Below are 144,179 nucleotides of genomic sequence, written 5' to 3'. Positions count from 1 at the left end.
AATCATGGCCTGTGTTTCACAGCGAAGCTTTTGATAAATACCAGCCACATTTTAATGTGTGACCTTAAAATTGTGTCCCATCAGTTATTGAGTCATGGGTTTACCAATGGTTTGTGAATCAAGACCTTTGTTAGTGCCCAATTCATGTTTACATGAGTAGAAAAACAAGGTAGAAAAATTACACCGCCTACAATACTACTGCACTATTTTAATTTTACATTTTCCAGAACACATCCTGGTGGCAAAATTTCCTAAAATGTCTGGGTTTTGGCTTCCATACTTGCTGCAGGTTGACTGAAAAATCGTTAGACTAATAGCGTGCAGGCATTGTACATAATCATGGCGTGTGAAAAGGTGGGATCTACAGAAAAAGGTCAGAGCAATGCAAATATGTGTGCATATAATCCATGAGGAATGTATAAACGTCAGAGGGGAAACAAACCTATAACTCATTTCAGGTAACTTAGAAATCATTTACGTTCCTGGCACATTGTCATCCTACTTCCACACTGACTGCTATTTATTACAAATATGCAATGTTTTGTTCAATATTATCCTACATTGCTGTCATATGACCTTACTTTATTGCATATTTAATTTAACAAGTGCCATTATTATACTGTATGGTTATTTAAATATAAGATTTTTTTGACATGCAGCTAAAATCATTACTAAAATAAGGTTATATACTATTATTGTTTTTATTAATATTTAAATTAGCGTTTATTTATGTTTAAGTTTTAATTGGAGTAATTTTTATAGTTTATAGTTTTTTTAGCTTTAAATAATGTTCATACCTAAAATGTTCCTGTTGCCAGTGCAAAATATATTTAAAGTTTTTCTTTAACATTTATATTTCATGTCAGCTTTTTTTAAGCACTTTTTTTTAACCAGACTGTAAATTATGATTATTATGATTAAGTTTGTTGTGTAATTCGTTGTGTTACTGTACCTACAGTTTCCTTGAAGCCTAGTTAGCATTTAGGTTAGCAATTTCTGAGTGAAAATTGTTTCTACACCATTATTTTTCAGTGACATTTTAGATTTAGTTTTAGTTAACAGTAATAACTTTGGTGCTTGTATAATAAAAAGTACAGTTTCTGTTATTTAAAAGAAATAAAGAAAAATCCATTGTGCAAGTATACAAATATTCAGAATGAATGTCATCAAACAGCTAATATAACTGCAATGTTTTTTTAGTTCTGTTGCTTTGCTCTCTTTTATGAGGCTCTTTGCAGTATAATGTCCACCTGGTGGCGCTGTCGCCTTTTCTTCCTCCACCAGGCAGCCTCTGCATTTCCATTCCTCTCTCTGCATGTGCTTCCTCTCCAGTGCATCACACCTCATTCGCGCGTTCTTTCCCAGCCACCGCGTCAGCTCTTTAGACACAACAGAGGTCAAAGGCCGAGTAAACACAATTGAAGAAGAGCCGGAAGGGACTAATGGCTCGCAGACACAGCGCCTTCATGTCTCCCCCCTCCTTTTACCTCTCACACAGCACATTGTATTTGTATTATTCCCGTCGTTCTGACTCCCTCCCTCTTCAGCTCGCAGTCTCGGCAGTCAGAGGTTAAACCGAGCATTAGCCATCAGCGAATGGCCCGTTTTTAATCGCTGACTGCACATCATTGCTATCAACATTTAATCATGGCCCCTGTCGCGTCCCCGCACGCCCACAGCTGATTTAACAGGCTCTGACACGGAACAGTAGCCACACTCAGCTTGTATCTCATCAGCAACAGAGAGCCTTGAGATCCAACTCATTAAGGAAAGCGCTAACGAATGCGCGTGACAGGTGCTTAAGGAGGCTACGTCGTAGAGCCGAGTCGAGCTGGACCTGCCTCATTACGACGCTGCTGCAGTACGCGAGCACTTGAGAGGATAAATTAGCAGTGTATTCATTATGTTCTCGTGGAAGTGATGTCAAGTCGTCGCACGCAAGTGTTGAGGCCAGTTGGGTTTCAATTACAGAGAATGCTATGAAGAGTTAATGGGTATTAACACAGAGTACGTGTTGCTAATGAATCAGGCAGCCTTTTGGTGGGCAACAAATGGCAAACAGTGTCTGACTCAAACTGCCTACAATCGCCTGCTTCTTCGGGGCGTCGCGAGGCATACAAATAACCCAAGCGGCAGAACGCAATAGTTGATGTCTTTGCAATGGAATTAGCATATTAATCAAAGACAACAGGGGACTATAGTTCTCATTGAGGTAATTGCATTCTCTGTGTTGAATGGTTTTAAAATTCATCAAGCTATCTGGCCTGGGTCTTTCTTGTGATGATCAAAAGCTGGGGTGTTGGAAAGACCCAAACAATTTCCCTTGAGAACTCACACACACTACTGTAACTAATAATAATAATAATAATATAGATAATATAGATCAGTGGTCAAAACACTAGGCTACCACTTCATGATACAAAATTAATTTACATTTGTAATAATTTAAATAATGTAATTTTTATGTAACAAATGTAAGTTTTGTCATCAGTCCTTTAATTATTTCGACACAATTCTTTTAAATTTTGAATATATATTTGATACAAGCTGCATGAATAGTGTACTGTAGGTTAAAAAGATGTTAAAATAAAACAATGAGTATATATATATATATATATATATATATATATATATATATATATATATATATATATACACACACACAAATGCTGGGGAACGATAAACAATTTTGAAATTATGATTAATCACATTATTGTCTGCGATTAATCACAGCTTAACAGATTGATAAACGCATTGATAAACTCATTGATACATACACTTATATTTTGTATGTGATTAATCAATTAATCGTTTGACAGCAGTATGTGTGTGTTTGTGTGCATAGTTTTATAGTCATATAGAAGTTTATATGTAGAATTAGTTATAATAGTTCATCACCCATTTATTTCTTTTATTGAATTATATTTATTTTAACACTTCTTTCTTTTTTAATTTTTTATACATAAAGTTTTGTGATCACCCCTATAACTAGGGAATAAGTGGATTTTAAATAAATATATTCCAATAATATTTGTATCTGATTATTTGGTTGATAAATGGTGCTGGTAGAATGCAGAAATCGCTTGGTTCGGTCCAGTGAAGTCACCTTGTACAAATCATTTGTTTTTAACTGAAAATTTGCTCTCTGGAAATGTCACTCAAAATGCCTTTTTCCCCGTGAAACACAAAAGGAGTTATCATCAAAAGGTCAAAGTTGTTTTCCATACAATGTAAATGCATGGTGATCACTGGCTGAGAAGTTCAGCTCCAATTTTTCTTTATTTAAACAACAACATAAACGCCACGTAATATCCTTGCTTTAATATTTTGGAATTCATTTGATCCATTTTATAGTACAAATTATTTTAGCTGGCAGGTATAATGACTTTAAACCCTACGTCTAAATGGGTCTGAGTTCAACTCTTTTCAATATAAAATGTAAATTGACCAGTTGAGTTAAGAGCAGCCTTAGGCAAAATACCTCAATTAAATAATGTTCATTACGGTTTTAAATATTCAAAAGTCATGCAAATGTTATTCATTACTTGTGTTACAATTGCCTCCGACCTCATAGCCACAAAAATATCTTATATAGCAGCAAAAGTATTACCACCATCTGTTATAAATGTTAACTTTTTTTCCATATGTAAAGTCGTGTGGGGAGTTTGATTGACAGCTAATCTGACCAATCAGAACGCCGAAACCACAATTTTGCCTGAAAACAAACCACACAGGAGTGTCAATAGATTAATGTCGGTGGACTAAAAATAAAAGAAATGGCGTGTACTTGTATATTTTTGCGGTTAAAACAAAACTTCTGATGTTAATCCATGTTTATTTTGTACTATAAATAGCAGTAAAGATGAACAGAAGATCGGTTTACTTGCTGCTTGGACTGAAGTGTTACATCACGACACATGGAAGAGACACAAAATGGTAAAATTATTCATTGTTTGAATTTCAAAAAAAAAAAAAAAAATGCAAAATTTGGAAGATTTTTTTGATTTTGTTTTATAGCAAAATCAGTCTTGTCTGTCGTCAGCATTATCTTTACTTTGCAATGTATTTCTTACTGCATGTAAACGTGTGAGAGTGTCATGGCTAAGTTAACTAAGGGCAGGTCTTTGTAAAGAGTGAATTAAATAGATACTTAGATATCTAAGTCTTTCAAAGACACAAGCTTTTACTCTTTTTTTTTTTTTTTTGTCCCAAACAAACTAAAGTGTATTACATTATGATTTATATAGCACAATATTAATGAGAGGCTCTTAATTTGCAATTACTTAAAGTCCTGCTCAAAGTTTAGACAGCAGGCTGATGTTTGACTTCAGAGTCTGACATTTTCACAGTTCAGGAGTTAAACCAGATCTTGTGAAGGTCTCTCTCTGTTGGTAAATCAATAAGCCGATGCCAAACACTTTTTTGGCATTTGATAATACCCCACAAACTGCAGTATATTAAGCTGAGATCTCAGAACAACAATAGCTCTAGTCTAGATGATAAAGAAGATGCCTCACAGCATGAGATTTGGCTTATAGTTTATTAGACATCACAATGAACCATAAAACAGAGAACAAGTTGCTTATGCATATAAAATAATCCCAGTCAGTAGAGAAATCAGATGCAAAAATTAACATTTTAAATAAAGAGTCACAATTCTCCCCATTGGGCGGTCTATACAGTCAATGATTTCCTTTTGTCTCGGGCAAAACAAATCTGTCAGTAAAATGGCTCAAAACAAAGTAACAAAGGCACATCTGGCTTGACGATGACAGGGCAGCGCACAAGCGAACACGTGGCAGATGACTTTGAAACTGTCTCTGATATGATTTGTGATAATGAAGTATAGACATATGGCAACTAAAGTGTGTTTGTTTTGCTGGAGAGTACATTTGATGAATGACAAGATTTGTTCGGTAACCAAAGACTAATTTTAGAGGCCCTCTGTTTTTGTTAAAGACATCGTTCCTTGGAAAATGGAAATCCTGCCTTAATTTATTCGCCCTTATGTTGTACTAAACATGCATGAATGATTTCTTCTGTTGTTTTGGACCGCAGCCGAAACCGATCTTGTTTTTGTGTTTTACAGAAGAAACATGGCAGGTTTGAACATCACAAGGGTGAGTAAAAGATGACAGAAATGTAATTTTTGGCAAAAAAAAAAAAAAAATGCCATTTATCGTTCCAGACTCCTTTGATTGTCTTTGAAAAATTCTAAATTGCAATAAAACTTTAATATTATTTAAACTATACATAATGGACACAGTATGTAATGTATACAAGACAGGAACATAAAAAAAAACATTTGAAAATACAGAAACTTAAAACGTCATAAAAAAATGAAATCACAGTTTAAAGCACAAAAACCCTTATTGATGAGTGTATAACATACAGTGATTGTCTAATACTGCACCAATTTATCGAATGACGGTTGCGTGAAGACGGGCCGTTTGCGCGTGAGAATAACATAAGCGATCCCCAAATCTCATGCAGCATGCAGACGTACATTCCATTTACCAGAAACAGTGACGAGACCACAACTCAGCTGAACCGAGACGACAGGTGAAAGATTGTCGTGTCATGGCGAGAATAAACGTTTTGCGAGAATCTGTAATTTTCTGCAATGTCCAACAGGCCAGAAGATCTGGCGGCGAATGTGATCGATGGCTAATCAAGACCGAGGAGGGCTTGTTAATTCATCTTGGTGAACTGTACCGTCAATCCATCGATCGGTCTGTTTGTCATGGCGCCTGAACACCTATTCATCCATTCACCCATCTAAAAATCCTGCATTTCATGTGCTTTGTGAATGTGCAGGCTTCCGCTCCAGGTGACTACTAAAAAAGCTGTCCGTTCGTTCCATTTATCACTTCTGTTAGCGAGTCTTTAGTTCATTGCATCATTACGGTTTTGATATGAGTTCTTTGGCACAATTACAACAATGTATTCAGACACTATGACACGAAGATCTATCTACAGCTTTAAGTGGATGTGCAAAGATTACATTCAAGAGTGAAAGACATGAACAGTTGCCATGCTATCCAAGAACCAGTGGAAAAAAGAACAGAAAAAAAAGACAATTTCATAAACTACTTCTGTGTCTGTCTCTTAAAGGAATAGCACATCCAAAAATAAACTCATTCTCATGTCATTCAAAAGTGGTATGACTTTCTTTGTGGAACACAAAAGCACGTTTAAAACGCTCCTCTCTTCCATACGGTGAAAGTAAACGGTGACCAAACCTGACAGGAAGTTCAGTCTGTTGATAATAAAGAATCAACATTCTTCAAAACATCTCCTTTTGTGTTCCACAGAAGAAACAATCACACAACTTTAAATGAGTTTTAAGTGAACTGTTCCTTTAAGGAGGAGATGTAAACTTTCTACAACTATTGCAAATCAAAACCGGCACTTCTTTTTAAGAAAAACTAGGAATAAGAGAGCAGTAATGATCACGTTTGGCCAAAGACTGAAGTGCTGTGGCCAAGAAGAAATCAGTGATACACGGTGCATTCAAATATTATTACGACGTACAATCAAATCAGATTTCTCTGGCTTTATATCGGTTGACTCAATTTATATCGGTTGACTCAATTTTATATTGGTTGACTCAATTTATATCGGTTGACTCAATTTATATCGGTTGACTTTGAAACGAATATATACATAAGTTAGGACTAATTAAGATTTTACAAATATTTTTAACAGAAATCTCTTATGTTCAGCATTTTATTTGATCAGAAATATACTAAAAAGAGTAATATTGTGAAATATTATTACAATTTGAGATAACTGTTTGCATTAGTAATATATTTTAAAATGTAATGCAAAGCTGAATTTTCCAATATGCTGATTTTCTGCTCAGTCATTACGCATGATTATTAATAACGGTTCTTTATTATTATCATCAATGTTAAAAAATACAATCAGCCTTGACTACCTAGAGCACATAATTCATGTGATGTAACTAAAGCCAGCTGACTATTTTTAAATGGATTGGATCTTTAATGTTTTTGACCTTCCAAAATGAGGTTTCAATAGGAAATATGTAAATACAGAATAAAACTGAAAAAAAGATTTCACAAGGTCTTTAATATTAATGTATAGCATCAGAAGGCAGAAAATGAAACTCTTCCCGTCACCTTCAACGTCTCTATATGCATATTGTGCTTCTTACAGTCAGAAAATAGGGGAGTGAGGAAAAGTTGCGACTGTTTTTAGAAAAGCAACCAATCATGCCATGCAGATTACACAGTAACAAAATCCACACATATCAAGAAGTAAAACATCAGCATACGACTTTAGTAATACCCGTTAAAAGAAAGATTCAGAAAGTGTACACATTTTTTTCACCCCACAGGTATTTTTGGATTTCTTTGCATTTTCCCTTTTTTGTTTTGTTTTATAGATTTTCTTTAACGCATGTTAGACTGACTATATATATATTATTTTCCTTTTATTATTTACAGAACTTATTTGGTACTTTTCAAAAACAATGAACACGCCAAACAACCAAAGAAACGAAAATAAGAAAATAATGCATACATCTGTTTTTAGGTGATATAATCGATCAAAATGACATCAAATATAAAATATAAAAATACATTTTTGCTGTATGTAAAATACATTGCATATACCACAAGGCTTTTTCCCCTCATCACAGAAGTTAACGCACGAAACCGACGAAAGCTAAAGCTTAAAAGAGCACTACACCGAGATCGCAAAATAAAAAATACAGATCATAAAACATAAGCAACGTTTGATAGTATATGCAGCATATTTTAAAATACTGAAAGCAATTTTTTTGATTTAGACCTTTCAGGAAAATTAAACGTTTTCTGAATGCGTCTGCTCTGTTATTTTTTTTCACGTAACCACGATTAAAATAAATGAAACATGGTAGCCCAAAAGTGAATCGTGACCAATTCTCATGGTTTTGTTTCACCATTAATTGTTAATCACAGTTTTCTTGATTAAATAACTTCATATCATACATTATCAAATGTCCAAAACCACATCTGCTCCAAAATGTATGTTTTATGGACCATCCACAAAACCATGAGAATAGGATAAAAGTTTAGTTAGCCACTTGAAAAAAGAAATGTCACCAGGCTGTGTGATTTTGGATGTGTTTGTGCCCGAGCCGTGGACTACAGCCGGTCGTGTTGTAATGGGTGTCCGCGGCTGGACAGGACGGTGGCAGTGCAAATCGCAGGCACAGCCTACATCTTTAGACTATCATGGACTTGGACACAAAACTTTCTTCACGGGCTATGTTACTATAGACAGTATTGGTGACATCAGCTGGTTCGTACGGTGGAAGGGTCTCGTCCGTAATGCTGTCCTTTTCAGGAGGTTGTCCCGAGCTGTCCCACACAGTTGGGGTGTTGCCATTAGCTGGAGGGCCGTTGTTGTCATCATCAAGATCCTGAAGCATGCACAGATCAAAGCAGAATTTAAGATCAATTCAATTCAAAGACCTGTAAATGTAGTTTTTAAGAAAAACGTTCTATTACCAGTAAATGTGCGCATATGTATTTCTATACCTTCATTTGTAAATAAATATCTAAATAAATAAATGTTTTATAATATGAAACATTATTATAACACATATGTGTTGTATATTAGTATTATTAGTAGTAATATATAACATTATGCTGTATATACACAATTTCTATTATTAAAATAAAAATGTATATAGAAAGTATGCATAATTATTATTTATAAATAAACTTTTAATATTACACCGTTACAAGATTATATATAAGAAGTGAATATATGATAAAATTATTATAAATAAATGAATAAATACATTTCGCATGAGTTCAAATCTGTAGATTATAATACACAATTCATATTTATAAATAAATATACTAAATTATATATTAGTAATAATTAAAAATATATTTTATATTTTAATAATAATAATGATAATAGTTTTTTTTACAGTGTTTTTTTTAAATAATGTTTCATTAGTTGGAATCTGCAAAGTTTAAGGTATGATACATAATTCATGTTTATTAAAACAAGTGTTGTCAAAACACTACACACACACATACAGTATATATCTTGAAAATATTTTCATGTATATACATTTATATTCTTGTATCACAGCTGCTTCTCAATAAATTAAAATGTCGTGGAAAAGTTAATTTATGTCAGTAATTCAACTCAAATTGTTAAACTTGTGTATTAAATAAATTCAGTGCACACAGACTGAAGTAGTTTAATTCTTTGGTTATTTTAATTGTGATGATTTTGTCTCACATTTAACAAAAACCCACCAATTCACCAAATCTCAAATTAGAATTCTTCATTAGACCACTAAAAAAACATTTTTAGTGAATTGTTGGCCTTCTGGAAAGTATGTTCATTTACTGTACATGTACTCAACACTTGGTAGGGGCTCCTTTTGCGGTTTCTCATTTTCCTCTTAACAATAGCCCATAGATTCTCTCTGGGGTTCAGGTCTGGTGAGTTTGCTGGCCAGTCAAGCACACCAACACCATGGTCATTTAACCAACTTCTGCTGCTTTTGGCAGTGTGAACAGATGCCAAATCCTGCTGGAAAATTAAATCAGCATCTTCAGAAAGCTGGTCAGCAGAATGAAGCATGGAGTGCTCCACATTTCTTGGTAAACTGGTGCAGTGACTTTAGTTTTTTTTTTTTTTAACACAATGGACCAACACTAGCAGATGACATTGCACCCCAGATCAACACAGACTGTGGAAAATTAACTCTGGACTTCAAGCAACTTGGGCTATGAGCTTCTCCATCCTTCCACCAGACTCTAGGACCTTGGTTTCCAAATGAAATACAAAACTTGCTCTCATCTGAAAAGAGGACTTTGGACCACTGGGTAACAGTCCAGTTCTTCTTCTCCTTGGCCCAGGTAAGACACCTCTGATGTTGTCTGTAGTTCAGGAGTGGCTTAACAAGAGGAATACGACAACTGTAGCCAGATTCCTTTACACATCTGTGTGTGGTGCCTCTTGATGCCTTGACCCCAGCCTCAGTCCATTCCTTGTGAAGTTCACTCGAATTCTTGAAACAATTTTATCTTTACAATCCTCAAGGCTGCAGTTCTCTCAGTTGGGTTCATCCACACTTTTTCCTTCCATTCAACTTTCTGTTAACATGCTTGGATACAGCACTCTGTGAACAGCCAGCTTCTTTGGCAATGTATGTTTGTGGTTACCCTCCTTGTGAAGGGTGTCAATGATTGTCTTGTGGACAACTGTCAGATCAGTCTTCCCCACCATTGTGTAGCCTAGTGAACCAAACTGAGAGACTATTTTTGCAGGTGTTTTGAGTTGATTAGCTGATTGGCAAGTCACCATATTCTAATTGGTTGAGATCGTGAATTGCTGGGTTTTTGTTAAATGTGAGCCAAAATCAGTTAAAACAGCCCAAGACTTAAACTACTTCACTCTGTGTGCATTTAATTTATTTAATACACGAGTTTCACAGTTTCATCTGAGTTGAAACTGAAATAAATTAACTTTTCCACGACATTCTAATTTATTGAGAAGCACATACATACATACATACATACATACATATATATATATATATATATACATACATACATATATATATATTTAATATATAGACATACATTTATTTCTTAAATATATACATGCATGTGTTTATATTTATATATACTTAATAAATATACACAGTATACACATATATATTATGTAAAGAAACATTTATTTTGGATGCGATTAATTGACAGACCTAATTAAAACTAAAAATATATTTATATATGATAACATTAATGTGATAATATTAGACTTAATTCATAAATAACACATAAATATATGTTTAATAACATTAAAATATAATATTAAACCAGATTCATATTTATAAATAAATAATTTTGCATTAGTTCAAATCTGCAGAGTGTGAAGTTATTTAAATGCATAATCCATAGAAAAAATGGATAATGAATGAACGAATTAAAACCAATGAAACACATTTCCTCGTAAAATGATTTCAGATAGCTCCCCTGATCATAACAGCAGTGATGTGGTTTTGTCACGACACACACGTCCGGTTCAGACACATGTAACAAGCTGCACGTACACACATTCACAATTCATTACAATCACTGAGGTGCTACTAATGCTAATTTAATAGTTCCTCGATCGGTCATTAAGCATCAGTATAATAGCTGGAGAACACAAGCGCACATTCTTATTTATTAGAGCTAATTGATACCAAATGAAGATTCAGCAGATAAAGCGGTTTGATAGAACACTTCACCTCCTGACTCACAGTGAGCCCAAATTTAATTTAAAAGTGCTAATGTAATGTGATGGTTATCTCATGTCTCTGTGTGTGTGTGTGTGTGTGTGTGTGTGTGTATTGCTGTCTGAGCGATGAAGCAAAAGTTGGTTTCTAATTATGTGAGGCCAATGTTCTTTTATATTTCTCAGTTGCTGTATAAGGTGATGCAAGTTTCAGCCCCAGTCATTTAACCATTTTATAAAAGTCTGGACAAAGAAAGGAGCTATATTTTTCTTAGTGATGTTCTTACAAAGAAGGTCATTTCAATTTTACTCCAGCAAATTTCCTTTAGCTGGGCTCTCAGGGATGTGCACCGTTCAGAATGGAAATGATTTACCTGTAAAATTATTCTTCATCTTCGTCATCATTCTTGTGAGATTATTATTATTTTTTTAAATAATACATTAAAATGTTCAGAATGCATTAGTGATAAATATGAGATTTATATTATATAGTTTTTCTAAATAAATACATACAAGTTTGTAGGTTTATATGTACTGAAAATAATATTATTATGACACTATTCAAATTAAAATCATTTTAAATAAATTTTATTTTTATTGAGAAATAATATATTATATACACAATTCATATTTATGAATATATAAAAATACTAAAACATTTTAATAACTTTAAATGACTTTATAAATAACTATTAATAAAATATACAAATAATTCATTAAATAAATACATTTAAAATATTTAAAACATTATATTTTATAACTCATATGATAAATAATATGGACCTTTAACTGTGTGGACCTTGTTAGAAAAACACTATTTCCTGTACAGTATAGAACAATAAGTCTGTATATATGTAAATGTATGAATACATACATATAAATACATTTGATTTGATATCATGTAAACAATAATCATGATTAATGTCATGAATGATGCACACAATTATTACTCTTTTGTGTGCCTGGATGTAATTTTATCGAAATAAAATAAAATAAAATCCCTAAATTCTTCCTGTCATTCAAACTCCACTTCCTTTTGGGGTATGTCCAACTCGATTTAAAATCACAAATTAAACGGAGCCAATTCTTAAGAGATGGATAATGCCCATCGCCGGAGGCTAAATCACCTAAAACAATAAATGCAGGCACTTGGTTAAAGCCCAAACAGAGTCCTCTGGGGATTTGATCACAAAGGTATGTGTCTCAGTCTGGCCTTCATACACAGCCCTGCTGTAGTAATTGGCTTTACGGTTATCATAGTTGATGATTTAAGCAGCTCATCATATTAATCCACATAAAAGACCCTCTGGCAGTGTTAGCACATGCCACACATCGATATGAGTCACTAGCTTTAGCCATTGGCATACGCATATAAACCACCTGCTGCAAGACGGGGATCTTGAGTGCCCACTGTGATACATATATACTGGTATATATATCATGAATTTTTTTTAATAGTAGTAAAAAAAAAATTTAATCAAAAGTTTTGATTAGTAGTAAATCTCCAGCATGTGCGTTCAGATAAGGGTTGCCAGGTTTTCACAACAAAACTAACCCAACTGCGTTTCGAGGGGATTCCCTGTTAAAAATTTCAATCCGAGGAATAAAATACACCTTTTTTTTGGCAGGGTTCCCTTGGTAAAATTTGCATTTTAGGGGCTAAATATCACGTTATTGGAGTCGCTTCAACCTGCACATGAAAAACAACCGACGGCAACAGTGTTAAGGTAGCCCAATTTGCGAGAAAAACAAAGACTTGGCAACACTGATTCAGATGGAGCGGCATTTACTACACAGAGCAGTAGTTCACTGACAAGCTACACAAAATCGCGTTCATAAATCGCCAATGATTTTGCGTAGCTTGTCAGTGAACTACTGCTCTGTGTAGTAAATGCCGCTCCATATGAACGAACGTGCTGGAGATTTACTACTAATCACAGGAGCACCTTCACTGAAGAGATGCACAAGAAAGCCACATTAGATTTTTTGCACAGCCCTATTTCATACTGTGAAAACTGTTTTGAAATTGGACACTGGTACTTTAAATCTTTTAAGTGATTAGCTCGGTGGCCTTTGTTGAGTGTCCTATTATAAAAATGTACTTTATTTTAAAATTATAACTTTCTCTAATCTTGACAAAACATATCATTGGAAAAGTCTCAAGATTCTATATTTGGCAACTATTTTGCCATAATTTCTTGACAAATTATTTCTAAATTTGTTACTACAAATTGCATCAGTAAAATTTAATGTAGTTTGGTTGTCACCTGTTGACTATTTCTGTTATAGCGCTTTAAATTTCACTGGAACCTTAATATTTGTTATTTTCAAACTTAAAATTTGGATCATAACTTAGGCATATAGCTTTGATTTTACAGCAATTTTAGATTCCGAAATATTTTTCAAATAGTTTTAAATTACAATACATTTGTACTGGATTGAGGAACAGGATTCAGACAGCTCTTCAAAGTGTTGCACATCAAAGTTTGGGAAGGGGGGGGATCTTACCGTAACAGGCTCTGCAGAGTTGGTTTCGTAATAGCTTGCCTCGTTGTTGCTGAGCGGCTGAGTTTCGGTGATGGTTGTGGTCTTGTCCTGTGGTTTATTCAGCTGTGAGAAACAAACACATGAGATGATGAGTTCAGCATGCACACTTTAGGAGTTGATGTGGATCAGAGGAATATTTCTTGTTTTTAAGGGTCATTTACTCATCCTTAAGTCATTCCAGAGACTTTATCTTCAGCTGAGAACCAAAATATGGTATTTTGATGAACCGTGGGGGAAGAAATGACATCAGACATTCATTGTTTGGGCTAAAAACTCAAGTCTTTGAGCAAGTCTTTTCTGCTCACCATGGCTGAATTTTATTTTATAAAGAAATATAGTAAAAATAATTATTATATTTAAAAATAACTATTTTCAAAAAAAAAAAAAAAAAAAAACCCAATATATATATGTATATTTGTGTATATATATATATATATATATATATATATATATATATATATATATATATATATATGTATATTTGTGTATATATATATATATATATATATATATATATATATATATATATATATATATATATATATATATATATATATATATATATATATATATATGTATATTTGTGTGTATATATATATATATATATATATATATATATATATATATATATATATATATATATATATATATATATATATACACACACACACACAAATATATTACAATTGTCTTAACTCTCACTTTTAATCACTTTAATGCCTCCTTGCTGAATAAAAGTAGCAATTCTAAAAAGGAAACAATCTTGTAAACCCAAGTCTAATAGCTATTTTGGATAGTCGTAAATGACCATTAACAAAAAACTAAAAGCTAATCAAAGTTCTCAAAGGCCGTGTTTAGAGTGAAATAAGCTCTTACTGCTCATCATAATCTCACTGCTGCTGCTATTTCCAGCAAACATGAAGAGAGATCTCATAATCACATATTTTAAGGGTGCTGACAGCTGAATTAATCACAGACTGTGATGAAAGATGCCTATGATATACACGTTAATTTCCCTGTGCATGCACACATACATATATGCATGCACACACAAATGTAGCTCCACCCACACGTTCTACATTAAGCTTCAATCAATACACATTACCCCCATGTTAACCCTTTCTTTCTTGCCTGTGGCCCGAGGGCAGCATTAGGAATTCTCATTCTCTTCGCTCTGCTTGTACTTCACAATATAAATTTGTTTCAAATGCAGTCCAGCACCAACCCGAGTGAAGAGGAAATAATCATTAGCGAGAGAAAAATGCAATTATCCTGTTCTGAGCAATACGAATTTCCTCCCCATCCCACAACTAAGCTTGTTCTTCAGAGGTTTGAATTCAAAGATCTATTTTATGGTGGTTTATGCATATGCGTCCTTTCAGCAGCTCTGTTTTAATTGCGGCGTGTAGCCTGGAGAATTGTAAGTAATCTCAACATTGTATAATGAAGAAAGCTCAATACGTCGGAGTTGAAAGAGAATGTCAGATGTGAGCGCTGAGAGGTGACTGATGGAGAAAAGTCCGCTCACCATTTCTGTCGAGCTGCCAGACTTCATCGGCGGAGGTGGCTTGTGTTTGGGGGGGCCTCTGGAAAGGAGATACAACGTGATGTTTAGCTATAACCGTGTTGCGCATGCATGCTATACCGTGAACGCACCAATTTAGATGCATTGAGAATGAAAGGCACAAAAATAGCTTGGATGTCCTAGCCAGGAGAGAAAGAGAGAGCAGAAAATGGATGTTTGACATGAATGTGTGAATGTGTTCGTGGGTGCGTGTTCACACTCACTCTCCGTTCTCCATGCTCCGGCGGCGTTTGTGGTACATGGCCACACCGGCGCCGATCAAACACAAGATGATGATGGCGGCAATGATGCCCCCGACGACTGCCCCCGCGGTGGCGCTGGCTTGTGGTGGTAAAGGTTGATCTGTAAAAATCAAAAGACATGCACAATCATATTCTCTGAAAGTACAAACCACGACTTGTGACAAGTTGTATTTACCACCAATGTTTCTTTATCTGATCTGTTGATCTATCTTAATTTGAATTGTGATAGCAAACATGATGAAGAAGAATGAAAAGTTAACCAAAAGTTTACAAAACCAAAAAGTTTGTCAAGAAGAAAAACCATGAAAATTAGCATGACAAACCCTGTGTGAAAGATTTATTGGACTTGAGAATGACAGATTGATATAGATAGAATGACAGATGGAAGATAGAATGATAAATCGATACAATAGACAAACATGGATGGATGGACGAACAGAAAAGCTGTAGAATGAACAATGTTTATCTCATTTGGTTATATTTATTTCAGACTTACTAACAGACTTTAGCTAATAAAATTTTTCTTCCAGCCATCAATAGTTTAAACACGCAGATAAAAATCAGCACAGAAAATACAAATAAAATGTGCATATTCTATCTGTGACCGTTTACAGTGATTACACGTATAAAGATGCTGGTCAGCATCACACGGATCATTTTAGTAGCGCGGTTCGATCCGCTTTTGGAGCATTTGGTTTCCAAAAACAGCTGGTAACTACATAAAACAGGCTGTGTGACTATGACGAAGGATTACTGTAATAGGTTTATGTTGTTTGACATGCAGAGGCAGCAGATTTGAACATTTCTGAAATAAATACATATAAAATCAAGCGTTCTTGCTCTTATCGCTCACCAATGGTGGCAAACGTGCTCCCATGAATCATAAACTGGCATTTCTATCGATTCATTAAAGGCCAATCAGGATTTTAGACCCAGTCTCACTATATACAGTAAAAATATAAAATCTGAATTCTGAGAAGAGACCGACAGATAGATAGATAATCTTCTGTGGAAGGATGGAAGAACACCTCACGTCTAAGAATGCATTTCCTGTGTTGAACTGTCATTCCTTTCATTCCAATTTAACTTCCTTTGGAATGTGTCCATTTCAATTAGAATTCCAACTGATGAGCTGAAATTCTGAATTTTGCACAACTCTGGTAGATGTAGGTCAGATACCAGCTGCACTTCATTTAAAACCACATTTGAAAGGCCCAAATTGGGTGCGGAGAGAGATTTTTTATGTGTAGTTTTTGTTCTGTTCCAACACCATTGTGATGTCCACCATTAGCGCCCCTTACAGAACTAATACACCACCACTCCTTATCTTTCCCTTTGCGGTTAGACATTTAAAGCTGGAGTGATAAGGTTCTTTGTAGCGTGGCTCAGTTTGATGAGGTATTCACAAGCAAAGCTTGCTAAGACTTGCTGCTGGGGTGGGTATGCTAAAATTAGTAAGTCCCACTGCTCTCAGAGCGACTGATAAACAGAAGGGGAGAGAGAGAAAGGCGAGTGAGACTGAGACGAGGGGGACTGCCATCACTAAACCATTTTATTGAAACTTGTCCATTGTCATGGCAATAAAATGCTCTTGCAATGAGGTATGACGATTGGGAGTGATAAGAAAAGACAGGAAGAGTGTGTTTGGATGGAAATGACAGTGTAGTACCGCTGCTGTCCACCAGGGCTGTCATTTCTAATGCACGTTTGATCTGCAAAGTCACAATGGTGATCTTTCTGCGAATTTCAGCTTATTTCGAAGGGATCAGATTAACTCTGTTTCCAGTGCTTGGAAAGAAACAGATGTGCTCATCGCACGCACACTCTTCAACATGTAGTCACACATACTTTTCTAATATAAAACAGATTCTTGATGAAACCGGGCAGTGAGCCACAATAATGCATGAAAGCTCTCACACAGAGAACTTGAAAGGGGGGCGAAAACAATATTGGACACTCTTAAAGACACCCGTATTTCAACAGCAGGATTGAGCTAGAGAGATCAGACGAACAAACGAAAAAGAAAAAAAAAAACTCTTTATTTGATAAAAGCTGATAGCCACACAGCATGAGACCTTCCAGCAGCAGTTTTTAAGCAAGAACATTTGTTATCAGTGTTCTAGTGAGTGAGAGGGTTTTGCTCCGTGTGTGTGCATATATCTGTGGAGTTTATTACATAGATCAGGCTACCTAAAACAAATCTAAACAAATGTGTCTAAACAAAGAGATAAAGTGTATCGTGCAATCCTGAAAATATATTGCAATCAGCTGCACGCTCTTCCTCAAGTCATCTGCTCACGTCTTAGACAAGATCCTAATTCGTCTCGTATGTTTCCTCTGTTGGTTGGTTCTTATTTGCAGTGCATTTATTTGGCCTGGGTATATTTTCAGTCGTAGCTCGTGCCTTGCGGCTTGCTTGTTTGTTTGTTGAATATCTCAGAACAAACGACTTACAATTAAATGAGAGACATCAACGGCAGGAAGAGAAAATGAAAACCCTTGACATTTTATTAAAATGAAGACTTTAGGAAAGACAAAACAAAAACAAATAAAGACCAGACAAGAAAAAAGTGCAAGCAGCAAATTTCTAGCGGAAATACTAATTTTGAGTTTAGCTCATGCTGAGGGCTTTATTTCATTTCAGTAAGGCTCTAAACAAACAACTTTCATCCATATTGCAATTGTATGTTTTTGCTGTCCTTCCTATCTGCGTAGAGTCTCTCTACAAAACATAAAATGCTGAACATGAAGGAACTTCAGAAATCCCTGAGTATATCACCTGTATTACAATACTGTTCAATTAATAAATATGTAAATGAAACAAATAAAATGATAGAAACAACAAATGAAAGATAGAAGGACAGACACAGACAGACAGTGAAGATGATTTTGAGTCGTATCTCCAGTTGCTGTTTTATTTGGTCTCTAAAAAGCGTCTTGTAATTAAAGCGGGAACTGTGAGGGCGGGGGAGGGGCTTCAGAAATCCTTGACTGAATAATCCCTGTTACAATTTTATTGGAATGAAGACTCTAAGAAATAAATAGACTGCCACCAGCAAATTACTGCTGAAAGCACTGCTTCCGCTGATGTGCTCGCGTGTGTTTGAGGGGAGCTTCTTAAAGTCATTCAGTGCATCATCCATATTGCAATTTTATCAGAACGAAGTCTGAGGAAAACAAACTAGAGCGTGACCAGCAATAAACCAACATTTCTTGTGGGTCCATTATCAAGAAGGAATTTCAGTGAGGGAGAAGATGAATAAAGTGAGACAATGGAATGACAAAAAGAAATAACTTGGACATTTTTTCCAGGAACACAATGAGATGTACAGCAACAGAACGAACAACATCTCCACTTTGCACTACATCGCTGAAACACACAATCAGATAAACTGCGATTTTTCTTTCTACTTTTTTCTTAACATCTCAAAAACTTTCAACACCTTTATGTTTCTGCCACATGGGCCTTTTCCTAGCGATGTCACCAAGGCCGGCGATCCCTGTTTGTGTAGGAGGAAATTAAAACACACACAAGTGTAAGAGGTGGGTGGACGTTTTGGAGGGACTGACAAAAGACTCATTGTTGAAATAATAATAATTATCAGCAGCAGCTTGACTTCTGATTCATTCCATTATCGCCCATATTCTTTCAGCTTTCCACCACTATACTTAGTCGCCAGACTTAGAAAGAGAGAGCGGTTGTGCTGAGCTGAGCTGCCCTTAAAAGCTTTATAAAGATCATGATAATTGAGACGTGCAGTCTGAAATCTGTCTACATGCAGAAAAACAGCCCTGCTCAGTCCACTTCTTAATGCCACAAAGAGGATTACATGTATATACACACACACACACACACACACACACACACACACACACACACACACACACACACACACACACACAGTTTTTGCAAACCCTTGCTCCTATTTTGGTGATCTGCTAGATTTGTGCCTCTTTCACTTTACACCAATCCAATTTGCATACGCATCTGTGATTGGTTCACACTCTTATAGATAATGTTTTGATTGGCTGTGGGGTTTGTGACTGGATTTGTTAACTATTACAGACTGGTGTATATAAACAAATGTGACCCTTGGACACAAAACCAGTCATAAGGGTAATTTTCTCAAAACTGAGATTTATGCATCGTCTGAAAGATGAATAAATAAGCTTTCCATTGATGTATGGTTGGTTAGGATCGGACAATATATGGGGATACAGCTATTTGAAAAGGAATCTGAGGATACAAAAAAAGGTTTTATTAATCTTATTAATAAAATACAACAGATCATGTTAGCTCAGGCTGTATGATATTAACAGAAACAACTTTGGATAATGTGTTATTACAGTAAATACTAAAATTAGAACCAGCTAAGATTGACAAATGCTAATGTAGTTAACAAATGGAAACTTATTTATACTTGCTATATAATGTGATATTTTAAAATAGTAAGTTAATATCTGCGATATATTATACTTTATATTAATATTTATTCATGTTAAAGTTTTAGGAATTCTGTTGCATGTTTTTGCCATTTAAAAAAAAATGTCTAGTTTTCATTCTTTTTTTTATTTCAGTTTAGGTTTTTGAAAATGAGAAATGTTGAAATAAAATAAGTTTGTCTTTATATTTTATAAAACAAGTTAAGAAACAAGTTAAGTTTCATGGTTTAAGGTTTTGTTTTAGTTTACAAATTGAATGCTTAATATTTTAGTGCAATGTGTGATTATTGTTTTTCAGGATTCTTTGATGAATATTAAGTTCAAAAGAACAGCATTTATTTGAAATCTAAATATTTTGTAGCATTATAAAATGTCTTTATGGCCCATTTTGATCAATTTAATTCATCCTTGCAGAATACAAATATTAATTTATTTTTTCTTTAATCTTACCGACCCCAAACTTTTGACAGGTAAGTGGCTTAACAGTTTTTTACTTTACTAAGTTTGTTACTTATAAAAAAATAAAACCCTCAGCTTTCCATTCGACCCTGTACATGAAATGACATGCTTCCTTTGGTAATAATTACTCAAGTTGTTTGGAAACCTAATCCAATCCCTTACACGTCTAAAACATTTTCTTTCCCTTATTCTCTGACAGCAAGTTGAGGAACAGTCTCTTCCGAGGAGAAGAAAATTCAGCAAAGAGCATTTGTTCAATTCGCTCCATATTTGATCCATCTGCCAGCCCTACTCATCGGATTAAAGGCACGTCTATCATTCGGCTTCTCCCTCCCTCACTCTTTCTCTACCTCACACTCGTAAGTGCATTTCTTTCTTTTCCAATAAAACAGTTGGATTGACTCTTTTCCCATAATAGCCTGGGTGAAGTGAACTCTCTGAATGGGGGAAAAATCCTAGTTTTTCAGGGACAGGAGAGAACAATTCCAAGCTAAAGTCAGTTTAATACAGGCCAATCACTGTAAATTGCTGTCATTGAGTTGCCTGAATGAAAAGCATGTAGTAGAACGGATTCAAAGGTAGCTCGTTCAGAACCCAATCGCAGCCAAAAACACGCTTTGTCTAACAAGGTCAGATCCGTTGGAGGATTTCGGAAGATCAGAACCATACACTATCTTCTTTTGTTCTGCTCAGATGTCCTTGTGTAAGTCAGGGATTTTCAAACTGAGGTAAGCTCCTAATATCCAACATTCCATTCCATTACCATTCAACACTGGGTAGAAATGATTTATGTTTAAATTATCATTTTCTGGTTTTGGCTCTAGTACAATGACATTAAGGCCAAATATTTAGTTAAAAAACGGCATGTTATTTTTTATATATCATTAAAAAACAAATCACAAAAAAATAATTAAAAAATGTTTTAAGATGGAAACTTCCTTTTTACATTTATGCTCAAAAAGTGGTTAACAGGAAATAAATGGTTTATAACTACTGCATAAATATAATTTAGTACCATAACATTTTGTATTAAAATGTAAATAAAAATGATTAAACTAAAATACATACATTTATTTGAAAAAAAAGAAAAAGTCATTTTATGATTGCCAAGCAAGGACTATTAGAGGGTTAATAGTGTTTTTTTTTCCCTTTCTTTTTTGTTAACAATTATTATTATTTAAATTTACTTGCAATTACATTTTTTTTTCCAAATGTAGGTCTTATACATGCAGATTATACTTTCCTTGCTTTCCTTCCATGGAGATCATCATATTTGTGCATTGTGACTTGAATCATTCATTTTAAAGAGTTTTCAGACTGATTTAACACAATATTATACCTGGCTCTGTCTTTGCCTCCTGTGTGTGTGTGTGTGTGTGTGTGTGTAACGGTGGGACTCAGTAGATACTGTCTCACCTCCCTGATGGAGTGGTTACCTGGATACTGCATGCATAAATAATTGAGCCCGAGACAAGTGAGTATGTGTGTGTGTGTGTGTGTGTGTGTGTGTGTGTGTGTGTGTGTATGTGTGTTTAGCTGCCCAGGCTCATGTGTTACAAAACACTTGCGTGGCTGGAAGCAAAACAGTCCTTTTTTTTCTTTTTGCCATAAATTTATAAAGCAAACCATCCCTGACTTGCACTAAGGTTTTCTTCTCGTATCTGATGCGCTCTTTCTAGGAGAAGCCAATGCTACTTCATGACATTATTTAAAGGGGTCATATGATGCCTTTCTCTTTGGAGTGTTACAAGCTTTTTGTACATTAAGAAGATCTGTAAAGTTGCGAATACTGAAGTCTTAAATCCAAAGAGATATTCTGTATCAAAGTTAAAACTCTGTCACGCCCCCCTCAAATGGCTCGTTCAAACACTGACTCTGTTCCTCTTTCAGGCTTGAACTGATGCTAAAACTAAGGACTTTATTAACTGTTTATTTAGAAAGACGAAGCTCACGATTATGGAAAGGGGCGTTACATTTCCAATGAGTGCCGCGGTGTTCAGCTAATCACAATGCATTGGGTCGGTTGGCCAATCAGAGCAGACTGTGATTGTCAGGAGGAGGGACTTTGTAGAAAACGACCCATTTGAGAGAGGAGGGGCATAGGGGACCTACAATAATGTACAGTATTTAAAAAATTATGTGTTTTGTTAACATTAAAGCATGTCAACCTATTCCGTTACACCAAATACACCAAATAATCATATTTAAAAAACATCATATTGACCCCTTTAAGCAATTTTGGCTTGGTGGACAATAAAGAAAACAAAAATTCCACAGATTTACAGATAGAGGCAGCAGAGCCATTAGTGCTGTCAGTTTTAGTATAGCACACACTCACACACACACCATTTTATTAAATAAACATACTTCTCAGAGTAGGATTTGAAAAGCCTTTATAATGACTATTCAGTTAAAAAATCTGACCTATTAAGCCTTCAGAAGGAAGTTTTTACATTTTTATCCATCCTTGAGTGCCTTACAGACTATACGTGAGGATCCCTTATTTAAAGAGCAGAAATATGAATTCACTTTACACCTTTCACAGCATTCCTTCCATTGACTGAATATTTCAAAGTGATATGCTAAAGAACACCGTTAAAAGAAAGAAAAATGTTAAGTACAGTACAATAACTGACAGATGGCAAAATTATAATTCTATAATATTTTGTCTTAATACATAACTACTAAAAAGGAGCTGTTTATAGAAGATTTATACTTCGCATAAATGCTGTTTTTTTTTATATTTCACTGTTATTCATCAAAGAATCCTGAAATAAGTATCACAGGTTAAAAAATATTAAGCAGCACAACTGTTTCTGACACTGATATTAAATCAGCATATTATACTGATTTCTGAAGGATCATGGGACACTGAAGACTGCAGTAATGATGATGAAAATTCAGCTTTGCATCACAGGGATAAATTACTTCTGAAAATATATTCTGATAGAAAACAGTTATTTGAAACTGTAATAATATTTCACAATAATACTGTTTTTATTGTATTTTTTTTAATTAATTGAATTTTTGTATCTGGAATGTGTATGGTGTTTGTAGTGATCTGATCGTATTCTGCTGAGTTTATAAGATAAAGCCACCCCCACCCTGAGAGCAGAAGACGCGTGTTAGCATCAGAAGAACTGAGAATCGTGTTTTCAGTATTGACAGTATGAGTGTACAGTGCTGTCTGGAGTAAAGGCTGTGTGTGTTTGTCTCCAGAGTTTCGCATCATTCTGAGTCTAAGATAATCTTCTCTGATCCTAACCGTGCACATTTGTTCAGTCTGCGGATTACGGTGCATGACAGCGAAACGTCTGTCTGTCTGTCTGTCTGTCTGTCTGTCTGTCTGTCTGTCTGCATGTGTTTCTCATCCCCGTAAAGACTGCATGTCTTAACTGGAGCTGCGTGACAAATCAAATATTGAAAGTGTTTCTAGCGACATGAAGGAACATCGCAAATGTTGCAATGATTTTAATGCAATCATTATGTTTTCTAAAGCATGTGTTGAATTAGATTAGTCTAGAACAGGGTGGAAGTCATTCAACACCATTTTAGAGAATCGATTCAAAACTGTGAATCAATTATTTGTTTACAAACGCACACACACACACAAACGTATGAATATATTTTGAATGTATCTGAAAATTGCCAAACTAGGACAAGTAAATAAATCAAATCAAATATGAATCATTCAGTGTCTCAGAAAAACACAACTTGAGTGACTCGCTCATGTGTAAGGAAGCCCAAAAGAAATAAAGAAAATTGCACACACCCCCCCACCACCACACACACACACACACACAATTCTGAGAAAAAAAGAATTGTGAGATACAAATTCAGAAATTGCAGGATATAAACCCACAATTCGGAGTAAAAAAAGAAATCAGAATTGTTAATAAAAAGTTTTTCAGTGAAAAAATAAATATATGGGCGACATTTTCATATTGTAAAAGGATGATAAATATTAGATATAATGCAACTTTTAGCTATATTGCACATCTCAGCTCTCAACTTCTAAAACTCCCCTCTATGCCGCGTCAAGTCTCTCTCTCTCTCTCTCTCTATCTGCAGGAGAACAATCTGCTCTCTGTCAGTCTGTGTTTCACTCTCTTCCCATCGAGTGTCAGTGTGGCACAGCAGGGTCTCCCACCTCTCTCCATTTCTCTTCATTTCCCCCCATCACTCATTCTCTAACAGCCACATATATCCGGCCTTCGCTCTGCAATATCCTTGAAATCCCTCAATCATTCATTCCTCAACATATGCTGCCCTTTAATGTACATCAAGCATTAGATACGCTCAGTATATTTGATGATGTGTGATGGGTTATTCTGACCCTGCGCTCTCAATGAATACCTCTCCAGTTGATTGTAGTGTATTATGTAGAACCCATCTCAATATCTGCACCCTTTGAGCATCACTATGCTATTTAATTCTTAAGCACGGGAATTCAGAAGTCAAGAGCGTACCCGAGGGTCGACAGTTTGTGTGAAATTAGTGTTTTCTGTCCTCTCAACTATTCATGAGGCGCTCCGTTCCGCCCTTCTTCTTGCATCTTGTTCTTCATTTGCACTGTTCTGTGTAACGCTCATCCAATGCATCTCTTTGTAATGTTTTAGTTTTTTTGTCTATATGGCTACATGAAACTGCTAGCAGAGATATTTTTTTATGCATTTCCAACTGAAACATCAAATTTGATCAATCAGTTTTCAAAAGGGAGAAGAATACATGTTAACATGTTACCTGAAGCCATTAAATATAATGCATTATTAAAGTATTTAAATGCATTACTTGTGTCTTGTAATGCACCTTATAATGCATTTTATGATCTCATGAATAATTGCATCTGCAGTTATAATACATTGTAAAACTTATCTATTCGTTGTTATGCTACATTTAGAAACTATAATGCATTAAGACACAATACATGCAACAAATTTCAGATGTATCAAGGAATTATACTCTATTATAATGCATTTAAAAAAAATGGTTTACCCTAACATGAAAATGCACTCACCCTGAGGCCATCCAAGATGTAAATGAGTTCATTTCTTTAATTGGAACAGATTTAGAGAATCACTTGCTATGTAGTGAATGGGTGCCGTCAGAATGACAGTCCAAACAGCTGATAACAACATCATCATAAAGCAAAAGTAATTTACACCACTCCAGTCCATCAATTACATCTATCATTAAGACATTTTTTTTATTTCAAAACCTTGCTTCCAACTAAAATACAAGTCCCCTATCCATAATATTTCTTTCTCCAGTGAAAAATCACCTTGTGTGAATCAGGAAAGAAAGGTTATACGCACAGATCAAACACTATTTACACACGAAAACAATCCAAAACCGTTATAAGCAAATATGTTGGTGGAGTTAGATGTGAGAAGACACGGGATAAAAATAACTGGAGGAAGTGGTATTATGGATTTTGAACTCATATTTTGACCAGAAGCGATTCAAGTTTTAAGTTAAAATGCCTTGATGATGGATTTGTTACTTATAAACCAGCAGCTTTTCACTTCACAAGATGTTAACTGATAGACTGGAGTCGATTCTTATGATGTTTTGATCAGCTGTTTGGACTCTCATTCTGACGGCACCCATTCACTGCAGAGGATCCATTGGTGAGAAAGTGATGGAACGTTACATTTGTCTAAATCTTTTCTATTGAAGCAAAAGACTACATCATGGATGCCTGAGAATACAGTTTCAGTCAATTTACATTTTTGGGTGAACTATTATTCCTTTAACTTTGGTTACATTTATTTATGAAAAGAAATAATGCATTACCACATACATTATGAATACCTTTATAATGCATTTTACAGGTTTAAAGTCAAATCTTATCAAATACGCTTCACATATCTTTTAATGTTGACATCAAAGATTGTGCTTCCAAATAGACTTTACTTGGCAGAAGCTAGACACCTTTGAATGAAATTAAGATAAAACAAAGTTAAAAATCGAGGTCCTGAAGCTAAACCACTGCTAATCATTTTACTTTTGCGAGTACACTAGCATACAGATGAGCTCATAGCTAACACACATGGACTAAAAGCCACAAAACTCTAAATTAGATTTCTTGGTTCTTTAATATCTCTCTCTACTCACCTCTGCTCTATTTCTCTTTCCATTCAGCCTGTTGTTTTGGTCTTGTCAAATCAGATATCGTAACAATAGCGAGGCTGCCACCCATCAATTCCTCTCTGAGCCAAACATGCGCACGGTGCAATGGTGCGCCAAAACAAATGGCATAGCTTGATTGTTTAATGTGCTTAAACTCCCACAGCACAGGCTGTGCCATGTTTTTCAATCTTTTTCTATTCCCCTCTCATTTTCTTGCTCTCTCTCTCTCTCTCTGCGGAGTTCAGCTGCACATAATAAATTCATCTGCTTTCAGTATCTGGATCTGCAACAGAGCCACAGCCGCCCCACGCTGACCGAGCGCTAGACAAAATGGTTGCCTTCTCTTGTTCTTTGTTCACTCTCAGTCCACAAAATCTCTAAAATAAAGAGTTTTCTATGTTTCTCTTTTCAAGGATCATGTGTTGGGTCATTCTGTGAAGCGGTAGCATTACACAGCAGCATCACTCCTGCCAGCTGTTTATTGTGTTTCTCTGCAGTACGTGTTTGCCGGGTCAAACTGACCTCAGACAGAAACAACTGCTGCAGCACTCTCATTTCTGAAATGTGCTTATGTACTGCGTGGAAAAACAGCAGGAGAAATATCAATTATGCCTACTGGCTTTTGATTACACCAGAGAAATCTGAAGAAAATTACAACAATTAATACATAACAAAACCATGAATTTACATTTTGTTCAATTAATTTTAGAAGAATATTTCAGATGGCACTTAGAGGCTTTCATCTGATTATATATATAGAGTGCACATAACCATAACCCCCCACTATATTACATAGATGGAACACAAACTAAAGCACTAGAAAATATCATCATCACATCACATCTTTAAAGTCAAAATAGCATTCATAACCCGTTTCACTACCATATGTACTTCCACATGAAACGGAATATTGAATGGAAAGAACATTTATTGAATTTGATTCTGGAATTGATTGCTTACTGAAAAGTGAATCAGAGCTGAACGTCAAGTCTGCAATGGATTGTGGAAAAACACTAGCCTCCATATTATATATCACATCATAAAATTGTGCATTGTTGCATTTAGTTGCATGCAGTTGCAAACCAGCCTGTCAATCACCCTGTCACAGTTAACATCTTCCCCTCACATTTAATTAAATCAACACCGCTCAGACAATTCTGAACTGAATGCCCGTCCAAATGCAATGGATTGTGGGCGATATTAGCTACTAAAGTGTGCAAAATGATTTAAAGGGATAGATCACTCAAAACTTTTATTAACCCAGTGATTTACTAACCCTCAAGCCATCCTAGGTGCATATGGTTTTCTTCTTTCAGACTGCTATAATCAGAGTTACAGTATATAAAAAATGTCTTGGCTCTTCCAAGCTTTATAATGGCAGTAAATGGGGGTCAAGGTTTTAAAGCCCCCCAAAAGTGCATCCATCCATCATAAAAAAACTCCAAATGGGTTAATAAAGGCTTCCAAAAGCGAAGCAATGCATTTGCATTAGAAAAACATCCTTATTTAAAACTTTACATACTGTAACGTACACAAACATTTGAATTGTTATTTTGTTTAACTCATTGTCAGATATTTTTTCTTGTTTTTTTCAGTAAACAAGACATAACATCTCAAGTCACTTTGCTTCTCTTGCATCTTGAGATAAGAATGTGTATGTACTTGCATCAGAAAACAAGATAAAAATACTGAGAAAGAAAATACCTTTGTGCACACTACAGGGCATGTCATTTTTCTTTTTCAGATTTGTTACAGTTATTACCGCTAACCAGATTTCCTACTGTGTTAAATACTGGCAAGATTTTAGCCAAGTTACCTACCACATTACCTACAACAATGGCTAAACAGCCATTTAGTTATTGGTTAAAATAATTCATACATGCAGTCTTAATGGCCTGAGCCAAAAAGGAAAGTCATTTCAGAAGAAACCCATTATATTTTGAAGAAAAGACAAACAATTTTTTTCATCAAAATCACCTGCATTAAGAAATTACGCATTAAAAAAAGACTAGAAAAGTGCAGCAGAAAAGTAAAAAAGGGCAATTTTGATTACATGCTGATTTAAAACATGGAAATGGTTCTCTTGGTTGTACAACCATTTTATTTCAAAGTTCAGGTGTGTTAGTTTTCTATTTTACAATACTTTCTTCTTTCCCAGTACTCTTTGTTCTGTGCTGTCACTATTCATCAATTTGTTTATCTAGTCATCTCCTTCTTGTTGTGGGAGGACAAGAACTTGTTTCGTTGCTGGGTCAAAGGTTGTGACAAGGCCAGATACAGCTCCACTGAACCAAGAGATGCTTTCACAACACACCACTGACCAACACACACACACACACACACCCATCCGTCCAGCAAACAGCACTCGACAATGACTTTCCAGCTCTTTTCTTCCCTCTTTTAGCACAACAAAACAGAACTCAAGAGGGAGTGAATTTAGAAAGAGTGACAGAAACAGAGTGGAGGGACACTGGGGAAAGCCTGAAGCACACTTAACCTCTATTATGAGCTAGTGTATGTGTATAGTGTATAGTGCTGTAGTGTACAGTGGTAAAGCCACGGGCAATGCAGAAGAGCAGGGTGCATGGGACACGACCACTTGTGAACACACACACACACGCACACCTCGATTTAATGGAGAGCCCGGTGGCGATGGAACGGGCAACATACTTCACTCATTTGGCCTTATCATCTTATCTTATCTAGGGGAGATCCCATGAGGCTTCCAGTCAGAAAGCATCAAGAAAGAGAGAAATAAATAATAACAGTGGCAAGACGGAGAGAAAAACCTCATCTTTATCTCTCTGCACATATTTCTCCTCACCCTCACCGAGATCAAAGGCTCCCCAGATGCGAGCCGACTGTTTTCTTACATACTTACTTTCTTGTTGCGAGCTAACTCAATGATAGAAAAAAAAGCCTTTCATTAATATTCATTTCATTCAATCTGCGGCTCCATTCCATGACTATAAGAAAATCCGCCATATGGTGGAGTGTGAAAAGACTGTTTCATCCCTATTGTGAGAAAACATGCGTTTAGAGAACGCACACGGATGATTTTAGGAGCCGGGATCCCAACCAATCAGAAAACGTGCAACGTGAAAGGAGATACGGACAATGGAGCCTGAGTTTGAAGATGGACTTGCTCTTCATGAGAGAGGATTGAATTTTTATCTCAAGTTAATATTAAGGTCTGAACAAAACCGGTTCTCGTACAGAAGCAAGGGGAAGCTGACCTCTAGCGGTTCAAGGCTGAAGGGTTTAAAGACAAATACAAGAGGAGCTTCGAAAAAAAGGATGCGACTGTGTACGCTTGAACGTGGAGTAAAGTGAGAGTGAAGATCTTCAAAAGTGAGGATCTTCAAGAGTGAGGAGCTCTGCTGCTACTAGATTTGCATTGATTTTCTGCATTGGCAAAGAAAAAGCGACTATAGCAGCTAAAGAACCGGAAGTCTCACCCCAAGGCTTACTTCCACGTTGAAGAAAAAGGTGGATAAATGCAGCTTATTTAGGCCAAAAATGTCCATTAGACAAAAACTGGCACAAAATAACCAACAGCATTTGATTTCATTTTGCATTGCATACAAGGGACGGGGTAAATCAGAAATCAATGAAACTACAATAACTAACTGGTGTGGAAAAACTCAAATAATGACACAAAAGAAATAGCTCGAAGCAGGTTCACATGGATGAATTTTAAACCACTGTTGAAATTCAACTGTTGAACCTGTATTTGTTCCACCAGTGAAGAGAAATCAATGTGATGCTAATAGTCGACCAATATGGGTTTTTCAGTGGCACAGTGTTACAGAAAGAATGTGTGCATTTAAATAGGCTTGTAAGAAAATAGCTTGCTCTGAAAAGAGCTGTTTTTGACAGGATAAAGAGGGTGTTGGTTTACACTACCACTGAGAAATTAACCAAAGTATGTTATAGACTTTTCATTAAGACCCCTAAAGAATCATATCAACATGTGGAAAATGGACCTTCGATGATGACCTCTTAAAAAAATTAACTAATAAAAACATGTACGACTTTGTTTTGCCAATTAGAATTCCATTAATCACATTCACTTATCAACAAATATAAAAGATGAGCTCTTAACAATGGAACACACAATCAGTGATGTCAGCAGCAACAAGTGTAGACAATTTATTTGATAAATTATAATGTTATATAAATAATAATTTGACAATATTTGAATAAAAAATTTGCCACAACATACAAGTTGAATTTTAATGACAGAGAATTTACAAGTGCTGCATTCTACGCATTATAAATGTATAAATTAAAAAATATGAAATTGAAATAATCAAACAAAATCCATCAGTCCATCTATACCTCTCCATCAATCCAATCAACCATCCCCCAATTCCTCTCTCTCTCTCTCCATTTATCTATCCTTCCATCCAACTCTCTCTCTCCATCCATCCCTCTCTCCACTATCCCTCTCTCCATCATCCATTCATACATCTCTCATTCATCTATCTACCCGCCCATCTCTCTCTCTCCACCAATCCATCCATCCATCCATCCCTCTCTCACTCCAACCATCCATTCATCCCTCTCTCTCTCTCCACCATTCCATCCATCTTTTACCACCATCCATGCATTCATCTACCCACCTATCTCTCTCCATCCATCATCTATCAATCCCTCTGCATCATCCATTCATCCCTCTCTCCATTCATCCAACCATCCACCCACCCTTCTCTCATCCATTCATCCATCCATATTTATCTATCCATCATCCATCCCTCTCTCCATTCATCATCTATCAATCCCTCTCTCCATACATCCCTCTATCCAACTATTCATCTCTCCATCATCCATCTACCCACCTATCTCTCTCCATCCATCATCTATCAATCCCTCTCCCTCATCCTTCCATCCCTCTCTCCATCCATCCAACCATCCATCCACCCAAATCCATTTCTCTCCACCCCATCCATCAATTCATCCATCCATCCAATCCATCTACCCCTCTCTCTTATCCATCCATCTATCATCCATCCATCCCTCTCTCTCTCTCTCTCTCAATCCATTCTCCCACCCCTCTCTCCATTCATCCATCCATTCACCCATCACTCTCTCCATCCATCTGTCTCTCAATCCATCCATCCATCCAATTTGATCACATGAAACAAATTTTGGGGTAGTTATCCTGGTGGCCATTATACACTATAAATTTCAAACCCATCTTCTGGCTAAAAAGGGCTAATTGCAGTTTTTAATCTGATACAAACAGCAAGTGAAGCCTTTCCTCTAATTCAAAAGTCTTAAATTGTCCAAATATTGATATGTAATTTATCACAAATTTTGCTGTAAGCCGGCTGGCCCTTCTTTATCTCACTGAGGCCAGGACTGACTGCACCCAGACCCGTCGCCAGAAAACAAGATGCTAACCAGCCGCTACGTAAAAAGCTTCACACAACACAGTCTTTCCCGCTCTCTCGTTTGCTTTCACACAAACACATTCAGAGCACAAACCACTCACTCAGAATGGACCGCATTACAAATGGACATCCCACTCAGCACTCCATTGAACACTAGTGGCCCTATTAGCGTCATTAGCACTAATATAACGTACATTATGTTGAGATGATGGACACAGAACACTAACCTTACGGCTCCTGAGAGTAAACATTCAAGGCCCATTAACCACTGACCAGACTGCATTAAGAGAAGCAGGTTTCCGATCGTAACGCAAGGTGATTGTCAAGCCAGTGTTTCGTTTTAGCCCCCACAGGACCATTCCAAATACATTTAAAGGAAAAGAAGGAAGAGGGGCATAATCTCTTAATTGTCTTCTTTGATGTTCAGTGGTCTAAAAGCTATCTGGAGAGTCTTTTCTACTAAATGGCACTAGAAATTTAGAAGCGCTCCTCTCTCAGCGTTTGAAGAGCTGTTGCCTTTTTTGTTTGTGACAAAGTTAAAAGGAGCCGCTTCTGCACAGAGCACAAGCAAGTCATAAACGACACAGTGATATTAATAGCAGCTAATTATATATTTTATGTGCAGTCAGGCACACAAGTGCAACAGTCTCTGTGAACAACCCAGCATCTTTAGTTTTGGACATCTTCACAGAGACGCCTGTTTCCTCAAGAAGATTTACTATTTGTAAATCTAGTGTTTTCTCATCTTTTTTGCTAAAATGTTCCATGTTTGGAGATTCTGATTGATAAAGTTTGTAATGTTAAGATGCCTAGCAGATCTTTGTACACAAATTTGATGCATAAGAATGCAATGCGTTATTGATGATGCACTGTTTCACAGACATCTCAGCAATGTACATTTCCTTAACCATTGAAGAAGCTTGTTTTATATTAATAAATTAAAACATAAATAAATTAATAAACGGTAATTCCACTAAGATTAACGCCTATAAATAGGCACAACCAATCCTGCACACATACACACACACATCTGTAGCTCCTCACACACACACTCCAGACACAGCAGGATGCAGCTTTTATTAACATATTAAACAAGCTGACGTCTCATTAATGTAAATTTGGTCACGGTCACCTTGAGATAGTGATATGGTGAGGTGCTGGACACCAGCTAGAACAACAGCTCGGTCCGTGTGTGTGTGTGTGTGTGTGTGTGTGTGTGTAAAACTTTCCCCCAGGCAACCGTTCCTCTGTCTGCCAGCTCCACAGTACTGAAGTTCCCTCCCTCAGCCTGCATTTCTAAAAACATGAGCTGTGAAGTGACGCTTCTAATGGAAGAGGTTTTAAAAAGCAAAGCTTTAAAAGGTGAAAACACACTCTTTTGTACACTGACACCTTGACAGGTTAGCACAAGCTTGACATACCTAAATCTGATTCGGAGGCGTGTCAGATCTGGTTTCCATGGATACGGAGAGCCCACGGCAGCATAATAAATGAACACATTCACACACAGGCATGCATGCACGTTTCTCCTCTTTATTGCACTGCCTTTCTTCTCGGTCGCACACTGGCAAAGATTCCCTCTCTTGCAGGTTGCTACACTAACAGACACATCCAAATGCACTTGTATTTGCCTAAGGCTGGCCACTGCTGAGGTACCACCTGCATTTCAGGCACGCAACCTTCGCCACTAGACTCTTGAAGTGTAAATCGATGCATATCCGCCTCAAAGTGCTCTCTGGAAAACCCTGCCCCATTAAAAACAAGCTGAAAACATGTCAGCCATTTTCCCTCTCGGTGCACGCAGGCAAGGACCGAACAAGCACTGGACACATCTGATGGTGTTCAGAGTGAGAGAAAGAAACTCAAACACCAAGTCCTTCAGTAGAGATCAAACAATCCATATAAACCCGACAAATTAAGAGCTGAGTCAACTTCTGAAGTCTGTACACAACCTGATGATCATGTTATCCAGGAGATATTCTACTATCTATATTGGATGAGATGGCAGAAGACTGCCCCCATAACAACAATGTGCATTTACTTTTAAATTGAATCATATTTAGATGCAAGTTTAGCAGGATTATGATGATGCATCAGCCAATGTGTTATTATAGGAAATAAATAGAAGTCTTTGCTAATTGCCTTAAGTGCATTTTACCCCAAAGGTCTGATTTCCTGATAAATCTCTCATTAACAACATTTTTAATATTCAACATAATACAATGTCAGATAGACACAAAATAAGATCAAAATTGTTTCAACGGACTAAATCCCACAAACGTTGATAAGAAAAACAGCATAGTCATTCATCAAGTATTAAGAAAATATTAGTTATATAGTTTTTTTTTTTTTTTTTTGGGGAACAAAATGTAAGAAATTAATCATTTTATTTAGCAAGGATGCTTTTAATTGATCAAAAGTATTGCTAATATTTATAATGTTATTTATAATGTTATCATGATATTACTATATAATAATATTATTTGTAATGTTACAAAAGATTTCTATTTCAGATAAATGCTATTCTTCTGAACTTTCTATTGATCAAAGAAACCTGAAAACTCAGCTGTTTTCAACATAATAATAATAATAATAATAATAAATGTTTTTGAGAAGCAAATCAGAATATTAGAATGATTTCTGAAGGATCTTGTGACACTAAAGACTGGAAAAAATTCAGCTTTGAAATCAAAGGAATAAATTACATTTATAAATATATTCAAATAGAGAGCAGCAATTTTAAATAGTAAAAATATTTAATAATTTTACTGTTTTTGCTGAACTTTGGATCAAATAAATGCAGGCATGGTAAGCAAAAGAGACTTCCTTTAAAAAACAAAATCTTACTTTTCAAAAACTTTTGACTTGTAGTGCATATATTAGAAAAACAACAACAATAATATTAATTATAATTTTATAGTTATATAAATTATAATATATTTTATAAAGTTAAATATTAAGCTTAAAAATAGCTGCTTTCTATTTTGATATTATTTTACAAAAATTTGCAATGGCGAAGCCGAATTAGAAAGTTAAAATTTGAAGAAAAAAAGCTGAAAATGTCAAAAAACAAATCAATAAAAAGAAAAGAACAGAATTTCTTGAACTAGAAATCTTCTTTTAACAAGGTTACATCTAGCAGACTCCAAACAGACACATATATGATTATGCATCTATATAAATATATATTTTCAAATTTTTCTCCACCCAATTATGAATTTCAGCCATTTTTTCTTAAATGTCCTGTAACGTCCTATGCATATGAGGTTCTTCCTAAATAAAATAAAAAATAAAAAAATGAATAATACTATTATATATATATTATTTATGGCAGTTTTTTTCTTTTCTTTTAAAGTCTTAACTAGCCATTAAAGTTCCACTCCCCTGTTTTACTCAGTGAAGTGGTGTTTGGTGAATGGGAGTCTTCCCTGCTGCTTTAGCACTTACACTAAAATGTGATGTGGTCACATGCATGTCTGAACACTTTTGACCGTGGTTTGAGTGATGGGATCACAAAACGTTTTGGACACCTGGTTACTCCTGTATTTAGCAGTGTCAGCTTGTGATCAGATCACCCCTGACAGATGTTAATAGCAGCTGAAAAGAGGGCCAATGATTTGGAGCACATGCACTAACATGAGCCAAATCTGTGATGAAAAGACAGCATTAAAGTTTTATATCTAACAGAGTATAATAAATTCACCAAGGTTACATGTTAAGAATTAAATCAAATAAAATCAATCCAGCGATCATTCTTGTGCAGCGGATGGCTGTTAAATGCAAGCAATTCAGACAAAAGCGTTCCATTTCATCAATAGAAATTCCACAGAAAATTCCTGGAAGTTCCTCCTAAGCCTGCAGTTAAACAGAAATTGAGAAGAAGTATGTGGTGGGTGTGCTTCTGTTCCATATCACTGAAAACATACATACACACACACACACACACACATACAGCTGTTTAGACGCTGAAAGAATGCCCCAGGGGAACAACATGTTTCACCATGTTAATGCTAAACACTAGCACTGAAGAAGAGAATACACTGTCTGACAGCCGTGAAGTCCCATCAAATGCATTTCACACACATGGACGGAACATGTCACATGCATAATGCAGTCAAATCACACACACAGAGCTCTTCCCTGCAGTAAGTGTGTATGCAGGAGGTTAGTTGGCTGGTTGGTAAGGCGTATTTTCTGGATCCTAATTGGATATTGTCTGATGAAGAGCATCTAAGCTCAAAACTTCACCTGTGGTGAGAACATACATACTGTACATATTTTTCTATCTCTGGAGCTGTGGGGGGCCTACTTTGATTTGTATTTGATGTTTGTTTTTGTCATAACGGAATACGAAAATTGGGGAATGTTTACCCTCTTGACTCACACTCACTGATTCCATCAAGACATTAAAATATATTTTTCTCTGCAAAAATAGCAATTGACCCCTCCAGCAAAATGAATGTTAGAAAATACTTCAAGTGATAAAAAACAATTATTGAAACAATAATAAAATATTGCAACACTGTGAAAGATTTCAGAAGTCCATTCAAAATTGTACTTTAACATGCTGCACTGAAAATGTTCAGTCTTCAGTTCTCGAATTATGTGAACTAAACATCTAACATTAGCACAGATTTAATATTGCTACAAGAATAAGACTATTTGACTGAAATGCTGTTCTTCTGAACTTTGAACTTCCTCTTCAGAAAAGAACTACAGTGAAATATTTCTTGAGCATCAAGATATCTGCTTTTCAGTTCTTTAAATTAAAGTTTTATTAATAGCAGTAGTAGTTGAAGTATTCTATGCACACTGTGAATGATTAAATTCAACGTATAATAAATTAGATGAATTATATTAATGAATCCATTTAAATTGAGTGTGAATTACCGGCACAGAAAATATTTTACATAATGCCAATGCATTTGAATACAAATATATTTATAAAATGCTACAAATCACTAATATGCATTAAACATACCTTTAATCATTAATTATTAAAGCTGGAGGTAATAGTTTTGAGACAGAGTGTGTGTGTGTGTGTTTTTTTTACACTTAGAGCTTAAGCTTTCATTTGCATTTAGATGAGTTATCTAACATTTGTTCAGTTAGAAATATTCCACAAAGTGTGAAAACTCTGGTCACTCCATATACAGTACATGTATGGTATAGCACGAGCGCACACACACACACACACACTGTAGTCATACTCCATCTGGAGCTCTCAGCTGCCGATAGAGAGAGAGAGTCTCTCCCTTTTCCCCTCCTTCACTTGTTTCTTTCTACCATCTGCCATGTTTCTTCCTCCTTTTGCCACCCATCCAAAAACACACATTTTTCTATAGCAGCAAGGACTTTCCATTGACTTGTTTTCATAGTGATAGTAATAATATTTTCCATTTCCTAACCCTACACATTAATTAAACGCTAACACAAACTGTTTTCATATTTTTAGTAAGACATTTATATTACATATAATATATATTACTATATCATGCAAAAGTGTGTGTGTGTGTGTTTTAAAGAAATTAATTTATTCAAGTTTGAATGCATACAATTTTAATTTTAATCAATTCTTTTTTTTAATAAATAAATGAGATTTTTACAAATGAGGTTTTCACCAAAATATGAAGCAGGATCTGTTTTCAACATCGATAATAATCAAAAGTGTTGAGTAGCAAATCAGTGTATTAAAATGATTTCTGAAGGATCATGTGACGCTGAGGTCTGCAGTAATTATGCAGAAAACTCAGCTGCGCATCACAGGAATAAATTACATTTTAAAATACATCCAAATAGAAAACAGTTATTTTAAATTGAAATAATATTTCATAATATTACTGTTTTTACTTACAAAAAATATTAAAAATCTTGCACTCAAAAAAAAAAAAATAATAAAATAAAATAAAAAGCCGTCACTGGGGCAATACCTGTTCAAAAGTAAAAGGTTCATCTCTGTACCTTATTTCTTAAATGCACATATTAGTTTTTTAAATGTTCATATTAGTATACCTACAGTAAGTGTACATATTGCTTTAGCATCGCCCCAGTGAGAGCTTTCTATCTTTTTTCCTGAAAACGTTCTAACCGCAGGTTTTTGAGCTGTAGTATATATTACAAAAAAACACACAACCAAAGGATGAAAAAATAAATAAATGCATTTCATTTTGGCAGCAAAACTCCAGCCAAGCATATGTGCACATGCACACAAACAGCCACAGGGGTAAAACACAAATCATCCCACATTTACACTCAGCACTCGAGCTGAAACACTCTGATGTGCACAAAGTTGTGTTTCTCACATGCATTTATGCAACCCTTTGAGATGCCACCAGCACAGCGAGTACAAAGCCTCGTCCACACACACGCAGGACGGTAAATATGCTTTTACTCTCTGAAATGGAAACGCACACTGGGACCTTTATCCAATACACACAAAGTCAACATCAAGGCTGTGTACCAACACACACACTCCTTCATGCATAGTGAGCACAAATCTGCAAGGCATCATGCCTTAAGACCAAGAGTGAGATTAAAGTGTTCATATTGCTCTGGAAATACAGCACCTAATCTACACAAACACACACCTTCCTTTCCTCCCAGCTGATACAGTCACGTAATTATAGCTGGGAGACTAAAAGCATGTTAGCGATGCTACATAACCACACACAATCATATCCAACACATGTAATCCTGAGCCGAACATCGCACCGCCTTGGGACTTAATATCCAGTTCCCCATCATAACAAATATTAATCGCAGAGCTGATGAAATATTCATCTCGCTTATTAAATATGAAGGGAACATCTAAACCGTGAAGTACACAATAGACAAAGTGCAGTTAGATCAAGCGAGTGCATTTGATTAAAACAAATTAGCCATTCTTGTCTGTAATATGAAGTATGATGTGTTTCTGGATCAACAGATATGATGATCAGATTTTAGGGTTACGTTTAGGGTTGAAGAAACGGTTCACCCAGAAATGACAATGTACGGTCCCTCAGGCCATCTGAGATGTAGAGGAGTTTGTTTCTTCATGGGGACAGATTTATAGATAATTCATTACATTACTTGCTCACCAATGGATCCTCTGCAGTGAATGGGTGCCGTCAGAATGAGAGTCCAAACAGCTGATGAAAACATCACAATAATCCACAAGTAATCCACACCACTCCAGTGAAGTGAAAAGCTGCATGTTTGTAAGAAATAAATCCATAAACAAGACATTTTTAATTTAAAAATGTTGCTTTTAGACAAAAGGTTTTGGAGTCCCCTATCCATGATATCGCTTTCTCCAGTGAAAAAGTAGTCTCGTCTGAATCAGGTGAGAAATCTGCACAGATCAAGCACCTTTTACAGATAAAGAAAATATATATATATATAAAAAAAGTTCTTAATGTCAGTTGATTTTAATTTGAGAGTATAAGAGGGAAAGCGTTATTATAGATTATTATTTTACAGATTGGCAGAAGCAATGGTTTAAAAGTAAAATGCCTGAATGATGGATTTATTTCTTACAGATTTTCACTTCACAAGACATTCATTTATAGACTGAAGTGGATAACTTGTGAATTATTGTGGAATTTTAATCATCTGTTTGGACCCTCATTCTGACGGCACCCATTCAGTATCCATTGCTGCATCAGAAACTGAGGGTGAGTAATTTTTAGCAAATTTCCATTTTTGCATGAACTATTAATTTAAGGCTAAAGTGTAAACACGATTCATCGTAAATTGAATCATCATAATCACTATTTAACTGAATTATATAAAAAAAGTCAAAACAATACAGATAAGAACAAGTCAGTCAGTCAAACAGGTTTAAAACAATACGAGGATGAGCGGATGAAGGATTTTCATTTTAGGGTGAACTATTAAGTTTCTGGTGTGAGTGAGTGTGTGTGTGTGTGTGTGTTGCTTCATGCTGTGATGCTGAAGTCATGGGGAGAGAGACTGTGGGTCTTGCAAAGGGCACGAAAATCACTACTGAAGGTTTTTAAAGTGTGCTCAAATCCAGTAGAATGATTTAAAAGATGCATATGCAGACGAACATGCATAAGCAGCTATTTTTGCTTTTGCAAAATGTGAATATCAAGCCAATTACGAGGGCAGATGAGCACTTGAGTTACAGGACACTGCATCTGTAGGTGGATTTAAAGACTCTCACATATACACTTAGTCACATATTACTTCGAATTTTCTTAAGAGTGTGAAGTATGACTAAGTGTTGACTAAGCCGCGTTTCACAAGAAGGAGCTTGTGGCTGAGTGGAAAAATGGTTGCCGGTTAATTCCTTGGGCATTTCTATAAAAGAGTGATGAAACAGAAATGGGAAAAAGTAAGTAAGTACAAAGCAAAAAAACTAAACTTCCAAATAACAAACTAAATCAAAACAAAGTGGTTCAATTTACAAGAAACCATGTGAATGATTGCCCGAGCTGAGGTGTAATCGCTCGGCGAGACCTGAGAAAACAGAGTATTTCTCCATTATCTACAGCTCATCTGCGCCGGGAAATACAAGATTCACGTTCACACACTCTGCATTCGGTTTAAAATGTTCAGGAAATGAATCATCTTCTCAAATATGAACCAATATCGAATCACCCTGTTTAGCAGTAAAACACACCAAGATGTCACATACTCACGTACATTTCATATTTTAAAGTATATTTAACCCCAAAAAATAACAATTCTGTCACAATTGACTCACCTGCATGTTGTTTCCAACCTGTGTGACTGACTGTCTTCAGAGAACCACAAAAGGAGATGTTAGGATAAATGTTCACGCTGTTCTTTTCCATGTAACCGAAGCATATAGTGACCACTGACTGTTAAATAAAGCACTATTTAGTCCAGTTTGTGCACGCTCTTCTAAGTCTTCTGAAGCTAATCTTAGGTTTCTGTGAGGATTCCCGTTTATTGACTCAAATTTCATTAGCATCCAAAACACGGTGCGAAAGTCATGTGGAATGGAGAATGAGATTTGAGAGTAGCAAGAGAGAATAACAAGTAACCAATAAACAATAGCAATAATTACTTGTCTGGAATATTGGTCCGCGTCTCACACAAAGCTGTTGTACGACTTCAATCAGAAGACTTTAATACAAAAGATACGGACTAATTATATGGTACTTCTTTGTAGAATGCTGATTTTATATAGTGTTTTTTAGAGATTGACATCCAGTGTTATTGTTTACTAAAACTAAATAAAATTATTTTAAGAAATTACATTTTCAGTAATTAAAAAAGTTTTTAAGTTAAATACAACATAAATATTAGATGAAAATTTTTAACTTAAAAATGAAAAAAAAAAAATAATAATAATAAAAACAACTAGTATTTACAGTAATAAATTAAAAAAATTAAATAAAATAGGATACAAATATTAGATGAATATTTGAATTTTAAAAAGTAAACAAAAATGAGAAATGATGCCTTGGCAATTTACTGAAATAAGTTTAAGTACTAAAATGCTCAAAACTGAAATAACGCTATATTGAAATATATTTTAAATAATCATAAAAAAAAGAAAAAAGTACATTGCTAAAATATTTGCACAAAGTTTAATAAAAATACAAAGTGAATGTGTAAATTCTGACAATAAAAAAAGTTACTATTTTTCAAAGATTATTGGAGTATGTTTTACAAGAAAACTATTTCATTCTTTTTACTTCAGTATTATGTTTAATTCGATGCATTTTTTAAATTTGTTATTTGAAAATAATTATTACATGAAAACAAACAAATGTGAAATACAAATTTAAATTACTAAAACTAAAAAAAATATTCAAATGAAGCTCTATATAAAGTATATAATTAACACTACAATGACACAGCTGAGGTCCCTCCTGGTTATTGTATGCTCTTATTCTACGGAAAAAAAAGAGAAAAGAATATATTCTGTTATATTCCTTTTGCATTCCACAGAAATAATTTTAATTGTTCAATTCCTTTGAGAGGAGAATGAAAACTCATAACAGAGAAGACATTCTGTTAAATAAGTCAGTATTTAATGTTATGTTTGGCCTACACAATGAAATACTGATGCTCTAAATAAACTTTTTTCTTAACACAATCATGCAGCAGTGTGTCTTCATAAAACCCCTGAATTATGAAGAAAAGCCTTAACGGCAAAACCTTGTCCTCATCCCGTGACATTATAAATAACACTGACTCACTCAAACACGCAACAAAACAAATATTCCCGACCGACCCATTTGACCACAGCCAGTCATGAGAAGCCAGTTCACAGAAACACCAGCAGACATTGAACGTCAAGTTTCAAGCCAGATTGCGCCATTGACATTCCTCAGCACTGACTGATGGGAAATTCAGCTCCTTTCCCTGATTCCAGTCTCTGATGAACTCTTCAATCAAGTGAAAACATCTTGTGACTGACTTTATTCACTTCACAGAGCACCACTCCATCAGTTATAATTAGATGCACATAGCTGCACGCTCTCAAGACTCGGTCTGTCTTACATTTATCAGTCATACAGTGTGAGGACTGTGTTTTATCAGGCCCGTTTGGACCCGTCACATGCCAGTATTTTAGTGCGATCACATTTGCAGGCATTATGCTGGGATTAACGCAGCACATGACCTTTTACTTTCATGTAAATGGGTGTTATCTTCTGGTGAAGCTGGAGGAGAAAATGGCTAGCGGTTTGGAAAGGCTGCTTTTGATTACTGAATTAAACTCTGGCTTTCTGTGTGTCTGGATACTTCGCAGGTCTCTTTTAAAGCGTATCGATGGCCTTTCACGCCAATCTTTCATTAGGTAAACCCGAGGGGATGCAGACATGGGCATCTTTACTGTCAGATGCACAGCATGAGCCGTGGAGTCCTCTAGCGTGCTGATTTATTCCATACTGAGTTTGTTTGTGTATGTGACAACACCGGGAACCAGAGAAGGACATGAATAAAAGCTGAAAGAAAGAAATAAACAAAAGCGGGAACATGAAATGCACTGTGCTTACACGCTGTTCAGCGACTGATTCGTTACATCCAGCCATTTGACAACTGGATGTTGTGTGTCACCGTGATCTGAACCCAAACTGAACAAGTGTGACTTCACACAAGACAGAGGGAGAGAGAGAGAGAGAGAGAGAGAGAGAGAGAGAGAAATGAAAGTCTGATTGTGCAAGATTCTGATGATTGTATGAGACTTAAGGGAGAAAGACGGACAGACAGACTGATGAAAGATGAACGGGTATAAGTGCCCTTCAGGAATGAATATATGGACAGACAGATGAAGAGAGTGAGAAAGAGTGAGAGGCCACAGCCCAAGTAAATGAATAAAACAGGAGCACACTCTGAAAAAACAGAATGAATAAGCAGATAATGTAGTGCATATAAAATGTTTCCAAATGCAATGAGCTCTATGGAGCAAAATAGCAAGTTAAAAGCATTGTAACATAGTGGCAAAAGTTCAAATAACATCAACTTTGAGTCAAACCAAATTAAATGGAGAATAGAAAAAATAAAAAAATTATGCATATAATATATATATATATATATATATATATATATATATATATATATATATATATATATATATATATATATATGTAAATTTTATTTAAAATAATTTAAAAAAATAATTAATAATAATAACATCAATAATAAAACCAATATTAATTCAGAATAATTAAGAATGAATTTCTCCTGCTAAATTGTATATGAAGTTTGCATGCACTACTTTAGAATTTGATTCACTTAAGTTATGAAAATCTGATAAATGAAAAAAAAAAATTTTTTTTAAATAATTCTAGAATGTTTTTTTATCTAACCAAATTAAAAAGTAAATTAAAAGTAGTAAATATAATGAATATAATAAACATGAATTTAACTTTATTATTATTATTATAAATAAAATAATTTACCCTAGAAGTCTTAAAAATCAATTGCTCCTGCTGAATGGTAGCCTATAATTGGTTTGCATGGATTTGATGCACTAAAGAAATTATTTAAAAAATTTAGATGCAACAATCATGCAAAGAGAGTTTTGGAGAACTTTTGAATGGTCCAGTTCCCAATCTTGTATGCCACTTTTTAAAAGATTAAATAATAATAATAAATGAATTAATAATTTACCTATGATTTGGATTTTCTGTATAATTAATAATGAATTGCTCCTGCTGATAGTGTCATTTGTTTGCAGGCATTATCTGCTTTGTTGTAGCATTCGATTCACTAATGGAATTATGCCACAAATGTGCTAAATTACTGTTGGACAACACTGCATGGTGCGATTCCCGATCGTAGACCGGTCCAAAATGCCCAACAGTTACAGTGCTATGTTAATTACATCATGACTCTTGTGAACATAAAAAAACAAACTGCACTGATTTAAACACATGGCACACAATCCCTGGATTGCAGTGGATACATGCTGAAATAACATACAAACTGCCTGTTAAATCAGGCTCATTCAGATCATCAAATGCATATTATGACTTTCACTGATCTCAATATACACAATTAACAAACAGTAAAATCACCCCTTTTAAAATAGCAAATATGAAAGTAAATGCAAACATCAATATGAAACAGTCTTGAAAGACGAAGTGTGGGCGAAATGAGCACAGGATAATACAACTAAGCCATCAGCAGCATTTAAGCATTGATGACAAATGGAGGAAAGCCTGCGGAGGAGAAGAGAAGGATTAATAAAACAACTGAAAGAATGAGAATTGAGATTGTGCTTCCTGCCAGCAACTGGGACGAACGAAGTGAAAAGTTATTAATAGCAAGATGTTAAAGTTGCAAATAATGCCAAAGCCTCCAACTCCAAACTATCGACTCAAACGTAAATAGCTTGTTTTTCTGCAGCTTGTGTAGACCGAAGCCTGTTGGTTTTGTTATTTGCTAGGTTATTAATATTTAACGTCCACGGAAGTCGATAAAAGAAAAATATTAATTATGAACGCTGCTTGATCTAATCAAATTACAAGATCCACTCGCCATTGTTTGCGTGAGCTCATAAAATCGCACATTTATTCATCCACTCCATCCAATTTCTGCTTCCTATTGTTAAAGTGATGAGATAAGGAGAGAAGGGAGTGCGAAAAAATGGAGGTGCATCATTTCCAAACTGTGTCTGCATTAAAGATGCAGCGCGTGTGTCTGGAATTGTGCAGGAGGGGAAGTAATGGATTAAACATTGAATGATCCACACAGCGCCTGTAGGTATGCACAAACACACTGCATCCCAATCGTTTCCGCTCACAAACTTATTCTTAGTAGCGAGACTAACCTTACTTTCCCAGTCAAACCAGAGGCTATGTTAAATCACACTTTTAAAAGTGTTTGATTCGCCAATCAAACCCACTTTAGTGGCTGTGTCATTGTGATCAGAGACAAATTTGTGTTTTTTCTGAACATCACAGTGTCCTGTCGTGTAACACGTAGAGCGCCGCGGCTCAAACCCCAGCTTTTCAGCTTCCTCTGAGTGACACAAACCGTCAGAAGCACTTAAGGTCCAGCTAGACTTCGCCGTTGAGGTACGTGCATGTTAACATGGTAATTAGCTCGTAATTAGCAGAAATAATTATCAAGACCAAAATCAAAACAGCACCCTGTTTGCACCCAGACTCGGCCTGAACACGTGGACACATGCTGTAAGTGTCTGAGGCTGGATTAATACAGACATGTGAGGACTTTCATTAAGATTGAGTGGTGCATGCTGCTAGGGTCGTTTGTTTTGCATGTTTCAATGGCCAACTCACTAAACAAGTTATGAAACCAAATCAGTGCCGAATGCAACTCGAGTGCCAGAAGTTCCCATCATGAAGGCCGGATTTGAGTCAGTGGTAGTGGAAGATGGCAAACTCCCATGATCTGGCACACATTACTAGGACTTACATCACTCCCAGACTGCAATCCTGAGTCACCGCTTTAAAACAATCAGACTAATCGCATTTCTTGAAATCAAACTTTTAGAATAAAAAAAAAAAAAAATTTTTTGAGAACCCAATAAATGATTAAAATAATATTAAATGCATTACGAATATAAATATGTACAAAATAAATTTGTTAAAATAAATAAATACTTTTTCAGGGCCAACAATTTATGGAACAATATTATAAATAAATTACTATATTTATATCATACTTGTATAATAAACAACCTCTCTTTCAAGGCCATCAAATGATGAAAAGAGTAATGAATCGATAAAATAATTAAAAAATATAAATATTAGATTTGTATAATAAATACCTACATACTTTTTCCAGGGCCGACAACTGAAGAAAACTGATAAAGTTATATGATATAAGTTAATATATAAATTTTTTAATGAACAAATCAACAAATATTTTAAGGGCTAACAAATTATATACATATGTATACACATATGTTCATATGTGTGTGTGTGTATACAGTATACTGTATGTATATATGTGTGTGTGTGTGTGTGTGTGTGGTATTGTAAAAACGTATTTCTTCAAAGCCAACAAATGATAAAAACAAACGAATGAACAAACTAACATAAATAAATAGGAACTGACACACAGTAAATACATTTAACTATCAGTGCCCAATTTAACTCTATCTTAGTAAAAAGGCACACATTTTCCTCCTGAAATTGCCTGATGTTAATGTGTTGAAGCTTTAGAAAACAATACAGAGTTAAAAAGCCAGAAAGAGCTTCACCTTACCCAAATCTGGATACATGTCAATGCCTGGCTAGAACGCTTCATCTTTTCATCATCATTTGATGAATAATTCCTGCCATAATCAATAGAAAAATACGAACAAAGATCTAAAATGAAATTCAGTCTGCTGCCAGCTTTCCAGGGCCGCTAATAGCACAACGTTAATAGGCAAATAATTCTGTGAAAAAGCACATTCTATTAAAAAGCCTCATTTACATAAAAGGAAAGTGTGATTGAGTTGAAAAGAATGACAATGAGTTGATTTAAATACAGCGGAGCACAGTACTTCACATTCAGAGTCAGGTTCAAAAACATCACAAGCCCATGATGACGGCCGAGGTGCTCCCTGAATAAGACGAGGGTTCTGCTCACCACGGTTTCTGACACTGAAGAAACTGGGACACACTGGGCACACATTCTGATAGAGTCTTCAATGTGTTCTGGGAAAAGTGTCCAGCTCAGGTATTGTGCTCTCAGACAGTGACAGACAGAGAGAAGGAGGGAAAGAGACGAGGACGAGGGGGGGCTGGGACATTTCAGAGTTTCTCTCTCTCTCTCTCTCTCTCTCTCTCCTGTCTGCCTCTACTGTCATGCACTAATGGATGTCTGCAGATAAACACACACACACACACACTAACAGTATCAGTGTGGCAGACATGTCATCTATAACACTCGCACACGTGCAGGCAGATAGCGGTCTTCTCTCAGGTGCATGTGAACCACACGCTGCGGTTCAATACTTCAGAAACCAAAAACTATTCTCACACACGCAGCATCCACTTCACCGGTGGGCATTTCCCACCAAATGAAAAACAAGGTGTAGTGATGTTACCTCAGTGAAATTAAATAGATCTGCTGCGAGTGCACACAAAACAGAGAAGTAAATAATGATTTAAAAGGTGATTCTATATACAAGCATTTATATATATAAGTGTGTGTGTGTGTGTGTGTTCATGCATGCATGCACATTATACAAATTTTAGACTATTTTAAACAAACAAATAAATCAACTTTGCAATGTACACTTTGAAAACGAATATCAATTTTGATGTTTGCGAAAGATTTAAAAGTGTTATTAAAGTATAAGTGTTTTCAAAGATGAACTTAGGCGCAGTAGGAGGGCTTTAATAACAGCAGAGGTGATCTAAATCATAAAAATAGCTTGCCTGGCTGTAATATCTAAGGAGCTTGTATCTTTTTGTATCTCTTTTAAAGCAGACAGATACCTACAGCATCTGCCTCACATCCTAGCATCACTTCCACCTCTCACCTTCCTTCACACTTCGTCTCTCTTTGTAAGTCAACCCGTGAAGAAACAAACTCAGGTAAAGCTGTGCTATTTTAGGCAATGTGAGCTGCTGTAGCGCATCAGAAGAACAGACAGACATGATGATCCAGCGCCACGCTTCTGTCTGCATGAAAGCAGAGGGAGTCCCACAGAGAGAGACGGTGTGTGGGAACCAGGGAGACCCTCGCCGAGGAGAAAGAGAACGAAGGGTTGAAATGGAGAAATAAGAGAGCGGGTGGAGTTTAACAGTGAGTTTGGCGAATCCTCCGGAGCTGTTTATCTGTCCATCTGTGTGGAGCTGAAGAGAGTGATGGAGAGATGAGAGCTACACCCACACACACACACAGGGGACACACACTCACACTGACACGCTTACATACGGTTATGACAGGATTAAAAATATCCACCGCATCTGGAGCTCTCCAGAATCAGAGAGAGGATAAAAATAGCCCGTCCACAAAAACAAACACAATTAATGTACATTTACAACACAGCAGCAGGACGGGGACGATGTGCTCAAAAACAGCAAGACAGAACAACATGAAAAATGATGCAGAGATCGCAACACATTCTTAGGAGTTTACCTTCTTTAGATTAACATTTTAATTGCATGAGTAAAAGTGTCATTCAGATGGATGCAGGAGCACCTCGTACAGTGTTTATGAACCATCCTTAACTGCTTAAAAAAGGCTCTTTTTCTACAAAAGGGTACAAACTGTCCCAGAGAATAAGTAATTCTGTTTATAATAAGAATATAGGTGTTTAACACTAGTTCATTTTCATCATGCTATCATTTTTAGTTAAATAATCGACCTCTATAAAATCAGAATACGGGTTTTAAATACGGGAAAAATAAATAAGGAATAAAAACTAACAAATTATGAAAAATAATACTATTTAATTCAAATAAATGAATTGAAATGTTATTAATTTATTAAAATGTAAAAAAAAAAAAAAAAATGATAAAAAAATTAAGATTTAAAAAAAGGTTAAATGAATAATTTCCAAATATTTCACAAATTATTATTATTATTTTTTTTTAAAGTATAGAAACGCAACTATACAGTTCTCTTCTGATGTAAACATACTAAGGATCTCTATTGCACGCACTAATGTCCAGCAGCAAGAGGTCAGTGCACACTATATGTGAGCATGAAAAACACACTCACTGAAATATGAGATTGAAGCCACAGCCAATCACATCCCTCCATTAGCTCCAGCGCTGGTGGCCAGAGACACTCAGCCAACCACATTCAGTGGCTTTCTTCTGCTGCTCAATCCTAACCTGGCTTTCCATAACCTGCTTCGAAAGACCGTCAGGACACTCAGAAAACACCATCATTCAGCAGGTCCTTCTTTGAAACCAAAAGCCAGGGTCGTAAAGACTAAAACAAGCCGCGTTCACCGTTCAGAGATCAGCATCCCCTAAAGGAAACGCTTTCTTTAAAAACAATCTATGCATTCATTGATTTAAAGCCAAGAGGGTTTCATTTCATGACTTCAGGGACTGCAGCTGCTTGCTAATGCTGTGGAATGTGTTCAATAATGAATAATTTATAAATCTTATTTATAACAAAGCAAGGATTTGGATACTTAAAATTAATTTCATTTCATTAAATAGCAACATATCACAACCAATGGCATCTGTGAATAAATGATGGGTTTATGCTTCATTTCTAACAATGATTAAAAAGTGATTAATGTTTGATATAACAGAAATGAGAAAATTCAGCTTTGGTCACAGGTATAAATTACATTTTAATATATATTCACCTAAAAACTTTTAATAGGTACAAATATTTCACAATATTACTCTTTTTACTTTATCTATGAACAGTTGTGTAGCTGTGAAAGAACCCAAAATAAATGCAATAATGTTTTTCCCATTGTTTTTTTTACTACCGTTGAGCTTGAACATCTGTCAGCAAATGCAAACCTAGTTTCATTTTTGCCTTTTTAATCACTTAAGGGAGTAAAGAAAGTAAGTCCAGTAAATGAAGCAGAGAAGAGGCAAGATCAGGGTTCAATCACGTGTTGAGCTATCGGTGTTGAACACACTGCTTTTACGTCACATTGATTATTGATGCCAATGGATGAAAACGCTCCATTTTACCACAAGTCCATCTAGATCCAGATGGCAGCAGCCAGTTTGATCGGTCACGGCATTACAGGAGCAGATTTAGAGCTGAAAAGCAATAAAAACTGGGCTAAAAGTTCAGAAGAAGGCCTAACAGGTGCTGTGCAATTCAAACCCACTTCACTAACAAATATTTAGCCCATTTCCTCTTTAATGCAGAGTGCAGATAGTTTAAAATAAGTCCCCCACCGGCATGTTTCAGTGGCTCATTAGTTCAGCATCACGCGTTTGGTTGGTAATGTCTTAATTTCTGAAGACCCCACGAGGGGGTTGGAGGCAAGAGGACTAATAAAATCTCACATCCAGTGGGGGTCTGAACCATAATGAGCCCGAGTGCAAACGTGTGAGCTCACCCAGACTGTGAAACCAATAAAACTTCAAGAAGAGGAATAAAATCATTCAAATGAATACGACAAGGCAAAATGAAAAAGATAATATCAGAGAAATTGTGAATTATTTCACGCCCAGGGAACAGATGGCTGAGGTAATAGGTGTTGGTTAAAAAGAGCTTTCGTTCCTCTCGAGGCTCAAAGGGAAGTTTGTGAAACAACCTTCTTCCTATTAAAGGTAAAAAGATCTCGATGCAAATTACAATAAAAAGGACACAAAGAATGTCTGAGAGGGAGAAAAAAATAGCAACAGATGGAAAAACGTCTAACTTCGTCTTCCTACATTTGCATTCTCCTTGTTCTTTAGAAAAAAGTTGTTGTTTTGAGTGTGTATACTTGATGCAAACCGTAGACCTATTGACCAGTCGTCCGCGGTACGAAGCGATGTCAGACTAACAAAAAGCTCTGAGCAAATGGCCTATCAGTCCTCGGTGTGCCATTAAAAAAAGAACATACTCGCTGAGAGAAGCAGCAGGAAAAATGTGTTGAAAGGAAGGCAGACCTAGATTCATCGAGAAAAAGGACTTATTTTAATAGCAACCATGGTTTTTTCTTTCTTTCTTGTTCGCAGTGAAAGAGCTAAACTGGCAAAACATCCCAAGCAGCCTTGTTAAACAACTCATCAGGTCTGGTATGTCAGTCACGCATGTATATGTTGTTACCTACAGACTACAGTCAGTGTCAAAGGCACATTTAATTGAGTCGAACAAAGAACAAGATGCTATTTCAGAAATTTTCATTGGATGTGCACTAAACTTTAAGCAGGAAGGGACATCAAATGAACTCTACTTTCTTCAAAGCCTCTTCGTTCGTGTTAAATAAAATATGGAGTCTTCTCTGAATATATATAGAGAGCAAGAGAGTGGGGTCAAAAAGATGGTATTTGGTATTTATTTGGTATTTGGTATTTATTCATCATTTATACCTGGAAATAAAGAGCGTTTTATCTTTTAAAAATCCTTTTAAAAAATGCATTAAAAATACTAAAGGGTCTGCACGATTTCTAGATCACTAATCAAATATGTTAATTTAACACTATCATTAAAGCAATTCAAAAATATAAGATAATTGTTGTTTCGCTGGTAATATATATATATATATATATATATATATATATATATATATATATATATATATATTTTTTTTTTTTTAAATAAATATTCTACTTTTTCAGTTTTTATATTTGTAGCCATGCATTTATATATAATATTTATATTTTTATATAATGTGGAATTTTCTTTAGTTTTTCCATTTAAATGTATCATTTAATTCATAATAATAGTGATATTTTTAGCTATCTATATATATATATATATATATATATATATATATATATATATATATATATATATATATACACACACATATACATACATACATACATATACATACATACAGTATTGTTCAAAATAATAGCAGTACAATGTGACTAACCAGAATAATCAAGGTTTTTCGTATATTTTTTTATTGCTACGTGGCAAACAAGTTACCAGTAGGTTCAATAGATTCTCAGAAAACAAATGAGACCCAGCATTCATGATATGCACGCTCTTAAGGCTGTGCAATTGGGCAATTAGTTGAATTAGTTGAAAGGGGTGTGTTCAAAAAAATAGCAGTGTGGCATTCAATCACTGAGGTCATCAATTTTGTGAAGAAACAGGTGTGAATCAGGTGGCCCCTATTTAAGGATGAAGCCAACACTTGTTGAACATGCATTTGAAAGCTGAGGAAAATGGGTCGTTCAAGACATTGTTCAGAAGAACAGCGTACTTTGATTAAAAAGTTGATTAGAGAGGGGAAAACCTATAAAGAGGTGCAAAAAATGATAGGCTGTTCAGCTAAAATGATCTCCAATGCCTTCAAATGGAGAGCAAAACCAGAGAGACGTGGAAGAAAACGGAAGACAACCATCAAAATGGATAGAAGAATAACCAGAATGGCAAAGGCTCAGCCAATGATCACCTCCAGGATGATCAAAGACAGTCTGGAGTTACCTGTAAGTACTGTGACAGTTAGAAGACGTCTGTGTGAAGCTAATCTATTTTCAAGAATCCCCCGCAAAGTCCCTCTGTTAAAAAAAAGGCATGTGCAGAAGAGGTTACAATTTGCCAAAGAACACATCAACTGGCCTAAAGAGAAATGGAGGAACATTTTGTGGACTGATGAGAGTAAAATTGTTCTTTTTGGGTCCAAGGGCCACAGGCAGTTTGTGAGACGACCCCCAAACTCTGAATTCAAGCCACAGTACACAGTGAAGACAGTGAAGCATGGAGGTGCAAGCATCATGATATGGGCACGTTTCTCCTACTATGGTGTTGGGCCTATTTATCGCATACCAGGGATCATGGATCAGTTTGCATATGTTAAAATACTTGAAGAGGTCATGTTGCCCTATGCTGAAGAGGACATGCCCTTGAAATGGTTGTTTCAACAAGACAATGACCCAAAACACACTAGTAAACAGGCAAAGTCTTGGTTCCAAACCAACAAAATTAATGTTATGGAGTGGCCAGCCCAATCTCCAGACCTTAATCCAATTGAGAACTTGTGGGGTGATATCAAAAATGCTGTTTCTGAAGCAAAACCAAGAAATGTGAATGAATTGTGGAATGTTGTTAAAGAATCATGGAGTGGAATAACAGCTGAGAGGTGCCACAAGTTGGTTGACTCCATGCCACACAGATGTCAAGCAGTTTTAAAAAACTGTGGTCATACAACTAAATATTAGTTTAGTGATTCACAGGATTGCTAAATCCCAGAAAAAAAAATGTTTGTACAAAATAGTTTTGAGTTTGTACAGTCAAAGGTAGACACTGCTATTTTTTTGAACACACCCCTTTCAACTAATTGCCCAATTGCACAGCCTTAAGAGCGTGCATATCATGAATGCTGGGTCTTGTTTGTTTTCTGACAATCTACTGAACCTACTGGTAACTTGTTTGCCACGTAGCAATAAAAAATATACTAAAAACCTTGATTATTCTGGTTAGTCACATTGTACTGCTATTATTTTGAACAATACTGTACATACATATACATACATACATACATACATGCATGCATACATATATATATATATACACAAAAAGCAAAAAAGGAAAATTGGTAATCTAAATCAAATCTAAAATGATATTGTGTTGAGAGATAACAGTTTTCTAAAACAGAGCTGTGCTGATAAATGCATTCTTTCAAAACTCTCCCAAGTCATTTTTTGCAATTTCTACTACACCACATCTATGAAAGATGGCTAGATAAAAATCTTGGCGACAAATAAGCAAAATTTGCCATAACAGCACAGAATACATCACAAAAGCCTTTCCGTTTGCAAAGGCATAAAATGGGATGTGGAAGATCAATGACTGTGAGATTTTCAGTGGCACTGCAGCCGTGGCCTGAAGGGATGAGTGACAGTCCTGTCACCTGGCTCCAAACGCTCTCACACTGGCTGCAGGCCACTCTTACTGTTGAGCGCTGATTGGTCTCAGACTCCTGGACCCTGCAGTATATATGAATGTCAAATCAAATGAATGGCAAGAAGCCAATTTATCTGAATCCACCCTGTGTTATGCATCTGTACGGCATGGAGAAAATCCACCTGACAGATGGCCGAATGTGGCATTCCTTGAGAAATTACAATTCCAGTTGTGTGAATGTTATCAAATCACGAAAACCGTCTCAGCACGAGATATTCTTTTGGAAGATCACTATCTCTTTTTTTTTTTCCTCCAATCGATGTCAACCATTGACGTACCTACCACTGTGTCCTAATAAACCCATAATACAAAGCAATTTCAACGTCTCCTACAACCTACACTGTTAGAAATAAATGTTTTTATGGACCTTTGACACCCATGAGATCCTTCCAATACACAAAATGTTCTTTATAGTGGAAAAAGATTCTGTAGATTGTTAAAATGTTCTTCACACGGAGATAAAATAAAAAAAATGTGTGGAAACTTTCCATTCAATGACAGCTTCTTTAAAGAGGAAAATAGTTATCTAGATTATGTTCTTCACACTAAGAAAAAATACAAGATTTCACTAAAATGTTCTTTAGGGAATCAAAAACTAGTTTCATCTTTGGTCGGTCTCAGCATGGGTGGATATGACTGTTGGTCGTTTAACATTTCTATCATAAAATAGCTGTAAAATATTGTTTCACTATCTTCCCTCATTCACTGTTAACTGACTATACACACTCTGCTTCTGTGAACAGTAAGCCCCGCCTACTTTGATTTAATTGGCCATCCAAGTCAATTTAATGCTCACAAACACCCATGCTGAGACAGACCAAAGATGCACATTTTTAACCTTTTTGTCATCCTAACAACTAACAGGGCGCTCTGTAAAGGAGTGCAGCTGATATGTGCAAGGATTTCAAATATTATAAGAAGATTGGAGTTTGACTGACAGACAGTCTAACCTATCATAACACAGAATCTCACATTGTGTCCGACAAATAATCCAGATAGGAGAGTAGACTATAGACTAATGTCGATGGACTTGAACTTGAAAAATGTTGTGTATAAACGTGGTTGAAACAAAATACCTTTGGATGATCATTCATGTTTATTTCCAGCCATTACTAAAAATGAGGAAGAGGTGATCGGTTGTCAGTTTTCTCTTTGCTCTGTTTTTTTTTTTTTTACTGCTTGAGAACGATGTGTCGTGAGAGCGCAGTGGCTTGTTGGACGTAGTATCCTAACAGTATGTAAAGGGGGGCGGGGTCTAAATTTTTTTTAATACTGAGGAGGGGTACTGGTCTCTCTCAGTGTCTGCAGTTGTTATAGCCCCGCCCCTTTTGGAACTCTTATTTTTAAGAATGTAGTCAGTGTTCTAAGGGAAATATCGTGATGTGTTTGGCACAAAGGCCGAGGCGTGTGTGTGGGGACTCATGTCCTTGTGCAGGGAAGGAACGAGAGAGACCGGAGGTGAGGTGGTGACAGAACAGTGAGAGTGTTGTCTAGGCAACAGATGCCTGAAGTGGGCCCTCAAGGCTGAGGAGAGGCTCGCTGAGTCTCAATGAGAACGAGGCCACAACGGGCGGCAGCTTTGTCAAAAGCCATTTGCAAGTGGAGGATAATGGGAAAGGGGTGAGATTCCTGTGTGTACATCCTGATGGAGGCTACCTCTGGAAACCCTCAGGCACATCTAGACTGACAGATTGTGCTTAGGTATATATTCTGGTTATGTACATGCCACCGTAGAAAAGTTTGGAGTCAGTAAGTTGTTTTTGTTTGTTAAAATTTTTATATATATATATATATATACATATATATATATATATATATATATATATATATATATACATATATATATATATATACACACATATATATATATATACATACACACACACATATATATATATATATATATATATATATATATATATATATATATATAAAATTGTATATATATATATATATTCCTATTTATTATCATATACAGTATATATATATATATATATATATATATATTTTTTTTTATTATTATTATTTTTTATATACATAATAAATGGTATAATATCCCTCTCTCTATATATAGTCAGCTTTGACTTCTCATTCAATATTCTTGGCTAAACATGTTTATAATTTTTGCAAATTTACCTAGTTCTATAACACAACAACAACAAATAAAACGCTGATTAAATCTTGGACCTAACTGATTGTAAGTGACCATGACGCCATGCTTCAGTTGACTGTGTAACTGTGACCATTGATCCTGCTCTCAACACGTGACCCACTTTTACGATGTGTGCTCGAGGAGTTTAGCTCGTCATGCTATCCATGCCACACACACAAAAAAACACATCAGCATCCTTCCAGGACTGCATTTCGCTTGTCAGTCAGGGGTCAGAATGTAATTTCTGTCGGAGACTAGCTATGTAAGTCGTGCATCATGGTCCCGCTGCATCACAAGAGCTCCTGGAAGGCAGAAAAACACACTCGCAGAGAGAGACATTCACAAAACACAAGATGCAGAGAAATACCAAGTCAAGGGATACGACAGACAAAGCACTTAGAAATCCACAGGTTTTTTAATTACAACCAGTTTACAAAAATAATGTGACAGGACAATAATGGGACTTGGAATGTACTGTACACGCTTTTGTTTCCGCTCCAAATAAACACACCACACAAACATTTTTGTTAGCGCTAATCACATCTTTGTGATGCTAAAGCATCCTCTTCCTCTAAAACAGACTAAATATCTTACACAATGAAAACAGAAAAGCAGCAAAACAACCGGACAGCGTGGAGGTAATGCAGGGCTGCGAATCAATTAGTAATGCTTTTGCTAGTTCTATCATTTATTTATAGTATTCACAAGTAGCCGATGAGAGGGAACAGGCCATGAAAACACTCGTGGAGTCGTAATTTGGTCTAATGGCTCCGAGCTGCTTTGAGACCGGAGGCAGATGCAAACTGGAGATGCCATAACCCATTTCTGTTGTCAAAAATTAAGAGTAGTGGTTGCGGACAGGCTGTGTAATTGCATGCCAGAAACATTGGTTTGTAACCTGGCAGAGTTCTGCCCGCTGTGGAACCGTTTTTAGAGAAGATTAGAGCCCCAGCGGTCCCCATCTCATCTGGACGAGTCTTTCAGGGTTATTAAACCACATGACTGGTGAAGAACGGAGGAAACTTGCATGAATCTTGATAATGTCTTTCACTAAACGGGATAATACTGGTGTAATAGTTTCTCACGTAGGTTTTTAACTGCGAAGAATAAATCCTGGATGGCCACAGTGTGTGCGGGGAGATCTGAGGGCGAATCTCATCAAGATCAAGGCCTGCTTCAAATTTCAGCCCAACATCAAAGACAGAAAATATAACAACAATAGTAATAATAATAATAATGCTATAAGCCAAACAAAATGCATAATAATTGTTTTTTTTTTATAAATATATTCATAATATTTAAATAAAAATAAATTTCAAAACAAACTCAATTAACATGTAAACTTTTGCATTTACATTTGACTTGAGTTAACTTGGAGGTGATCTATTTTTATTTTGTATTTTGAATAAATATTTAAAAATGTAAATGTTTTGATTAAATAAAATTTATTAAAATTAACATCATTACAGTCAAGAAAAAACAATTACGCACATTTTCTTTGCCATAATTGGGATATTAAAAATATAAAATAAAAATAAATCAAATAAAAACACAGTTAAAGCATTTGTATTTTACTTGAGTTAATTTTGAAGAGATATTTTACTTTATTATTAAAATGAATTCTGTGTTGTTATTATTAAAATATTAAAAATCTAAAATATAGATTTTTTTCAAAATTAACTCACAATGTAAAGTGTTTACACTATTAAATAATTTATATTTTAATTGTTTGTTTAAAAAATATATATGTTTTTATTTTATATTTTGTATATACATTTAAAATGTAACTTTATTATTATTATAAATAAAATTAAAGTCAAAGAAAAAAAAATATTTTGACCAATTCACAATTCACTAAAAATAAAACGCTATTTTTGTTATTGTTCAAGGCCTGAAAATAACATTTTGAAAATGTCCTTATATTTCTATATTTTCAATGACAATGTAAAATAAGCTACAATTTTCCTTAATCAAAAAGTACTTTCTTATTTCTCTTCTTTTTGTCACGGGCATCATATGACCAGGATAAGAGCACGAGATTCACCCACTACAGTGTGTGTGTGTGTGTGTGTGTGTGTGTGTGTGTGTGTGTGTGTTTATTTAGTGTTGACAACTCATCATGTCGAGGGCTGAGAGTGTGCATTATGTTGTTGAGGGTTGAGAGAGCTAAATTTGTCAGTGTAAAAAGTTTGTGCGGACGTCAATGTGTACTGTACTTTCATCACAGGCCGTGTGCCAGTTACTAACTAGTGTGCGTCTGGGAAGCTACATCTGCTGAATGCACAGGATTCCCGTCCGTCTAAATCACCAGCTCAAGGCAGCTGAGGTTATTCTCATGTCTACTCTGGGCTATTACTGTATACGACATCTGCTTCATATTTAACCTTGGCCAGAACTGACCACTGCATCTGTTATCTACAGAACCGATTAATATATAGATAGATATAGATAACTTTTATCTCACTGGATTTCTTGATGATAAATACATACATATACAGTATATATATATCTCACACACCGGACACATCACGTCAAGATACACACCATCAACACCTCACAAGATAGTAAAGGTTTCCATCCATAGTATATAACAAACTAAACAAAACAAAGAGAGCGTATAATCTGTTCTCACAAGTTTTGACAAAGATTATTTGTAATACAGCAGTTACGTGATGTGATATGTACCTGATGCAGTTTTTACACAAAAGACGTCAGGCAGAGGCGATCTGTCCGAGGGTTTTTCATACACAGTGTCACAACCTGACAACACAACACAACATTCAGAGTGAATGAATAATCAGCTCCACAGCTGATGAGTTAATAATAACTTGCGACATAATGCGCAGCAATTAAGAAGCATCACGTGGGGACAATTTGCCGCTGCTCAGGCGGTCTTGTTTTTCTTCTTTTCTTAAAAGTGTTGATTGATTGCGGTCTTTAAGTCTGGCATTAATTTACAATATTTCAACATCGCATGAATACACATCCCAGAAGGCACTTACATCAACTTATCAAAACATGAGTATTTGTTTTATAATATTGAGAACATGTGGATAGATGGTATCTTTCACCTCCAAATATTGGCAGGCGAAGTCCAGGTCATATTTCACTCAAAACTAAATATCTGCTAAAGTACGTTACATAAAGTACTGTAAATGGGGCCTGTTTTGGATTGTGGCTTTATTAAACAGATGCTTTATTGTACTCTAATTGCTTCTTAACATTTAAATCACCATAATTCACAATAAAACATAAGATTCTTTATGCAAAATAAAGTTCCTGTGATTCTGCAGTAAAATGTGACCCAGACATATTCCTTGTGGGTTTTGCCCAATTATTTCAGTAATTAATCTTTATGCAGCCTTGGGATTGTGTGAATGAGAACATGGCATCGCTATGTAACCCTCAACGCTAATATTCCATAATAACATTCAGAGAAGTTCAATAAAAGATTCTATTAAAACACTAATACTGAAAGTTGTGAAAACTTGATTTGGCAACATTGCTCTTTCAGTATTCTCAAGTCTCGAACAGCATTTGAAAGCCATTTGACTCCAAATTCATACTAAACAGGTGAAGTTAATACATTTGCTACTGCTAACAACACAATATTCACTAGCGCAATAAGCTTCCCATTTTCTCTCTCCACTTCTTCATTTTTGTCATTATTATCAGCTTGAATATTTCAAGGCCTGAGCAGCTCTCAGAAAAGTAGCTTCGCCATCACTTATTTTTCAGTGCAGTGATGCAACTTGTAAGAGCTTTAGGGAGGGGGGATAAAAATTAACAGCCTTGCAAGTCTGCAGCGTGGGTGAACACTGTAGGCTAGAGTAACAACCGCCTTTACAGTCACTGGGTCCAGATAGTATAATCTCCAAATTACTCATGCTATATCTGCTTTGCTGGATATGGAGTTCTGTCTGGGTAGCGTCGCATCGGTGAACGTGTTGATCCGGTGTCATTACCGCTCTAACTTCCCTCCACCGAAGGCTCGATGTTGTGAAACCAAGGATGAATGAGTCACGGCTCAAGTAATTCAAAGCACTGCCGAAGCATCCGTACAATCGGCATATTATGCAAAGCACGTGCCCGCCAACAACCCAGAGACTAATGAATCCACATCTGGATGCACATTGTTACACACTCATAGTTATCTGAAATGTCTTTTTTGTAGTCCAAAAAAAGAAAAGGTTGGCTTGTGTGCAAGGCTTCAAATCAAACCTCTGGCCGGCTCTAGAGAGACTCTGTAAAGCGAGTGGCCTAATATCACTTCCGAACATACGGTGAGAGCGCTTCGCCCCTTGACCTTTTTTCACAGCTGGCAGCTTTTCAACACTGTGGACTCCGCTGAACCGGGCAACATATGCCGCCTGGTTTACCGCTCCCCGCTGGGGTCCATCGAGCGCTCCGCCGTCAACATAATCCCACACTCAAAGGCACATCAGTTGCGTTTCTCTCAAGGCCCAGCCTTTGCTGCCAATCTGCGATGTGCATTAATCTACTTAATCAGTTTTAGTGAAGATGCAGTATTGACTCCAAGCCTGTTTACTCCTGGAAGGATTCGTGCGCTGTAGCTAGTCGAGCTCCTGTCTGCAGTTTTTAGATGTTGCGTCACATGGTTTTGATATAACTGGATTAATCAGGGGTTGGGAAAAAACATGCATCAGCCAAAAATGCACAACACTCTTCTGAATTAAACATGGCCCGGAACAAACCGTTCTGCAGAGGTTGACAGAGAGAGAACGGAGGAAACAAACAAAAACACTATTACGCCTCTGCCTAGAACCCCTCGAGTCATTCAGAAAATTCCTTTAGCGTAACAAGACATCCAATTAATAAACATGAGCTAAAAAAAATAGTAGGGGAAAGTTAAAATCGTTCACAGCTGGAGTTGATCGGTGGCACAGATGAATGACCCAGATGCTGGAGCGAGCACTGCATTGACGTTCTCTGTTTCGCCAAACAAAACATCCAGCTGTTCTCGAAGACGACATTCCCGGGCTTTGATAAAAGAAGCCTGCTGTATTCAACCTGGAGAGAGCGGCCTTGGCTTCCAGGTCACAGCTTGCTGCGCTTCTCGTGTGACGTAGCATTGACAATCCTCCATGCTTAATCACTGGGCTTTCTTTTCACTTCAAAGAGCCAACTTGATTTAGTGCTCATGGGAGTGAATCAACCACGAAAGATGGATTCTGGCTAGAATGGGCATTAACACCAAGTTACACAACAACAGTTACACAACAAAAAAAAATCACTCTTATTTTCAGTCAGTATTATGAGTTAAAAGTACACATCATGAGGGGAGTAGCATTAATTTGTGTTTTCGGTTTGATAATGAGTGCTTTCGTCTACAGATGTGACATTAACTTTTCTGCTTCCACTCCTCAGATGGCAAGTTTCTGTCTTTTTGTTTTAAAAGGTCAAGTGAATATCAGTCAGGTGTATTATCTGTTTCCTTTAGACGTAAATGGCAGTCCGGGAGATGATGGACCCGTCTCGCTGGGACTCCATGTCGTCGTCCAGATAAAGTGTGCACTCGTCTTTGTGCCGGTGGATTTGGTAGCTGGGCGACAGCCCGCTGAAACGGTCGTACCTTTCGTCCTCTTCTTCATCATCTAGGCTGTCATTGAGAGCGTCAAACTTCCTGCGCTCAGCCTCGTTCAACTCGCCGCTCAGCAGGATGTCATGGGCGGTCGGCGTGCTTCCAGTCATGCGCGGGAACTCGTTGCATTTCTCTGTCAGGGCGCCTGGCTCGCTTTCGCGGTACGTGTAGATCGGCCCATTGTTGTTAGATCCTGCACCGTTCTTGCTAGCCTTCTTGCCTCCAAAAAGACGGGTTTTGTTGCCATAAGCTCCCTGTTCGCCGTCGCCTGAATATCCGTGCTGATGGCGGCGACTTCGCATCACTAAAAAGGCGACCAACGCACTGACCAAAACGAGCGCCAAGAAGCTTCCCAGAATGGCTCCGGCCACCATGCCAGCGCTGGATGGGTCTTCAGTCGACTCTGCAGAGGAGGGGAGGGGCACAAATGAGGACGTTTCTGCCTGGTGGTGGTGGTGGTGTACGATTTGGTTCAGTTTAGACTGAGTAATGGTTTTTGGCTGCCCCTAGTTCCCAGCTACAAGTCCTATGGTGTGAGCCAAGTTTGCCGGATCCGCTCTCGGGTCGAGAAAACAACACAAACGTCCGTTCCATATATGCTCGGGAGCTGACCAGGTGAATTAGACTACACAAGTGGAGAGTTAAAAAGAGAAACACACAGATGGAGAAAGGATGTAAAGATTATGTCAAAGTATGGTCATGCAAAGAGGAAGAAACGTAAGTTACACTGTGAATGCAGTCCTCCAGCTAACTCCAGCTAATTGGTCGGCTTGCGCATTCCCCACCAAATTCCTGGGAACGTGTCCAAGTCACAAACACTAAAGGAACACCTGCTTCAGGAAGGATTAGCTCCATTTCATGCTGCATAGAGCCTGCATGGAATGCGCTGCTGAGGCAGCATGCACAGGAAGTGATGTCTATATCCATATACATATATAGTGGTGGTGAAGTCAAGAAAAGTAATTATATTTACAGTCTGATTTAATCAAAAGTTTTCTGACTAAGTCTGTCTGTGCAACTTAAAGAACAGTAATAGTGCTATGCAAGTCACCTGCATTGATTTTGGTTACATTACTGTATTACACAGGTCAATATTTTATAAAACGCTGGTCCTACAGCTAACCTTATAAATATGCAAAGCGACAGAATTATGGAAAAGTGCACGAGTTTGAGGTTTTGTAAGAAGTTAAATGGATTAAAAACACACCCAGCTCACTGATTTAAATAACAGTTAGACTTTTACAGTGGTGCTTTTCAGTGCAAAACTATGCAAAGTTGTTGTGGGTGCCAAGGTATCACTAAGTGGTCTCTTAAATTGCTTTGAAACACAATAGCACATTTTCCTCAGGATGCAGAATTTGAGAAATCATATCATGCCCACACAGTAGCTCTAACTGTGCAAAAAAAAAAAGAGTTTGAGTTGCTTCTTTTAATGAATCACTCAAAAAGACTCACAATCTCAGGAGTTACTGTTTGAATCATAACAGAAAAGTGTTTATAATATTAAATGTAATTAAATGTTCTGTTTGGTCCACACTTACTGAAGAAATTTCCATTACTTTTCAAAGACTTAATGACTCTTTATGTATGATACATTGATTTAAGTGTTAGAGTTTTACTAGTCTTTTTAAATGATTCAGTGAATCATTCACTTAATCAAATCTGTCATGGATTCATTCAGGAAATAAACTCAAGTGAGTCATTGAATTATTTTTTAACAATACATTTTTAATAATTTGATTTAATTAAACAATTTCTTCAAAAGTACTAAATTCAGAAATGCCACTACTGTGTGTTGCAATCAATGCACTTTAAACTTTTTTTTGTTAGCGGATTGATGAAAGAACTATCAATATTGTTTCTGATCAATATTGTTATTTAATTATAATCACTTTATTTTTGTGTAAAATTTGCAAGTGCACTGTTGGTCTGAATATAAATGAGGGTTCGAGTAACAGTAACCTTAACCTTAGCGAACAGTGCTACTGAAATAAGCTGAAGCTTTGTAGGTTGTTTAATTCAAAGGCTAAATAGCATGCACACTCCTCTAAACTTGTGCCTTGCTCTCGGTCAAGCAATCACCAATTCCACCTCTCGCAATTTCCCCTGTTACCATGACAATTTCAGTCATTATGCATTCAGGCTACTAGAAACAAGTCAAGAGGCTTTTTCAAAAAAAAAAAAAAAAAAAACGTCTCTGCTCTGCTTGTTTTCGTGCTACGGGCTCCAGAACTACTGAGAAACGTTTCATACAAGACAAAAAGAAGAGTAGGCTACTGATGAAAATATGTGCAAACATGTACAAGTACATTCAATTTCTTCCCACACAATTTGGATACGACTTAATATTCCTGCAATATAACGAGCGTACGAGTGCTCCCTCTCCCACACACTTTTTTCGCTGTTCGTTTGCTCCTCCGCTGGTTTGTTTTATCCCAGTCCCGGGGGATATAGAGGTGCTAAAAGAGCTCTTTCTTAGGATACCCTATTCCATTTCACAGTGCCTCTCAGTCCGCTGTCATTAAAGTCTCTTCAAGCCTCGCTGCTACTGAAAACAGGCTCGCATGTGGGACTGAGACACACACATACACATACACACGACTACACAACCAGCTAACATCCCCAATCTCTCTTAACCTCACTCTCCTGGCGCTATCTCTGCCAGATGCCACAGCTCAGGATCCATTATTCATCGGCCTGGCAGACAGTTTCCGTGAACCATACAGTCGACATCTAGCTCGGAGACTGAGAGACAAAAGACAAAGGTGGGTTGAGGAGAGATACAGCAGCGCTGCACTGTGATTCTGAGCGCGACCGGACAAATAGCTTGTGTTACATTTTGACCGCTCTTGTGCTCAAGTAAAAAAAGCACAGACTTTTTCCACTTTTAATGCTCCTGCATCTTTATTCGGCAGTAGTGCGAGTGCTTAACCTTTTCTGGGTAAATTGAAGATATTGTTATCCAAACGATGGCACTCGGCCAGCAGGGGAAGCTTGCGCTATCGATCCACTCCGGGGCTAATAAAACATTAAGCCGCCAAATTTACTAGCACAACTCATTATGAGTGTTAATGAAAAACGTTGAGTTCCTACAAGCACATTGACAGTGAACCTTAGAGAGCCGTGGAAGCTGTTAAAGGTCATTATTGTCTAAGAATGTTGATGGGTTCGCGGACAAAGCACCTCTTCAGACCTCGTGACCTTTAACGTGTCCGCTACGCTCCTCGAGTACCATAACTACAGCGCATTATTATTCTGCCGCACTCTTGTTAATGACATGCTGCAAAACTGTTCGACGTTAAAGTCCACGTTTCAATTTTCCTGCATACATGCATAGCTGGAATCAGTTGCTCGGTAGAATAATAATGTGAGAAATAATAACTTCTGAGAGAGTTTATTAAAACATTTTTTTCCATACTTTTTTTTTCCATTGGTATTTAAGGGGGGGAAAGGCTTAAAACAGTTAAAGGCATGAACCAAACCAACTAGCTACAAGGTGAATGATAATATTTCCAATTTGTATTTGAAGCTAAAAAGTATTTCAAAAATGAGATAAAAAGACAAACCTGTGTGCTTAAGAACTACAATCCCATGAAGCACTGCAAATAAATCTAATTCAAGACAATGGAGAACTATTGATTTTAAGATGTTGATTAGGTCACACTTTATTTTAGGGTCCAATTCTCACTATGAACTAACCATTAACTATGACTTTTGCCTCAATTAAATCCTTATTTGCTGCTTATTAATAGTTTATAAGGTAGTTGTTAAGTTCAGGGTATTGGATAGGATTATGGATGTCATGCATTATATGTACTTTATAAGCACTAAAAAACAGCCAATATGTTAATAATAGACATGCTAAATAAGCAACTAGTTATTGGTGTGAATTGGACCCTATATTAAAGTGTTACTGTTGATTATATATGCACATTACATACACAATTATAACTTATTCTCAAGATTAAACTAACTATATATATTCACAATTTTTATATAAAATTTTTTCAGAGTAACTTCTATATAACCAAACATAATCAGATTTTACTTTAAATATACACATTCACGATTAACATTTATATATTTTCAGATCTGTTTCTATATTCATATTTAAATTTACATTTATATATTATAATATGATATATATATAACTGCATACTTGCTATTTAAATAAGTATATCTTATATATTATTATTTATATATGCATAAAAAATTAACACTATATATACTATATATACAGGACTTATTTACATTTATATAGTAAGATTTGTATCTTTACAATGGTACATTCTGATTTTATAAGTTTTATCTATTTGGCCTTTCATATAAATACGTCGTACATGCATTATATATGAATGTTCTTTTCACTTCCAGAACACAACTCTATTCGCATACGCAGAAGTTCTCCATACATCGCGTCATCAATTTCCTGGAAGAATTGATCAATTCCAGCTATTTTCAACTCAACAAATTGGCACCTTTCCCAAAGCACAAGGCGGCACCAGCTATAATCACGGCATTCAGGGCTGTAATTTATGCCATTATTCATGTTTTTCCCAAGCTATAGGTTGTAGATAGAGAACACTCAGCAGTCTGATTGCTAGCAGAGCTCCACATCACACCGCCACCGCTGTTCACTCGCCCATGAATCCTATTTATAAAACAACACAACTACCGCCCCAGGTAGAACTACAACTGCTATAGAAGCTATCAATCACACAACAACAGTGTACCCAAAGTGATCCGCACATGCACCGCATGAGTGCGATCATTAGATTCTAATTTATTTCTTTTAAAATACACAGGTTTTTGGCAGAGCAGAAGGAGCGGTATGATGGATAGGGGGTGAACACGGACAGATCACATTTCCTTTGACTGTAAAGGATAGGCTCAAATCTCAGCCGTGTCCTGCGGTGGCCCCTCCCTTCCGCCGTCTCACACGTCCCGTTATTGATTTATTGGAAAGCTCAGGGCGCATACGTTCAGCTTACACCAAACTCTCCCGCAGTCCTCCTAAAGCCCGGGATAACTGACAGGCGACGTGGTGACCACTAATGGTGCTGCCAAAAGTGATGTAGGAAAGCGTCCAAACTGGGCTGACTGGCCAAAGAGTGCACTTCCACCAAGGTAATTACTTGAAAAACACAAAAGAGCCAGGTTTTGAGATGCAGAATTGAGTGCTCAGATGGCTGGGTCATGTGCAGCGCCTGTTAGAAAATGCTAAATCCAGCAGATTTTGATGTATAATTGTGATTTGAGCAGAGCCTAATAACCCTGTTGCCAGAGACACTCGTTTTCATGCTAGAAAACACACACACACACACACGCTTGTTGACAGCTTAAAGAGTGGGGCGTTCAGAGCTTCTCTGGAGGAGGATGGGAATTCTGACATGCACGTTTCTCAATTTGGATCTGTGGCAGGCAGTAATCCCAGGATGCCTATCTTGATTTCTTTTGTCCTGCTAAAGTCACCGTGTGCACTGTACATCAAAGAGCCGGCGTAAGCATGGCTGAGTGGATTACAACATCAGGATGAAAAGAAAAACCTCGCAACCTCGCCAGGTCTTGGGTCGTGAACATGATATTTCTAAAAATGACATCATGTGCAAAAAAGAGCTGGGTGATAAACCAAACATTGGCATATCACACACACACACAGACACGTATACACACACACAGACATAGTGCATCCTTAAGCTACTTTATATACATGCATATACATGTATTCACACATACAAATATGCGCACAGGCATTTTTTCTTGCTGCTATCAGTGAATCAAATCAAACTCAGAAATGTTTATAGTCTCTGCGTGACAATTTTTAGATTTAATAAAATGTTTTAGTAAGAACATACTTGGGTAAATATTGATGTTTGTTTTTAATACTGGTGGTATATAGCATTTATATTCTAATAAATGAAAATGGTTGTATATCGTTCGTCCATGACAAACTTTTCCATGTCATTTTAATATGTAGAGACAACTATACACAAGCTAAAATATTGCTTCGTTTATTGTTATATTGGGGTATATAACTGGAAATCATTCAATTTTATTCTTGATTATTAAAAGGATAGCTGATATAATTTTGTTAGCATTATTTCACCATGCATTCAAACCTGTATGAATTTCTTCCAATCAAACTATGTTTGTTCCCCATTGACTTTCATAGTATTTTATTTTTTTTCTAATGGAAGTCATGGGGACCAGCAACAGTTTGGTTACCAACATTCTTCAGAATATCTTCCTTTGTGTTCACAGAAGAAATAAATGTATATAGGTTTGAAACAACTTGAGGGTGAATAAATAAAATTCTCAACTGTCCTAGAATTCCTATATTTTACTTATTGTATTAAACATTTTGAATCCATCTGGCACTATGATTGAAAATGATAACTCCTCTGAGGGGGAAAAAAACACCCCTTTATATATTGAATATGATAAGGAGCCTGGAACACAGAAATCCATTTATAGTCTAGCCCTTTATGTAAAGCACAAGTTTATTAGAGGGAAGATTCAGGTAATGACGAATAATGACAGATAACAGGATTGTGGAAGCGGTAGAAATCGCTCGGCTTAAGCCAGGCTAACCACAGCTAAGCTGTAAAAGGATCCCGTAATGATTTTTCAACAGTTCATTGCATCCGCCATCACATCAGTGTCAACATCTGTGAGAAATTCGTGAAAAATGTGCCATTGTCCCATTTCAGGCAGCCTGCTCCTCAAAATCCACTCTTTTGCAAAGAAAATCGCGGGGAATAATGAGAGCCTGAAAACTAAATGTTTATAAAAAATGTAAAAAAAAATGCAGCCGGCTCCATCTGGCTAAGCACGGCATGTATTCTGTTTTTGAGCATTAAAGCATCAGTATACACGCGGCCTGGCAGAATCTAAACTCTGACATGTGTACAAAATTGCTGTGAGAGAATGATGAAGGAGCGGCTCAGTAAAAATGCTGCTTTTAAGTAAGCCTCCATTGATTCCGACACAGAGATGCATCGCTTGATACATCTTTAAAGCGCTCCGAGCTGCCCGCTTCTAGGGTAGATTGCACAAGCGATGCATCAGAAACTGCGCACAAATAGCTTTGATATTCAATTTAGCGTTGTTTGAGAAGAAATAAGGAATTTTTTTTAAGGCTAAACATTTTCATTAAAAGAATACTTAATTAACTCTTTCAGAGTTCCAAATGGCTAATAATGTTCATGAATACTTAAACGTTCCACATGAATCATTCGCTCAATGCTTATGTAAGGAAAGCCCAGTAAATCATTAAATCAGTAGAATCCGGCCGGGTCAACAAGGCAGCCAAAAGCGAGACCCAGGGAAAGCCTGATTTCTATTCCGCAATTGATCAAAGCAAAGGAAAAGGCAAGCTGGCGAGCCCTCGTGTTTCCACAGTGCGCTCTGAGGTTTCGGAGCATCTGTAATGAGTCCTAATGATGGACGGGGTGGGCTAAGAGCCAGGTAATCTTGGCAGGCCACTTTTCTGACATTTCACTTAATGTTAGCAGAGCGATATCTCCTTGCCCTCTCCTGGTCTCAGTCTTTGTCTTGGTTTTCTCCTGCTAAGCCGTGGGTGATAAGCTTCAACCAGGTCTTTCTCTCACCTTATCTCACACGCAGAGTTCCAGACATTGTTTTCACACCGCAAGGCTTAAGACGCTATAGATAAGAGCCCTATAACTGCTTGATATGATGAGAGGGAATACATCAGATTCGAGCACGCCAGCACATATTCAAGACCGGAGGAACCAAATGCAATTATTTAAAGATGAAGTGTGTCATTTGTTTGATATATATGCAAAGTCAACCAGAAGAAAGATTCAAATGTCAAATTCAAATTTATTCATAAAGTGCTTTTCACAAGTTGTTTCAAAGCCGCTTTACAGAAAATCATATTAAAGTTTATATTATCTTAATACCATCATGCCTTTGTCACATTAGCAGATCAGAGCTGGACGATAATAGACTTTTGTGACAATGCAATCAAGCAGGTGAGATGTGCTATATGCACTGTAAAATGATTTTGTTGACATTATAAATAAAGATTATTGGAGTGTGTTTTACAAGAAAATACCATTTCAACTGGTCACTTACCATTTATTTGTAAATAACTGTGAAATTTACTAGCAATTTCAAAGTGAAACATTTTCTACATCCATGTTTTAAGTGTAAATGTATATTGCTTTTCATGAGCAGTGTTGGGAGTAACGCATTACAAGAAACGTAAGTTACTAAGATAATAAGATTACTTTTCCAAGTAACTAGTTAAATAACACATTACTTTTTAATTTAGAAGTTAATTTTTTTTCAAATAAGCAACGCTAGTTTCCCATTTCTTGACTGACAGTTCTCAAGCTGCCATGTTGAGAGAAATCGAGAGTAAGTTCAGTGTCGTGTGCGGTGTGATGTTACTGTAGTTCTAGACTAAATATGAACATTATTTACTCTTCTTACGGCCCAAAAACAGATAAAACAGTAGTCCTCAAAATGAATAAAAAGAGTCATGCAATAATTGGAATGTTATATAAGAAAAATAGAATTTGTATTTAATCCCTTTTTATTAATGTATTTATATAGTGCTATTGACCTTCGATGATCTAATTCAACCATACTAGTAAAACTAACTTTCCCCCAACACATTTCATAAGTATGCTTTACGTATGAAAATTGGATATACTGTAGAAATAATGACATTCATAGGCTAATTTCCCTAAAAAGTGGCATTTACAAGCAATTTTTTAAATGATACTCTTCACCATTAAGAGTAGACCATTAAAATACTGTTCAACTGAGTACTAATTTGAAAATCTGGAAGTTACAGACCCGAATCTGATGATCCAAATGAGCAAAATCATGAATGGATGCAGTGAAGTGCCGCAGTCTACAATCCGCACTGAATTAGCTAATCTTTGGGTTCAGAAATTCATTTCACGCTTTCGCTCAATGCACTTTCTGAAAGAGCAGCTGGAACGTCCTTTCAGTGCTGGTTTAGTGCTGTTCTACATGATGAAGCACTATAGACACGCTGAAGGAATGATCTGATATTAATATTTCATTCCTGATTCATTGATTCAATGTCTCTACGAAGCAGACATTGGCAAACAAGCTCTGGCACAAGGAATTCTCAAAATATGATCATATTGTAAAACATGGTTTCTAAAAAAAAAAAAACATAATGGTTGCCCTAGATTTGCCAGACAATGTGGTCTTTCTTGTTGACAAATGAATCCTTACAGACCAATGAACTCTTGCATTCAAAACAGGCTGGTCTTTTCAGCAGGGACGTGCCTTGTGTGCTGTTTTAAGTTGTGCATGCGCTTACATGCTTGCATGCAAATGTGTGCCCGTGTTTTCTGCAAAAACTCAAGAGTTTCGCTACCAACCCCAATAAATGGCACCAAGTTCCAGCCAAAAATGTAAGCCGCTAAATGGCCTCTCAATCCCCCCAATAGAGTCTACAATGAAAGCTTTCAGTTTCTGAAAATGGCTAGGGAGGGGAAAGAAATGAGGAACACTCCTTCTTGGCAAGCTGCATGATTAGTCTGTTAGCTGGCACAAGCGGAGGTCTCCATCCTTCAAGGCGGGAGGAAAGCGGGAAAAGGAAAAAGAGTGATTTCTACTTCCAGAGGATTCTGTCTGGGGGATGTTCCTCTTAAAAACAACCCTCCTTCCAACCATCTTTTCTCATTTTTATTTTACGCAAACAAATACACACACATACGATTTCTTTCCAGCTAGGCCGGTGGATCCACTGGGAACCAGTGCAATCTAGCCTCATTCACGTGTACAGTTTTGGGAGCTGGGGGTTTTTAAATTCCTCTTGCGTCAGCACAAGTCTCGCCTGCAATCCGCTGAGCTTTGTCATGGTGTGGCATTCGTGTCTGCATTCGTATTAGGCCCTGCTTAATCGGACTTAATGACTTAATTGAAATACACACGGCGCAGCACAAGACCAGTACAAACAACAGATGGGTAAACTGAAAAAAAAAGAAAGCCTTGAACTCTTTAAGGTTTTTTTTCAGTAGGGGTTTCAAGATTGCAGTCACGTGCAAAGAAAAAAGAAAAAAAGGAGAGGTCTGTGAATTTCTTGGTCAGTTTGAATAGTCTAAGAGGGGTTTCGGACACTTTTCAGGGCAAGCTTGGCTAGACCAACCAGCGAAACACCATCATGACCATTCTACACTAATTTAAACCAGACAAGGTTTAGCTACCCAGGCCAGGCTGGTTAAATTGGTCAATTTTGATGATTTTGATGGTTTTTTATTATACTTTTCAGATGGTCAGAGAGGGAGGTGATTTAGATGGAGCAGATAAACATCAGTTTGCAGTGTTGGGAGAGCAGCTAGACCTTCTGAAATCAGTCTCTACTTTAGGCTGGTTTAAGCAGCTTGTTTTTCAGCAGGGTTTTCATGATTGATCATCAGTGTCTCAAGTACTAAATTACTCTGTGTATTAAAGAAAAGTATTAAAGATTACACATACTGATGAGTAATTCTCTGCCACAGGCACATTTCACTCAAATTCGATCATATATAATTCTGTCACACACACCAAACAGTTCTCCTACCGTGATGAAAAGACCTGTTTGACCAGTACGAACCAGCAGAACCCAACCTCCACCAGCATGGAAATCACTGGCCTTTTAATCAAGACGGTGCAAAACATCACGCAAACAAAATCAATGTCAATGCAATGACAATCCACTGTTATGTGCGTCAGCGCTGAATGCATCAAGACATGATTGGACGTGAATGTTTCTTTAAGCACAAGGCATCCTTACGACAGTGTTAAAACTCTCCCCTATAACAGTGATGTGAGAGAGAACAACATCCCACACTTGCTTGCTACAGAGCGCCTACAAAGAGCCTTTGTTCTCCCACAAGACAACTGAAATTTCCAAAAGGGTTCCCACGGATTTCTAAATGCGGCTCTTGCGCTTTCCTTGGCATAAGAAAGTGTCAAAAGCACAGTGGCTCGTGGGCCTACAACGTGTCCATTTAGCCAAGCAGCCGCTCTGTGGCTGATCGAAAATGGGTATCGTTTCAACAAATGCACCATCAAGACGGTCTTGCGTATCGGCTATTATACAAAATGTCTGTCAGAGTGAGTTCCGGCGCAAAGCATTAGGAAAAAGAAAAAAAGAAACCCATGCACAGGAACTGAGAGGAAAAGAAGAATAGCAACCCGTTTTCTTTTTCTGTTAAGAGAGGTTAAAGAAACAACAGAACGGTGCTAATAGGTATGGTGAAGAGGGAAAAGAAAACAAGTGGAAAAAAGAAATCAAAAGCAACCCGGCAAACTGGCTCACACCAAGTGACCCCACATAGAACAAAGACTTCTGGAGAAAATCACACAAAATTGGGTTTGGCAGGCCAACTAGAAACCCAACCACCAAGTAAGAGTCTGGCTTCTGAAGGCCACCCACATTAGAGAAGCGTACATGAAACTGTAGTAGTAAGAAGAAACCATTTTCCCATGTTGTGTGTGTTTTTCTAAGTGTGAGGGAGGTGGCGTGCAACACCGTGTCCAAACCAGGCACGAATGCTTCAGCTCCACTCGAGCATGCCTGGTTTGGACGCTGTAGAGCTGAAAGTGTACTGACTGTGTGCATCAGTAGTGCATGTGTCATTCCTGCATTGCTTTACTCACCGATGACCATGACGACCAGCTCTTTCTTGCCAGATCCCAGACTGTTCTTCACCTCACACACAAAAGTGGTGTTCACCGTTTCGTCCACCTTCCTCACCAGCAGCCGGTTTTGATCCACTTGTACCGAAGGCGGCAACTGACCCGATGCCCTGAAGAACCATCGACAGAGAAAAGAGGATTTGTAGCTAGTTTTTGAAACCATGCTGGCTTAACTGTTGTCTAGTTTTAAGACTAGGAATCAGGTTTTAACTCTTTTCCTGCCATTTTCCAGCATTCTGTGTTATTACCCAATCTTCTGAAAGAGTAATGAACATCAGGATCAAAAAACACAAGCGGTCACATTTGTAAGCATGATGCATATGTGTAAAAAAATAATGCAGTAATCAAACATTAAACAACACATACATCTAAACTGCCTAATGTTATCAGAAGACATATCGACCCAGGAAGTGGTTTGGGACTGTGTCAGCTTTGGGAGTGTTGAGCAAAGCAATCTTCTCCATCTATGCTCCGATCATCACTCCGGACATAGTATTTGACAAAAACATGATTTTCTGTTGCTATCGTTCATTAAACTTAGCCACAAAAACCTTTTTTTAAAGCAGAGGCTTTGTTCAGTCTATGACATATTGCATGTTCGGATATTCATAATACAAAATATTCTGGGAACTGTGAAAATTGTATGAAAATGCTGTCAGTGAATAGAAAAAAACACTAGTAATGAAAGTGTTAATATTTAATCAGTCGGTCTTGATTGATGAAATTGCTTTCCACTGATGTAATGTTTAAACAGAAGGCTAAGTTAAAGTATTAATCTAAGTCATTTTATCATTTGTTTCTAATTTACTTTTATTTGATTACATTACAAGTAGATTATTCAATTTAGATTTCACTTATTGCTTTTAGCATGTGTTGTTAGGAACCCAGATCAACATATAAAAAGGAGGCCAAAGATCGAGGTGAAAGTGATTATATAATGTACTTAATTTCACAGTGTAAGAAATGACTGATAAAGAATACATCTGTAAGAACTTTGCAGCTGTGCAAATGCATTAAATGCAAATAAATCACTAGTGCAGTCACTAGCTGTTCAATATTTATTTATAGAATTCATGTAAATACTAACAAAATATTTATTCCCCTTCTAAGCGAAACTTCACCTTGTTAACAAAAAATGCACCATATATCTCTAAATATATCGCTAAGCATGTTTTGAGAATTAGCTAGTGTTATACATGGTGGAAAAATAATGACTGCTTGTGTGTGTGTGTGTGTGTGTGTGTGTGTGTTTATTACACTTTAACGCACACCATTATAATTAGGCCTACTCCATTTGGAAAAGTGCAAGAAAAATCCCTAAGTGTTGCATATTTGTCAAGCAACTTCAAACCCAGCAATCAAACTGCTGCATCCAAGTGTCTTTCACCCACTAAGTCTTGCTAATAAATGTTGTTTCTCGATCTGTATCGATTTATGTTCTTCTTTGTTTTGGTGAGAAAATGAAGTTGAACCAGTGAAGCGTTAATAGGCTGCTGCTGCTTTCTACCGAAGGCAGAGATGCTTCCTCAATTCACAGCCAATTAGCTGAGCTGTTGTTAGCCATAGCTGACTTTGTTTGGTCATATAAGAGATGGAACAACAGCACATAAATATAAATATAAAATATGGATTCTCTTCAGACTAAATGAATAATAATGCTAATGAAAACAGGATGAAAAATGGCTGTATTGTTTCCTTCCCTTTTTGAGCAAATTCTGTCATAATAATAAACAGAATGTGTTTCTTTCTTTAATAGAAGGAAGTATTTAGCAGAATGTGCAGGTATATCTATATCTATCTATCCATCTTGCTGTTTTTATTTTTAATCAAATTAATGAGGAGTTGGTGAGACTTTCTTTAGTCTTTATAACAGTGGTCTACAATTGAAAATGAAAAAAAAACTTGTTTGCTCTATTCTTTCTCTTGTTAAGTTACAGTATTATAGCGATGCATGAGGAACAAACCATAATTTAAGCTATTATTTGAATGTATTTCTCTGCATCATAGCTCTTGAACAGCTTTTGTGTTTTTATTTTGTGCTTTTGTCAGCTTTTATGCAGCTTATTCAACCCTGGCACTGTGAGTCATGAGATAAACGTGACATCAAAATCTTATTTAAATGTGCATATCCTTCAATTCTTATTACGTTCCACCAAAATAAAAAATCATATAGGTTTGGATGCATAAATGATTCAACTATTGCTTAAGGTTTATTATAGAGGAACTCACGCTCTCCAGGTAACTTCGGTGGGTGCTGGATTGGCATCAGCTTGGCAGGTCAAAACCACATCAGTCCGACCCATATACCAGTTACTGTCGTAGCCTTCTATTGTCACAGTGGGTGGATCTAGAGAGAAAGAGAGAGAGACATCCATCTGTAAATCCTGCACTGAAAGCACAGTTCAGAGGCTGGTTATCTGTGTTCATGGGTGGGGAGAGAAGAAGATACAGCTCTGCTGCCCTGTAAACTCTCAAAGTGCTTCGACACGCTGGAGAAATGCAAGAGGTGAGGATGTTCCAAACAGGGACGCTTATAAAAGGAAACGGTGAAGTTGCAAATCTCTGACATCCTCAAACATTCCAGCTCAGCAATGCGAACACAGACACCTCAAACACTCTGTAAATAGCCTCATAAAAAAAAAAAATTGTGAACAATGTGTTGAAGCTGACATGTGAGGCAGAGATGCTTAAATGCATTTTTTGATGAAGGTGGAGGGAGAATGATACGGGAGGATTATGAGTTCACGTGTGTGTCACTGAGAACTTCTTCAAAGGATTAGTTCGGCCAGAAATTACAATTCTATCCTTGTTCACTCACTTTCGTGTCGTTCCAAAATAGTATGACGTTCATTCTTGTGAGAAACTTTACAAGAGAAGTTTTGAATAATCTGCTGGTGTGCTTTTCTTTTCAGTTACAGTACAACGAGTGCGAACTGAAGCTTTCAAGCTATAAAAAGGACACAACAGCAGCATAAAAGTCTTGAGAAGTCACACGGTAGCACGGTGAGTAACGGAGGAAGATCTGAGTCGATTATTGATTGATAATCTTCCCCTCCAGTGAAGTACTAACCGGCAGGACAGGATCACTGAGAGAGTGAAAGAGATCACAAACCAATCATTCAGACCAGGGCTGTGCTCCTAAAAGCACTGCGGATCGTAAAAACTACTGGCACCAGGTTTATGAGCGCTTACTAAAACTTAACATTTTTACTTAAACTAAATACATTTTAACTTAAAATTATAACAGAATAAAACATTGAAAAAAATAAACTTTCAATTTATATTTACATTAGTTGAACCTGACATACTACAATAACTAAAATAAATAAAGTAATAATAAAAATGACAAAAAATATAAAACTTTGAAAACAGAATATAAAAATAAAAACAGTTATTGATAAAAACAATTATCAAAACTTTGCAATTGAAAGTGGAAAATATATGCATTTATAAATTAAACTAATTCAAAATAATAATAATTAACAGTAAAGATTAATTGAAATGAAACATAAAAAAATTAAAAACTTACAATTTAATTTATTTGCATTAATGTACTATACTACTATTGATGTACTACAATGACTAAAAAATAATACAAATTCATAAAAATCATAAATAAATTTACAAACAAGCAAAAAAATGTAAAAATGTAAAAAAAAAAAAAAAAAAAACAGCAGCAATTATTAATACAAAAATATATACTATTAATTATTAAAACTTTACATTCAAAAATGAAAACAAATAAAAATAAAACATTTACAATTAATAAAAACTAACAGTATCTCAATTATACTGAGAGAACAGCAGTGGTCTCTACAATCTACTTTGCTTGAAATGATTTTGGGAAAGGCAGCAGTGATTTATGAACTGGATCAAAGTCAAATGGAAAGATCTCATTCAAAATGTTTATTATTCATTGCTACTTATCTTTATTTTGCTATTTTAGAGCTTGACAGCCCTAAAAGGCCCCTATTTTTATTATACTGAAAAGACCAGCCAGGGTTTTCTTCAGAAAGTCACTCTTTGTGTTCCACAGAAGCAAGCATGGATTTAGACTGACTTTCTTTAATAACTACTCCTCGCAGTGTGTGTGTGTGTGTGAATCTTACACTGCACCACCAGCTTCAGTGGGAAGGAATTGGGTTCGTTCTGCGTCCTCTGGTTCACCACGCAGGTGATTTCTTTCCCGTTTTCAGCCGGGGTCGGGATCATCCGATACTCGCTCTTCACGGTGACCGTCCCGTCGCTCTCGGGCACTGCAGTGTCATTATAGCGGCCAGCAACGCCTGTGCTCCAGGAGATTGTGGCCTCTGGTTTTCCTTGGGCAGCTTCACATCTGGCCACGACCACCTCAGAAGAGCCGGCCTGCACCGGGACAGCGGTGGCAGAGTTTTTGGGTCTGGCTGATGGAGGAAAAAAAATCAAAGCTTTACCACAATGCTTTGCTTTTCAACAGTCTTTTCTTTTTCTTTTGAAATCAATCAAGTGGGCCTTGAGTTAAAAGACACACAGCAAAGCTGCTCAGTACTCACGCCTGTTATTGGCTTCTATTAATGGAATAATATACAGTCAGCATTATTGGAAAAAAACACATTGACAGGATGTTTTAAACATTCTACAGAGCCACTTATTACACAGCTACTTCAAAAGTAAATGGACATGAAATATTGATGGATTACTGGAGAAGAAAGAGCACAGAGTGATACGAGAGGCAGGAAACTAGCACACTTATGAAGGAAACCAGATGCCTGGGACAATCTGGGACGCTCATTATACCAAAATATTTTAATCACAGAACCGAGTAGAATCTTTTCATGAGACTTAACGAAAATGAACTAAATTTCATAAAACAACTGGAGAAAAACCCCCAGCTGAATTGAAATGAAATAAGACACTATACGTGCCATTTTTATCACTAAGAATTGTTATATAGCAGTGCATATAAATAACATGATCAAATATCAGTGACGGGTTATTCATTCATTCATTCTTACACACACACACACACACACACACACACACACACTCTCTCTCTAACTTCTGAAGAAGCATGTCCAAACAGAGTTTAAAGCAAGAGTTACCGATCAACTTAAAGAGAGAGGTCTGAGTTAATGTGTTACTTTGTGTACTCGGGAGTAAACTGTGAAAGACAAACAGAGCGAGCCGCTTGAACACAGCCAACACTGATAAACACTGACCTGTCTCTGATGATAGCATTAGCTTGGTCATTCAAATGATGAATCAGGCTAATAGGCGACATTAGTGTTAAAGCAGACAGCAGAAGCACTACTGTGAGTAAAGCTAATGTAGTTTAGCCCAGCTCTCTGTCTGCGCACTCCTAACATTTCAGTCTGAACATCAACCTTAAGGTTTGTCCTCCATTAGATTTTTTGTTGTTAATATTAAAGTTGCAATGATTGTAAATATTGCTTTGGTTTTAATGCGCTTATTATTTGGCCATTAGGTTTCCTAAAGACTGTGCCAGTAGGCTAATTTCACGCTCCCTGCTCATATCAAGACTCACGAGCGTAGGAGCAGAGCTATTTTAAGAGCATCTCTGATTTGAACCTCATCGGCATTAATAGCAATCGTAAAGTTTGATTCATTTCCACAAATCAGTTCTTTTTCTTCAAATTACTCTGATTCAGTGATTAGTTTGAGTCATCATTTATCATTTTACATGCTTCCATATCACTATTGTTATTACTGTGATCATGATTTCTGCTTAGCATAATCGTTTGCCATATTGGCCTGCTGGTTAATTATCCTGAACACTTTTCATTGCATTTTGTACTGGTAACAAGCTTCCAGAAGCTTTCATGGTTGCAGTTGGCAAATTTTAAGAGTTCGAATCCCACAATCAATAAACAATGGATCAAATACGAGACGTCCTATTTTAATGTGCACATTAAATTAATTTGGATTTGATAAACATAAAAAGAAATGCAAGTAAAATTCTCCTTTAAATGTAACTTTTTTCTACTTTCTGTGAATCATAGTAAAAATGTTTGACAGTCATTATTTTTCTTTGCCCATAAAAAACAGAACACATTGTTAATGTAGGGAAACAAATTAAAGCTGCATTAAACTTTTATTGTTATGATGCTCGAAAACAATACATTTTCTGCCAAGTGGTTTACGTAATCCTCCCAACCTGGCACCCATGCGTTTGTGCTCTCTCTGCAATACTAAAAAAAAACACCAGCAAACATGCTAGCTGCAGTTTAGCCATCTCTACTGACATAAAAAAGCAATACAGACAGGTTTTGACACCGCTGTTTACACCTAAATCTAAAAGCAAACTATGCATGTTGATGTTTTCTTGATTTGTGCTTATATGAAAGTGCAATAATTCTGATTTCATGTAAAAAACTACAATTTAAAAGGCAATTAAATATTTGAGGAAACTAACCCCGATCAATGGTTTAGCCACTATCTGCAGCCCTAGAGGCGGGTCTATAATTAAACAAGTGTGTTCCTTACCCAGCATGATAAGAGAGGTAGTCCCCTGCTCGTTTCCACTGGGGTAAGTGGCGTACTCGCAGATGTACTTGCCAGCATCAGCCATCTTCAGTTTGCTGATCTTAATGGAGGGGTTCTCCAGGGAGCCCTGAGTGAACGATACTCGGCCCTCAAAGTCTTTATTAGGGAAACTGGCTCCATACATAGGGTGGTACACAGCAATGTTGTGCCTATCACCCTCCACACGCTCAAACATCCACGAAACCTGCAAATCAGAAAGAAAGAGGAAATCAATCCACGCACGGCATTGGTTTTACATGCAGCATCCTGCGATCCACTAAACTAGATTGATGAAGGAAACACTGCACAACTATTGGGCCTGTGCTGAACTGTCACTATTACTTACATTTGTTCAACAACTACAGGTTGCAAATCATTCGTTTTCATCTAAGCCCTGAATTCTGTAGCTGAGATCTCTGTATATTTAAATGTAACCCAAGTATCTTAATCAAGCAGATGGATTCTATTCATAACTGCTGATAACCTTGAAATCATCAGTTTAGAAATAGTATAATCAAGTATAATCAAACTCACTGCCTTGTGCAACAGTATATTAAGCCATCATCTTTTTGGTAGAATGTGACAATGAAGACTGAAAATTCAGCTTTGCATTACATGCATAAAAATTGATGTTAAAATATATTCAAACAGAGTACAGTTGTTTCTACTGTATTTCTGACCAAATTACTGCAGCCTTGATGAGCACAAGAGACTTTTAAGATTCTTAAAACCCCAAACCTTTGAATATTTCATAAACCCAAACGTATTCATATACCAAAAAAAGGAATTTCTGAGACTTGGACCTAATCAAGAAAGTCTGGTCTCACCTGTGTGAGTTTGGTGGTTCCACTGTCGATGAACTGACAGCGCAGATTGACAGATCCATTAGGATACGCAGTGACTTCTGGTTCCACTCGAACGCGCTGACTCCAGACTGCTGCAAAAGAGGACAGAGGGAGACATTAGAACAGCCTGGTATCACAGCCTCCATCAAAATTACTCAAATGAAACCCAGACGTCAGGCTAATACCAAACACACCAAAGTGAGTGGCGTTATATTCCTGGGCCTGAGCTTCCTCTGGGAAACAGAGCAGTCTCAGACTGATTAGAGCGCAGTGGCTTCATATCTGTCGACTGAATGTGCAGACTGTCTCAGCATGAGACTTATCCTGCTTTGATTGCCCATAATTAAAGAAGAAGAAAAAGCACAACTTTGAGCTCCCTCATCAACGCAGCATCAATCTACACGAGCACGGATATGGATCAGAGTTGGGCTGAACAAATGCATCTGGATGAGAAGCATTATTAAAATCAATATGAAACGTTTTACTCCCACAATGCAACATTCCCAAGTGAAACAGGATATTCGAGGAAACTTGTAGGATTGCACTTGATTCAATATCTGATATAATTAATTGATGATAATAAGACCAGGAACATGTATTAACCCAGTAAAGCCTGAAATAAGTCCGATTTTTTTTAATGGAATGGTTTGTTGAAGCTTAACAAAAAGATAATTGTAAACAAAAATTGAATTTTTTGTTATTTTATGGTCCAATTCTTGCTATTAACAAACCATTAACTATGATTTTGCCTCAATAAACTCCCAATTTGCTGCTTATTAATAGTTAGTAAGGTAGTTTTTAAGTTTTGGTTTGGGGTAAAATTAGGAATGTAGAATATGGTCATGCAGAATAAGTGCTTTATAAGTACTAATAAACAACTTATATGTTAAAAATAGACATGCTAACAAGCAACTACGTAATAGAGAGAATTGGCCACTAAAATAAAGTTTTACCAAAAATAGTATAATTGATACATCAGGCTTTAGTATGACATTGCATAAAAATGCAATTTGGTGCATCTGCTCATAGTTATTGGCCCAAAAATGATAGCTTTAATGTAAAATTAAACAATGTATGCAAGGAAAGTCGTAAACCTAAGTTGCACCTAAGTGTTCATCTTGAAATATTACTAACAACATAAAAGTTATTATGTTTACCTCATAAAAATCAGTAAAGATTTTACTACATATACCCTTGACTATCTTTCTCCTTTTTGGGGGGATAAAAGACTCATTTAGATCTCTATTATGTGTTCAAGGCCTCATTTTAGTCTGAAAGGAATCTTAATTGTTTTTGCTTGTGTGCGATATAATTAGTGGAAACTTTCTCAGCATCAGCGCCAAACACATCTCTCAGCACATAACAGATGGATTCTGCAAACTGAAAATTACATTACACACTTCACTTGGACGTAATTAAGTGCATAAATAACTAAAAAAAAATCATCAAAATAATGTTTATGCTGCTTTTAAAACTGTATCTCGTCCTTGAACAAAACATTCAAGTGATCATTATATTATAACAGGAGGTTAAAGCCTAGAAAATAAAATACCTCTACATTTATTAGTGCTACAAAAACAAACCTGTGATACTATATCTGTTCACACTGATGATAAATGCCAACTGCATTGCGGTGCAAATCATGACGCTTTCAAAGAAATACTTCCTCTTTTGAAAACGTTGATCCCAAACAGTGATCTTTGTGTCAGCACAGCATTCGCTTATGCAAGGCCACAAAGTTCTTCAAAACTCACTCGCTTGCTTTCTGCTTTCACATTTTCTCACTCAGCCATACACAAAGGCAGGGTAAAATAAACAATCTGTGCTTTGGCTGGGCTCCTCGGCCGACTCCAGCGAGCTCCTGCGGAGACAGAAGCGAGAGTCCTCCAGCTCAGAGCTCCAGGAGTCAAAGGCCAGCGAGCAGCATGAGAGCTGCTCCATATATACTGATGGAATAAGGAATGGCTCAGTGCTCAAACACACACACACACATTCACGAAACAGCTGCTCTTGACAAGCTACAGATGCATCAGCATGCTCAAACACTCCAAACACAGACCTCAAATTGCATGCACCCCGGAGAGGATTAAATCCATCAAATGAAGGGTTGCAGCAACATAAAATCATACATAAACAGAGCTTGATTCGGTCATAGAAATGCATACCCTCGAATACAAAGGCATTGTCCTCTTACGCTTCACCACAATGAAAAGATCTAACTCTGTTTATGTTCCACAAAGGCATTAAATCGATTTGACCTCAGGATGGCAAGCCTCCTATAAATCAGATCTAGTAGCCAACACTGACTGAAGAGTATGTGACACACTGTAGAGGATGCCAAATACTTATACTGCACACTAATGTGTGTGTACTAAATGTGGTCACCGTGATTTTGCCAAGTAAGACATGGTCCTGGATCAACATCTTTTGATGATCCTAGATCAACATTACTGTCCAAAAATAGACTTAACCCAATCCCTACCCCTAAACCTAACCCTACCCATAATTCATTCCTAAAATCAGTTGGAAATGATAGCTGACTAATAAGGGTGTATAAGCACCTGTAAGCCTAAAACAGGTATTTCCTGAAAAGTTATATCTCAATTCTGATTGGTTGATAGGAATGTTGTTCCAGAATTGACAGGATGTTGTTCCAGGAACATGTTGTACTTCGTGAAATCACGCTCACCATTAAAAAGTACCGGAGGCTCTATGACACAAGCTTGATTTCAATGCATGATTGTGTCAAAATGCAATTTATATTGCAACTTAAAAACACATCAAAAGTGCAGGTATTGATCATTAACTTGGGAGATCATTGAAATGGAAGCGTTATGCGTTTTGGCCACTCATTTACGTTTGAAAATGGGTTTCAAAGTGAAAGTTTTCTAAAATAATAGCATTATTGTGTCCTTGTCAACTACAAAAATGCAAATTTGGGAACTGAATAAGCAAAAATGTTAATTTTTAAAACTTGTGTGTTCCTAAAGTATAGACTGACTGAACAAGTTTCTTCATAAAGTGGCATCGCCAACTAGTGGCCTGGCATGATTTTTTGCAGATCTGTGTGAACAGGCAATTGTTTTGACAACACTGTCATCTCTACATGTGAACATTTTCCAAAATGCAAAAGGTTTGTTAAGTCATCATTGTGGTACAAACATATTTTTAGTGAGGCTATAGTGCTGTATTTCATTTTTATCAAGTCAACACTGTCAACTGCCAACACAGTGCAACAGTTAGAAGAAAATCTTGCTGGGCCAGTAGGTAGCTACTGACATGTTTATTACTAGCTCAATTACCTGAATAACACCACATGTGGTTTAAAGGCACAGATTCGTCTATACACGCCCCATTAAGCTTTCTGATGATGTTTATATTTGTCACAATAATGCACACATTTACAAAGCACAAAATCGAGCTTACACATATTTTTTTTAAAAATGCATTCATGTACAATAACTTTGCATCAAAAAAAATTACTTTTAAATATGTATTCCATTAGAAAATTGCTATTTTAAATGCTAATATCCTGTTTCACAATAATATTTTCACTACATTTTTGATCACAAATGCAGTTTTGGTTAGGAGACAAGAGAATGACTATTTGATATGACGTGTAAAAATTAATTTTAAAAAAAGGAAAAGGAAAAATATAGTATGTTATTACGTGTTTTGTGTCAGAATAATTATTTACTATTTTTATATACATTCACGTCCATCTAAACCTTCTTAATAGAAATCTCGGTCAACAAGTATTGCTCGTTATTTCTATTTGACAAACAATGTTCGACTAATGCATCTATTGTGGGTATTTACATTTCATCTCCATTTAAGGTGTCAATCACACAAGGATGGAAGTATTTAAACGAGTTTCCCATATCACTGTGTGCTCGATGCATGTCCGTGTCCAGGGCTTCAGTGTCAGGAAGTGTGTGTTTTCATTATACCAGGAACAGCATGTGACTCAGTCTAGCAGAATTCTCCCTGAAGGTACACAATGGCCTGTCAGACCAGCTCCACAGAATAAGAAACAGAAGCACAAAGCATTTATTCACTCACCTCGCACAGCTTGCTCTTCTTTTGCTTTCTTCTATCTCAGGCTCATAACTCTATTTCCCTCTCTCTCTTCCTCCATACACATCAACAAATGAGTCATAGAGTGGTGTGTAGTTGTACGATGCTTTAGTCATTCGTTTTTCATGGGGTCAGTGAAAGAACGCCATGGATTTCAGAACGAAAGAAAGAAAGAGAAAAGGAGAACAACGCGGTGAAGAGCGAACATGGATCAGCTCTTGTCTCATTTGCATGCGTACACAGCATGCTCTACAGCCTCTCTTTGTGTTCAAGTGTTTCGCTTCATATTCCTGTGCTGATCTACTATTTGCACTGGTTTTAATACCTCTGAAACAGTCGCCCGTCTGCGTGCTGCTGATACGCTTTACTTAAGGATGAAAAATGAACACAAGCAGGCCAGCAACAGGCTCTTCAATAAGACACAAACACATTTAAGGGGAACAAGCAATTTCACAAAAGAACATAAGCTTGCTTTATGTACTCAATGCAAAGCCCATCTGTGCTTATGTAGAATAACGTGTGATGATGACCTCATTAATATATACATATATATGCACCGCAGGGAAGATTCTGCCATAGGGCATCAACTATTTACACTAACTAATGTTTATTGAGAGCTATACATGTAGGTGTAACCTTAAAGGACAATTTAGTCTTTATGTCACTATTTACACACCCTCAAGACATTACATACAACTATCTTTGCTCGTTGGGGGTTTTGCACACTATCATTGTAATTACATTTAAAAAAAAGAAGAAACCAATGTGGAATGAAGCCATCTAACTTCAAAAAGCACCACTAAAGGATCATTACAGTGGTCCATATGACGACTGCATTTGCAGAGTTGATAATATTGTAAATCTAACACGGTGTGTGTGTATATATATATATATATATATATATATATATATATATATATATATATATATATATATATATATATATGGAGTATATCAGTAGTATGGAGTATTCATTATCAATTCTCCATATATATTCCATATTTGCATAACTTTCGAGTGTGTTTCAGCTGGTAAATACCTCCATTGGTCCGTGGCGATTACATCATAGTTAAGTGTGCTCTGGAGCTCCACCTTCACTAATGTGGAAATCCATCCGTTGAGGTCAGATGTCTATGAGTAAGTATTTATTCTGTGTAATTCTAACTGAAAGCAACGCTGAAACTAGGAATATATGACAATGCTATATAAATAAACATGGCGTGATTTTACTGGAATCCTGAATTGTTTTAATCAGATCATTTCTTAAAGGATAGTTCACCCAAAAATAGAATTTGTGTCACAATTTACTTGCATGTCAACAGTCTGAAAAATCTTGGTAACCAAACAGTTGACAATTTTCAAGACTGTCAGTGATAACTGGCATATGATTCCCATCCGTTCCTCTTACAAAGTTACTGTATCACTTGAATGATTTGAAACAGTGCTTTTTTATTTTGGTTTTATGGTGCATTTTAGAAGCTTCAGTCTCCACTGGATTCACCGGTATGATCTTCAGAATGTCTTCTTTTGAGTTCCACAAAAGGAACTCATGAACTTTTTACATTTGGAAAAACACACACACATATTGGAGGTTTGAGCTATCAAAGCAAAGCAATATTACCTTGAATATAAAGTGTCTTCATTTACAACAGAAATAATTTAACGGACAAGGACAAAACACCCAGAATGTGTCTGTTTTTAAATACTTCTTTCATTATCAACATCTACTCTCAGCAAGCCTCAGCTTTTCCTCTCGCAGACCTCCTTTTCTCGTGAAAAGAGTCATGTGAGCCTCAGGTCAGGTGCTTTACTAACCACATATGACAAACTAACCACATTTAAAGGGAAGAAGCTGTTTACCAAAATACCATTAGCTTGCTCTATGCTGTCAATGAAAAGATCAGAGATGTTATTTCTAAAATAACATATCCAACTACCATAATATATGATTGTAATTTATACAAAAATACATTAATGACTAAAGATGAATATTAATACCCTGTACTGCAATATTGCCTATTTTCACATTTAAAAAAAACCTGCAAATAACAGAGGGTCAAGTGTTTTTTTTAATAATAATAATAAAAAAGAACAAATGGATAAAATAAAACTTTCTGTATCTTTTGTTGGTCAAAAGTATTAATTTGCAAGACAGCTTAACACATTATCAGCTTCCTCACATTATCAACAACTTCAATTTTTCGACCTGATGTCCTTCTCTGTATCTACACACGTCACATGATGCCGTATGCGAGACAGGGATGTGCCGACTTGAACCTCTGAGGGTCGAGCCGAGCAGTTTCTGAGGGAGGTAAATATTTGTAGAGAAGTACTCGTCAGCCCTTGAGTCCGTTCCATGCGTGTATGTGTGAAAGTCTCAAAGATGCTAACAGATGCTTAGGATTGAGGAAGCCAGCTACATAATAATTAGAGAGAGAGCGACATAATGGCATGCAGCCGCACGCTATTTGGAATTTCACAAGGAAGTGTTATTTTCCCGCCCTCTGAGTGACCGTTATAAGTTTGAATCTCTGATGAAGCCTCTCAGTTATTATAATGAATCCGATAAAAAGAGATTTCTTAAAAGGACACGCAGTTATTTTCTACGCATTAAAAGCATTTCACTTTTGAAAAATGTATTAATGACTAATAAACAAGCTCTATTCCAATAACCCTCTGATACTAGTCCTATTTGCTTGTGGAATAAAAAATTGTGGCTCACAGAAAACGCATCTAAAACATACATTACCATTCAAAAGTGTCTTTAAAAAAATAAAAATACTGCTCAAACTTTCATACAACATTGCAATTATTGTGATGCATCATTCATAATCCATCATAAGACTAAAACTACAATATCAACACATAATAGCATGATATAAACCAAAAAATACTGCATGCACCACAAATATTTACCCCTTTAACAATATTTATATTCTAAAATTTAGATCGTATTAAACAAAACAAAGCCAGCATCCAGATAATAAAACTTGATTTTAAAACCTCCTCCACATTCAGAGCCTCCGCATTTAAAATCATTTTATGCAATCAGATAGCATTTAAACGCATTAAAAATGCATTTACTTGCACTGTATAAAATAAACACACATAAAAAGTGTACAAAAGCTAAAGGCCAAAAGAAACGCACTTGCACAAACACTTGCATAAAGCAAAAACCACCAATGAGCTGTAACAATGTACTGTGGTTCATTTAATAGTCCATAGATTCCAACCAATGTTTAAACCAAACCTATGGCATACATGGGAATACAAGTACAGTGCTTTAGGAAGGAAATGAAAAATAATGACTGGATCCTGAGCCGTCAGTCGCCTACGTGTACAGTATGCGAGGTGAGATACTTTCCAACAGTTCTGAGGTAAATCATAAGCTTTAATCTCCGGACGGCCCGGAGGTGGAAAAGGTCACTGTGCAAGCAGAAGGGAAGAGGACACGAGGCTCTAACTTACACCACTCCAGTCTGAAGGCAGGCTGTGATGGGAAAGCAGTGAGCTGAGCTTGTTATAACCCGGGTGTGAAGACGCACGCATACCCACTCATGAACCGAATGACCTCCGCGTTCCCTGCAGGCGCGACGACGCTATCTATGCCATAATAAAGAAGACCTTGAATGTGTGTGTGCCGATCACCGCACAGTGCGCACACACACATCCACCTCTCTCGATCCATTAGCTGTGCCGGTTGTGTGATTGGAGCAAAATGGCCAGAGAGAGGAATTATGTATAGGTGGCCTGGGTTCACTTATCTACATTCCTCATTTCTCCCTCGCTAGTGCTTTTCTTTTTATTCTATTTATTTCGACCATCCTTCACAGCTCTGAAGTTCTCACTGTGCTTAATGTGAAATGGTGAAAAATTCCTCTGCTCATCCTTACTCCCTCGACTGTCTCTCACTACCTAGTAATCTTCTATCCTTTATAAGTCTGTTTGCATGTCTCTCACACACACACACACACACCCTATCACACATACACCTGGGGACACACCCTCATCCAGACATGAAACACTAGCTCGGAGTGTGTGCACACACAGCCTAAAGCTGTTCGCCTCACCCTGTTTCCTCTCAGACATCAAGCAGATCTTTTCTCCTTCTTGATCACATCTCCTGCATCCTTATTTTCCTCCCTCCCGTCCCCTTTTTCAAGGTCACCTTGCGTTTTCCTCTCAAGCATCCCTCCATCTTTCATCTCTGTCTTTGCTCTATTCGTATGCCTGTCTACCTGCATCTCTGTCCTGCATCTCAATTTCTCGATTCTTTTCACTTTCACTTCACTTTCGGGTTCATTCTTTTATCTTCTGTTAGGTTTGCTCCTTTCATCCTCAGCTTGGCTAGCCCGTCTCTCTCAAACAGGAAGTCTGCCATTAGGCTTCCATACAGCTAAGTGGCACACGGTTCTACTCTCATCTCCTCCTCCTCCTCCCATGATATCTAGTTTTTCTACACTTTAACATGGTTCCAAAACCAAGTTAGCTACTTTCATAAGTGACTACCTTAGTAAACCACAAGAGCCCAGGAGACTTAACCATTTATTCCTATAGAGAGCAGCAGTCAGGTTCCTAAAGTAAAAATCCCATTGTTTTTTTTCTTTGGGGAATTTATTTTTAACAATAACTTCTAATCCATTGAAGGCAGACCATCTATGAGCCATTAGGTTGTTGTTAATGGTAACTGCTTTTGTTAAAGCCATAAGTCCACATTATTTCAAATTTCTAAACAATTATATTTAATAGGTGAAATTACTGGTGAGAAACTACATTACCCACGATTCTGCAAGAAATTTCCTCCAATAAAGTTCATACACACTCAAACTATTTAAATATTTGTGTTTAAACTAAATGTTTCTATATGCAAAAATCAACATCTTCAATGCAGTTGTTTTATATTTATTGGATGTTTTTAATTCGATTGTCATTCACAATGCATTATGGGATTGTAGTTCTTTGTAGTCTTTCTCTTGAAAACATGAGAAAACTGTTATGTACACAGTCTTGCACATTTGTGTTTTTATCTGATTTTATAATGTTTGTAATGTCATGATTCACTTCATATCTAGTTGGTTTGGTTCATATCTTTTAACTCTTTAAACAAAGACTTAAGAACCAACATCCCTGAAAAAGAGAATGGCACTGTTGTCCTCTAGAGTTTGAGGATAACGTTGTAAACACTTCAGTACTCGAATAGCAAACTGTTTCCTACAGAAAAACTGAAAATCCATTACAGTGCACACAAATATAGGCTCAAATAGGTAATAGATTAAACTATTTTATAGATACTTAGGTACTGAATGACATTGAGTAAAATCAACGTTCCTCTCAAGTCGTCCATCATATTTTTCACTTAGCTTGTCGCATTGTATACCAGGATTGCCTGATCTGTGAAGGATACCCTTGACAAAAAAACACATTAAACAGCCTAATTTTGAGATGGTCTCCTAGTTGGGCCAAACTGGACAACCAGCTGTTCTCTTAGCTGAAAAGTGTCCAAACCCCATCTAAAACCAGCCAACAAACCAGTTTGACCAGGCTTGGAGACCATCTAAGCCCAATCACGACTGGTTAAAGATGTTTCTCAGCAGGGACATGCAACACCGATTTAGTTTTTGCCCAAAAGACGGTGTCCTAGAAGGCTAAGCAATTCCTCTCATGACTGGAGCACAACTGTGATGCCTTCAAATGCTCAGCTCACTGGGTTTTCCTCTCGTGTTCCCACTGAAGAATCAACAAGCATCACATGCACACAGCATTTAAAGTAACATCAGATTTATTTTCTATAAACCGTTTCATGCATATTTGTTTGTATTCACGCCAACTGTCTTCCCACAGTGCATTTGTGTGAATAATCTAAAGTGCGTGTTTTGTTATGAGAGGTTATGTGTTTGTCTACTGGAAGTGTCTGGGGTGCACTAGATTATGGCTGTTTTTGTGTGTGTATGCATGCGATAGACTCTACAGTCTGCCATCCTCCTGAGAGGAACGCCAAACAGCAGCAACAGCAGTCACGGCCCCATCTTTTTTCCCCAGGAGATGGTGTTCATATGTGTGTGTGTCTGTCTGTTTTCGTGCACATGTGCGGCAGGGGCCCATTACTTCATTCCTTAGCGAGAGTGCCTGAAATGGAGACAAAAAGCCCTCCTGCCTTTATTACTACATGATAAATGCTCCTCTCATATAGAGACGTATGCGTACTCCTGCTGCTCACAAAAACAATCACGCACACACATATACAAACCCTGGATGCGGTCTTTACACTCACGCCACATGAATTATTTCCTATAACCCTCATGCAGCTTGTTTTCTTCGAGCTTGCATGCATTCGTCCACTTATTCTACACATTCTCACGGCTGTTTTCAGCACAAAAAGCAAAGGCTGGCCAAGCAACCCTATTCTACATGTGAGCCATGTATTATTGATATGACTGTTTGAAAGAGGGGAGGCACAGCTCTCTTATTAAATTATTGACAGGCAACATTTATGCTGCCAGCACCTGACCCGAGGAGATAGTGATGAGAGGAGAGATTGTAAAACAGACATAGAGAAGACAATAATGTCTGTTTTTAGGACCAGTAAGATTCAAAATGCACAATATAATAAAAAATTTTATATATCAACTGGGTCCAAAATGAACAAATGCCAAATACCCACTCAGAGAAAAAATGGCTCTGCCAAATAAAATGTTCTTGCCAGTTGGCTGGTTTAACTTTATTGGGAACTGCAAGATGCTACATGACTGAAATAGAAGTGTTATTAAAAAAAATTATAAATGACTGTCTCTGATGTAAGAGATGTGCACAATTAAAGAGAAATCTACAAAATCATGAAAAATCTATTATAAAACACAAATACTATAAAATACACCCAACATATAAAAAATCTATAAAATCGATCACAAATACATACCCCCTTTTTTATTTCCTTTTTTTTACCCCTTCATCAATTTTCCATATTTTGTTGCTGCCTTATTTTAAACAGCTTTAAGTTACTGTTTTCAAACAACAATCTACCATTTTACAGTTTTCATATTATTGAATAATAGTATTGACTGAAAAAAAAGTCATCTGTAAAGTAGAGCTGTACATTTGTAAAGTTTACCAGCCATTAAACATGTGGCTAAACATTTCATTTTGGGCCTTGCACAGATGATAGACTTCACCCATAACATGAACCCATTAAGGACACTGATGGACGAAAGAATCAAGAGAGTTGGACATGGGTGACAGAGAAGAGCAAAGAGGTGGGTAAGAGGCAACGAAAGGACTGAAGGAGCCAGAAAGACAGATAAAGAAGAATTGAGGACGTTATGTAGAAGGTAGAAGGGGGAAGAGAAGGAACAGACTGAAAGGTAAGAGAGAGAGAGGAACAGCAGGAGATGGCAAGGGAGCTAAAGAATGAGGTGAAAGGGCTGGAACAGAAAGAGATTTCAGAGCTGAGGTGGAGGAATTACAGGGCATGAGAGCAGGAGGGAAAGATAATAAAAGAATAAAGATGCAGGTGAAATGAGAAAAGGGGGAGGGAGGGAGTGAGAGAGAGAGAAATGGATGCAGAGGTGAGGGGAGAGCCAGTCTGCAAAAGGTGAACAGGTGGAGGAGAGAAAACCTGAAAAAGAGGAAGAGAGCATGCCAAGGGAGAAGAGAAGATGAACAGAGTGAGAGCAAGTATTCAGAAGCATTAGAGATGATAAATATCCGCATTATATATACAGATTCTATATATATAAAACTATTATATTATTAGATTATATAAAATTTGATTTCACTGTCTTTAACCCTTTAAGAACATTCTCCATAGAAATGGGCCGGACTGAAGAGCTCTTTTCCCTTAAGAGCACATGTTAGATTGAGTGGCTGTGAGCACATAATGATAACAGACCCCGAGCGGTGCGCGTTCATGCATCAAAATGAGCCGCTAAAGTACATTACTAGAAAAAAGTTTGAACAACCTTTAAAAATGCTACTTAGCAATGCATAATAACCTAATTATGCTTGATGTCTCCATCTTTCATATCGTACGTGATGCCTTTCCTCACTTGTAGCATGAGAAATTACAGAATCATATATCCTTGTGAAAACGGATATCGGTGCATCTCTGAAAACGGAGGTTTGATTGTGGAGGAGAGTGAAGGAACAACCGCTCATCTGCATGACAAAGATGAGAATAAGAATAAAGACGAGAGGGAAAGAGAGATAAACAGTGTGCAGGTGGGCACACGTATATGTGAACGCCGCGCTTCCTCCATCTGGATGCCGCGTCGTCAGGGGCCTCGAGGCGCTGGATGCCGAGGCTCATTTGAGTGCCATTAGAGGCAGCCGGTCGTACACTTACACTAACAATGAACACGGAGAATGAGGGTGAGAGCGGAGGGGAGGAGAGAGCACTTAAAGAAATGGAAAGAGACGGGAATTGTTATAGCATATTTACTCGCCGTCATCAATTCTCTCTCCTCATTAGCCCGGCACAGGTCTGATCACTTTGTTAGAATTGATTCAGAACGGGTGAAGTTGTTCGCCCGCCGCTCTGTCTAAAAGAGACGACAGTGTACAATTACCTTACAAGCATGTAAACAAGCCACACGAGGCCAGGCGCCACGCTCTTGTGGGGTCCGACTGTGTCTGATATGTGCGTGTGTGTGTTTGGACAAATGTATTCCCTCTGCAGCGGGAGCGAGGCATTGATTTTCCCATATTACCACACGTCAGGGCCACAAAGAAAGCCACCGCCACCGTAATTACAGCATGCCAGCTGCAAATTCCCCAGACCAGTGCGCTCGCTTCCATATCCCTCTTTCAAAGACTTCAATTCCCAGAATTCCCTAGTAGATTCAGACGAGAGGAGTGAGAAGTAATTGCTTAAAGGATTAACTCTGTCAGAAATCTAAAAAGAGTTATTTCATACGAAACCTGATTGACCTTCTGTGAAACACAAAATGAGATTAAAAAGGAAAAAAATGCAGGTCATTATTTTCCATGCAGTTACAATGAAGGAAGACTGAGGCTTTAAAGACTCAAAAAGGACTCATAAAAATCATAAAAGAGTCTATATGGCTCGTATGCAATTATACCCAACCATGAAGTCATTCAATAGCTTTGATTGAACTTGTGAATTTAAGGCATTATTCACTCTCCCCAAGCGAGCTGTTAATCACTGTGACTGAATCATTGACTAAATGAATCAGTTTAGAAGAGTGAGAAGTCATGTGCTTAAAGGATTATTCATGCTTTACTTGTTTATCTGTCAAGTCAAACCCCTACAACCTTATGTGAAACACCAAATAGGATATTTTAACACTGGCCACCAATTTCCATGCAATTACAATAAATCAAAAAGCAACAAGCAAAAATAGTAGTCCACATTACTTGCACACTACTGTATATATTGCATATCTTCTAAAACCATACAATTGCTCTGTGTAATAAACAGGCAAAAATTGTATTCATTCATTGGAAATACTCCTGTGAAACTCTGTGCCTGGTTCATTAAGTCAGTGAATGGAATCCAAGAACCGAATCAGTTTGATTCACTGAATAAATCTTTCAGATCAGTTCTCTGAACTGGATCAAATGTTTCTCTAAAAATATACAAAACATCCTTTTCTTTACAAGTCAGATTCACAAATGTCTGTTCCTCACAAATGAATCATGTGATTTCAAAACACACTGGGGGAAAATGTATCTAAAGGACTTTTTGGTTAGGCTAAAAAGTAAAATTGTAATATTTAAGTATAATAATCATCTTCAGAGAAACTCCTGGCTGGTTCATTATGTCAGTGAGTTGAAATCAAGAACCAAATCAGTTCAATTCACTAAATGAACCATTCAGATCGGTTTTCTGAACCGGATCAAAGGATTTTTTTAAAAACATAAAAAATATATTTTTCTTCAGAAATGTCTGTTTCTCACAAATGAATTGTATGACTTTAAAATACCTTAAAAATTACAGGAACCACTTTTATGGTTAACCCAAACTTGAAATCGTTATTAACCAATAATCGTCACCTCCAGTGACACTTCAGTTCATTAAGTCAGTGAGTTAAACTCAAAAACCGAAATAGTTCAATTCACTAAATGAATCATCATTCAGTTTTGTGACCTGGACCAAATTACTTTTTATATATATATATATATATATATATATATATATATATATATATATATATATAATAAAGCACACAATAAAGTAAGGCACGAGAGTGAGCAAACACTTTTAATGTGAACTTCCTTTAATCGGGGTGAATGAAAACTGGAGAGGGGGAAGCAAAACACATACAGTAGGCCTATGTGGGTTAGGATTAGCAGTGCGGTCTTCTGGGACTTTCTCCCGCTGAATCAAAGGTTAATCGCATTATGGGTAAACTGCATAATAGAAAACCTCACCACAGTAAATACGAGAGGGTCACAGGCGCGGGTGTAAACGAGAATGAATCGGGATGTTTAGAAGGACGTGGGCGCATTGGGGGCGAGTCGAGTGAGTGAAGATTATTCAAGGCGCGCTCGATCATCTGCGCGTGACTCGACTCAAGTGGCCAGCCGTGCGCGGGAATCAATTAACGGACACCTGTGTGTGCTACAGTAAGGCAAGCTCCCACGAGAGCGGCTCTGAATCATAAAAGATCTCTCCATACAGAAGCCCCAGCGAGCCACTTGCACAAACTTAGACACAAGCACACATTCCCCAGAGCACTGCTGTCGACAGCGTTCATCACATTACCGGAAAGCCCTAAATCACATTAGAACCGGAGTGTAGCCTCGGAGCTAACCGCTAGCGCTGATCTCTGCTAGGAGACAGCCTGGCAAAAACCAACTTTGAGAGGCAATGGCAGCTGGCAGCTCCTGTCGGTGATCTCATATTTATAGGAAATTCCCACTGTAGGTTTACGAGCTCGCACTGTGGTAAAACTCCCGGCTGATTAGCCCCTAAATAAGAGCAGGTTGTTACTAAGTGCACACTTCAGTGAGCGCGCGCCCGAGAATAATGGAGGTTAACGAGTGAGCAGAAAAAGCGCGCGGGAATAGACACTAGTGAAAGTAATCAGGACGATCTGATACTGAGACAGTCGTATTCGTGCTTTCCATTCAATAACCGTGGAAGAGGTGAAGCATGTTTGCAACACTCCATGAAGGAGAATAGCAAAGACTTTTAACTTCAAGTCTGGACTTCAGTGCTACTTATTAAAGACGAGAACAGCCCGCTTAGACAAGAAGAGAATGTTTAAAGCACGTGAAATGAAGCTACATGTGATAAAAGTTCAGCAGGAATCCAAAACATTTTATGGGTACCATATTTCTCATGATCATTTACAAGATAATTTACAAGCTGAAAACTGTACACAGATCTGAGTCTGGTCTAATTGATTTATTTCATTTATTTATTAATACATCATGAATTATTGTATATCATCCATAAGAGGAAAATAATCAGCCAATCTTAAATCAATTTGTCAAGTATTTGTCTATTTCTTCCTCAAAGGCATTTAAAACATTTTACAAAAAAATTTAAGTTTGTCAATAGGCCTTAATAAAACACTTTGAAGTTTATATACATACACGTGTTTTGGTAAATTCAGGTTGGTTCATAATATTTAATCTAAAAAAGTTATCCATAATAATACACACACACACACACATTTTTTTTGTATAGTCTACGATAGTATTTATTACTTTATAACTTTTCAAATGTACTTTTTACTATTTATACTCTAGTGTTTATGAATGTTTATCATTTCAATTTTAGTTGGTTTTAGTCATTTTGTCATGTACTTGTCATTTTTATTAGTTTTTTAATATTATATTTTTTATTTTATTACAGTTAATTAGCAAGGCAAAAGTTTAACCAACGTTTATATTTTATTTCAGCTTTTTCAGTTAACCAAAAAAATAAAGACAAGATCACCCAACACAAATGGTTGCTCATTGTTAGCTCATGACACCCGATGCATTTACTAATATTTATCGTAAATGCTTTCCAAAGTGCTTTTTGAATCAACCTTGTACCATCACTACTACCAAACATGGCGTCTGAAACAAACACATACATGATGAAACATGAGCGCTCCAAACCCATCAAGACACTTTCCGCTCTCAAATCCCTTTCCAAGCTCTCCATATTCTCCCACAAAAAGGCTGAGGTGCTCCTGTGGACAAACAGATCATAGCATCCATGGCCTTTGCAGAAGAGTTTACTTTGACTCATTTCAGAGGCAGAAGCTCACACTCAGCAAGGCTGCGGATTTCTATATCAAGCATTTTAATCATAACACAGTATTTGGATTGAACGAGGCAGAGCAACCACCCTGCACCAGCTTATCTGGGCTAAACGTCAGGTGTTTTCATTCGCTGGTGTTAGTATCCATGCATAGGCAAACACACACACACACACACACACTGTTGGCTTTGGTATTTGGAGCTCTAAATTAGGTTGCTTGTCGCATTTTCCCCACAGCGAGCTGTGCTCTGATTAAAAGCGCCCAATCTCTAGTTTGGTTGTCGAGTGTGGTATTGGTCTCTCTCTCTCTCTCGTGCGCTTAATTCCATGTCTACCGCCACACTGATCCCGGGATTTCATGGATCTACAGCTCAATTTATGCATAAAAACACATATATACACACATTATATATATATATATATATATATATATATATATATATATATATATATATATATATATATATATATATATATATATGTACACACACACACATATATATATAAAACAAAGAGCCAGAGTGACCGCTTGAACAGCATGTAGCGTGAAGGACGTTACCTCCATCTAATAAGATTATCCTATTGGCTTATCGGCCTGTCAATCACACCCATGCACGTCCTTCAGCACAATAAAGCAATACCCAATAATTTGATCCCGGGCTATGAGCACCATCTGGGTTAACCGGAGATATATTAGATCGAGATGTGCCAAGCCACAAAACGTCCTGAGGGGTCAAGGTCCAGCTGGCTGTGGAGGAAAACATCCTGGGCTGTTTCTGAGAGATGACAGACGGGGAGACAGGAAGACAAAACGGCTCGTCTGAAGCCAGAGCTCCTGTGAGATACCTTCAGGGTTTCCATTCTTTCTGATGAATTATTTCTATCATGTTTCTTCCGTGACTTTTAAGAAATAAGGGGTTTTTAAGAACCATTTCTATAGAGATCTCACTCATGAACGATCATTCCCAGCTGAAGAAAACACTTTAGAACTAGAAGAAAATATAGTGTGTATATAGACATTTCTGTGACCTTTTAAGGTTTTATTCATCTGTATGCCTTTTAAAAGAGCTGGAAATAACACTTTTGAAATTCTCTCATATTTTCAGCTGATTTCTGAAGGCAGCATAAGATGTATTCTTCATGATGATGATATCCCATAATCACACAGGTGCATCATTTGGTGGAGAAAAAAGGCATCTGTAACCACCGAGAACGAGTCAATGAATTCATAATGGCTTTTTTCCCCATTTACTGCAACTTCTGGGTTTTATATGTACTATGGATATGCGCCATTTAGAATTGCACTGAATGGCTTTTAAATTCCAATTCGCTTCCTGGATTTGAACTGCCCTCTCTCTCTCTATATATAATATAAAATAAAAGCATCCAAAAGCAAAGTTTTTGTTCACATAATATATGTGTACACCTATCTTCTCTACATAAACACACACATGCATGTGCATATTTAAGAATATATATATATATATATTATATTTACAAAATATTATATTTAATTCCAAGTTGCAATATTTAGTATTATTTATAATCTATTATAGTATTTATTCATGTTTTATGTATTTTTTTTCCATTTCCATTTTTTTTTTTTTTATAAACAAAGATGTAAAAATGTAATTTTAACTAATTTTACTTATGAATGAATATAATATAATGGAGGAGCAGGCTGGAAGAATGCCTTATTTTCCACAACATATTACCAGTTACATTTTTTAACTCCGCTTCCTATTACTTCAAATTAAATTCAAATTCACATTTTTACCAAGTAAGCAAATTTTCTAATGAGAAATAAACATCCTAGTCCCTAAAGATTTGTTTCGCTGTTTGCGAAGCTCACTTAAATTCATGTTCATGCAATAACTCTGCCGGTGAACTCTTTCCCTGACTGAGGTTCAGAAAACATCTCCTGCAATCTCTCAAACATAGATTGCCATCATATCACACCTTCTTTCCCTGTGTGTGTGTGTATATAAATACTTCATTCAGCTTTTCAGGCACTAATCCTCTTCTCACACACACACACGCATCTCTCACACAGATGTTATGCCCCTCAATCACAATACATCTAACCGTCCTAAGCCAAGATTAGTCTGCACCATCACCCCTCAAATCCCCCGCTTTCCATGACCTCAGTGCAAACGCTGAAGAACCACAGCCTTCAGCATTCAACACTCAAGCTTTCTGGAGTCCGCCTGCATGTAGATCATTCTCACTCATTAGCTCACAGTTACTTTGATCAGACGGGACAGATGCGGCTCTGATCCAGGATCTGTGACCCGGCGCAATGCCTTCTGCGCTGGCTATTGCAACCCTATTGCAAACACATCTCTATGCAAGCACGTCCCTGTCCTGACTGGCCTCTAACAAGCTTGCCTGGGTTTGTTAGAACAGAGCTTTAACAATATCCCGCCGATATGTGCGATTCCCAGAAGAAAGGTCCAGCCTTCCATGCTTTGAAAGGAACAGTGGAGATCTGATCAAAGGCCAGCGCCTCGACACATCAAGAGAAGATGCTGGCGACGGGATGCGGGGGTCACACCCCAGAACACTTGTTGTGGTGATAAGAGTCACTGTCGTCACGGCAACAGCGAGAAGAGAGGCACCTGGGTGACAGAGCAACAGCTGCTCATTCACAGTCACATCTGGAGACGACCGAGCAGAGAGATGGAGAGACACGCAAGGAGAGAGGGGGGGGGGAGGGAGACGGAGAGGGTGGGGGGAGAGAGGGAGAGAGAGAGGGAGAGAGAGAGAGAGAGAGAGAGAGAGAGGGAGAGGGAGAGGGAGAGGAGAGAGAGAGAGAGGGAGGGAGAGGGAGACGAGAGAGAGAGAGGGAGACGGAGAGGGTGGGGGGGGGAGAGGGAGAGAGAGAGGGAGGGAGAGAGAAAGAGAGGGATAGAGAGAGAGAGAGAGAGAGGGATGTGCAAAACAGTCAACTAATTAGTTGGTAACCTGAACAACTAGCAGACAGACCTTAAAGTCTTATTCCCGGCTTCTAACAGGGCCTTTACATGTGACATAAAAAATCTATCACAAACAGCATGCAAGGAAAAAAAAAACATTTTCTAAAACAATCTGTTAAAACAACTTTTCTCTACCACAAAATTATGTACATATGCGTGTGTGTATATATTAATAAAATAATAATAATAATATACACACATTACTTGATATATAAACCCATTATATATTCTATATCATTATTATATATATATATATATATATATATATATATATATATATATATATATATATATATATATATATAAAAGGCCCATATGTCTTCATTATTTCTATAAGTATTTATAAATAAATATTACCTTTGAATATTTTACATAGAAAATACAGCAGGACTTTTCATATATTTTCTGTGAAGCCACAGAGAAACACTACATAAAAGGTCTGGCGAACGAGAACAACTGTTGCACACTTGTTTTCTGGATTCCTCACGAGCTGTCAATAGTTCTTTTGCTTTGCCTCCAAGCAGTGTCTGTTCTACCTCAGAAAGTGACATCTGTTCTCTTTCTCCATCTGTTTTTCCCTCTTCCACAGTCTCCATCTATTCATCACACCCGTCTCAAACTACAGCAGCGGGTGTTAATCAGAGCCTTTTCCTGCGGGACAGCACGCTGATCACCCCAACGGGTCAGTTTACTGAGAGAACTTCACAAAACCTGGCCAAAATATCTCCAGGTGATCGCTCACCTCGAACTAAAGAAATAAAGAAATAACTGAAAACTGAAAATGAAGCATTTAAATGTGAAATAGTTTTCATTCAAATAAAGTATTTACAGTAGATAAACCGTGAAGTATTTATACTGTACATCATGCTAATATTTACTGTACTGACTTTATTCTACATTTTAGTAACATCATAATTGACAATACAGAATTGCTCTAACTGCACTGAGTATCACAGACTAAAAATACAAATGTAAAAATAAAAGCACATTACAGTCAGAAGGTTTACTTTTTTTGTAAATCATTACATTTTTTTGATCATTTAACGATGGTTTAATTGACATCAAGTTTTACTTTAACATTATTATTATTATTATTAGGAATATGGTTTGTCACAAGTTGTCACAATATTTACCTATTAATCATAAAAAAGCCCTAAATATTTGTATAGTATAATATTAATAATATTTTAATAATAATAATAATAATAATAATAATAATAATAATAATAATAATAATAGTAATAATAGTAATAATAATAACAACAACAATAATAATAATAATAATTATTATTATTATTATTATAGTATTCAATAGGATTTTTTTATTTAGATTTCTGGTGAAATGTGACCAATGATTCACTCAAAAGTCCATAACTAAACCCAAATAAACATGAAAATTTAATGCAATAAAACCCCATCTACAGCGGGCTGCCGACACAGAAAGTGCGTAAACAAGCTAAAAGACTTTCTTACAAGCAGAATTTCTTTCTTGACAGTTACAGCTCTCCTGTGCTTTCCCTCCTGCGTCTACATTATTATTTAATAACGCTTACATCCATTTATCACACTGAAAGCAGAACACACCGGTCACAATAAAGATGGACTGCTGGCATTAGAAAAAACCTCAGAGACTTCCTCAAACTTGAAACTCAGGGCTGGGCAGCACATGAGCTTTAACACAATATACAAAAATCTGCACATCAATCTTCACCGGGGCTCACAGGAAAAGCCAACTCGTGCAATTTAAAGAGCCTCTGTGATTTGGCAATCCCCTAGCAGGAGTCTGCGGTGTCTCCAAACGGCAGCTTGCTCACCACAACCTCCGCTGTGCTCATTCCTCACCCATCAAGAGAAAGCAGGGCCTGGGTCTGAGGGCTACAGAAGCTCTGGTTTGCAGACTGCGCTGGGTGGTCATGCAAATCCATCGGGGGCTAATCAGAAAACAAATGGCCTAGAATTACTCGGGAGGCTCTGGGTGAAAAAGCCCAGTCATGAGGCTCGCTGATGTTATCGGACACTGTTTGCATGTCCCACTTCCTCCTTTCAAAACCAGTCTAAACATCCAAACCGTGCAGCAAAAGTCATTCAACTCCAGTTTCTGTGCCATTTCCTCTTTTTGGTGCACCTGTCCTCTTCTTCTCCCACACTTCCACATTTTTAATTTGCACTAAGTATTCCCAGACAGAATTAACATATTTCTCTGCATTTTCAGGTGCTGATTTAAAAAGAAAGTGAAGATTTGTGGAACGAATCTGAAAATGGTAAAACATATAAAATGATGCAGGGGTATGACACTCATTGAAAGCTGAAAGCATCATTGGATTTGATCAAATCTGTTGATTTTCAGCTGTTTTCAGCCTACATACAGTGGAAAGAATGAATGAGCAGGGAGACTGGGGTTTGTGTGCCATATTAATATATTTACATAGATATGATTATTACATTTCAACGCATGAAAACAATTGTTATGAATGCACAGGGTCGTATTCATAAATTTTTTTTCAATTTACTCCATTTTAATGTGGGAGCAACATTAATAAAAGTAAATAAACAGAAATGTGGGCTCAGGTTTTTTCAATATTAACACTTTTACTCAGCAAGAATGCATTAAAGAGGTCATGGAACGAGAAATCAGAACTCCTTGGATCTTTTGAAGGTCACTGCATTATAAAAACACGTTTCAGAACTGGAAACTTCCTTGTTTGTCCACAAACAGCTCTTATAGAAACCAACTCGCTAAAATAGCTAGTTTCATTTCACTTGTTTCCTTTTTTTGGTGTTTGGTCATTTATATAGAAATGGCGGCCATTTTTAAAAACTTTTAAAAGCTGAAAATCATCTCCATGTGTGCTACAAAAACATGAAATTGCGAAAGCGATGTTATGACGAATGCATATTACATATTTAGTCTATAGGTGTGTGCGCAGACACATAGTACTTTTTTTATAAAGTGACATTGCCAATTACTGGCCTGGCATGAATACAGCATTTTTTGTCATTTTCACAAAGATCCATCTGAATGGGAATTATTTTGACAACATTGTCATCTGTACATAAAACAAAAAACAAAACAAAAAAAGGCAAGGAATTTTTTTCACATTTTTCATTCACGTTGAATTAAATTACTGTGTAACATGTACTGTTACTGCAGTAAAAATCATGTTTTGTGCATCAGTAAGCCCTTTAATAAAAACACCAGAGAATGAGAGCTAAAATGCGTCCTACAACATGTAGATGCAATGAAATGTTGCCCATCATATTTCAAAATGTCGCACTCAAGTTCACATATTTTAGTCTGGTATTATAGTTAGGGAAAAGTTCAACAAGAAAATGTGTACAAGTTTGTGACATTAACACTACTAGAAGTATAAAAAAAGACTCTTTGAAATGAGATTCTCCGAAGGATTAAGCCGCGTCGCATGGCATTCTTCCTCTAAGGTAAATTCACGGCTCATTCTTGTCAGTGCGTCTTCTTCCAAAACGAAAGAGTAGCTGAGATGAATCTTTCTTTGTTTACGAAGTTGATGGACATTTACATGTTCGTGCGTCTAGAGCCTGGATTCACGTGGATTATTATCTTACAGCGTGCGATGTGCTCGGACATGATCATGTTATAGGTGAGCTCAGACAGGAAATACTGTAACTCACACTGGTTTGTATAAATATACACTTCTAGTTCTCTTTAGATATATTTCTCATGTCATTTCTGTGCATTTAAGAGGGTTTCAGCAAGATATTTGCGTGGACTGAGAATGCAGAAAGCGCACTACAATTGTTTTAAGTGTAGCCTATACAAATAATAACCATGTAATTTTCCAGTCAATATTAATAAATTAATGAAAGAACTATGAGTTGCTGTAAAGACATAAACCAAAAAGATGTCAACCAATCCCAGCACAGCAATGGGCATTTACACTGAAGTCAAAGGGACATGCCTCTTTAAATCAGAAGGGTAGAACTTAACTTAAATTAAGATAAAACAGGACCATTGATATCTGAATTATGACAGTTCTGATTGACAAAATATGCCAATTATTTTTTAAATATATATTATAAGTGCACCTCAAGAAACATAAAAAAAAGCAGTTTATGCAGTTTTTACTGTTATTTTAAACTGATGAAAAGTAACAGTAAAAACATTTAGAATGTTAGCAAAGACTTCAAAGATTTCAAATAAACGCTGCTCTTTTGATCTTTTGGTTCCTCAAAGAATCCTGAAAAGTAACATTGTTTCTGAAAAATAAAAAATAAAGCTATTCAACTGCTTTCAACATTAATGATGATCAGAAATGTTTGAGCACTAAACCACCATATTAGAAAGGATTATTAGAAGGATTATATGACACTGATGACGGAAACAATGATGCAAAAAAATTCTGCTTTGCATTACAGTTTTAAATCATACTTTAAAACAATCAAGTTATCAAGTTATTTTAAATAGTTTTTATTTTAATTCTACTCAAATAAGTGCAACTTCGGTTGGCATTTGAGACTTTTAAACTTAGGAAAATATATAAATGCAAATAAATCAAAACAAAAACAGTACTGTACAGCAGGCAAAAATTCTGTGTGTGCTCGATCAAATTTCTCCTCACACTATTATAGTAGAATGCCATTTCAGGACAGATTATTATGAGAGAGTGCGCTGAACTCGTGTCTGAAGAACATCTAAATGTATTATGAGCTTAAATACACTCCAAAAAAAAGGAGGATTCAGCGAGGAATTCTTTTCCTAACCGAATATGATGTGTGGACTGCTCAGAAGCTTTCCTGTTAACAACAACAGCCTACAAACACATCTCCACCTTCAAAGAAAACCACAAGCTGATATCTTCACGCAGCAGCGCCTTTAAGATCCCTGTAGCTGAACTAACAACATCTAAGAGCAATCTGCTGTGAGAAGCAATCACACGAGTCGTGAGATCTACCGATTCTGATATTCCTTTCAAAGCACTTAAACCGGCCCACCAGGAATCAAAGTGGGCCGCAGCAGCTCTGTTGCGGTTCCACAGCGGTCCGCATTAAACCTGGAGGTCAGGATCCCAGAGTCTGGAGGAGAGGAGCTCAGACGCCGGCTGAGATCAGAGGCCTGGGTTCGTGATCCGGTGTCAGTGTGTGTGCAGGTGCAGGTGCGGAGCAGAATTCGCAGTGGTACCGTGTCCCATCCGTCTCCTAAGGCATGTGTTTTTTTCCAGAGGGAAACTCCAGCGCCAGGCCTGCCCTAATCTTCATCATCACCTCTCTGCTGCTTCTCGCCGGCTCTGATCTACACTCACACAAACTCACATCACATCGGCTCATTAACAGGCTTTACAGACACCTTCACTGTCAGCCTCGCACTCCTCTTTCCTGTTTTTAGATTCCTACACCTCTAATGAGGTTACCCCACACATTTTTTTCCCCCTCTTTTCCTCGTCGAGCTCGTTCAAGCATAAGTACCGGCGAGACTCCAGCAACTGAGCTCTTGTTCTCTCTCACTCCAGTTGTCTTTCATTTCTCACCTCGTTCTTTTCCACCTTTCTCACTCTTGCTCAATCTGATTGACTGTTTTCTTACGGCCCAATATAATGTCTCATCTATAATATCAAATTCTGTTTGCCATTTAAATGTTAAAACGATTAGAGGAGCCAGATTCGATTACCAATCTAACAGTTGAACATTTACAGGGTGTTAGGATTATGCCATTTTGACTATATAATAGAAATGAAGAACATTAATAACTGCTGGCATATAGGCTAACTTTATAATGAGAGCACTATTGTAAAAAAAGATTTTTTTAAATTGTGAATTGTTAGGGTTTCGCTGATGTTTAGTGTTAACTATCTTTTAATCAAAACTTTATTAACTTTATTAGTTTTTATCTGTGAGGCATTTGTTTCACATTTTCCCTATGTGTTAACATCAGAAATGATGGCTGTCGACTGTCTGACTTAACTCAATGTATTTTGCCCCGCAAAATAGCTGTATGTGTGTTCATATTATATATATATATATATATATATATATACACACACACCTAAGTTGATTCAATTTTGTCATTAACCAGCATGTCTGATCATTTGAATTCAAGAAAATTTAACTTGATCAATCTTTTAAAATGTATCATTATTTTGAATAAAACACTGCACTTTTTGTCCAGATATATATAAAAAAAAATTTTTTGATTAAACGTCTAATAATTTTAACATAATAAAATGAAAAAAGAAAAAAAAACACTATACTAGGCTACAAAAGTGATTAAGAAATTTATCATAATAATAATAATAATGATAATAATAATAACAATAATATTTTGAGAAGTAGATTTTACTATATTAAAAGAATGTATAGTAAATTCCAAAAATATATAATAAAAACAAGACTTTTATTTTGGTAAATAATTAATATTATATTATTATTTGTTAACTTTCCATATAGATTAATTATGAATTTGCGGTGCTAACTCATGTCATACTTAGCCGTACTTGAGTCATCTTTTTCCAAATTTTGCCAAAACACTACATTCAATTTTAACAAAAAAAAAAAAAAAAAAAATTATACCTAGATTCTGTCTGCATAAGGCCTTCTTTTCTGCGGTATCATTATCCTCTTTGAATCTCCTCCTGATTTTAGTCATCCCAGAGTTGGTTTAGCTTTAACAAAGCATCTTTTTTTTGCCTTCTCTTCTTCTTCCCGAGCACCTGTGCCTCATTAACCCTCCGAAAGCCCTATTTGACTTTCCGCTTGTCACTCGATTGCTGATCCTCAATCATGCCACAATTCACATTTAATTCCGATACTCCAAGCAAATTTGTATCAGTTAAAGCTGACAGCAGTTCGGCGGTTATTAATGGTTTACTGCACGACTGCGCTGGCGAATAATAAAGCCAGGCTTTTCCGGCTCTTTTCAGCGAGCTAATTAATTAGGCAACTCCTCGCAGGCTGTCGTGTGCACATGGACCATGCACAAGACTGGTTCCACTGAGAATCCCCCGAGTACAAATCCCGCCTAATAAAGTCTTGTAGCCGTGGCCCATAATGGAGTCATCAAGCCGTCCCTGTTTGCTGAGAAAGCCCTGGACCGTCTCCAGTGAGTGAGTGTGTCCATGTATGAGTCTTTCCAATCAAAGCGTGCTCTGTCATGCTCCAGCCCAGCTCATCACGTCCTGCTCTGTTGATACACCCAGTGTCTCTGGCCATCAGTGTCACATATACACTGTGTGTGCTCAGGGTCACCAGCACCAGATACAGATCTTACCATGCTACGCTGTCGACAAGTCGCATCTATTAAAAGCAGCAAGCTGTTAATTCAAACACAACATGCCATGTCAGTATTTCAGCACGGTCACAAAATCAATTTGACCGTGAAGCATGAGCAGACTAACAGCAGACTTCAGCTAGAATGACCTTAGAGCTGCACATTACATCTATGACACTACATATCTATGGATATGCACAGGATTTGAATATGCATGCGGTAGTTCTCAATAGCATAAGTTCATGGATTCAAAAACAAAAGCATGACTCGCATTTTGAATGCAATATATCACTTTGGACAAGATATATTCATCAAAATAAGAACTATAAGCAAAAAAAAAAAAAAAAAAGAATAAAAAAACTAAAATATAGTGCTAAAAGTGTCCTTTCGAACATTTCAAAATTGTATTAAATACTATACACTCAATTCTTATAATTATACACTTTACATTTAATATTATTATTATTATTATTATGTTAGTTATTTAAAAATTATGTTTAAAAATAACAAAAATAATGATTAATTATATATAAAAAAAAGTCTGCTAAATGCACAAAATAGTATATGAAAAATAATTTATTCATAGTATAAAAATAACAACATTAAAAAAAAATTGTATAAAAAAAACATATTATATTATTTGAAATGATATGCTATATTTTTCCATTAATAAAAAAATATATATAATTTATTAAATTTAAATTATTTTGTATATATTTATTAATATTCACTTATGTTTAACTAAAATATTATGAAATCTCTAAATAGCTATAAAATGTTACATTCTATATAAATTATTCAAATATAAATCAATTGAAATAACATTAAATTAATCTGCAAACTGCACCGGCTCACTGTCTAATGCAGGCGAAACCGTACAGGCCTTGTTTAAACCTGTTGGTAATAGCATCCGCCTCAGGTGATGTGCTCATAATTGGCCAGCCGAGACCTGTTGTTTACACTTTGTGTTAACATGAGTCTTAAAAGCATCTCTTCTGACCACTTGCCAACATGCAGGCATCACGAAATCGTGTGCCTCATGTTAATACCGGAGCAGAAGCATGCAAATTTAAAGCATTCTACTTCAGGAGATAAATATCTGTTGACTCTCTGATTGCTCGTCCAAACCCAATTTACCAAGAGTGGAATGTCGAATATAGTTATTTGCACTTCTCCGCTGACCTCTTCTTCCATTTCTCCGGGTCTCTGTCTATCTCTGCTCTCTGCATGTGAATAAATCAACACACGGAGGGGTGCGGGAAAAAGAGAGTGAGGGGAGGAAAAGTAGGGCACTTCAACCTGGTATGGGCAGCCCTGAGTAACACCACCGAAGAAAATAAGAGTGAGACAGAGGTGTAGTTCCTAGCAGAGAACACAAATAAGACACGGATGGAGGAATGAAGAGAAGAGAGGACCGTCAGATGTGGAAATAGGGAACCATTTGCCCAGCAGGCAAATAAAAGGACAGATAGTATCCGAGAGAACAGAGCCGAATCTGGGAGGAGGCAGCGATAAAGAGAAGAGAGAGCAGAAATGATAGAGGTGAGAACATTTGGGGAACGGATGTCGGCCCTAAGAATACAGATATAGAAATGGATAAGAAAGAGGACTTGAAAAGCGGCGAGGAAGAAATGAAAAATTACAGATTGGACGAAATGAAGATGATAGCTGAAAGACTGAGCTAAATTACAGGGAAGCCAAAGAAAGAAGAGGATGACAGATCAGGGAAAGTGCACTCAGAGGTGAAGGTGTGAGAAACAGAGGTTGAGCGAGCGCAGAAGGGTCGCGTGAACAGAGACTGGATGAATATCTTACGCAAGCGCTGCAGATGAAAGCACACGGTTCTGATATTCTCTCTTTTCTGCTCTCGATCCGTCTCTCCTGAGGCGGTGTCTATTTAAATGTGTGTTTAATCGGGGAGTGTTACAGCTCTAATCATGGCTTGGTCACACTGAATACACATAACACACACACACACACACCTCACATCCAGATCTAAACATATTCTCACTCTCTGCTCCATCTTCCTGTTGTCTATCTCCTAATCAGTGTCTCTTCTGCATATTGACACACACACACACACACAAACCAAAAAGCCTGTGGGTGGAAGATAAAAAAAAGATCAATGAAGGATTAAACAAGTTAAAAAAAGGAACTAAAAAAAATGAGAAACAAACAAACAAGAACAAACAAAAAATAAATAACAGATGTGCGAATGAAAGAACGAATGACCAAACAACAGAGAAACAGTGAGACACACAAATGAACTGAGCAATGAACAAAAACAAAAGTTAAAAACAAGCAAAAATCAAACAAACAAATTTCAAGATAATATTTAAGCACAAAAGCCAAAAACAAAAAGAATGAACAAACAACAGACTTATATATATATATTCGATATTCGCATTCGATTTTCAGTTTTGAGATTCGAATATTCTTTTTTTTTTTCAACACGTGACTTCCGTCGCGGATTCATTCTGACTCATGCTTGAACCGCCCGTTGGCAAACATAGTGATTTATTTAATCTCATACTGAATAGGTACAAATTGCCCAAGACCTCAGCTGTTTGGGAGTAGGCTTGTTGCAATAGTCGGTGTTACCGGTGATACACGGTGTTTAACCCACCTACCGGTCATAGCACTTGACCACCGGCACCGTCCCCATCGTGTTGAAGTTTTAACCTATAGCAATAAAGCACTTAATTCAGTTAGTGACTATGTGCCTTCTTAATTTAGCGTGAGAGGAACAAGCGCCGCAGTAAAGCAGCAGGTGTCCGATTTCATTTATCATTTGAGGAGAGTGAGGCGAGCTAAAGGATGGCGGAAGATCTGGTTTCAAAGCGAAATGCAAAAGCACCTATTTGGAAATATTTTGGATTCAAACCAAATGCCAACAGGGATGTGTTTGATTTTCGTTCGTTGCATATTCGATGGTTGTGCGGTGTTTTTTTTTTTGTTTTTTTTTGCTGAAAAAGCCAAGGCAGGCACTTTATTTAACGAATAGTGAATTTTATATAATTTATATAATATAGTAATATTTTATATAATTTCTTGTTTGATACTTCCACAATGTGTGCAGTGGTTCGTTTTGTTAATAAATGCACTTTAAAGGCGTTTCATAAGTGCTTTTGTTTAGTTTTTGCATGGTGTGTTAAGTTATTATTCATTTTGCAATATGTAATTCAAGCGAGTGTCTTATTGTTTTGTGTATTTTTATTAAGAAAAAAATAAATTAACCCATGGTTAATTCAAACAAATGCTACTGAATTGCCGCTAATTAAAGTGAAAGTAAATTGAGACGTGTGCACGTCTGCACGACCGCATTTTCGGCCACCCGAAATCCCCGACACGCAACCCCGGTGACACGGGGATTACCGGTTTTTTCACACGTCGATTAACCGGTGGAAAAAATCTGTCACCGCAACATCCCTATTTGGGAGCACTTTAAATTAAGTGAGGATGACAGGAGAAAGGCAGTGTGTCAAATATGCGATTTGAAACTTGCCTACCATAACAGCACCACAAGTTTGAAAAATTTTAAAGATTTAAATTAACAAAAAGTCAGAATAAGACAAAATAAATCCCTTATATAGAATAAAACTAATTGTAATAGATATTACATTTTGAGTCATTTTAAAAACAATTCATTTATTCTTATTCAACTGTTTATAAGCATGCTACCGTGTTCTTTATTTATTACAGTTCGTTGAAATCACTGTGTGTCCGTTTTCGGAGCATAAACCTGCCCGTGTAATGCGTACCGGAAACTGTTCTAATTAAAAGATTATTAAATGTTTATTAATATTTAAAGAATGTGTGCCACCTGATCATATTGCACCAAATGCAACACTGCACTCCACTGGGTCTGCCGCAACACATTTACGATGCCGAAGAGTGAAACGTGAAGTCGTGAAAGATGATACAAATGCAAACCGACACTATTATTATATATTTAGCCCCACCCACCGAAGCTTCGAATATTCGATATTGATTGCCACCTAAGCTTCGAAGCTCAAAAAATGGCATTCGAAACAGCCCTAGTTACAAACAAATCAAAAATTTACAGAATGACTAAAGCAAACAGATGAAAAAAAAAAATACTGAACAAATGTTAATTGAGCAAACAACAGGCAAAATAAATGAACAAAAAAAACAACCAAAGTACAAACAAAAAGATTTAACAAAAGGACAAATGAGCAACTAAATGACAGAATGAAAACAGGAACAAGGGAAAAAAAGATTGAGCAAACAAATGAAACCGAAAGAATGAACAAAAGGACAAAAGAAACCAGGGGAAAAAGATTGACGAAAACAAAATGATGAATATGTATACAAAAAGACAAAGTACAAACAAATGCAAAAATTATTAAACAAAGAAAATGAGAGCAAACAAGTGAAAGACAAGATTTGACATAAAACGAGAACAAAAGTAGAAATGAACGAGAATGAAAATGTTGAGCAAACAAAATTAATAACCGAAAAAAGATACAAAGTACAAACAAACAAATAAAATTAAAAGTTTGATTAAAAAATTTGCAAACAAGTGAAAGACAGACTGAATGAACAAAGGACAAAAATCAGACAAAAGAGCAAACGAATTAAAAAATTAAGATAAAAAACAAAAGAGCAAACAAGTGAAAGACTGAAAGTGAATGAACAAAAGAAACAAGGATCAAAGTACAAATGAATGGAAAATGAAAATGGAACAAAAATGATAAATGTGACAGTGAAAGACAATGAATGAATGAATGAACGAAAGGCAAGGACGAACAAAAACTAACAAAATGAAGTAACCTCAAAAATAGCACAAACAAAGCAGAGGAAGAAGAGCAGAATGAACAAACAAACAAAAGAAAGGATTGTATGAAGGAAGGAGAGAAGGGCTGTGAGGCGGATGGTGGTAATGAAGATGAACTAATGAGCTGCTGACAAACCCTCTTCACTCTCGACGGGGAGATGACAGAGAGAAACACAGCAGCTCCTCGTGAGCTTTTAATCTGCCTCTGCTCAGAGTTTGCTCCGAGTCGCCCCACATGAGAGCAGCACGCCAGAAAGTAGAGCAATGCAGATCGAAGGAAGGGGTGCTTGAGAGGGGAAGAGCCATTTTCTGGGCACTGACTGAACAACACTCCCTCCCCTCCTCATCCAGTCCCCCCTTCCCGTTTCCCTCCATTCCCCCGAAAACTCACTGTACCCAAACACACACACTGAACAAATTATAAACTCTGCCTTGCAGCGAAATCATGAGGCCCTCGTAGGGTAACAGCGTGTATGGGTCTCAATGAGAGGAGCCCAGAAGCGCAGCAGGGAGACGGAGAGAAAAGCCCAGGAGAGATGGAGTCCATTCTTGTCCGTGTGCTTTAGCAAAGCAAGGACAGATGGAGCAGACAGTGTCTAAAGCCCAGAGGACTAGCCACGCTAAACACTGCAGATAAGCCAAGCTATGCCTCTAAAAGCCCCGTTATCATCTCTCTTCTGCTGTTCTGTTGATAAGCTCTCGCCACCCAACACACACATCCAAACACACTTCAGTCGCCCATCCACGGGTCCTGACCCTAAACACACTGACTCCCGATCACATATTACTCATTTTCTGTCTCATCGATACAATGCTGCCCAATGGAGGTTTTGAAACATTGGATAAAATAGTTGATCATATATATACTATAGAAGTATCTTTGCTCAACAGCAATTATTTGATCAAATCTACATAAAATAGTTTTATGAAATATTGTGACTATTTAAAATACCCGTTTTCTGTTTTAATAAGATGTCATTTATTCCTTTGACACAAAGCTGTATTTCAGCATCATTCCTCCAGTCTTCAGTGTCACATGATCTTCAGAAATCATTCTGATATACTGACTTGAAGCTCAAGAAACACATGTGTGCAGTAAACATGGTGTTATGTTTGGATGTAAGGCTGTAGCTTTCCACATAATGTGGTTGAGAGAAAACATTAGCTTTTAATGCAAGTCTTAGAGTGATATTACAGTCAATTTATCTGCTTGACTCATGCCGCATTATATCACATACATTGGCTTGCTTTCTGCTTTTGTCCATGTTGCATTATGTATGTAGGTGTGTTAGAGTACTGAGTAAAGGGTAGAAAAAGCACTTATTCTAAAGAAAACAAGTGCGCTGATGTTCATATAAAACTCACTGACATGTGATGCTGTTGGTGTCTATAGTAGCGTCTAAGGCTTTGCTTGTTGTTATCCAGTGTTTGCCGACTTAAGTGTTTTGGTTCCTTGATATAGTTCATTTTCAGTTAAGTCAAATCAGTCAGCAAAGTTAATACAACAAAATATATAAATAGTTTAAAAAATGCATGTATTAATTATTTAGAAATTATTTAACAATTATTTAAAAAGCTATTTAAAAAATTAAATATTAAAAAATGTAAAACTCAATTTAAAATAGTGGAAATCAACTTGCTTGGTTTGTTGCATGCCAAAATAAAAAATAAAAAAATAAAAAATGTTAAAAAATGCACGCTAAAATGAACCAAACTTTCAATAGCATCGTGTACGTACTGCATGATCAACCTACTAGCAATGTTTTCCTAAGAAAACTTCAAATTAAGAGAAGTTCTCAAACATATATGAGCATACTGTTACGTCAGCATCATCTACACCATATATAACAACATCCGAAGATAAGAAAGGCTTTACACAATCCTCTGAGACACATCTTGGATGTGCATGTGAAAACACTGCCATTGTTTTCCTAGATTTCGTTTTTTTTTCCCAACCATCTTTGTTTCTCCTCCTCTTCTCTGTTGTGTTCTTAGACAGCTGAGCTCTCGCTATTGTCCACTCCTGTGTGGATTCGCTCTGAATCACCGAATACCTCCCACCGTCTCGTCAGGGTCCGCCTGCCAGACGTGTCCGCTCTTAACGGTCCCTCTAAAGTGACCCACCTGACCTCTGTCACGACCCACGGCCCCTGGACCTCCGCTAGCTCTGACGGCACACCTTCCTCAATCCTCATGATCTCAGACCAGATGGAAAGAGAAAAGAGCAGGAAGAGGAAAGAGAAGAGGAAGACTGTGGGAGGAAGAGAATTAGAGATGATTAAAACGAAACGCGTGTCGGCGAGAGGGGAAGCGCGAGCGTTTAAGACAGAACCGGGGTAATAGAATGCAAATTTCACAACATCTGTCTGCTTTGTATCTGTAGCCGGAGGGAAGTGTTATCAGGAGATGATTGTTAGCATGTGTGTAAATCTAGAAGAATCTGGGCGGGCGGCTGCTAATGTCTTCAGCGCTGACGCTCAAGTTTGAATGACCGCTGAATTGAAATGTAAGGAAGGCCTCGTAGACAGACATATCAGGCTTGACCATCTGAAAGCATACACACACACACTCGGCTCACTGGAGGGGAAGGTCAAGTCACCATTTCTCAAATCCGTGGTGTCCATTCCCTTTTCGCTGATCATTGTGCCCAAGTCACATGCCCTCTTGCCCTTTAAACACCACTAAACTCACACACACACACATTTCCACACAAACACAGACACGCCCTTCTTTTGTGCTGAGACCAGTTTAGTAACATAACCTTTTTTTAACAGTAGAGGTTATTCTGGGACTTAATATTCAGCTCTACAGCAGCACCCAAACCTAAATCCATCAAGACTGACCAGCATTATTTTGTTTAATGCATGCAAACAACAGCAATAATTGTGAAAATACAGTCAATTAAAAAATAAATATATATAAAAACAATTTAATTCTAAATAGCTAAACAAATATTTACTAATAAATAAAATAAAAAATTAAGTTTCCAAATATATATTATAAAAAAATAAAATAAATATTATTCAAAATAAGTCACTAAACTAGACTTCACAAATTGTTTTCTGGCTTGCTGTTATTTTATTTGTAATCTTTGAGTAGAAAAATTATCATATTAATATTTTGTGAATGAAAAAATAGCAGTATTTATTAAATAAAATAATGTAATAAAAATTAAAATATATATATAAATACATATAAAATGTATTTAATTATATATATATATACATAATATATATATATATAGTGCACACATATAAACAGACAAAAAGAATAAAAAGAATTAAAACAACAACACCAACACAAATGGTTTGGATCAGATTAAAAAAAAAATTACTTACTCCTGTAGTCTTAAACTGACCTCAAAAAAAAAAAAAAGGAAAAAAAAAAAGGAAGAAAAAATTTGGTAATGCATTAATGTTGATGCATTACCCCAAGTTAAAGCAGTTTTACTCTGGCTGGTACATCATGCAGTTTTTAACCATTCTACCACAAGCGTTTTTAAGAACACAGGAACCTGTCTAATGTAAACGCCTGCTCAAATCAATCCGTTTGGAGTCCCACTGTCTAGTCAATTCTTTAAAGGAAGTCTCTTTGTACATCCCTAGTGTGAATTGACTGCATTTTCATTCATTCGAAATTCAATTAACCTCTGAATTATTGAAACTAGCATGAAGGTGCCAAATCATAAGATTTTTTCAAGATGAAGACAGATTAAAAAAAGACCGCTGTGCACTGTATGCACGGTCAGTTACTTCATCGTTCAGCTCAGGGTAAGTCAGTGAAAACAGGTTTCTGCAGCAGTGTTTTGATGGAAAACAAATGCAGTCAGACTCCATCATCCATCACAGTGGAGGCAAAAAGCTTTGAAACACATGGCTGAGAGCTTGTGTGAAATACTTAACATGTGCGGCTCTATTAGTAACTAGCTAATGCCATCAGCCAGCTCACCATATGCACATTATGAGATTTGTAGTCAGTAATGGAAATGTAAGTCCAATCCCAAACGCCCCAATCACATTTTATATTCGCACTGGTAAGACTGCACAGGAAATGAAACTGACACAGTCTCCATGTCACCGCTAATGAGATTTTTAGAGTGAAAAAGTGAAGAAACTCGCCAAGAAGCACTGCTCTGACACATTTAAGTGTCCATGTTAAAGGGTTTACAGACATTATCCAGAGCGGTGTTTCCGAGATTGATGTTTAAGGGGAATTCACAAAAAGTAGCACTGCATTATTTCTCCTCCGTGTGGGAAATCAATCAAACCATTAGCTCTCGTTATCAGCCCGTCTCGGATTACGCTGTACAGTAAACACGGCGAGACCTCACATATCTGATTTGGGATTCACCAGTGCACTGTACTGCTCTAAAATGTATTAGGTGGTAAAGTGGTCCAGCATCATCTGCTTTAAGCATTACGTGTTCAGAAGCCGTATGTAGCAGATTAAGCACAGGCAAAAAAAAAAAAAACGATTTTAAAAACAAGGCAGAAAACGCCTTAGAAAAGGCTGACTTCTGCCCCTGCACTGAGAGAAACAAACGGCCTGCCAAGTTCACCAGGAAAGACTTAATAAAGCTACGCCACAGAGACTGAACACGCGGCTAAGAGAAAATAGAAAAGTGAGAGACAAGCACACTGACCCACACAAAATGAGACCACTAGACAGACAGATCTGACACCGATTCATCCACCAGACAGACAAACCACAAACTAGCAAGCTACTCAGACATAGAAACTGAAAATGCCCTTACTGGTGTTATATTTGACAAACAAACAAATACATAAATACTACACAAACTGGGAAATACTGAATTTGTAATTCGATTTTAGCCAAAGAGAGAGAAAAGAAAAAAGATGGCTCTAGTTGTGGATAGGCATCATGGTTTCTGACCCGAATTAAACAGTAAGGGTTTAATAATGACTGGTAATATATTTTAAATGACAAATTATGATTATTATTATTTTATATGATAATTTGTTTTATAACTTTTCATGCATTCAGTTCCTCCTCACAAAGACAGACGACAGAACAGAATGAAAGAACGATGGAGCAACAGATAGAACGAATACATAATAGAATAACAAAATATAGATAGAATGATTGAACAGAATGATAGAAAAACAGGAAGAATGGAAGTCGGATCAACAAATCAAAAGAGATAGAACGAGAGAACAAGAGATGAAAAATAACAGAACGATAGATAGAACGAAAGAACAAAATTATAGACTGAATGGTAGAATGAGAGAACGATATACAGATCAACAGAACAAGAGATAGAACAAGATAACAGATTAAAACAACAATAAAACGATAGATAGAATGAAAGAACAATGAAGGAGTCAATGATAGAACAGAATGAAAGAATGATAGACAGATCAACAGATAAAAGAACAACAGAATGATAGATAGAACGATAGATAGACAGATCAACAGAACACAAGAGAATGAGAGAACGACTAATAATATAATAAAAACTAATAAAATAATAATAGAAAGATAGAATAAAAGAACAATGGAATTACAGAAACAGAACAGACAGAATGAAAGAATGATAGAGTGATTGATCGATACAATGATAGCTAAAACAATAGAATGATAGACAGAACAATAGACAGAGCGATATACCGATAGATAGAATGATAGACAGAACGATGCGTGAATAACAGCATGTGTTTGTGGTCATGAAAACCTAATGTTTGCCTGTGTTTTTAAGCATTGCAGTTTAAAACAACTGATTTTAGGCCGCTGAAAAACAAACAACAGATCTACATGTGTGCGCTGTCTCTGTTTCTGTGTGAGAGGAAGCCGCACATCAGCTGCTAATAGAGCTTGTGAACGATTGCATAAACATTTATATGCGTCCAAATACAAGTATCCTCATACACAGTCATTCAGGTTTAAGCGAATGTAAACAGATGTGAGAGCAAACGCATATGTAACAGTATACTGGATCTGGACTTCGGTCTTAATGGGGAAGAAGTCCAATATTCGTCCTGTCTGCCAGTCATGAAAATCTCGCACTGCTCTTGACTATAGATAGATGGGTAACTTATGGATATAACACTGAAGATTAATTCATTTTCACAATGTATTTCTTATTTATTGTAATTTTGTCCTATTGCTTGTAATTCGTTTCTTGTTCTTATTTCATCACTGACTCTCTTATCTCCAGTGAGCTTGAGTTAAAATAATCATTTTTTTCTTGTATTAGTTAAATAAACAAACAGATGGAACGATAACTAGAACTGCAGAACGATAGATAGAACAACAGACAGAGCGAGCGCTAGAGAGACAGTAAACGTCAGACGGACCGAGGGACAGATAAAGCGCAGTGTGTGAGTGCAGCAGGAGACTGAAGCTGAAGAGAGGAACCTGTCAGAGATCTCAGCAGGAGCGGCATTGAGACATGTGGTAAAGACCAGTTCAACTGCAATACAGGAACCGCCGGCTCACACACACACACACACACGGGAGAGAGGTGTGCTTCATAAAGCCGACAAGTAAATGATTACGTTTACATACACACAAATTACCAGCTAATTAGTCAGTAAGAGGCAGAGAGCGGGCCATACAAACACCCACGCACACAAGACAGAGGAAGCACTGAAAATGATAAACTACAGATAAGATATCTCATAATACACAGAAGTCATTTCACCATCAGACTAATGACAGCAGATATATACCTGCTCTACCAGTCCGTTCACTCACTCCTACATCAGCTCCAATAAACACCCACTACTGGCCTTTAGCAACACCAAACACACACACACACACACAAACATACAAATGAAACCATGGTGGAAAGCACCTCGGGGGAAGGAAAGCAGAGAAGAAAGAGCTTCTAAGAGAATAAACATGTCTTGCACTGACAGTTTTTCAATGATATCTGCTGAGCCAGGCACAAGCGAGCAGCGCCTCAGAATGACAGATTAGGACTGTATATCCGGAACAGAAGGAGGGGAGAGATAGAGCTCTGTTATCATGCACTATAATCATTTATATTATTTACATAGTTTGGGTATTAAAACGAGGACAATTTGTCATGCTAACTAGACAGTTGGGACAGGACCGCGGCGAGAGGAAGTGTGTGTCTGTAGTGAAGAACTGCAGAACTATAGGTCTTCATAATCGAGTGTGGAAGCGCTGCACAATTAAACTGATTTAGGGTCGTGTACGATCAGACGCATTTCTTAGTCACAGATTGTGGCCTTGTGTTCTAAATGAGACTTTCTTAAAGTTCAACATTCAAATTTGACACCATTTCTTCTACAAGTGCTACTTAATTAAATGCACTGATGTAGAATTTAATTAAAATAAAAACTAAAAATATTTCAGCTAGTTGCCAAAGCAACTTTTCTAATTTTAATTTAGTTTAACTTGAACTAAAATGTAAATGAAAAAATACATTTTATATTTGTACAATATATATAAAATATATCATATATATTGAATAAAAGCGTCTGCTAAATGCATAAATTTAATTTAAATTTCATTTCATTATTAATTTAACTTGTTCTATATACACTTTTAAAGTTAAAATTATTTTTACAGCATGTAGGAATTATGAAAAAAAAAAAATCTAAATGAAAATATAAAAATCCCTTTTCAAATTGACCAATAAATATACATCTAATAGTTATTTAATCTTTAAACATGCAATTAAATTTAACAGTAAAATAAATTAATATATGAAAAAATGGATTTTAATATAATTAGTAATGTTTAAAAAGCTAATAAAAAAATAAAAAAAACATTAACTTTCAGTTTAAAAAATAAGTATAAAAATATTAATATAAAAATTTAACTAAAGTATACAAATATTATATATACATGGCTAATTGCTTTTCTCGATCCATTTTTAAATGCTTTATCTGCTGTCAGCAGAATTATAAAAAGACAACTAAACTGTCAATTTAAAAATGCTAATTTACAGTGATTATTCATGTGAAAATGTAATAAAACATTTACGCAATTAAAAAATGAACATAATAGATGCAGGATGCATTTTTATCTTGACAAGATCTTAAAAACATGGCACTCGTGTCACAATCTATAAAGATCAACAATTAATTAAAAATGACAAACGGAATGAAAGAACACGTCATTAAATGATTTCCTCGACAAACATTTATTGCAACTAATTCCATTAACAATGCATTTCCTGACCCATTCCTACTCTGTATTCCTGCAGTCAAACTTTAATTACGCCTGTGAGTGAGAGGAGGAGTGGGAAAACAGATAAGAGGAATAAAAGAGATGATGGAGGTGACAAGGGAGGAAGACAGACGGATGAGAGGAAGAGAGACTGAGTCAGACATCAGGGACTGAATCTCTGCTTGGGTGGAAAGAGGTCATTTACAAAGATAAGAACTAAAATAGACACACAGTCTTGACCTTCTCAATATACTGACACAAGAGAGGGAGGGAGGGATGGAGGGAGGCTTCTTCTCTTGTTTTTTGTGTTACGATGTATAAAAGAAATAAGGAGTTAGCGAGAAGCGAGGCGGAGAGAAACAAAACAAGAGTGAGGGACTGGAGATACAGAGCGGGCGGCAGTGGAAGACAGGGGGCAGAAAGCCAATTTAGCTTTCACAAGTAATCATTCTGCTAAGCCCTTTTACAGCGCAAGAACAGAGATATGGGTTTTTTCTGCCTGACAGGGCCATTTATGTTTTTTTCTCCAGGCTGATGCATTAAAACCCTTCTATTGTTCTGGATCTCAGCGGAAAACACTGTAAATCGAAACCAATTCCTGAGCAAACGCACCAAGGAAATGCGATCAAGACGAGGGAAAGCGTTTGATGAGAAGAGCGTCCACGCAGCAGTTGTTAAAGGCTTGAGCGGTGTTTCTATAACAGGAGACACAGAACACCCTGGACCAGGTGCCTGGGACCCAACGCAATGTATATGTGTGGGTAAATGTATGCATGTTACATCCCATGCTAGCTGTACTGTATAGTATGCAAGACATGGATTAGTGTAATGGAATCATAGTAATACCAGCCTCAACAACATGCAGATACATACAGTACTTGGGAAAAACCATGGCAGTAATTTGGCAGTTATTTGCCCAGTACTAGCATGATAATTATAGCAAATTTAGAAGCATCTAATTGTGCATGCTTTTAAGGCTAGTATTATCCACAATACCTTGCTTCAGAGGATGAGGAGCTAATTTAACTTGCAAAGGTGAAAATGCAAGAGAAAAAGCAAAAGATGTGTAGTACATTTTAAGGAATTTGATGTTCAAAAGTGTGAAGTTGGTAAGATTTATTGACTTAAGATTTAAAGGTCTTGCACCGAAGCTGCATTTATTTGATCAAAAATACAGAAAAAGTTATATATACACAATATACATACTTGTACATATATGCATGCATATACACACACACTTATACATACATGTATATGTGTGTGTGTGTGTATGTATATATATATATACACATAAATATATATATACACATATGGTAATATATATAATATATATATTGTCACGGGACGGGCACAAGACAGACACAGTGGGCGTGGCGTCAGGCCTCGGAGAGGCTTTTATTAACAGAAATCAAATAAAAGCAGGGGATAAAAGGTGACCAAAGGGGGAAAGTGTCCAAAATAACCGGGAATCTGGTGTCCTCGTTGTGCTGCAGGGTTCGTGTGGGTCGGGCAGTGTTCATGGAGGAAGGGTCCAGGTAGGGGGCGGAGTCCAGCGGGCGCACGCGCTCCCCTCCTCGGTCCGGGGCGCGAAGGGGGCGGCGGCTTCCTCTAGCGGCCGCGGCGCTGGTAGGGGATGGACGGCCCGGCATCCTGGCCCGTCGGCCGTTTAAACGGATGCGGTTCTCCTCCGGATAATATATATATATATATATATATATATATATATATATTTTTTTTGTAGCATTATAAAACATCTTCACGGTCTCTTTCTTCATCAAATTTTAACTGTGAAGCTTGAATTAGCTTTCTGTAATTAATAAACTCGTCTTGCTGTTCAGGCAAACCACAGAGTTGGTTTTGCACACAGTACTTAAAATGTGGTTCTATGAAAAAAAAAAATTTTTTTAAACCCAACACACAAAGTTTGTCACATCATTTACCCACTTCATGTCATTACAAAACTGCATGACTTTTCTTGTTCTGAGAACATATGTTGAAGATCCCTGGAATCCAGACAACACTGGACCTTCACTGTATGCAAACACTCAACATTCTCAGATTATCTGTTGTGTCCCGCTGAATAAAGTCATACAGCAAGTGACAGAATTTCTATTTTCGGGTGAACTATTCCTTTAAAATTGTGTGCAATGTAGGCATGCCAATTGGAATGCATTAAACGACTGGAGGAGGGAAATTAAGAAGGAAGGAACAAAGTGAAGTGACTGATGTGGGTGTTGACAGTGAAGAGAAAGACAAAAGACAGAAGGAACATGCACAAGACGAAAGAAGAAACAATGGAGACCAAAAAGAGAGCGGGAGATAAAAGTGAAAGGGAAGAGTGAGAAGAGGTTTCGATGAGAGAACACTGTGGTCGACAGTAATTGCTTGGTCTTGCTCTGATGCCCATATTTGGTAATGGAATGCGTGACTGAGGGGGTAACCTGAATGAGCTCAGAGCATCACCGCGTTCCCACACACACAGCAATCAGACACACTGAATACAAAACACACTAACACTCAGAAATGAGACCACAGCCACTCAGAAATAAACACTCGACAGGAAATACCTTACAAGAGCTCCTGACACACAGAAAGAGACAAGATACACGTCAAATTAAGTCCAGGTGTAACGGTTATCATCACATGAAATGACCTTCACAGCCCATTTCACTTCTGTAATCAGAGTGCTACAGGATATATTCAACAAGACAACATGTATAGAGAAAGTGGATTCTGCCAAAAAAATAAATGGAATAAGGTGGTTAAAAGGGAGAGGTCAGAAATAATGTTATTCTTTAATGCTGATGATTTTTCTTTAAAAATAAATTATTTAAAAAATCATTATTTCATTAATTCAGTATTCATACTAAAAGTGGCAAATAATTTTATCCAACATGAAAGTGCAAAAGTAAAATTGTAAGATTTAAAATATGAAAATTATAACATATGCGCCACTGAAAAACCCATATTGGTCAGCTACTACTTTGGTATCCACCAGAATAAAACTGCAGTCTTCTTGCACTGCGTTGGCTGAAAGCATTCATCCTCATTACCGCAGGGATTTTAAAGCAGAGATGGTGATACAGCCTCCCACAATGCTTCACTTAAACACAAACAAACACCTAGTTCCTGCCCCTGTGTGCTGTAGGAGCGTGACTCATCCCATCAGACACGAGGCTGAGGACGCGTGCATCTCCTCCGCTCCTGCGAGTGCTGGGCATCTGGAAGGGCACCACAGGACCGGCCCGGCTCGTGAGCCAGCTCAGGACCCCTGCATAGACTCAGCAAGATTTGACAGGATTCTGTTGGCCTCATCTGTGAAGGACTTGCCGCAGAACCAGGAGAAACACATGCAATAAGTACAAGTGAATCTGAAAAACGCCTTCTTGATGTAGATCCTCAAGCCATGTGGAAAGCTGTACACCACAAAGGCAGCAAAACGCTGAATATACGGTAGAAAAATAGCAATATACTTCAAACAGTCTGTACTGGTTAACTCAACACATTCCTAGTCTTATTATGGATGATTCACCAGTGCATGTTATTGCTTTTAACTGAATCGCAATAAATAGCTTGGCCTTTGAAACAACTTTTCATTTGATCTGATGTTAGTGGTTTTATAAACCTCCCCCGCCACACACTGAAAAGTTCTGGTTTGGGATTTAGGGGCGTTTACATGACACAGTTTTCAACTAAAAAACTAAACTTTCAATGCATCAAGTCCATTAATTTACACAATGACTGTGTTGCGGGCCTGAAAACTTTTCAAAATGGGTTTCAAAGTGCAGGTATTTAAAAACGATAGTTATCTCTGTGTAAATTAGTGGAAACCGTGACGTCATGTTCTTGTGTAATACCTGTTCAGTCCATAGATGTGTGCGCAGGCATGTAGTGTCTTTACAAAGAGACGTCGCCAACTACTGGTCTGGCATGAGTAATACAGTGTTTTTAGTATCCTGCAGATCAGTGTAAACAAGTATCGTTTTGACAATGTTGTCGCCTGTACATGAAACATTTCAGAAACAAGAAGGAACATTTTTTTTTTAAATAACCCTTACTTCGTTTTTAATACCCTTACTTCGAAACAACTTTCACTCAGAAATAGAAATCACAAATAACTACAAAGAAACAACAAGTAACACTGAATTAAAATTTAAAGGCACAGTATGCAATTCAATTTTTTTTTTTTTTTTTTTACCAATAGAACAGTGTTATACATTTTAAGGTCTCCTTGTTACACAGGTTACATGTATTTATAATAACAATAAACCATACATAATCCATATACTGTAGTAAGTACATTTAGTTAATATTATGCAATATTTAAGTGTATAATTAAACAGTAACAATGACACCTTAAAATAAACTATAACCGTATTTTGTCCAGACAGTTGTGTAATTACAATATCTCAAATGTTTCTAACTATTCGTGAATCCAGTAATCGTTAATATTTACGACTTAAAAAAAAAACTTTTAGTTAGTACGCATTAAATCAATTAATAAATGTATTTATAAATGTATCAATATATATATAAAAAAATGTAAATGTAAAAGGAAAATTGCCTTATTTTAAATGCTATTTAAATTGCATTAAAAAAAAAAAATCACACACAGAGGCCATTTTTATTATGCATTTTTCCTGCCCTATTTTTTAATGAATATCCTGTTTATAAAAATAAAACAGGCTGTAAATGCTGTTTTATGATGACTAAGACTTAGAAAAGACCAAAGGAAAAGCAGAAATCCCACCCAATCTCATGGGAAAAACACGATTATGCACTGAACAAACAGATGCATGCTGATTGTCATGACAAAGTGTACGTCGCCTCTGGTATTTCATTTGCTAATGTTAACATGCAATGTTGATTTTATGTATCTTTACAAGGAATACTGGAAGCAGTGTTCAGCCAAACTTCAGATATATAACAAAAACATAAGCAAAATGGGCTGCCAATACAATTTTATTTTACAGCAAAACAGCATATTCATTATTCAACCCAAAATAACGAAGAATTTACAATGAATCATAATTGAAATGGATCAATAAATGTGGTCTCTATACGACAAGTGATTGCATAGATATTTATTCCTTACAATAAACCGACCTTAAAGCTGAAGTGTACAATTTAAACGGCATTAAGGTGACTAAACTGGATTGCAAAATAAAAGGTTTTTACTAATAGTCCCTTGTCTTCAATGGTTGCACAAAACATAGTCACACCCCAATTTTAACATTAAAAAAAACACTTGAGCTTTAAATAAAACAATATACACTGCTAATCAGGACACGCTTCATCTGCATAATCATGACATCAAAAACAGGTCTAAATATGTCATTATTGTGATGCGGCCTACGGCGGTGCTTATGCTAAACAACTACTGAGGAAAGCCAAAGCACAAGAGCATTGAATCCCACCTCCCTTAATTATCCTCTTCTCAAGTACAGCTGTCAGGAAATGAGTTCGAGAATACATGGCAAAATACAGCTTTATTTGGGCAACAACAAAAAAGATATTAGGAATCACACCTTTGAGTTTCATGCATTAATGCAATGCAGCACTGACTCAGCAGAGACTGACTGATTACGACACATTTACAACATTTCAGGACTAACACTACATCTAGAGCTCAATACAAGTTTGAGAGCCTTCACTCAAATAATAACACTTCAAAGGAAACATCTGACAGCTGGCGATGTTATAACAAGCTTGTTTTGTGTCGAGTAATACTTTATGGTTAATACGTGAGCAGCGAGTACAAAGCAGGATTCGACAGGACACGGATGTTTGGATGTTGACATTCAGAAGAAACCCGATTGTGAAAGCGAAACCTCATGTTTACGAGATCCCACTTCCGTACTCACCTTAATCTAATCATGTGATTATCTAGAAGGCTATTTACTAAAAGGCTAACAGCTGATGAAACGATAATGGCATGGTACTTTACATAATATCACGTGAAATCCGAGAAAAGCCTGGTCTGATGCCAGCATGCGTATGGGATTACCCTATAAACTGGTTATGTGCTAGGGCTCAATATCAAATCTGGTAATGCAAAACCAGTTCATGGGAAATTCCAGTCATTTAATTGCCATTTATATACACTTGTGAGAAAGAAACAGGCCTAAACTTTAAACGTGCTTTAGCTAAAACGTGTACTTTTTATGGAAAAATATATTAACCTGTACTGTATACTATACACTACATAAGAACATACCTATTGTTCCTTTAATACTTTCAATTAAATGATTATTAGATTAAAATTGTGCACTAATCAAATGCACTGACAAGCAATTATAGTAAACTCTAACATACTTTATTGCAATAATTCATAAAAATCTGTATGTGATGTATTTAAATATTAAATTAAGTTAAATTTACCACTTTTAAATTATATTCACTTTAATCCTGAATGACATTACAGGTAAAATTATAATCAATACTGTACATGCACTTTAGTACGTTAGTCAACACAGCACATAACAACTTTAAAGCGCATTAACTGATTAAAACAATGATCTAAAATCTGCTTAAACTTTTTTTATTTCATTCATATTATCTGCAAGTTCAGTTTTTTATTTAAATGCACTACATTTGACGTACAACTGCATTGCAATAGAGGCTTAAGCAAGCACAAGTAAATTAAATAGGATAAAGCAAAGAAAACGGTCATTCTCTTATGCATTACAAACAAAATGAAATTGCATCAAAATCCAAAATTGAAATGTATATTGCCAAGAACTGACCCAAAAAAAGGTGATATTTTTGCTTTGAAAATGTCTGCTGAAATCTAGCCTTGACTTTTATATTAATCAAATTTTCAACAGCACCGTTCTAAGAAATGAGTTCTTCTCCAGACTGAGAAGGGCTTACATGTTCAACATCCTCTTGATGATTCAAACCACGCTTCCTAATGAAGCAGGAATTAACCTCTGTCATCAGACTTACAGTCAGTTTCCTTTGGCTCTTCTCTCTTTCTTTCATCTATCACCGTTCTTGGAAATGGTGCAGGATTTGACACTCACCAATGTGAGAAAGTGAGACACCGAGAGAGAGAGAAATGAGAACGAGTGCCTGAGAATAGCCTCAGTTATGACAGTACGGCTAAACTTTGGAAACTTCTGTGCTTGGGAAACTCGGGCCCAGTCTCTGGATCCGAGAGCAGTCACCTGTGCAGCGTCAACACGCCTGACACTCAACCCACCGCCAGGTGTCACGTGACAGACAGATAGCTATCGGGGGGAAGATGAGTGTGCCAATCTTTGTGAGACCCCTCACACGGGACTGGAAATGAGAAAGAAGATTAACCAGAGAGCACGATGTCCTCAGGAGAGCGTTTGAGACGTCCTTTAGTCGTGTTGTGCAGACGTACTTTGTGGTTTGTATTCCATCAGAATTAAGACACATCTGTTTTTCTTACAAAACCTATAAAAATTATGGAGTATTTTCCCTGCTGTTTTTCAGACTAACTCTGGCAGACGTCGTCTGAGAAATCCATTCACATGGATTCAAACAGGAATGTCTGTGATTTCTTGTACGTTATTATGTTTATTGCCTGATACAATGACCGAAGCTAAAGTTTTGGTTTCACTGCCCTATGCACCTTCATTATGGGTTGAGACCTTTTTACCAACTTTCTGGGTAAAATAACAGTTGGTGGTTCAAGATACTCAGAAAGGAAGCCATACGATCAAACTCAGGGGTCTTCAAACTGTATTGATGAATTGTGATTGATGATTATCTTTTATTATTATCTGAACAACTGGTCTGATCAGGCAGTCTCAAAAATCCTTCCTGTTGAGTCAAGCTGATAAACAATTAACACTCTTAATCATATTTGTGATATTACACATATAAATGTTTCTCAATGGGCTTCAGGATGCACATGCATGACCTTCATCAATACCTACATCCAGAAAATAAACATCCCATCTCAGTAAAAACTACCGAGATCCCAGTCCCATCTGAATCGGTTCGTGAAACCACATGCATCCGCTGGTAATAACTAATGGAAAACTAATCTCCAAAAAGTGCATATGTGATCAGTTTTGCAGGGATACCACGACTGCAAAAAAAAAAAAAAAAAAATCAATTTCAACTACCGGTAACTGAAAAGTGAAAACCTTTCAGAAAATTCTTCCAAGACCAAATTATCGGTTTTAAAATAATTGTATGCAGATTTTTTTTTGTCAAAATTGTTTATACTATCTGCATCTGCAACTTAAGACATAACCGAGAACTCCTGGACTATGAGAGAATAACAATATTTTCTCCAGCACATCTGGGTCTCTGCACAGAAGCCTATATATTATCTATATTTGCAAGCACGTAGGTGTGCCTACAAGTGGACGAAGTGTTAGTGAAAAAAAAAATGTTCCTGTGCGCTTGTGGAGAGTGTGGATCTCTTGCAATAGTCGATGCGATTCTGCAATTCTACAGTCTGCAGACCCCCGTCTGTTCCTGCTCCGTTACTAAAAACCTTTTTTAGCCATTTCCATCGCTACAAAGAGCTGAACAAACTGCCAGTGGTATTTAACTGGCAAGTCAGCTGGAATTAAAAAGCAGAAACACACACACAGAAGCATTAGGACATCACAGTCAGCCGCTCGTATAAACATTTATGAAATTTCCCCACGGAAGTCATTTTTCCCGAACACCATGACTGGAGGTCCGAGGAAGCCTCAAGAAGCATTAGCCTTTCACCCTTCAACTCAGAGCTTTGGATGGCAGCAACTCCGAAACAAATCTCTCCAGGGTTTAAGTCTTCAGCTTGAGACATGCCTGTCATCTCAATTCACCGAACCAAACTTAAAAACCATTTCGCTTTGTTTACTCCCAAGGTCTTAGAATAACAGCACTGGTAGAAAGTCATTCTCCATTACCCTGGATATCAACCAAGGGACTCAAAAAAAAACGCAGTTCATCTGCTGCATCTACGCTGCTTACATGGTCATTTCTCTACTTTTATTCAAGTCAACATGAAGTCAAAACTGACATGAATTACTTTCTTATTACACGCTCAAGGTCCCGCAGTCAACAATTTATCTGTGAATGTTACTCTGAAATAAAAGACATGTTTGTCTTTCATCAGATTGTGACAGCTTGCACAATACAATAAATTATTATTGTTTTTCCATGTTAAATATGGTTTTATTCAGAAACTTGCAAACTGATCACAAAGGCCCAAATCACTGTTCTGCAAGAATAACGCAAGGGGCTCAAAACAACAAAGTAAAAACAGAGCAAAGAACTGCATCTACATTGCTTACATGGTCATTTCACCGCCTTTTTTCAAACTGCTTTTAACTTGGTCAAAACTGACATTACTTTCTTAAAGCACACTCAAGGTCTTGTCATCAATTCATCTGTGAATCTTATTCTCAAGAAAAACACATGTTTGTGTTTCATCAAATTGAGACAACATGCACGATCCAAATCAATTACCACCTTTTTTTTTCTTAAATATAGTTTTGTTCAGAAAAACTTCACAATTTGGAAGTAAAATGGGTTGAGATCACACTTGTTGACTTATGAAAAGAGATGTTGAAAAACGTTTTTTATCAAAAACATTAAATTCCTTGCAAACAGATCACAAAGGCTCAAAACGCCATTCCACAAATGTAAAGCAAGGATTCAAATTTTTATTTAAATTAGCAAATAAAAACAAGTTCCTCTTATGCATCTAAATTGATTAAATGGTCATTTTCAAACCACCTTTAAAGTCAATATGAAATCAAACCTGACATTTACTATGATCGCATTTGTCTGTCTTCATAACCTTCCAGCAAATTAAAAACTCGCACAATCCAATCAGTTCCAAACATTTTATTTCTTGTTCAATGCTTCCTTCAGAAACGTGTCACACTGTGCACGTAAAATGGGTTGAAAAGCACTTTAAAAATGAGCTTTTAATCATTAAGATTCCATTTAACATTCCAGTGCTGTTATTCAAATCCTTGCACATTGATCTCAAAAGGCAAAATCACCATTCCATAAATATTAAAACTGGAGCAAAAAATGCTTTTATGGCCATTTAAGCAAAACATGAAATCTAAATTGGACACCATTTACTTGTCAACCATGTTAAAAAAAATCAAATTTTTTATCCAAAAATTTGGATAAAAAGTCTTCATAATCTTTCACAATCAATTCCTACATTTCCCCCATCATTAAATGCGTACTCATTCAGAACAGTCACACTATTCAAGTAAAAAAAATTGCAAACATAGTTGACTTTAACCAAAAGAGCTTTAAAACAGAAGCATTCCATTTCTGTTCCTCAGTTCCTTTCAAACTGGCACATGAAGGCCCAAATTGCCGTAACGCAGGCAAGGTTTAATGACAAATTGCAAATGACATGGTCTTCAAATTCATCTCTCAGATAAAAAGGCAGAAGATGAGAAAATTAGATCCTGTAAGCCTTCTTGTAGATTAAACAAATGTATTGTTGGTAATGAGGTTAACACTGCTGTAAATTACAGAGGTCTGCTAAGGTGCAAGCGTGGTTTCCATTAAAAAGGTAGATTAAGCACATACAGATATAACCGTGTGTGCCGGCACAATTAAAAGCACGGTGTTAATGGCGCGGGGTGAAGAAAGTCAATCAAGCAGCGAGCTTCTGAAGAAGATCAGACGGTAATTAAGGCAATTTCAGTTCCTCCCTCGAGAGAATCTCAATGAATCAGCGTAGTTTGCACTGGCTCAGACAAACGCTTCTGACGGATGCTCACCTCCATGTATGGACACGTTAAACTAATAAAAGTCCGATTTCAATATGCACTCATGTATTTCTCATCAACTCTTCCAAGACCAAATTACCTTGGGAAGTCTGTGATGCACATTCATTTTATAGCTCTACACTCAATTATTCTGATGTTTCTCCTTGGAAGTCCTATGAGCAATAAAACCAAACAGAAATGAGATGGTTCTACTTACATGAAACATAAATGAGAACGCCATTAAGTCATCAGAGCTATGAAAGAGCAGCATTTATGTGCTTCTTGTGCTTAATCCACCACCAATCCATCTGACAGATGAAAGGACAGCTAACCTGAATTTTAAGACAAGTTAAGCTGCAAAGAACTAGATTAGCATTTTCCCCAAGGAAAGAAATAGCACTTTCACAGCAACATTTGAAAGTGGTAATGTCTGAAGTAAGTCTAGGTTTTAGACTTTGGTTCTGCACATATACAATGACACAGAGTTAGTTAAGAATCTACATTTGTTTTTCTGTCAAGCATCCGGGTCAAAATATGCTACAGGGTAATTAAAGAAACAAATCTTGTAAAAACATCATCTTTTATTGAAAATTTTTACATTTTATCAAACTTTGGTAATTGCCTTAATCTTTTAAACAACCAAGGTGGTGATCCACATTTTATAGAAACGCCTGTCAGTTTATGTATTAGGTATGTTACAGTCCCTGACAGACATGTTGAAGCCAGTCAGGCCAACGTTTTCTCTTTTTTTTCAGAAAGCAATGACTTCGTCAATTCACCCTTTAGTGTGGGATATACAGGAAATGTGTTCTCACTGGACCTCTGCTTCTTAAAAGTACTACCATGTCATTTACATGTTACTTTTTGACAGACAAAATGCTAAAATACATTTTTAAAAGATTTATTTTCAGCATTTAGAATTTAGTTAGACAAGACAGATCAGAAAATAGAAAGAAATTGAAACCGGAAAGAATTAGAGGGGCGGATTAGGAAATGTCCTCATTTAAGGATAAGAACTCGGGATGCCTAAAGTATCACATTTAGTAACAAATTAGGCTAGTTTATTATTTATTTTTTTTAAAGCAAGTTCATTTTTACAAGGAACGGAGTGATTTATGCACAAAATAGTTTTCTTGCCTCATAACAAAAAAATTTAAATAAAGTTAAACCCAAGAAAATCCAGATCCTGTTGTAAATAAGTGAACAAACACTTTTAAAATGTTTTTCGTAAAGATCCACTGTTTTTACACTCAACTAAATTCTAAAAAAAGATTTAGTAAGATATTAACACAACCAAAATTCTATATATAAGATAAGGGAAATGATAACAAATAGATAAGGGTATGCAATAGATATGCAAATAGTAGATAACATCCATGTTGCCATTTCGTTGTAAATGGAAGTCGATTAGATTTTAATCTTAAATATAATTACATTTTAAAGACCACTTTACAAGTCTTACAAAATCCACACACAAAAACAAGGTCCTAACCAACTATTTCTAGCTCTAAACTTATCACATCCCACCAGGTAAGGATATAGCACAAGGCTGAACCTATAGAAGGTTTCCTACTTCAGTTAAAGGTTTAAAACACACCCGAACCAAAAACACTTGAGGTATATCAACGCTGCACACAGCAGTGAGATGGCCGTCGCTCTTCGCTTAAAGGATTGATAGAGTTGAAGGCGTACAAAGTTTTAAAGAGGGCGGAAAAACCCTTTGAATGAGCCCAGGGTCATGAAAAAACTGATCTCAGAGCCCACACAAAAATCCCTCTCTTTAGTCTTCATTTTATCAGGCACAGTGGTGGGTGATAAGACGACATGGCTGGCCTCCAGGAGTCCTCCAGCCTTCACTAACGGCACCGTATGACCACCTCAGAGAGAGAGAGAGAGAGAGAGAGAGAGGGAGAGAGGGAGAGAGGGAGGGAGAGAGAGGGAGAGAGTCAAAGAGACCGGGAGACAGAGAGTCTCTCTTACATGCCGTGAGACACACAGATAAATCGGGAGACAGACGGAGACACAGAGCAGATTTTCCATCTGTTCTGCGGCAACATCTGATTCCCCATTTACGACTGCAGCATATTTTCAAGTCCAGCGAGCAAGAATGCGCCTATCAAACAGTTTTCGGTTTAGTATGCTCTGGAACTTCAGTCATTTCAAATCTATAATCTACATTACAAAAGAGCCCACAGAAACAGCTCCTAGACAGTGGGGCCATAACGATGTATAAACTGTGTGAGACAGAGGTAAATAGAGGACAGGCGGGGGAACTTTTTTCCGTCAACACGCTCTTCTGCGCTCCACTTTAAAGACACTCATAAACAATGGAAGTGGAAGAGACAGAGGGTCTTACAGGCGACCGATCACTAAAGCCACCAGAACAAAGACTTGAGACGGAGCTCTGAGTGCACAGAGGGAGAATAAAGAAAGAAAGGGCACTCATTCAAAGGCCAGCAATTTGAGTCCCTCTTACATGCTCAACGTGGGTTGTCAGAGGGAAAGACAGAGAGAGGTTTCTCGTGAAGGTGTGAGTTTCATTCCACGCTCTCTTTTGGACAATGCAGACTCTGAGGTCTTTTGTTCTTGGAAACCTGTTGGCACAGAAGCGCATTGTTCGGCGGGGAGAAACTACATTATCACGCCTTTGTGCGGGAGTTGCTCTTTCCAGCCGCTCTGACATTTGTTGCTTCTGACAGTAATGGGAGACCAAAGGGAGCCAATAAGGAAAGCATCTACTTCCATTTGTCGTGCTTCCCTGATCCCAAACTGAGTTAAGCACTCGGAAATAATGTTTTAAACTCCCCTCAAAGACTCGAAAACGAGATGGATGCCATCAGATCCCCATTGAAAAGGGTCTCCATGACAACTGTGAGAAATCTTCACCTCCCCCCTGAAGATCCCCTCTGAGAACACAAACTTTTGACATGCACCAACAAGATTAATGGGCCACCGAAAGTCTAGCACACATGGTAATAACCCTCCGCTCATCCTGAGGTGTGAAATGCCTTATCCTATGAAGAAATTAATAGAGGCGAACCCTAGAGTGTGCCCACGCATGTTGAGCGCCCCTGGCATCTTGGCATGAATAATTGTGTTGCCACGATTCATCCATCCAAAACTCATTTATCCAACGGCCACGGTGCTTGTCTTATTTCTTGTGAAATATGTGCACATGGGGACAGCTCAGGATTGGGATTCGTTTACAGCCACCCGGTGCCAGTATCACGTCATGTTTCTCTGCCCATGCACCCGAAAAAAAGCTTTTGTTTTATGTGACTAGCATGCAATGAAACACTCTGAATTGTAGTAGTTAACAAGTGTGCATGCATACTGGTCTGAAACTGGTTTAGAAGCTTCCCGACCAGTTGTCAGGTGTGAACACTGTCCCAACAAGTGGATAAGCAGCAATTAATCAGCGAAAGAGCAAAAGAGTGACATATTAAGAAGAGTCTAAATATTGCTCTGCATATCTCATTTACATTTTTTGGCATTTAAGTGCCATTCACACTCAGGAACATACAGTAACTATGAAGCTTTAATAAATCTCTATATTCAAAATTTCCAAATCCCAGCTATGATAATGACACGGAGGACCAATAACACTGGAACCACTTTCAGATTCTTTTTTTAGTTGATGAATTATAGACTGCCAGCCAATCACTAAAAAACTTGAGAATTTAAAGAGGTAGGTAACAAAATCGCAGCATGAGATTATAATAATCACAATGTTCTCTTCCACTGGTGTGGACGATAATCTAGATATTATAGTTCAATTTGTAGTTACCATTCTTGATGTGAATTGGACTATTTACTGTACTGTTCAATTTATTTGGTGCAAATTAGTCTTCAGTATTTTGTTTGTTGATGACAGGCAACACTTGGTATGAAAATGTTTTTGGATTCATAGTTACAACCGTGAAAAACAATGCCATTAGTTGCCAAAACATGTAACCGGAGTCTTTAAATACACACAGAGCTTGGGTCCTGCAGTGTAGCCTCAGCTTACACAGAACCACAGACATGTCTCTCCTTATCAGAGGAAAACAGCCCCTCGGAGACGCCTTCAAATCACAGTGATGTTAAAACCACCAGGGAAGAGATGTCTAGGACCATCACCACTAGCAAGACTACTGGGGCAAATAAAGGGAACAGTAACTTAAAATGCAGTTTTATAACAATGGTATCTTAAAATAGCAGAAGACTTGGATAAATTCAGACATCATTGCATTTTGAAGAGTTACAGTCAGCTGCATAGAGCTGACATAAACCTAAGTATTAACAACTATACCCTGTTGCATTTCTCATTTCCTATATACAGTACAAAAGCTTTAATAGATATACAAGTTTCAAACTGTAAAGTATGCGATTAAGTAAGACAATACAATTACACCTGCTGCCTTCTTCCAGCCGAAGAACAAACTGATCACGAGAGGCCACACCTTGCGTAACATGGCGTACGAGGCAAGGGATACGGGACATGGGTTACGGTCAGTGGCTCTTATCAAGTTAACCAGGATAACCTAGATAAACAGGTAAGCTGTAGAAATCAGCGCGCACCAGCGTAGCGCGCGCATAAAACTTGCGTTTCAATACTCGTGGGACGAGCGACTACAGGTTAAGCGCTCACTAAAGGTAAGCATCATGCAAATTACCTCCAGGTTTCAAAATAACAAAAGAGACCGAGTGAGCAGTAAAGAGATTAACCGTCAAGTTTCTGTGTCACATTACCTTGGCTGGACAGAAGACACGCGCTCAGGATCAGGCAACAGTTTATCATCGTAAAGTCGCTCATTCCGCTCTCGTCCGCGGGAGGTTACACAAATCCTGGAAACTTTCGCATAAAATCTCTTTCACTTTGCGAAGCGAACCGGAGGCGGTGTGTTGCGGTTCGTCAGATCGCAGTCTCAGTCCGCTCCGACTGCTAGTAAAGCCCGGAGAGTGCACAGGTATGTTACTGTTCGGAACACCGTTGAGTCCTCTGCCTCGCGACTCGCTCACTTCTTCTGTTCTGTCTGGAGCTTGAGCGCGACCGATGGAATTGCTCGTGATGTCATCGCGCGTCACGCGGTGGAGAGAAATGGAACGCCTTTGAAGTAAAGAACTTGTGGATTGAGCTGACGCGATACGTGATTTACACGTAAAGTCCAGATATTCTGGTAATTGTGAATGCTAGCAGTATGTGAAATGAACCGGGGATTCAATCAAAATGCCCCGTGGTAAATCCCCCTGTGTTTGTAGAGTGCTGTTATATATCACAGTCTACAATAAATAAGCTAAGACAGTACAATAACACCAGCCGCCTCCAAACAGTGAATATAGTAGCCTAAAATCTAATGACAGTACGTTTGATGGTGTGTAATGTATAGCATTGTTTTGAAGCGGTCACAATCCCCTTTCATATCTAATAATATTTACAATTTCCGTGAAACCGATTGGATATTACCCCTTTAAGCGCAAACACCCATTTTTGAATATAGATGTGAAAGGGCACTATTCAAACTTAAATTGTTGTAATTCATGGAAACTTTGGAATACAGACTGTTTTTTAAAGACAATGGAAAGTGGAATCATTTTATATAATTAAAGTATCAAAAACTTGAAGTTTAAATTTAATGTTAAGAAAATAAACTGTAGCATTAATTTTATATAAAATAACTATTTTTCGAACAATCTTTGCATCCAAAATTACTATAAAAGGAAAGCCTTGTGTCTAAATAAGTTATGTTCAAAATTTGAAGTTGATATACAAAATTTTTTTTTATTTTTTTAAGCCGTTAAACCACAAACAGCAACCGGGTGCCATCAAACAAAATAAAAAAAAGCATGCATTTTTCTGTTACAAATGTCTAAATATCTCAGTCAATATTACTTCTATCACAAAATACCCACCAAATGTGGCATCTTGAGACTCAGACATTTCTGATTTAATGTACTTTGTTAAAATTATATAGAAACAGTTTTGATTCTAAAAGACCATAATACATTTTGTAAAATGACACCTGACTCCACTAACTAGGGGAAGACTGCCAAAAGATATTAAAGTACCATTTCCATGGTAAAGTAATGTCTGATTTCAAAAATGTTTTTCACATGGATGAATGTTGAGGTTTTAAGTTTTCATATGATATGCAAGTTACGAGTAACTACAATTGAATATACAAAGGTAAAAAAAAGAGCGTCAACAGGCCCACCAGTGGGCCGATGTCACTGAAGAGGTTAAAGTATATTGTGACAGTACATTTAATGTTTGACTCAGAATTGTCACAATATACTTTAATGTCTATTTAGATGCACTATTTCAGAGAATCAGATTAGATATTATAGCATGTTGTGACAGTAAACAACTGTCTAATCTAACAGAGAATGGCCGATGATGTAAAATGCATTCTAGCAAACTGTTTTCCTGCCATCTTTGTTCCAGTTGAGAATTTATTTTAAATAATTGCATCATATTAATGGCATAACTGGATGCCACACTGTTTAGATGTGTTTTAAAAATATGCCCTCACAAATGGTGAATGGTAACTGCTTCTGAAATCCAATTTCGGGGAGCGACTATTATATTAAACAATAAACAAAAACTTAATTTCCCACGCTGGCAAAAGTGTCAGACAATATAAATCAGAAGACGTTTTTGCATGTTCTGGTCGTTTTTCTGAATGTTTTCTTAACGCTAATCTGTTTTAACTGCATATTGCCTGACTTGCTTCATACATACGGTTACCCATAACTACTGCTGATCGACTGTCAAATCAATGCGATTTATTCAAATAAGGAGGTATGAAGGACATGGTTGATGAATTTAGAGCCCTTCTCCTCTGGTAATGGCCTGCATACTAATCAGTGACCTCGCTCTGCCATCTATTGACTGATCTGCGCAATTACGCGCGCACCTTCATTAGTATGCAGAGCGCGAGAGATATCTGTCAAAAGAAATACAGCGTCCCCTCGGTTAAGTATAAACGGCTGCTTGCGTATTCGTTTATAGTTTAAACTACAAGTTTGACAGACAACTTTGATGTTGGCAGTTCAGAAAAAGCTTCGAAGTCTGAAGGTTGCACAGGCTGCGCGCGCTTTGAACGCTTCACCCTTCACCCTAAAGAAATTCTTAAAAAACAGTTTTCTTTCCTCTCAATATGTATTTTTTTGTTGAAAATTTTTCATTTTAAAAGAAGATATGTCTGGACAATGATCTGTGTAGTGCAACATGATTCATCAATAGCCTATGGATTTTCCAGAAGACAGACTGCACATTTTAAATGCATATAAATCTGCTGAATGTTAATTTTGTAAACCGCTAAGTGTTCATTAGCATATAGATGTGGACTAAAAGCCACAACGTTTTGAATAAAGATGGTATTTTAAGACCTAAAAAGGTATATTTAAATAGAATGTCTATTACCAAATACATCTGCAATGTTCAGTCCAATCTGCATCTGGAGATCTATCCTTCTACAGAGTTCCAGCACACCTGCTGTCATTTAAAGTAAACCCAAACACCTTTATGAGCAGCTGCAGGTGTTTGATTAGAGTTGGACCAGACAACTCAGACCTTGGAATTCTCCCATCTCATACTTGAAAATAACCATGGACTTGAGAGGGTGTTTACATCAACTAATTTTTTTTTCAGTCTGAAATACATCCAGTATATGAATCCTAAATGTGCCATCCAATTCACATATGTATTTACACATGCACTGCATAATATATGCATATATTACACGTAAATTAGACAAATCTTTAGAGCGTGCGCATCAGCTCTTCATAACCGCAGAAAGAAAATGCTTTGTCACTGCAGCTCCGCGAGAATAATTTTCGTGGAATTTTTCGCTTGATGACATGTCTAAAAAGAACACTGACATACGTCAGAAGAGCTTATTTAGTCAAATATCCAAACTGTCACAGTTCAGGTATAAATAAACGTATGTAAACATGCATTATGGCAATGCGCATGCGTGCAGCAGTTATCAATCTGATGAAGGTTATTGTTAGATTACATTTTTTCTTGTTGATTGGATTATTTCTGGTCTTCATCACTTTCAATCCGACTGAATTTTCATTTACATGAAGGCTTTATTAATCCTATTGTGCCATCAATCCGATTATAAATGTATTATTTGGCTGCATGTAAACCTAGATAGTGAGAAGTGTGATTTGACAACATTTCCAATATGGCGACTAAAGTGACGTCTCATTGGATATTTTTAAGTGTTGGTGGGAGAAATCCAACAGTGTGAACAGTCTATGGGTCAACCATTTGACGCAAATAAGAGTACGTGTTTTTACGTGTTTCCGATGTGAATATGCTGTGCACTTCAGACCGGTTGTTGGTTTTTTCCCCCATTTAAATGTTTTTTTACGTCTATACACTTATAAATGGACATGGATTTCAACTGAACAATTAATTCTCTGATTGTCGTTGGTGCACAGAGGTGGTGTGCCCCACTATGACACTTTGTTACATTGTTTAGATTGTACATCCGGTCTAACTGAACCCGCTGGCCTGCCTATTGCCAGAGTTTGTGGTGTGGGTGCTGTGAGCGGAGTGCCTCCCAACTCATCGAGTGTTCCTGTTTGCCTCTCGGGGTCCTGGAGTTTGCACTCCTTTGGCATTTAAGGCGCAGTGTGACTCTGGTTGCTTGGTGTGCTGCTCCACAAGGGACTAATGGTTGCTACATTTTACTCTACTGCTCCTACTGCATGGACTCTTGGTCATATTTCTCACTTTGGATTATCTATTTTCTGTGATGTTTGTACATACACTGTTTTGTGTTTTTGTGTGTGTGTGTGTGTGTGTTTATGTTTGGATTGGTAAAGCACTTTGAGCTCTGGAAAAGTGCTATATAAGTTAAACTTTTTATTATTCAGACCATGGCTTCAACAATGCCTGTTTGCAAAAAGGTCTGTTTGCACATATAGCATGACAAATAATTAACTGTACTTGAAGATTTTGTAAAATTGAAAAATGAAACACTCATAACTGTATATGGCATCATAACAAAGATGAACTATATGTTTATATGTTAAATTCTAGAAGGGATGTCGGATGGCGTTGGAACGTATTGATCTGTGCCATTAATTTATATAAAGTGAAACGGGAACATGAAATGCATTTTCTAAAATCAACTTATGTAAACACCTTTATCATAATAGTATAATCATATTTAGAATAATGCAAATAATTAAATGACTGATTAGTGCTCCTGTGGCTCAGTGGTAGAACACTGCATTAGCAGAGGTCGTGGGTTCAATCCCCAGGGACCACACAGACTGATAATAAAATATTTATATCCTGAATGCACTGTAGGTCTCTTTGGATAAAAGTGTCTGCTAAATGCATAAATGTAAATGTGATTTCCATGTAAACACAGTCATTGTACCCTATTGCTGACTATATTCAATGTCGGGTCCAAGGTCATTAATATGCATGATCGAAGTTTACATTTATATGTTATGCATATACATTTATAGTTTTATGTAATGTAGTTAGACAGGGCAAACTTTGTTGTTGGCTGATAAAGTCTTGCCTGACAGTTTAAAAAAAAAAAAAAGCTTAAAAAGCTGCAAAGCTTGAAGGTTGCTAAGGCCGTGTGCTCTCTGAATATTTTAATACTCCAAGAAATCCTTGAGAAGCTCAGTTTTGCCCTTTTCTATGTTGATGTATTTCCTGTTGAATCTTCCTCGTGTTACAGAGCATGTGATTGGACAAATATCTTTAAGTTTTGGCGAATTCCAGCGGTGTTCAGAAAAAGTTGCATTTTAAATGTAGTATTTGGTATTTTTTGAGCCCTAGAGTGTTGTTGTCATCCATCTTCATTTTAAAGTAATTCAGAGGTATGGCAGCTCAATAAAACATCATTACATTGGACCATTGAAAAACAGCATATTAAACATTCTTAAGTAAAGGGATAATTATGGTAGAGCTATTCATGCAATTATATCTCAATTCTACATCTCAACATAAATAATCATTTTCTTGTAGAAATGACCACTATTAAAGTCCTCTGGGAGGCCATTAGCAGCGATTCAAGGAGTGTCCATTTACTGAATGTGCCTTAGGTCAAACGTAACTGCTGGGCCATTAAGAGCCTGTGAAATAAGAATGAGATGTATTGTCTGGGGGAGTAGCTTGTGAATGCATGACCTTCATATGCACTATTTTATCCACCCCACAGAACATTCAGGAAGATTCCTGATTATGATGTTACCTAACAGCACTCACCCACTCTCTCGCAGATGCATCCTTAATATAGCTGAGTCATGGGCAGACGGCACATAGGAAAAAGAGCAATTGAATCCTATTAGAATCTGTCTGTATTTCCCCACTTGGTGCTGGGAGTTCAATTGTGCTTGACGATGTGTATCTCATCTGGGCCAAAAAATAGCTTGAATTGCCGCTCACCGGGCCAATGGCTTCTAACGACCACTGACAGTTTGGCACTAATGATACGTTTTCAAGCACTCAGTGTCATTGTCTCCAACACACCGTCCTAACCAGAGGTCCAGTAGGATGCCAAAATGTCCTAAATCTGACAACCCTTTCAAAAAAACGCCTGAAACCTTGCATACTTAGCCCTTCGTCCGAGCTTTTTGAGAGATTGTCCCTTAGCTCGGCGGCCAGCGGGCTCAGATTGATTAAGCTCGGAGGCTGCTTTAATGTGATCATGTATCAGTTTCCTGTCGACACCTTTCCAGGGATAACTCTCTGGCTCTGACACTCTGATTAATACACTGAACTGTTCATCCCCCTTCCTTACTGTTGCCTTATTTGTCTATTCTCCTCAGGTCTCGATCCGGCTGCCTTGTGCCCTTCATTATTATAGTATATCTTAAGACTCCATTAAACCAGCCCAGCTAAGTGTTGCTCTGCTAATGGTGCTCCGAGGGGCTGCTGATAATACGCTATGATTAAACACATTAAAGGGCCGAGCAGGCTCCCACCCCACAGCAGGGTTCTTGTGGTTCTGCATATGCATACACACACACACACACACACACACACGGTATAAATGTCTCGGTTCATTTGCCTCAAATGTCTCATATTTTCTTAAAGGCATAGTTGACCCAAAAATGAAAATCGTTTTTGTTTGCTCCTTCTCATGTTCTCACTTTCTTTCTGCAGTATGCTTGTTGCGGTTTGTGTGTAATTTTAATGAATCTCAAGCTTTTAAAGGAATAGTTCAACCAAATATGTGACCCTGGAGCACAAAACCTGTCATACGGGTCCATTTTTTTTTTGCACTGAGCTGAATAAATAGGAAAATGTTCTCTTCTTCAGGCCATTTAAGATGAAGATGAGTTTTTTTTTTTATCATTAGAACAGATTTGGAGAAATTTAGCATTGCCTCCCGTGTTCACCAGTGGAAGTAAATGGGTGCCGTCAGAATGTGAGTCCAAACAGCTGATAAAAACAAGCAGCTGATAAAAGTAATACACACCACTCCAGTCAATTAATTAATGTCTTGTGAAGTGAAAAGGAGCACATTTGTAAGAAGCAAATCCTTTATGATATTTAAATCATCGTGTCTTGCCAAAATTGAGTCTATAATCATTTGGCTTCACAAGACATTAATTGATGGACTGGAGTGATGTGGATTACTTGTGGATTATTGTGATGTTTTTATCAGCTGTTTGGACTCTCATTCTGACGGCACCCATTCACTGGTAAGTGAAGCAAGTGATGTAAATCTATACATCAAATTAAACTAATCCACTAAGATTTGAGAAAGAATGCAAAAGCATCATAGAAGCAGTTAATATGACTCAATATGACGTGTTATATTCCAAAAATAGAAATTATAAAATAGAAACAAATTAAAATTGCTATCATTTGCTCATCCTTATGTTCTAAAGCTGCATGGTGTTCTTTCATCAGTCGCTCTCGGCTTGTTGCTCTTTTATATGCAATTTTAATGACTCTTAGACAGAACTTTTAAGTTTGGGGAAGAATGCAAGAGCATCATGTGTTGACTCATGTGTTATTATATAAAATTGTCACTTGAAATTCTTTTTAAAAACCTTCATGACAATAAAGCAGATGTAAGATTTGAGAATGAAATGTTCATTTGAGTCAAAACTGTTTGATGAGAAGCTGATTGGGTTTATAAAACCTTATCTGATTAATTGATTCAGTCACATATTGCACTGATTGGGTTCTTGAGCTGATTCACTGATTCACTGGTCCATTCTCCACATACATTTCATTTCTCTTCAAAGATTCTGAATAAAGTGGGATATAGCACGAAAGACATTTGGCCCATGCACTTTTAATATGCTTTTATTGCCGCTTCAGAGCCCCATTCACTGTGATTGCATAAAAAAAAAATACATAGGGCTTTGGAATGACAAATAAATTACAGAATTTTATGGTGACTATTCCTTTAAGACTACTTTAGTGAGTTATTATGTTCGTTTTTAGTGCTCTCCCGCTCCATTTATCTAAATTCTGCTTATTCACCTCTTGATAACTGTGGTATCAAGCACTTTGTTTTGCTGCTGGTTTGAGGGTCTTTTCATTAGATCCTTTATGCTTCGCTGCAGATTTGTTTAAAATGCTAGTTTTAAGCTGTATGTGTGAGAGGGATGAAAGAGAGTTAAAAATAGCAACACGGGCAGAAATCTTGTGTCTATAATAATAAATAAATACATTTTGCTCGAGGTTTCAAAGGGTCTGCTTGCTATGTGAAAATAGAAAAAAGGCATCACATACATGTGCTTCTCCAACATTTCAATGAATTCACATCTTTTCACATCTGTGTGTGTGTGTGTGTGTGGCCTTCTTCTCAGGACACAATGTACTCAGATACACACACAATGACTGGCTCACTGTGATCCTCTCAACACCCCTCCATATACAGAAAAACCTCCGCCTCAGGGATACAAACAACATTTGGAAAAAGGGATTTAAAAGGGCGATGGAGAGAGAAAAATGGCTGGAATTGAATGCATGAAGCAGAAAAGTTGCTATGTTGGTTTTGGCTTCAAACAAGACTCTTTTCTATCCTTTATAATATAAAAAAAAACTATTAGTGAAATAGTAATTTCTGTGTGAAAACTTTCTATTCCTGATCTGTATTTGTTTATACACTGCTATAAAATATACTTTAAAATCCATTGAATTAGCAGGAAACACTTTATGTGAAAAAAAAACATATATATATATATATATATATATATA

The 144,179-nt window shown here is 36.9% G+C and overlaps 1 protein-coding gene across 1 annotated transcript; it reads right to left on the bottom strand.

Moving 5' to 3' along the window:
- Window positions 1-58,127: 58,127 nt before the first annotated feature.
- LOC113119856 (nectin-2-like) lies at window positions 58,128-136,039 on the bottom strand. Its single transcript, XM_026289555.1, has 7 exons — window positions 135,731-136,039; window positions 80,803-80,912; window positions 79,937-80,180; window positions 77,563-77,856; window positions 75,683-75,800; window positions 73,415-73,563; window positions 58,128-62,162 (listed from the first exon to the last, which is right to left on the bottom strand). Exons 1-7 carry the CDS (start codon window positions 135,792-135,794, stop codon window positions 61,615-61,617), a joined length of 1,527 nt encoding a protein of 508 aa, XP_026145340.1. The 5' UTR covers window positions 135,795-136,039; the 3' UTR covers window positions 58,128-61,614.
- Between the last annotated feature and the right edge of the window lie 8,140 nt (window positions 136,040-144,179).

This window comes from Carassius auratus, chromosome 19 (assembly GCF_003368295.1).
Source record: "Carassius auratus strain Wakin chromosome 19, ASM336829v1, whole genome shotgun sequence".
NCBI classification, from domain to species: Eukaryota; Metazoa; Chordata; class Actinopteri; order Cypriniformes; family Cyprinidae; genus Carassius; species Carassius auratus.
The sequence above is the reverse complement of the archived record's forward strand: the minus strand, read 5'-3'. Positions and strand labels throughout refer to the sequence as shown.

Excerpts from the sequence above, each read along its gene's own strand:
- LOC113119856 (XM_026289555.1), bottom strand. The coding sequence starts at position 135,794 with ATGAGCGACTTTACGATGATAAACTGTTGCCTGATCCTGAGCGCGTGT. Across the intron at positions 80,181-80,802 it reads GAACCACCAAACTCACACAG|GTTTCGTGGATGTTTGAGCG; the intron begins GTGAGACCAGAC and ends TCTGATTTGCAG. Across the intron at positions 75,801-77,562 it reads ACTGAAGCTGGTGGTGCAGT|ATCCACCCACTGTGACAATA; the intron begins GTAAGATTCACA and ends CTTTCTCTCTAG.